At 38.9% G+C, this 122,310-nt stretch overlaps 6 protein-coding genes, 1 long non-coding RNA gene and 1 pseudogene across 11 annotated transcripts; 4 read left to right on the top strand and 4 right to left on the bottom strand.

Moving 5' to 3' along the window:
• Positions 1-26,467: 26,467 nt before the first annotated feature.
• LOC149404474 (uncharacterized) lies at positions 26,468-32,784 on the bottom strand. The gene is made up of 3 exons (XR_016295577.1): positions 32,591-32,784; positions 26,803-26,926; positions 26,468-26,703 (listed from the first exon to the last, which is right to left on the bottom strand). It is a non-coding gene; the product is annotated as an uncharacterized LOC149404474 (long non-coding RNA).
• A 12,828-nt stretch (positions 32,785-45,612) lies between these two features.
• On the top strand, positions 45,613-46,037 carry LOC149404473 (secreted RxLR effector protein 161-like). Its single transcript, XM_089607543.1, has 2 exons — positions 45,613-45,773; positions 45,875-46,037. The coding sequence occupies exons 1-2, from the start codon at positions 45,613-45,615 to the stop codon at positions 46,035-46,037; spliced, it is 324 nt and encodes a 107-aa protein (XP_089463669.1).
• A 2,212-nt stretch (positions 46,038-48,249) lies between these two features.
• Positions 48,250-57,537, top strand: LOC149404472 (electron transporter, putative (Protein of unknown function, DUF547)). Of its 2 annotated transcripts, none has more exons than XM_089607006.1 (11): positions 48,250-49,059; positions 49,446-49,500; positions 49,595-49,672; positions 49,769-49,885; positions 49,990-50,307; positions 50,785-51,104; positions 52,331-52,430; positions 52,500-52,559; positions 53,380-53,466; positions 53,703-53,840; positions 56,924-57,537. In XM_089607006.1, exons 1-11 carry the CDS (start codon positions 48,920-48,922, stop codon positions 57,245-57,247), a joined length of 1,737 nt encoding a protein of 578 aa, XP_089463132.1. In that variant the 5' UTR covers positions 48,250-48,919; the 3' UTR covers positions 57,248-57,537. The 2 variants fall into 2 exon arrangements, with proteins under 2 accessions (XP_089463132.1, XP_089463131.1); XM_089607005.1 differs by having other exon boundaries at positions 50,776-51,104.
• A 9,442-nt stretch (positions 57,538-66,979) lies between these two features.
• On the top strand, positions 66,980-78,621 carry G2484-1 (protein). 4 transcript variants are annotated; one of them, XM_089603374.1, is made up of 16 exons: positions 66,980-67,202; positions 67,365-67,435; positions 68,857-70,829; positions 70,938-71,426; positions 71,611-71,763; positions 72,144-72,478; positions 72,683-73,152; positions 73,476-73,528; positions 73,646-75,525; positions 75,676-75,781; positions 75,991-76,171; positions 76,476-76,543; positions 76,840-76,952; positions 77,027-77,887; positions 78,009-78,105; positions 78,225-78,621. In XM_089603374.1, exons 3-16 carry the CDS (start codon positions 68,867-68,869, stop codon positions 78,239-78,241), a joined length of 6,786 nt encoding a protein of 2,261 aa, XP_089459500.1. In that variant the 5' UTR covers positions 66,980-67,202; positions 67,365-67,435; positions 68,857-68,866; the 3' UTR covers positions 78,242-78,621. The 4 variants fall into 4 exon arrangements, with proteins under 4 accessions (XP_089459500.1, XP_089459508.1, XP_089459515.1 ...); XM_089603382.1 differs by having other exon boundaries at positions 67,365-67,462; positions 70,941-71,426; XM_089603389.1 differs by having other exon boundaries at positions 67,365-67,462; positions 72,144-72,448.
• A 16,696-nt stretch (positions 78,622-95,317) lies between these two features.
• On the bottom strand, positions 95,318-97,132 carry LOC149404470 (uncharacterized). The gene has a single exon (XM_089607541.1). The coding sequence runs from the start codon at positions 96,830-96,832 to the stop codon at positions 95,318-95,320; it is 1,515 nt and encodes a 504-aa protein (XP_089463667.1). The 5' UTR covers positions 96,833-97,132.
• Positions 97,133-97,222: 90 nt separating this feature from the next.
• Positions 97,223-98,419, bottom strand: LOC149404469 (uncharacterized). The gene has a single exon (XM_089607540.1). It carries the CDS (start codon positions 98,417-98,419, stop codon positions 97,223-97,225), a length of 1,197 nt encoding a protein of 398 aa, XP_089463666.1.
• An 11,857-nt stretch (positions 98,420-110,276) lies between these two features.
• Positions 110,277-110,930, top strand: LOC149404468 (secreted RxLR effector protein 161 pseudogene; annotated as a pseudogene).
• A 300-nt stretch (positions 110,931-111,230) lies between these two features.
• LOC149404467 (uncharacterized) lies at positions 111,231-112,348 on the bottom strand. Its single transcript, XM_089607062.1, has one exon. It carries the CDS (start codon positions 112,180-112,182, stop codon positions 111,586-111,588), a length of 597 nt encoding a protein of 198 aa, XP_089463188.1. The 5' UTR covers positions 112,183-112,348; the 3' UTR covers positions 111,231-111,585.
• Between the last annotated feature and the right edge of the window lie 9,962 nt (positions 112,349-122,310).

The raw sequence follows: 122,310 nt of genomic DNA, 5'->3' as shown, positions 1-122,310 counted from the left end.
AGAAGTACTTTAAAAAACTAATAGAAATAAGGTAATTAAAGTGTTATTAAATTTTCGTTAACATTATTTAATGGAATTGCTACTATTAAATCTTACATATTTTATTTTGATAAAAGAATTTAAAGATAATTGTTATAGAAAAATTAAAAAAATAAAAATAAAAATTAAGATTAAGCAAAAAAGATATGAAAATAAAATAGTTCGAAAGCAGTAAATATTTTGTTTTCAACTTTTCAATTTTAAATCAAAAAAGGGTTTAACTCTTATAATAAGATACTTATACCAAACACCAAAAGTTAATCAAAATTATTACAAAAGCTATAAGCACTCTCTTAAATAAACTATTTAAATGATTCTATTTTAAAAAATATATGTGGTGTAGGCCCAGTGCATATAAATGACTCGTGAAGTAGCCAAACGACAAAGTCTTTGTCGTTTATTGTTCGTCGTCGTAAACGCTTAGCGAATCTTTTGGGCCGGGCCCATACTCTATCTTGAACTCGGTCCATTTTTTTTTTCAGAAGTCACCACGAAGTCGAAGTCGGCAGTTTTGACGACTTTTACCGAGCCAATTCAATCACGGAGAGCGACGTGGCATAACGAGAGGCGATGAAAGACGAAGTCGATAACACGTGTCTCTGGAAATAGCTTACGTCGATGCCGTATAAATTCGTTTCTTCGGTTAAGAAATGCACCCTGCTTTTTCCTTATTATCGCAATTATTACTCCCTCCCTCTCTCTCTCTCTCTCTCTCTCTCTCTCTCTCTCTCTCTCTCTCCTCAATTGTATGCTTTGAGCTCGACAATCGTTCTTCAAATTGATTGAGCTCGACTTGTGTGACTCAAGTTGTATTACTAACAAAATTGCCTCTTTTCCCCATTTAATTTCATATATTTATTTTATCTGAGTTTATTATTGTTTTTATACGACAACTTCTTGAGATCTACATCTAAACATAAAACGACACAAAAACGTTTTCATCTTTGTTTTCTCGTGATTGTTGAGGCTTAAAAACGACATCAACAATATTTATACCACCTCCTTTTATTATTTCCAAGAATTTTATGAAAGATTAACGAAAAAAAAAGATAAAGTGACGTGTGCATCATGAAATGGGAAATATTATTATTATTAATTATTAAATAAATAAATTACGCGAGTGCTATCTCTTTATAGATTTATTTATTTCAAAAAGTATAAGTAAGTTTTCAATTAACAAAAAATAAGAAAAAGAACTGTTGTGTATATTTTGGGTATTGATGTGATTTCGACAATCCGCGTAGTTATGTAAAAATAATTGTTTGTTATGTTTTTGAAAATAATATGGCACTTAACACGATTGAGTCAGCTGAATAATTGAATTCAAAAGTTAAACGCATAACACAATTCAAATTGAAACGAATAATTGCCTAAAATATTCAAATAAAAATGTATAATAAAGAATTTTGTAACTGACTAGGACACCTTAAACTCAAAGTTTGGGATTTAACCCACGTTTGGAGAGTTTTAGAAAAATAGCCAATTATATTAGGTGGCACTAGAGGTAATGGGTTAAAATTCCATGTTTGTCCTTAAATAAATATAACGTTTTTTTTGCTATATTCATCACTTTCTCTCTTTTAATTTTAATTCGTCACTTTCTCTCTACTACTTTTTTTTCCAACATTTTTTTTGCATCAAAACTTCAAAAATCCATATCTATCTCATACGAACTCGAAATTGAGTGATTCTAAATCCTACAGATTCGTGGCGCCGAGATCTTAAAAATTAGACCCATCGTGTTTGATGAAAAATCATTTTTAATGCATCATGTTTACATTTCCATTTATTTCTAGATGATTTCAGAAAATTTTCAGTTATTTCCATGTCTAAGGCAGTAACGTTATTTTTCTACATCTATGGCATTAAACATGATTTTTCTTCAAACAAAATGGATCTATTTTTGAAGATCTCGGCGTCACGAATCCGTAGGATTTGGAATCACTCATTTCCGAGTTCATATGAGATAGATATGGTTTTTTGAAGTTTTTATGAAAAACAAAAGTGTATGAAAAAAATAGGAGAGAGGAAGTGACGAATTTGTTGAAAGATACGTGCATATCAGACTTTTTTGGCTTATCGATCCGTTTGGCTATATTTCTAAAGTTTGACAAACATGGGCTAAAACCAAAAAAGAAGTTTGTTTTTTACCATATTTCTAGAACGGCCTATAATAAATGTGTCACTATATGTTAATATGTGTCAATAATTCTAAGTTTTCGTATGTTAGATGTGCTAAAATTTCAAACTCACGACTAATAAAGAAAAAGGTTTAAACTCATATATATATATATATATATATATATATATATATATATATATATATATATATATATATATATATATATATATGTGTGTGTGTGCGTGCGTGCGCGCGCGCGAGACATACCGATTCGTGAAAAATAGATAATTAATACAGACAAGACACGAGTTGGTTAATAAAAATAGAATATTTCATCCACCGTCTTCTTCCTTTTTCTTCTTAGGCGATTCTTGTGAATCTTCATCTGGCGTCGGTGCCTCTTTATTGTTATTAAAAACTCTCTCAAAAGAAAAACCTCGTCGATTGCAAGCACGGCATCCATATCCTTACTTGCATATTGTAATTTTTTAACTTAAAATAACCGTTAATATGTGTCAATAATTGTAAAGTTTAGTAAATATCTGTTAATACATATAAATGTGAATTACGATCGTATGAACACAAAATAAGAAAAGGAACTGTTGCCATATTTTGGGCATTGATATGATTTCAGCAATCCACATAATTATGTGAAAATAACTGCTTGCTGTATTTTTTAAAAATAATATGGTACTCAACACGATTGAGTCAACTGAATATTTGAATTCAAAATTTAAACTCATAACACAATTCAAATTGAAACGAATAACTGCCCAAAATATTCAAATAAAAATGTATAATAAATATGTCGATATTTGATAATATTTTTCACTATATGTTAATATGTGTCAATAATTCTAAATTTTCGTAAATATTTGTTAATATGTATAAATGTTAACTACGATCGTATGAACACAAAACAAGAAAAGTAATTGTTGCGTACATTTTGGACACTAATATGATTTTAGCAATCCATAAAATTATGTAGAAATAATTGATTGCTATACTTTTGGAAATAATATAGCACTTAAATATTGAGTCAACAAAATAATTGATTTCAAAACTTAATGTCTGCGCCGTTTTCTCTCAAGAAAACCTAGGGTTTTCTAAAACATTCCACCGCCCCCTCCTGGGAGACGGACATTGGCGCTTGTCGGCTCCGGCATGGGGAGAGGTTTGAATTACTCCATCATGCTCTCTAAAGGAGCTCTATCTTCTCCTCCTCTCCTCCTTGGGTCTTCATCTCATGTTTTTTACTTTGCCGGATCTCCTTGTACTCACCGGATATTCTGCAGGTCGCCGAGGGTAGATCGATGACTCTCGACGTCATCGATGCTTGTGGGTCTTGTCTCTTGAAGCTCGGATATGAAGATTTTGGATGGTAAATGGCTTTTCATATAGTGTGTTCCTCACCATTTTTTAGTCACAAAATCATAGTTGGAGGTGCCGTCTAGACCACCGCTCTCGCCGTTCCCATGTTTCAGATCTGGTGAGCCAAGGATGACTCTGGTGCAGGTCCTATTGGATGGAGGGATTTCGTAGTTTATGTGTTGATCACAAGAAAGATCTAATTTGTTTATTAATATGTTTTTTTATGTAGTTTTGTTGTTTGATTTTCTTATTTGGCTGTTAGATCGAGTATTTTATTTTTATGTTGTGTTTGTTTTATTTTAGATTGGAGTCGGATTAGCCATCGTCCACCATCCCATTTTGAGCTTTACAATAGATTTTTGTCTATAAATGCCGAAGAGTCATATTTTTCATGGTCACCGGATCACGGTTGTTTGGATTTATCCACCAAACTGTACTTAGTGTTAGATTTATTCGAATTTGGGTTTATGTTGTGTTTAAGATGTTATTCACTTGTATCAATGGCTAATGAGTGCTTTATCCCTATCTTAATGGAAAGCCTCTTGCAATTAAAAAACAAAAGCAAAAAAGTTGAGAGGGCATTGGACATATATACATATTGGAGTAAATTTTATTGACTTGTAATTGGTAATACGAAAAAAAAAACTATAAAAAATGCAAATTTGATTAAAAAAAAATTAATTATAGCTTTGAAATCTTACCAATGCGATTGCTTATCCATCGCCAGCGAAAACAAAGAGAAGACAGAAGAGTAGCGATGAATTCAGCTACGCATGCCTTGACAGACGCAATACTGAAATGAGTCACCAAAATTACCACAATTCAACTTCACCATTTTATCTTTCTTCTTTTCTTGACACTACCCTTGAATTAAGAAAAATTAGAAAGCTCAATTCTCAAAAAGTCATTAAATTTTCCGCATGTTGCAATGTCTCAAGTTTCTTTTATATAGTGCTTTCGTATACAAGTTATTAATTATTCTAATGAACAAATTAATGTCTAGTGCTTAAATTTAGCTAAGAGTAAACCACGCAACCACAAAATAAAAAATAAATAATAATTTGCCAAGTCTCCGGCACCGACTATGGAGCCCACGTGACTGTTTTTGGTGAATATAACTGGATAGCCGAGCATTTTAAATTATTATTTAGGGAAATTGACACAAATAATACCATTGCAATGTCCCTTACCAAATATAGCCCAAAATGAAAAATTTGACAAAAGTAGTACTTATGGTAGGTGAGAGAAATTAATTTTTCCCCAATTACCCTCAACCCTACCATCTCCTCATTTACGTTTTTTTCTTCTGAAAACCAAGTTTGGCCGATTATTTTTTCTTTTCTTCTCCCTCGTTTGGGTCTGAGCTGGAGAAGTTGACGAAGCTTGCTTGAGTTCTTCATCACTTGGGTCGCCGAAATCTTGCTCGTCGACAGTAAGTTTCCTACCCCCAACTCTATTCCCCAACTTCTCACGCTAAAAAAACTAAGACCCATTTTTTTCCTTCTTCTTCCTCACGCCCATTTGAAACCCATTTGAAACTCAACGTTTTTCTTCTTCTTTCTCGCCGGAATCTGCACACGTTGTCGCCATAATCTCTTCTTCTTCCTCTGAAACCCATAGTGGTTGTTCAATATTAAAGATCCAAGCTCATCTTCGTTCAAATCAAAGATCCAAAATTCTTCAAACAAATTTTGGTAAGTTCTTCCTATCTTTAACATACAAGAACATGTTTAATTGTTTTGATTCATGTTGGAATAGGTTCCATTGTGTTTGAGTGTGATTTGTTTGTCAAAATGGTGTTTTTTGTTGAATTCCCGATTTTTCCAGGGTGTCACGAAGTGAATCAGTTCGTGACACTAGTGTCACGAAGTGGATCCAGTTCGTGACACTTCCCGATTTTTCCAGGGTGTCACGAAGTGAATCCAGTTCGTGACACTTCCCAATTTTTCCAGGGTGTCACGAACTGGATTCACTTCGTGACACTAGTGTCACGAACTGGAAATAAAAATTTTACCATGTTGTTGATGTTTTTTATTCTATTCTTTCATAATTAAATAACAGTTGATACAATCACGATGAAGTCTAGTGATTACAGTTCGTCAACACGTCGGAAGCCGCGCGTTTCAGGATATATAGGAGGTGGTACCGAGCGTCAACAACCTCCTCCTTCATGTTCGTGTGGTCTAAATGGAGTTGAACGAACTTCCTGGACTGCTGATAACCCTGGAAGACGATTATATGGATGCCCCGAGTATAAGGTTTGAATATGTTTCTCGTTATCCTAGAAATCGTATAGAAATCTTATAAATAAGGAGAATCGTGTTTGTAAATAAATATTCTTTGGTTTATGGTTGTGACAGATAAAGAAATTCAATGGATGCGGGTTTTTAGAATGGATTGACCCACCTATGTGCCCAAGATCGATTCAAATCATTCCAGGGCTGCTAAGGAAGATAAATTAATTGGAAAACCATATACCATCTTTTGTCGATGAAGACTTTAAACACGAAGAACCAACTGAAGCCAATGAATTTGAACAATTGATTATATCTGAATTATTCAAGATTAAAATGCTTGTTGTTGTTGTTTTATTCATAGGTATTGTGTTATTGTTCAAATGAGTCGAAGATGTATTGAATGGTTTAAAAAATGAAATTACATTTGATTTGGTTTGACTTTTGTTGGACTCGCCTGTGTAATGTGATATTGGAATTGTGATATTTCACCTCATGTGTTACGAAGTGATCTCAGTCCATGATATTGAGTTTATTGTTAAGAATGGTTTATAAAACACAACTGTCACGAAATGAGGTCACTTTGTGACACATAAATTAATTTCGAAACAATACATAAAATTCTAAACTAAGAAATTGACGTCAAGACAATACATAAACTTCTAAACACACATATATACAGTTATAAACACATACGTACAATCATAAACACATAATTTTAAGTAGCTTCAACATTGACATTTCCACGCGTGTGTAGTTTTAGCGCTCTGTGTCGGTATAATTCGGTGGTCATCTTCTGTCGATACATGAGCATGTCATCTGGTTTCAAATCAGACAATGGAAGGTCGTGCGCCAAAAAATCGGCAGTCTTGATCATAAACATGCCACAATAATTTCTGAAGGAACAAAAAACGCATGCTTTAATTAAAATGTGTTATTAAGAATGTAAAATTAAGAATTAAAATATTTACCCATGAGAAAAATAACAAAGTAAGCCGGCTGACGAATGAATACACTCTGTGACAAATGTGTCACGTATTGATTCACTCCGTGACACATCTGTCACGGAGTGAATCACTTCGTGACATATTTGTCACGAAGTGTATTCACTCCGTGACACATCTGTCACAGACAATGGTTGAGTTCGTGACCGATGTGTCACGAACTCGCTCACTCCGTGACAGATGTGTCACGAAGTCACCCACTTCGTGACAGAAGTGTCACGAAATGGGTCAGTCCGTGACGCATATGTCACGAAGTCAGCGAGCTCGTGACACATCGGTCACGAACTCAACCAGTTCGTTACCAATATGTCACGAACCAGGATCCAAATGGGTTTGTAGACTAAGTGACGATAAAACCTACCGAGATTCAATCAAACACACACAAACATGCAACAAACACAAAAACCCTACCGAGATTCAATCAAACACACACAAACATGCAAACAAACACAAAAACCTACCAAAATTCAATCAAACACACACAAACATGCAAGAATAATTCATGCAATAACACACAAATACACACAAAATAATAGAAAATTACTATCGAATTCATCATAAATTATTTCGAGAAAAACACATAACATCGCTGTGATAGACCCGTTTTAAAGATTCCAAACAACATGGCACGCAGATAAATCACATTCTTTAGCAAAATGCACCGAGTCGATATAATATCTGAAAAATTGCAATAAATCGGGTACCTGGAAGTCCAAGCCCACAGACAAGGCGTGGCTTTTCGTCGTTTAGGACATCCTGAGAACATTATTGTCAGTGTTTATCAAACAAAATTAGACACCGAACCTTAAAAGAAATCTTACAGTTACGGCATCGAGAAGAGCATGACGATCCTTCATGCTCTCTCCAAGTCCAAAACCTCCAATCCAATATCCTACAAAAAAGTCATTTAAGTATATAAACGTAATAACAACATACAAGAATCAACATCATTAGAGATTATGAAAGCAACGTATATCACGAAATTATTCAAAAAAAAATCATACCAGAGACACTTCTATGTTTAACCTCGCGAGCACACCTCTCGCGTTCTTCAACATCGGAGCCTCCGACTACGGACCCAAAAACTCCTCCATCTCCCTAAACTTTTCACAAAGATCATTATGTGTCCCATCAAACAATATTAGTGATGAAAAGAAACTGAATTGATTTCTTTCTACCGAGTTTAAATCGATGCATTGATCGAGCCACGTGAGAGTGCGATCAACGGAGGTCTTATTCCTCTTCTCAGAGACCCAGGCGGGGACTTCATCTGCCAAAGAGGCCCATATGTTAGGCCTCATTGAATTAATCATCTCTACATACTCTACAGGATTTACTCAATCAAACAATCACAATCGAATAGATAAAAATAATAAGCTTGATCAGGGATTTACCAAAAGCCGACCGCAGCGAGTTTCGAAAGAAGCTCCGATTTTGTTGTTGGCACCGTGCTCAGGAATGCTGTGCAGAGAGTCTCTCGCCACAGTGGCGAAGCCATACCTAGGCAAACCCACGACCTTGCTAAGCCCTCCGAGGCTCGCCATCTTCTTCGCCGACACGCCCTCGAAGCTGCACCGAGAAACAGAGAAATATTTCTCAGGGGCGTTTCGACAAACAGTTGGTGTGCGGGGATGGGAAAAGGGACTTACAAGTGAACAAGGCTGACTTGGAGGAGATGGGAATCCTTCTCCTTCACCGATTTATTGCGAAAACTTCAAGATTCCAACAAAGAGATCGGCCGAGTTATTTGAACGAGAAAGAAAGAGAACGTGCGAGAGAGAATGGGCGATAGGTGGTCGCGGCTGATTTTTTTGAGTGAGAAACAAAGAGGTGCGAACTAGAAGAGAACGTGCGAGAGAGAGTCTGAGATCGAGTGAGAATAGAGGGATAGGTCGTGCGCGATTTTTTTGAGCGAGAAACAATGGGGGATCGTGAGAGAGAGAGAGGATGAGAGGTTTTTTTTTTTTTTTTGGAAAAAGATGGAGAATAACCAGGAAGATGAGTTTGCATACGTTTAAAAGAATTATGAGGGTATAATAGTCTTTACATAATGGCCTAGGTACTACATGTGTCAATTTTTTGGTTTTGGACTAAATTTGGTAAGTGACATTGAGATAGTATTATTAGTGTCAATTCCCCTATTATTTAGTGTGTTACACAAAATATACATAATAGACATTATGAAGATAAGACAACCCAAATTCAATTAAAAGTAATAAATTAGGCGTAGGCAGACTTGATTAATTGTATGAATACTAAATTCTTAAAAGAGATAAGAATGTTCGCTAATTAAAGTTGTATTTTGGTTTTATATCTCATTTTGGCTTTATTTATTGGAGTAGAGTTATGACTTTTTGTGACCCATTTATTTCATCGTAGCTTGCTGATGATATATACTTTTTGGCTTATTTAAATGCGTCGTGGTATAGTTGCATTCATGAGAGCACAATAATACGGGTAGAGATTTTTGTGTCATGATATGGTTTTAAGTAACCGTGACTTATGTATTTTCTATTAAGAAGCTCGGATAAAATGTTAATATTTTTTTTCCTTGGCAGTGTAGTAAAATAATAATTAGTAAACATTGATTTTATAGACTGGTTAAAATTTCATTAATTTTGCAATTTATTCATTAGTGAAAATAAATAAGTTAATAATGACCATAATACTCTTATCCAATGAAGAAACCAAGAATTCATGCAAAATGTGATCGAAGATAAATAAATTAGATTTAACACTAACTAAGTCACTTCAAACGTGAAAATTTCAATCTAACGAATGTTTAGAAAAAAGTTTTAAAAAAAAGCCAATTAGGTTATGTGACAACACTAATATTTGCGTTTTTGTTTTCATCTATAACCTTTTCTCAATTTATACTCCGTTTAAATAAAATCCACATTTGAAATTCAAATTATTTATTAATAATAATAATTAGTTTATTTATTTCCTTAATGATAGTAGTTAGTTGAAGTTTTTACACGTTCTTTTTTTTTTCTATAAAAAATCTGCTCTCTCTCTCTCTCTCATCTCCATATCCAAAAAAAAAAAAAAAAATTCGTTAGTTTAAAAATAGTTATGGAGCTAAGAAAGCAACCAACAATACATGAGTTAATAATTGGCTTATTATTCTTTCCATATTAATAGCAAACAGTTGATTAATTATTTATATTCTCTCTCACGTTTATTCTCTCGCTCTCTCATCATCTACGTCGATATTTTCATCTCTCTCTTAACCATAATTGCAATCTTAGCCAAGGATGACAATTTTACCCACGTATCCGCAAGACCTTACCTGTTACCGGTCCGTCTCGGCCCGGTAAATCGACGACGGCCACGCTGCCGGCTCTCCAAGGCCGGCGCTGGCCAAGGCCGGCGCTAGCCAAGGCTGGCTCTCCAAGGCCGGCGCTAGCCAAGGCCGGCTCTCCAAGGCCGGCGCTAGCCAAGGCCGGCTCTCCAAGGCCGGCTCTCCAAGGCCGGCGCTAGCCAAGGCCGGCTCTCCAAGGCCGGCGCTAGCCAAGGCCGGCTCTCCAAGGCCGGCGCTAGCCAAGGCCGGCTCTCCAAGGCCGGCGCTAGCCAAGACCGGCTCTCCAAGGCCGGCGCTCCAAGGCCGGTGCTCTCCAAGGCCGGCTCTCCAAGGCCGGTGCTAGCCAAGGCCGGCTCTCCAAGGCCGGCGCTAGCCAAGGCCGGCTCTCCAAGGCCGGCGCTAGCCAAGGCCGGCTCTCCAAGGCCGGCGATAGCCAAGGCCGGCTCTCCAAGGCCGGCACTAGCCAAGGCTGGCTCTCTAAGGCCGGCTCTCCAAGGCCGGCGCTAGCCAAGGCCGGCTCTCCAAGGCCGGTGCTCTCCAAGGCCGGCTCTCCAAGGCCGGCGCTAGCCAAGGCCGGCTCTCCAAGGCCGGCGCTCCAAGGCCGGCTCTCCAAGGCCGGCGCTCGGCCAAAGGGTTCCCCAAACACCCCTTGGCCGCCTATAAATATGAGGGTCTCTCCCTTGACCCAGGTAATCCGAATTTGAGTACTGAAACGCTGTCGAACTCGTACCTCGCTCGTTTCTCTCAAGTCTCGGCCTCTAAACACCCCTAAAACCTCTATACTCTACCTCAATCACACTAATGTTGAGCGTCGGAGAGGTAAACAGGGGCACCCCCCCTGTTTCCCCTTTGTAGTTCACAATCTCTTTCTTGCTTTTCAGGTATCGAGACGAGGTGAGCTTCACCCACAGCTAAGGGACGACTTGGGATACCAAGTCCGACACGCTCGAGCCGGAGTGAGACGACTTGGTCCGGCCTTGGGTCTAACCACTCTGGGCTCCTAAATAGTTGTCCGAAAAACTGCGACAACTTTTTGGCGCTAGAAGGAGGGGACCACCGACCTTGGCACGCTCTCCCTTCCATTCCTCCATCACTACTCCTACGACTCTCGAGAGATGAGTCACCTACCCACTACCTCCGCGGGTACACGAGCGACGAGCTCGAGGTATGGTCTCCGACTCCTCGCACACCGTCTTGAAGGGCAACCTCGCGATAGCGAGAGCCAGCCCCAAGACCCGGTGAACGACCCCGAGGCCGAGCTCCGAGAGGACACGGCCCGGCGGCTCGCGGAGCTCCTTGACCGTCCCGGCGTTGACGGCTCCCTCATCGCCGATCTCCTCGGCTACGACGTCGAGGATCGATCCGCTCAGGACGACTCCGACCCCGAATACGTGGGGGAGTCGAGGACCAACGAGGCCACCCCTAGCCTCGCTCAAGCACGACCCGAGAGGGCCTATGGTGCGTTGGCCGATCCTTTGTACCCGGCGCGACAACATGCACGGTCACAGTCCCGGGGACTCGCCCCCTCGGTTTCAAGGGGTGGCCGGACACGGCCTCTCACCGAGGAGAGATCGACTCTGGTTGATGATGGGGCCGATAGCCGAAGCGCTCGCCGGACGACCCGACCAAGGGCGACCTCGCCTCGCCACGCACCTAGCGCGGACCTTAGAGAACACTTGACGGCGCGGAGGATCTCCGCCAAACGCTCGATTCTCGGCGGGACGCGCTGCCTGCCGCAACTCTCGGCCGACCTCAGGCCAATGTCGTGGACCAAGCGTCCAACGAACGCCAACCGGTGACCCCCGTGGCCCCGACAGTCGGCCCTGCCAACGGGCTTGATATGGTCACAATGATTCAGAGCCTCCAAAACCAAATCATCGAGATGAGGAAATCGGGGAGGCAGAGATCATATGGAGGGATCGAGGAATCATATTCTCCCTTCGCCGCACAAATCCTCGCGCAGCCTTGCGTGGGGAACTTCAAATTGCCGTCCATCCCTCCCTATGATGGACAGACTGACCCAAACTTCCACATCCAACACTACGAGACGTGGATGACAATGCAAGGACAGTCGGATGCGACCCTCTGTCAAGCCTTCAGCCTGACCCTCACAGGGTCGGGCTTTGAGTGGTTCCAAAGTTTGAGGCCTGGAAGCATCCCGTCCTTCCGGGCCTTGCGAGAGGCTTTCCTTGCCCGCTTTGCCACGCTTGTGGCACAAAAGAAGTCGAAGACCCACCTCCTCTCCATTCGACAAGGGAGAGATGAGACATTGAGACAATACCTCGCTCGCTTCACCGAGGAGTCTCACAAAGTCGAGGGCTTCGACGACAAGGACGCCATCACAGCGATCACCGAGGGAGTTCGCACGAGCGACTTCCTCAAGTCCATTGTCGGGCAAGTCCCGCGAGACATGGCGGAGCTGATGACGAGAGCCCGCACACATATGGGAATCGAGGACTATCTCGATGGCCGAGATGGCCGAAAGTCAGGAGGACAAGGTAGTCACCACCGCGACGAACATGACGAAGATCGTCCCGGCCCTCAGAGGAAGAGGAGCAAGGGAGGCCGGGCCCCTAACGGTCGCCCCCTCTCCGGTCCAAGATCGTCGCACGTTGATAGCTTCCGAGCGTTATCAACGTACACCCCTCTGAACACTCCGCAAGAGCGGATCCTAGCTCTGCACCGCGACAAGCTAGGAAGTCCGGCTCCTCTGGCGAAGGATCCCGCGAAGAGGGATCGAAACAAGTTCTGTGAGTACCACCAGGATCACGGGCATCTGACGTCCGAGTGCTATCATCTCAGGCGTCAGATCGAGGCCCTGATTCAAGACGGGAAATTAAAAGAGTATGTCCTGAGAACGGTCGGGACGGCCGCGGTGCACGAAGGCCGTCCACGGCAAGGAAGGAAGGGTCCAGCGACGGTGACTGTCACGGACCGGGCAGCGATTGAAGAACCGGAGAGCTCACAGCTGCATGTCGTGGGCTCGATCATGGGTGGCCCGGAGTTTGGGGACTCGTCCACGCAAAGGAAGAAGTACGTGCGCGAGGTTTCCCGAGGAAAAATTGCGCACTACATCAACCATACGTACGAGGCTCCCCCTCCGGCCCCGTTCGAGTCCATGTTCTTCACCGGCCAAGAGGCGACACGAGTTCTCCACCCGCACAATGACGCAATAGTCGTCTCGGCCCCGGTCGCCAACAATCTCGTCCAAAGAATCCTGATTGATAACGGCAGCTCCGTCGACATAATCTTCAAATCGGCGCTAGACAGGATGAAGCTATCCGGAGTGGGACCGACCCCGGTCTCGACTCCGCTCTTCGGCTTCTCCGGGGAAAGGGTCATGACGGAGGGAACCATCGACCTCCCGGTCACCTTCGGAACACCGGGGGGGCTCGAGGTCACCCGCATCGTGTCTTTCCTAGTTGTGGATCAGCCCTCGGCATACAACATCATCATCGGCCGCCCGACTCTCAACCGGCTGAAGGCCATAACGTCCACCTATCACCTGATGATGAAGTTTCCGACTGAGAAGGGGATTGCCATCATGTTGGGAGACCAGTCAATGGCGAGGATGTGCTACATCCAAGGCGTGGACGGGAAAGGGAAGGAAAAGATGGTGAGCGCCATCCTCTAGCTCGGTCAAGCTGCAGAAGCTGGCACTGCGGTGGAAGCCCGCTCCCTTTTCTCATTATGTCATTTTATTTCCGATTTTAAGACAGTTTCAAATTTCAATAAGGCCAATGGCCTGGGAATGTAATTTTTGACTATTTCTACATGGTAATTAGATTACATTTCACCTCGAAGTCTTTATCTCGTTGCATTATAATTTCTAGTCTCCTCTACGAGTACACGAGAAACTCGGGGGGCTAATGGGAAACAATGCTCAACGAAACTAGAGCTCGCTCGCTCAACAAAAAAAAAAAAACTCAAAAACAAAAACAAAAATATAACAAAGTCTCAAGGGGCCGATGGTTAGGCCAGAGGTCCGAAGAAAAGTCTTATCACATAACTCCTCGTGCAGGCTCTACGTGAGTCCTCGAGTTGAGTCCGAGTCCACGAGTTGACTAATACTCCTCGTGACGACTCTCCACGTAACCCCTCGAGATGAGTCCATTCCTCGAGCCAAGTTCGAATCCACGAGTCGACCGGTACTCCTCGTGCCGATTCCCCCGAGGCCAAAGTCGTGCTAATCGATCACGCCTTCATTGGTGGGTCGAGAAAATAAGACGCGCACAATATAGTCGTGCTAATCGATCACGCCTTCATCGGTAAGTCGAGAAAATAAGACACGCGCAATAAAGTCGTGCTAATCGATCACGCCTTCATTGGCGAGTCGAGAAAATAAGACACGCACAATAAAGTCGTGCTAATCGATCACGCCTTCATTGGCGAGTCGAGAAAATAAGACACGCACAATAAAGTCGTGCTAATCGATCACGCCTTCATTGGTAAGTCGAGAAAATAAGACACGCGCAATAAAGTCGTGCTAATCGATCACGCCTTCATTGGTAAGTCGAGAAAATAAGACACGCACAATAAAGTCGTGCTAATCGATCACGCCTTCATTGGCAAGTCGAGAAAATAAGACACGCACAATAAAGTCGTGCTAATCGATCACGCCTTCATTGGCAAGTCGAGAAAATAAGACACGCACAATAAAGTCGTGCTAATCGATCACGCCTTCATTGGAAAATCGAGAAAATGGCCCCACACCCCGATAGGTGGTCAATGGGGTCCATGGGCGCGAATAACGAGGCAAGCATGATCGACAATATATATATATATATATATATATATATATATATAGTAAAGGACATCGTAGCATACCTCTTGGCGGCAGGCTTCTCCGATGGGCCAACGTTGGACTTTGAGTTTACCACGCGATTTACAATCGATGATCAACTCGCGGGGCTAATGTTACCGGTCCGTCTCGGCCCGGTAGATCGACGACGGCCACGCTGGCGGCCGTCCCAAGGCCGGCTCTCCAAGGCCGGCGCTAGCCAAGGCCGGCTCTCCAAGGTCGGCTCTCCAAGGCCGGCGCTGGCCAAGGCCGGCTCTCCAAGGCCGGCTCTCCAAGGCCGGCGCTAGCCAAGGCCGGCTCTCCAAGGCCGGCGCTAGCCAAGGCCGGCTCTCCAAGGCCGGCGCTAGCCAAGGCCGGCTCTCCAAGGCCGGCGCTAGCCAAGGTCGGCTCTCCAAGGCCGGCTCTCCAAGGCCAGCTCACCAAGGCCGGCTCTCCAAGGCCGGCTCTCCATGGCCGACGCTAGCCAAGGCCGGCTCTCCAAGGCCGGCGCTAGCCAAGGCCGGCTCTCCAAGGCCGGCTCTCCAAGGCCGGCGCTAGCCAAGGCCGGCTCTCCAAGGCCGGCGCTAGCCAAGGCCGGCTCTCCAAGGCCGGCTCTCCAAGGCCGGCGATAGCCAAGGCCGGCTCTCCAAGGCCGGTGCTAGCCAAGGCCGGCTCTCCAAGGCCGGCTCTCCAAGGCCGGCTCTCCAAGGCCGGCGCTAGCCAAGGCCGGCTCTCCAAGGCCGGCGCTAGCCAAGGCCGGCTCTCCAAGGCCGGCGCTAGCCAAGGCCGGCTCTCCAAGGTCGGCTCTCCAAGGCCGGTGCTCTCCAAGGCCGGCTCTCCAAGGCCGGCGCTAGCCAAGGCCGGCTCTCCAAGGCCAGCGCTAGCCAAGGCCGGCTCTCCAAGGCCGGCTCTCCAGGGCCGGCTCTCCAAGGCCGGCTCTCCAGGGCCGGCTCTCCAAGGCCGGCGCTCCAAGGCCGGCTCTCCAAGGCCGGCTCTCCAAGGCCGGCGCTCGGCCAAGGGGTTCCCCAAACACCCCTTGGCCGCCTATAAATATGAGGGTCTCTCACTTGACCCAGGTAATCCGAATTTGAGTACTGAAACGCTGTCGAACTCGTACCTCGCTCGTTTTTCTCAAGTCTCGGCCTCTAAACACCCCTAAAACCTCTATACTCCACCTCAATCACACTAATGCTGAGCGTCGGAGAGGTAAACAGGGGCACCCCCCCTGTTTCCCCTTTGTAGTTCACAATCTCTTTCTTGCTTTTCAGGTATCGAGACGAGGTGAGCTTCACCCACAGCTAAGGGACGACTTGGGATACCAAGTCCGACACGCTCGAGCCGGAGTGAGACCACTTGGTCCGGCCTTGGGTCTAACCACTCTGGGCTCCTAAATAGTTGTCCGAAAAACTGCGACAACATTACCCATCATGGATATGGGCTTACTCGAATAAATGGGTAATGAATAGGGTACGAGTATTATCCATCAAAATTATGTGTATAGGTAAGGTATGGTTTTAGTGTACCTATTTATTAATTTAAGTATTTTTTTAGATTTTTCTATTTTTTATTCATAAACCTATATTAATTGGTTAAAAAAATATATCTGTGGGTTCTCATGTACCCTCTAGAGTCTTACCCAGATCAAAACCCTTAAAAATAAATGGATATGGGTAAAGTATGATTTTAAAAAAAAAACTCATGCGTAGGGTCTGGTTTTGCAGGACCCTACCCAAACTATATTTATTGACGTCTTTGGAAATTTACCGATCGATTCTCAAAAAGGAAGTTCTTGATTTCCAAAAATTTACAAATTTTTTTCAAATAGGAAGTTCTTGATTTAAAAAATTTCTAATAATTTCTGAAGCGATTTGTGAAGTTTTATACCATTACTTTCTTGCACTCAATATACACAATCATAGTCAAAGTTATTGAAGATTTCTGGTTTATATATATATATATATATAAAAGAAAGGCAGAGGAAATATTTTTTTAAATGCGTGATAGGGGGGTTGGTTCTTGAATTTCGGAACCCATTTAACACACGTAATTAAATGCGTTATTACACAAAAAAAAAAAAAAAAAATCAGAGATCCGAAGTGACGTCCGTAGAGAATGCTAAGATTCGCCGAAGTGGCATTTGTATCTCCGAAATTACTCTATATTTGAATAATAAACGATTTTTCAATTTAGATTTCAATGATGGATTTGAGAAATTTAACATGTTGATTTTGTGGATCGATGCTCAACCGTATCTTGGATATATCGCATATTAGTTTGTTTCTAGCATCTTGAATGGTAAGCAAATACCATATTTGCTTAACTTTCCACATAAGCAATTTAAGCTACAATTAATTTAAGCAAATTTGTTCTCTATTGGTAAGTTAAATCACTCTCTTAGCTTAACTTTATCCCACATGTCAATAATTAATATTTTATTATTATTTTCTATTCAATTCCCACTTATTAAATAAATAAAATAAAAAATTGGTCCATTTAATTTGCTAAGCTAGTAGCTTAGTTAAGCTAATAGGTGAAGTGCAAAATAATGGTAAGCAACTAGCTTACAACTTTTGCTAATTGCTAGCAAGTCTCCACAATTGTTAAGCTACAAACCATTAAAGATGCTCTAAGTTTTTGTTGGGTACTGTTAGGAATTCTACATCGAAAGTGAATGAGAACTAACAAGAGCTTATAAAGGTCATGAGTTACTCCTCTCTTTACCAATTGGTTTTGAGATGGAACCCCATGATACTTTCACATGGTATCAGAGCCCATTAAGCCCAAACGGGTATCCGATCCAATCGTTGAGATTCGGCCCAAGATGAGCGAACGCAAAGAGCCGCCATCTTGAGGGGGCGTGTTAGGAATTCTACATCGAAAGTGAATGAGAACTAACAAGAGCTTATAAAGGTCATGAGTTACTCCTCTCATTACCAATTGGTTTTGAGATGGAACCCCATGATACTTTCACAGGTACAATGACGGAGGTGAGCCCAATAATTACTCCTAGATTGAATACTTTATAAATATCGCATCATTAGAAAATGGTTAGATTTAGTGGTCAATATTATGTTGTATCTTAGTGAATATATAATATTACAGTTCGTGAGTGGATAGATATGACAATTTAACTATGTGGCTATTTTTCAAAACGTTTACAAACGTTGCTTACATCAAAATTTTATAATTTGTTTAAGGCTAAAAAAAACTACAATACCCTAAATAAATAGTAGGGTCAAGCGGCTATATAGCCCAGTAGAGTTTAAACTTTTGCAAAATAGCCATAGTTTGCCAACTATAAACAAACTAGCCCAAGTAAGATTAATCTAGGTTGGATTAAATTTAATCCCAACGAACTATAAAGACAGAATGTGAGCTTTATGAAAGTTAGATTAAAATTAATCGAGGCAGGATTAAAAGTCATAGTACTCTCAATTTGCTATTTTGCTATACCTATTGAAACTATGGCTATTTTGCAAAAGTCATAGTTTGAATTGGATACTTCATACCATTTTTCCTATATAGTATAATACATCATATACTATATAAAAATTGAGTTAATAAATATTCAAAAATGTCTCAATATCTATCCTTAAATTTAAATCAAAAGTGAAAACATACTTATTTCATATCAAATAATCAAATCTCTAAATATATATAAAAATAAATCCCTAAATGCTCAATTAATTTGTAAATATTAATTTGGAAACAAATTCTTACACAAAAATCCATGTAATCAGCACATAAAAACAGTTATATAAATATCTCAATTAATATATATTTTAAACTAACTCCTACATATACACATACCCACACACCATATATGACGTATAACCAACGTAAGAAAATGTTGTAAATGACTTAGGAGGAGTCGATAGATAATAGTGTAAAAATTCTAATAAGCACGCCAATGGTGACAATTTTGTTGATGGTTAAAAATTGCTAACACTAAGGATTTAATCGGTAGTATAAATAAATGAACACACAAGTTTATGGTTACATCCTCTTATAGGGCATCCTTATGTATCTCTCATTATGTTCCAAACATATACATATGTTTTGGCATTAAAATTATGGAACTCTCTTTTGTTGTTCAAAGCATCCTTAAGTAGACATGTTGTGACAGTTACATTCGACTGCTTCAAAAAAAGATAACTAAATTACTGCATTTCGAGTGGTGTGCCAATTCTTTGAGCAATTGAATGGGATTACCCATATTTACTACAAAAATAACTGTTTTGCACTACAAAGAAATCTATCACGCAAATGAAATTTCTGTCACGGAAAGTTTTTGCGTGACAAAATAATTTGTCACCATGTTGTCACGCATAATTTGTGGCATGCATAAAACCTTTGCATGATAGAAGTTTACTCATGCAATATTTTTACAAGCGATCTAGGATGGCGGAAAATATAATCTTGAGTGACAAAATTTTTGTCACTGAAGCTTACCCACCACTTTCCAGGATATCTTGCGTGACAGAATCTTCTGTCTCGCAAACTTATTTTTTTCTTCCGAAATTCCTACTATTTCAGTAAAACATATGCAGACAATATATATATATATATATATATATATATATGTTAGACTGAGATCTTGCTTATGTGTATTACATTAGGTTGCTTACGTGTAAGAGTGATGAGTCAGCTACGCTGACTTCAGTCACCTCATAACATTCCATATAAATTCCCTTGTGTACGGATGTTAATCATTAATGAGAATAACAAAATTAAATTCTCTTTCTCTCTAGTCTATCAGTCTTTTCTCTCTGAATATACTCTTATCAATATATATATATATATATATATATATATATATATATATATATATATATATATATATATATATATATATATATGTAATGCAATAATGACTTGTTATGATAAAACAGAGTTTCATATATCTAGAATAGCTATAATTGAAATACAAGTGCATTCAAATACTTTGAAAGTTGTCAACAAAGAAAGAAAAAAATTTACTATTGATCTCCCTATAAGTCTTGAGTTGAATCAGGAACATCTACACTAGTTCTCTCTACATCATTGTGAGACCCGACTTTTGTACACGTCAGCATCTGTAAAAAAATTTCTCTTATCAATAAATAAAGAAAATTTTCTTCTCTCTCCCTGTTGGATGAGTTATAAAATTCACGATCTCTCTCGTTTCAGTTTATTAGAGATGTCCTCTCTATATTTTCTCATTCTACGTTCTAAGTGGAATTTTAGAATTTCGGAAGGAATTCATTATATATTTGGATGAATCAGTAAGGAAATGATGAGTTTCGATAATCCGAATATAAGGAAAAGGATTTTTGAAAGCACTTGAATGTTGGATAAATTTAAGTGCTTGAGAACGAAGGAAATAATATTTAAGGGTGACGAAATTTCGGAATAAGGATATTCGAGTAAACTCAATATTATTTTCCGAATAAAAATTACTCGAAATGTACTCGGAGATTTAAAAATCTCAAGAGTGAAAAATAAATTCCGAAATCCCTTAAATATATTCAAGGTAATGAGAGTTTCCTCGGTTAATTTTTTTCAAGATTATTTTCAATTAATCAAGGACGAGATTGTGAAATTTTATTTTGAAAGGGCTTATGTGCAACAATATGAAGGACGAGATTGAAAGAAAAGAGTAAAGAGGGGTTATTTTAAGAGAGACGTGTCACACCATCTCTTTCTCTCTCTCACCTTCTCCTTCTTTTCCTGCGCGAGCGCCGAGCACCGGGCCGATTGCACGCGCGCCTCCGCCGATCGCGCGACCAGCCGCCGCCGCCATCTCTCTCTCTCTCTTCTCGAGCTTCGCCGGACCTGTGCGCATCTGAGCGAGTCTCGGCGAGCTCCGAGTCATCGCGCGACGCCGGACAGCCAAACCCACCTGTGCACGCTCCGACCGAGAAAAGAAGACGCCGCGGTGAGTCGCCGTGACGCCGGATCGAGAGGAAAGACGTCGGGGAAGTGGGAGAGCTCACCAAGAACGCCTAATTTCACGATTTGAGGTAGAAATTTCCTCTCATTGGATTTGATTTCGTGATTAGGGTTCATGGTTTGGTAGATTTGGGGTTTTGGTTTTCGTGATGGATTTTTGAGAAAATCGATTGGTTTTAAGTGTTCAATGAGCTCAATTGATGGTGTTTATGACTTTAATTGGAGGTTTGAGTTTGAAATCGTTTGGTTTGGTTGATTTTTGACCGTGTGGTTGTTATAGCCGTGAGCTTGGTTTTGGCTGTGTGTTTGTTGTGGCCGTGGGCTTGGGTTTGGCTGTGTGTGTCGGTCTGACTATGTTGTCATGATTTTTGAGCCTCGGATTGGTAATTGTGTGTGAACGTTTTCGTGGGTTAGCGTTTAGTTACTCGGTTTCGGGTCACGTTTACTTGAATTGATTCGGGTTTGAGATGTCGGGTTTTGGACTTTGGTATTGATAAGAATTGGAATTAAGAATGTTGACTCGTTATCGGATTCGATGACTTGATTACAGATTTAGACAGACGAGCGGGAATCGGCAAAGTCAAAGGCAACGAAGCCGGAATTTGAAGTTTCGAGAAAAAGAGTTATCGATATTAAAGCTCGATTAACTCGCGAGTCTTTTAATCGCGTATAGCGTTTAAATACTCTTGGATTTGATTATGTGATGTATTTCCTGTATATAAATAAATAATTTATGATTATTTATTTAACAACATTTAAGAATTTGATTTGATTCGCTTTGGAATTCTCGGTTACTTTTTATTCGGATCAATTTATTTGAGACTCATAAGCATGTTATTGGATTTTATTTTGTATTATTCTCGATACGAAAATACGCGAGTCTTGAATAAGTTTGACTTCCGAAAAACCGGAGAATAATGAATTAAATTCTCGAATTCCGAACCGACTCGAATCTAATCCCGACAACGACCATTATCTTTTCAAGTAGTTCGATAACTAACGAAGTTTCAACTTCGGATTCTAGTTCTCCTGACGCTCCAGGACGTGCTAAAGGTCTCGGGAAGCGTGTAAAGCAAATTGTCCTCTGGAATTCATCGAGTTCTCTGACGAACTATTCCGGGTAAGTGGGATTTAAGTTTGAGGCGCCAAAATGGGAATGGTGCCTAGTAGAGTATTTGTTTATGTTTCTTCGTTTAATCCTAAAACAAAGAGAAACCCTCAGTTAGATAAGATGACCGAATAAGGCTTCGGTCACTAACTAATAAGATAATAAAATGGTAGGATTAAACAATTACCAAGTTAAGAACCTTGAAGCCTTTAAAACTATGTTAAGCTTCTGTTATAGGTTTCACCCCTTCGTCCTGATGAGAGGACAACAGGAGGAGGAAAGACGGTGTCCTTCGGATTCAATCCCGAGAGGAACTGTTCTAGGAGAAGGTCCAGCCTCACAGCTGTCGACAACTCATTCTAAAATACTTAAAGAGCCATACAGTGAAATTAATAATGTTAATGACGGGCTTTATCCCGATAAGATCTCCTCCTGTAATAAGATAGACAGGTAGGCTGTAGACAGCTCCTGTAAAACATAAAGAACTCTTGTCGGCAATGTAGCGAGTGGCATTCCCGAAGGCCCTTTAATGGGAAATCGATGGGTGGCTTCAGGTAAGTCGATGGGTGGCTTACCTGTCCTGAAGGAAATATGAACACTGGATCGATCAGGGATTGGTGAGGGTTTGATTCCCTCTACCAAACGCGCGCTAAGGCCCTCCTACATGTGCTAGTGGATCCCAGACGTTAAAACTTCGGCCTTCTGAGGGCTAGGCTCAAGTTCTCAGAATGGTTTACTCATCTCTCATGAACGGCTGCAGACTGAAGTGTTGATTGGCCAGTCCACTGATGTAAGGCGCCGGTATGAGTGAGATGGATGAGTTTCTAGGAAGACGGTTGTTAGCCGGATTCCTATATGATTATGTGTTTGATTGTTTTAGAACGGGGTTCTAAAACTGAATATGTCTCTGTTGATTGAATGAGATTTTTGTTATCCTGATTGAATAATGGAACTTCTTTATTCTTCTGAATCTATTATCTGCTGTCATCTGCATTTTATCATCTGCAACCATGCATCTCATGCAATGCTAGGTTAGATATCCTGCTTACTGAGTCGGTGTGACTCACCCCTTAAATCCCTCTCCTTGTAGATAAAGGAAAAGCTCAGGCGAAGCAGGAGTGCTAGTCAAGGTAGATCTCATGACGACCTGTGGCATAGGAAATGTCTTTTTGGGAAATGGGTATCAGGTTTTTGAAAACCGAGCTTATATGCTCGTGAAAGTTTTATATAGCTTTTGGAAGAACTTTTATTATATCATAACATTTAGATAATCGGCCCGAACCTCTTTTTACGTTTTGAAACTCGGTTAGCACGATTATGGGCCTGTGCTTATGGATAGCAAGCTAGGGTAGTCCGCATTTTTGTAACCCTTTTAAAAGCGAAAATTTTTACCGGTTTTTAGCGGACTAGCTCTAGAAACCTTTGTTATTCCTTATATGTAAATTAAATTTATTTCCGCTGTTGTTCAATAAACGTTTTGTAAATGACGTTTGAAAATGTTTTATGTTCATTTCGTTTGAAAATATAAATGGTTATGAAAATGTTACGAGAAAGGTCGCGATCCGAGGGCGACGGGTGTCCTGCGGGTCGTGACAATCATCATCATCTAAACTCATACCTTGTGACGCCATATACTTCAACACGAGATCTAATTTTTTTTTCTTCACTTTCTACAACTCCATTGCTTGTGATGTTGATGATGAAGCTAACACAATCTTGTCTTTTTGGCAATAAACCCATCCAAATCCCACATCAAAATGCCTACTTGTAGTACTTACATATCAATAACAAGTTGATCAACCTCTACTTTTTCCTCAACATTGTCACAAGTCCTTCCATATCGTCAATAGATGCTTCACTGCTTCAATGTTGTCGGCATTTCACTACTACAAAAGTGACTTTTAGAAGCGACGTTTGGAATTATAAGTGACAAACCGCTTTTGAGCGACATTTGTCAATTAGAATAAACTATTCCACAGATATACAAACATTTTGCCTTGAAAAAGTCATACTTTTGAGATTAGAAGCGACAAGTCGCTTCTAAATGTTTCCTGCCAATTAGAAGCGACATGTCGCTTCTAATCTCTCAAAATTTTATTTTTTGTTTTCTCCACCAAAATTTTCAGATGTTAACAAAAACGACAACGTTTTGTGGTATGTTAAATTTTGAAGCGATCCCGTCATTTCGCGGAGCCATTTTTGGTGCCAAAATTTTTGTTTTAGAAGCGACTCTAGAAGCGACATGTCGCTTCTAACTTTTAGAAGCGACTGTCATTTAGAAGCGACTTTTTGGCCTCTTGTCGTTTCTAAAGGCCTTTTTGTAGTAATGTCTCCATCAATGCCATCATCGCGTTCATCGTCGTACCCAGATTCAACATCCCATAAACCATGTATTATCAAGCATTTGCCATGGTGGTTCCAAACATTGTATGTCGGTTCAAAACCAAACATTACGAGATTCTATGTACACGTGCTCTGTTAACAGAACACTTGCACGGACAATGAATATCCCTCCTATTGTCAACCACGTCTTTTGTATATTATGAAAATGCTCTAAGTCCAACATGATTGCGAAGATCGAGTTTATTTAGAATCTCAATCCAACTTTTATCAATTGGCCTAAATTTAATTTGGTAAATTAATGTTTTTTTTTTATTATTTTTTGTAATTGCATCAATAAAAAAATTAGGGGCAGATCTACTAGTTTTTTAATATCCCAAAATGAATAGCTATTATTCAGAAGTTTTAGTTTGAAAAAATGGATGTTCAAATCAATGAATCAAATGCCGGCGACTTTCGGCGGCGACGTCGTTTTCAGTCAAAAAACGGCCGGCGAGAGTGTGTATGTCGTTGTTCCTATATTTTTTGTTCGAAAATCGGCGATAGCGACTTGTCGTTTCCAACAAATGCGACCGGCCGTCTCAATCCAGCATTGAAGACAACCAGATTTCGGCGACATTTCGGCGACTTTCAATTGTAATCGGCGACATTCAGACGTTTGCAGGTGAAAGTCCACAATTTTTCGGCGGCGCTTGGCGATTATCGACGAAGGACACCGTTGTTGCCGATGAAAGCTTCAACGTCAAGAGGCTCTATTTTCGATCACTGTGTTTTTTTCCTTTGGTCGGTCACCGTGTTTCAGAGAATAGAGTAGGAAGAAGATGAAGGAAGTGAGAAAGTTGCCCCTATAGCAAAGCCCACACCTAAATACTAGGCTCATCATATAAGTAAACCCATTTTTTATTTCTATTAATTTTGTTAAGATACATTGTAGGCCCAACAGTTTTGTGATTCCAATTTCCAATGGATTCATGATTATCAGAACAAACAATACCTCAATAATAAGTTGGGATAAGTATAATTTTTTTTTTAATGTAAATAATAAGCTGACATGACATGAGATAAAGACTAAAGAGAGGGTTATAAAAATATAATATGTATTATATTTTAATCACTATATGAATAGTTTTAGTTTACAACATATATTACATACATATATTATTATTATTATATCATGTAAACATAATTTATAAATTATTATATTATTTGTAAAATTACACCATATATGACAAAATATTTTTAATATATTACAACATTGTTCTACACATAACAAAATACGCTATATATAAATAAATTAAAGGGCTATTTTGCTAACTAGACAAATCAACCTATTAATATTAAGAGAATAGTCAAAGTTTCAATTAATTAAGAGAATAGTCCAACTAATCTAAACTACCTAAATTACCCTTTCACACAACTCTCTCTCTCTCTCTCTCTCTCTCTCTCTCGCTCTCTCTCTCTTCAGCATATTCTTCTGCGTCGCCGAGGCTCCGCTCGAACATGATCGCCGCTGAGAGCCCGAGGTAGCCGTCGAGCGCCGCGGCGGAGACGAGGTCGCTTGCGCCGCTGGTTTTCACGGTCAGGGTGCTTCGGGATCACCGCCACCGCGTCGCCGTCGCTCAGGCGGCGGAGCGCGCGCACGGAGAGGCCGCGATCGGGGGAGTCGAGGATGGCTATGGCGTCGCTGTACCGTTTCGATGTCCGTACGCTCGTCCTCGCAGGAGATTTCTCCGGCGACGGCCTCGAGTCGTCCGAGCTCTTCCGATCGTTCTCGGAGATGGCGCGGAGGGTTTGGCTCCTCCACTGCCTTGCTTTCACGATCGAACCTGAGGTCTCAGAAGTCGACGACGAAGCAAAGCCCTAAACCTAACCCTAACCTCGGGTTCGCTGGAGGTGGAGAAGAAAAAACAATTTGCGAATCGGTTAATTTAATTAACCTACTGGAGTGAGTTACGTTAATTAATTAACTGATTCGTGAATAAGTTAATTAATTAACCTAACTCACTCCAGTAGGTTAATTAAATTAACCTATTCGCGAATTTACCAAGGGCTTTATGGTCTGAACCGAAAATATGGGTTATTTGCTTAATAAAATGAAACTTGGGCTATTCCCCCAATAAGAATGACAAACTTGGCTAGTTACAACAAATTTCACTAAATTAAATTAAAATTATAAAATATGTATATGTATATTTGTATATACTTTTAATATATTCTACAACATTATTTTCGTTCGGTTTTCCGTCGGCACGTTGGTTTTCCATCGAAAACGACATTTGAAAACGGCATTGCACTTGTCCTATTCCACAATGTTTCTGTTCGGTTTTCCATCGACGCGACGATTTTCCGTAAATCAGGAGGCTCGAAACGACAACGAAAACGACATTTAGAACCTTGGTTCAAATAACTTCTTATTATGGTCTCTAAGTGCATACTACCTTCTGCATGTACCATACAACACAAGTTGGTCCTGAAAATTCAGTTTTATTAGATCAACGAGCTTTTTAATATCACAAAATGAAGCAGTATTAATTATAGGAAGATAACCAGTAATTTCATTCGAACTTACCTTGAGGGGTGTCGAGTTCTTGAGCTTGGGGGGTAATTGAGGAACAGCTAGCGTGAATGCGATACCGAGAATTCTCGATATTGGTGGACAGCGGGAAGACTGTGAACAACACCGAGCAAGATACCTACAACAATGATTACTAATAAAATATTCAAAGCAATCATGTATAATTTAAGGATACATCAACAAGTTTTTTAAACAACAAAAAAAACAGAGATTAAAATCAAAACAAACTTAGAAAGAGAGATTCAACAAGACCCGTAGTTATTCTTGCAAAGCACAAGTTCGAACAAGGGAAAAAAAAAACATAGACCCTCTCATATTCATCACCAAAATCAGTGTGATAAAGAAACAATTGTATAATAAAATACAAAGCGGCTATTACAAGCCTAATTAAATACATATGCCAATCAATTTACAATATTATTTATAACATTAAGAGAAATCAGAAAGAAAGAAAGAAAAATAGAAATACTCCATCAAAAAAAAAAAAAAAAAAAAAAAAAAAAAAAAAAAAAAACTCAGCCTACTCACAGAGATTTGATTTCTTTGCTCTATCTTAGATTAAAAAATAGAGATATTAAAAAAACTGAGTATTAAAAACCTTCTTTGAGGGGTGTCGATTCTGATAATAAATTCTTGAAAAACAGGGGCAGAATTGAATTTGAAACAAATAGGAATCAGAAACAATGCTTACCTTTAATGAGAGTGATGGTTGTTTTGGCTGTTTTCAGCTCTTAATATGGTTACTTGATATATAAGTAATCATATATGAGTTTTTTCTTTTCTCTAGTTTGTTGTCGTTTCTTTATAACGACAGCTTTTTATTGTTTTCTATCATTTATCAAAACAGTGTCGTTTTGATAAATAGCAGTTAGTTTAGTCTGTTATTACTGTCTAGATTAATAAGTGTTGTAATTCCTTTTTGTTTAATCGAAGCATTTTTTCCTTTCGTCTCTTTTCTCTCTCGCTGTTCTTGATTCAAAAAGCTCGAATGCAATATGGTATCAGAGCGATTCCGCGATTAGGGTTTCGTTCGAGTTCATCATCGTCTCCGTTTTTTGCACCTCCTTTCATATCCGATTTTGTGCGTGATAATCTCATTGCTTGATGGCGGATCCAGAATCGATGGAGGAATCAAGATCGACGGCGATCTCTGGAGGAACGAGAAGGAGATCAGAGATCGAAGATCCTATTGGAGCGTACTACATCCATCACTCAGATTCACCGGGAATCATCCTGGTTTCTCAGCTCTTGAATGGGGATAACTACGTCTCTTGGTCGCGATCGATGAAAATAGTGTTGTCGGTCAAGAACAAGCTTGGATTCATAGACGGATCGATCTCTAAACCTGAGGCGTCTGATGTTGTTCTTCTCAATGCCTGGAATCGGAACAATAATATTGTTCTCTCTTGGATCTTGAACTCCGTCTCTAAGGAAATCTCTTCTAGCATCCTGTTTGGCGATTCTGCGTATGAAGTGTGGAAGGATCTTGAAGAACGGTACCAACAATCCAACGCGCCGAGGATCTTTCAACTGAAGAGAGAATTGATGAAGATGATCCAAGATGAGAAGAGCGTCGGCGTATATTTCACAAAACTCAAAGGTGTTTGGGAAGAGTTGTGCAACTTCAGGCCAAACTGCTCGTGTGGACAGTGTACCTGTGGAGGAGTTAAAGATCTGAATTCATTCTTGCAGAATGAGTATGTAATGCAGTTTCTGATGGGACTTAATGAGAGTTTCACTCACACTCATGGTCAAGTTCTGCTCATGGATCCCATACCACCGATTAACAAAGCCTTTGCCATGGTCTCTCAAGAAGAAAAGCAAAGATCGGTCGGGATTGATGTTCTTGGAGGATCAGATCAGACAAACTCCATGATCATGGCTGTGAAAGAGGAGCAGAAACGCCCAGCCAAGAAAGATCGTCCGTTATGCACACACTGCAAGATGTTAGGCCACACTGTGGACAAGTGCTTCAAGCTACATGGATATCCACCTGGTTACAAACCAAAAGTGAAAGGTCAAGCTAACGCATCTGAGGGAGGGAATTATGATCAGACTGGAGGATCTCAGCTTTCATTCTCCTCTACTCTCACTGATCAGCAAATCCACCAGATGATTCAGCACCTATCCAATCAGCTCTCTTCCACCAATACCCATGGGGTCTCAAGTGAAGCAAATGTTGCCTCATTCACTACAGGTCTTTCCAACTCTGTGTTTTATGCTAACAATAATCTATATACTAGATTTTCTTGGATTGCTGATTCAGGAGCATCTAAACATATATGTGCACATGCTGATATGTTTGTGAGACTTAAGCCTTTGGTGAATTCAAGTGTAACCTTGCCTAATCACACTACTATTCCTGTTTATCATTATGGTGATGTTGTTTTGTCTAAAAATATCACTCTAAAGGATGTGCTATTTGTACCTGGATTCAAATTCAATTTTATTTCAGTTAGTGCAATCACAGATGACTCTAGGGTGATATTGGTATTCTCACATAGTGGATTTGATATTCAGGACCACGGGACATTGAAGACGATTGGGAAGGGTAAGCGACGTGGTGATCTTTACATGCTATCAGACTCAGCCATCAATGCTACTGTCAATAAAGTAGATGCTGAGATATGGCATGCTCGATTAGGACATCTCTCATTCAAGAAGCTTGAGACTCTGAAAAACAAATTGGCTTATCATCATTGTTCAGATAAGAAGCCTTGTTTCATTTGTCCCTTAGCTAAACAAAAACGTTTACCTTTTTCCTTCTAAGAATAATATGTCTGAGAATGCCTTTGATTTGTTACACTGTGATATCTGGGGACCATATTCTGTGGCCTCAAGGACAGGTCATAGGTATTTCCTGACTTTGGTTGATGATTGTACCCGTTATTGTTGGACTTTTTTGATGAAACACAAATCTGAAGTTCATAGTCTCATTCCTACCTTTGTTTCTCTTGTTGCTAACCAGTTTGGGACAACCATCAAACAGTTTAGGTCTGACAATGCAAAAGAGCTTGTTTTTGCAGATTTTTTCTCTAAGAAAGGCATCATACATCAGTATTCCTGTGTGGAGACACCGGAACAAAATTCTGTGGTTGAACGTAAACACCAACATTTGTTGAATGTTGCTCGTGCTTTGTTATTTCAATCTCATGTTCCTATTCATTTTTGGTCTGATTGTCTTCTCACAGCAACCTATATCATTAGTAGAACACCAAGCCCTGTTTTGCACAACAAATCCCCTTTTGAAATCCTACATCATAGAGATGTGGATTATGACTTTATTTGTGTTTTTGGCTCCTTAGCCTTTGCTTCTACTCTTCGAGCTCACAGGTCTAAATTTTAGCCACGTGCGAGACAATGTATCTTCATCGGTTACCCCCATGGTGTGAAGGGTTACAAACTATATGACATACGTTCTCATGAGATTTTCATCTCTAGAAATGTTCTTTTTCATGAAAACTATTTTCCTTTTCGTACAATGTCTTCTTCTGAGAGTCCTGCAGATTTTCTTGATGAATTTGTTCTTCCAAGACCTCCTCACTTTATGGAGATTGAGGGTTCAGAACATCTCCAGTCTATGTCCAATCCAGAACATGATCATCATGATGTGCCTCAAGATGATTTCCCTATCCATCCACCTGGAAGTGCAGCAGTCTCTGATCCTAGAGACACCTCATGCACACATCAACCAAGTGTTGATAATGAATCAGTGACAGTCCCTGTTGATCCTACTCTCAAACGTTCAAAAAGATCAACTATTGTTCCTTCTTATCTACAGGATTACCATTGCAACTTGTTGAATTCCAAACCAGGTCACTGTTATTCTTCCAAACACACAATAGATTCTGTGATCTCTTATGACAAACTGTCTGCTTCCTTTAGATCTTTTGTCCTGTCTATTTCAGCTCACTATACGCCTAGCTATTACCACCAAGCTGTCAAGCATGAGGAGTGGAGACAAGCTATGCGTGAGGAACTGGATGCCATGGAAGCAAACAAGACCTGGTCCATCGTACCTCTACCTGAGAATGTGAAGGCCATCGGCTGTCGATGGATATACACCAACAAGCTCAATGCAGATGGGACTCTTGCACGCCACAAGGCACGCCTAGTTACCAAGGGCTACAATCAGAAGAAATACGTTGACTTCATTGATACTTTATCACCAGTAGCCAAATTTGTCACTGTGAAACTACTCCTAGCACTTTGTGCTTCCCAGAAATGGACCATGGCTCAGTTAGACATTCAGAATGCATTTCTGAATGGGGAGTTACTAGAAGAGGTCTTCATGGAGGTTCCATTGGGAGTCAAGATTGAGGGGGTGCAGACTCAGGGAATGACCAAGCTGTCGTGCAAGCTACACAAGTCAATTTATGGCTTGAAGCAAGCTTCTCGGCAATGGAATCTGAAATTCACAGAATCGCTTCTTCAAGAAGGTTTTCAGCAGTCAAAATCTGATTACAGCCTCTTCACTAAAGGCCATGGTTCAGGGTTTGTTGCTCTCCTTCTCTACGTTGATGACATTATTGTTGCTAGTCCCAGTGCAACAATAAAAGATGCTGTCAAACTTTTGTTGAAGTCTAAGTTCAAACTCAGAGACTTAGGTTCACTCCAGTACTTCTTAGGACTTGAAATTGCTCGGTCCAAGAAGGGCATTGCAGTCAGTCAACGACAGTATGCACTTCAGATCCTTGAGGACTCAGGATTTCTAGATTCCAAACCTGTTCATACGCCTATGAAGCCTCGCCAAACATTGACTCTCTTTGATGGGGTAGCTTTGGAGGATGTGACTCACTATCGCAGGTTGATTGGTCGGTTGTTGTATCTTACCATTACACGACCTGACATCACGTTTGCAGTTCATACATTGAGTCAATTTCTTCAACATCCTACTGATGTTCATCTTCAAGCTGTTCATCATTTGCTGCGCTACATCAAAGGTCACCCTGGCTTGGGATTGTTCTACTCCTCCTCAGACAACACTGCCTTGCGTGCTTTTTCAGATGCAGACTAGGCGACTTGTCTTGATACTCGGCGATCCGTTACAGGGTACTGTGTGTTTCTTGGTGACTCCTTAATCGCTTGGCGGTCCAAGAAGCAGTCAACCATATCCAAATCCTCGGCTGAAGCTGAATACAGGGCAATGGCGTCTACAAGTTCCGAGCTTGTTTGGGTCCAACAGTTGCTACGAGACTTTGGTGTTCAAAGTTCAGGGGTGTCTGCTCTTTATTGCGACAATCAAGCTGCGAATCACATTGCGTCGAATCCTACGTTTCATGAGCGCACGAAACACTTGGAGATTGATCTTCATTTCGTCCGAGATCACGTCAGAAGTAGTGCCTTGAAGCTGTTGCCAATTCGCACTCAAGACCAGTTGGCAGACTTGCTGACTAAGCCGTTACCAGCGCTAGTTTTGCGCATCCTCTTGTCCAAGATGAATCTTATTAACATTTATGATCCATCTTGAGGGGGTGTAATGAGAGTGATGGTTGTTTTGGCTGTTTTCAGCTCTTAATATGGTTACTTGATATATAAGTAATCATATATGAGTTTTTTCTTTTCTCTGGTTTGTTGTCGTTTCTTTATAACGACAGCTTTTTATTGTTTTCTGTCATTTATCAAAACAGTGTCGTTTTGATAAATAGCAGTTAGTTTAGTCTGTTATTACTATTTACTATAAATAAGTGTTGTAATTCCTTTTTGTTTAATCGAAGCATTTTTTCCTTTCGTCTCTTTTCTCTCTCGCTGTTCTTGATTCAAAAAGCTCGAATGCAATAACCTTTTCCAGCACCCGGTCGTGGTCGATTCAGGCCGGAGAGGATCGTCGCCGTGGAAGTAGCAGGGGAACGGAGACAAATCACACAAAATCAGCGGCGGAACTGGAAGACCAGAGAGAAAGAGAGTCACCTGAGCAAATACGCGAAAGAGACGAAATTAAGATAGGGGAAAAGAGATCACCTGAGCAAAAACGACATTTCTAACTTTGCATAATATTAAGCAAGTATATTTAATAAAATAAAAACCGTGGCCAAGTAAAAACAAGTACGGATCGTTGACAAATTTTCACACATATTATTGCCGCACAATATTTTTGGCAGCGTGTACAAAGTGTACTATAAATTATACAAAATATAATAGGACATATTTAGTTTTGGACGATATATGTGTTTTTCATGCAAATAGTCACTTGTTGTCAGTCACCATAACGAGACAAGGTTGAGGAAATAGGAGGGGTTCTATTTTTTTTTTCATTTTTTTTTTCGTTTGAAGATGAACAATCAATTGTTATTCTACCTTGAATTTGTTACTTATGTTATTTCCTAATTTCTTTTTATGATGTTTTACATATTAGATGTATATCCTGATATATGATAACATGCATTATGAGAAACACGAATAACCATATCCCTTAAGACTCGTGACAAAAATTTTAGGTAAGGTTTCACATCATTTTGACTTCCTTTTTTTTTTCATTTCAAAGTGTATTTTGTTCAGGGTGTCAATGCCTCATAAATTCATAATGGTAGATGACCTCAGATGGCTATAATTAAATCCTCGTGAAACGTAGGAAACATTTCATTTTAAAATCTGAAGATTATTTGATGTAATTTTAACTTATATGATTATTATAATTTTTTTGAGAAAATAACCGCGTAAATACTTAATATTTTCGGAAACATACACTAAAATACTTATTTTTATTTTTTTCGCGACAAAAATACCTAATATTAAGCTTCAGTTGCACCGTCAAACCAAGTCAATTAAATATGACGAAAATCCATATGGCATCCTCAGATTAAACAAGATTTAACATTTTTCATAAAAATAATTAAAAATAATAATATCGTTTTAATAATAAAAAATTTAACTATAAATGACTTTTATATTATAATTAGGTATTAATAATATTATTAAAATGATTTTGTATGTATTTATTTAAATTAATCAAGCATGAATAATATTCTTTATTATATAAAAATGCTTTATTAATTTTTTTAATATTAGAAACGTTTCCAATGATATCATTGTTGCTTGATTATAGTATTAAAGTTATTTTTAATTAATTGTTTTACGAATGATATAATCAATATTTAATTACTTTTATGAAAAAATACTAAATTGTGTTTAATCTAAGGATGCCACGTGGATTTCAGTCAAATTTAACTGACTTTATTTAATGGTATTTTTGCAGCGAAAAAAAAAGAATATATATTTAAGTATATGTTTTCGAAAATGTAAGATATTTATGCCACCATCTTCTCTATTTTTTTATTTTTTTTTGCTGGAGATTAAACCCCAATCTCTACCTTATGGAGTATTTATATCAGTAGACCAAATTAAGTACACATATGTTTATTCTAATTGATAATGCACTTTAAAATTTTATGATTGATAATTTTAACATAAATAAGAAAAAAATCTCATATGGAAGATATATGTGAATTTTGTAGAGCAAAGATGGATTTAACTTAAACAAGGGTTTGGGTCTTAAAAGGTGATCCAATTTTGTTCGGGGGCTATGATGTACACAAGCTCATCTCATGCACACACGCTTGTCGTCATTTGACTGGATGGGATATTACGTTCTTCATTCGAATATGATTTTAAACGTTATTCAAATATTATAAAATAATCACAAACATTTCTAACTTGTATGGCCAATAATTATGATTTTCGATGTTGGACTTCGTCCTCCATTAATACTTATTTGTTTGGGCCCAAATTATGATTAATATGATCTAGGCCTAGAGAGTTATCTCGAAGCCCGGAGTATCATTCCATGAAAGACGCCGAGATGGACATCGGATCATGACCAGCTCGGTATCTCAAAGTGAAGCACCGTCAAGCTCGCCTTGGCGAAGGTCAGCTCGACTCGTATCTCGCGAGCAAACGTTGGCGAAGGCCAGCTCGCTCAAATAAATCTCTCAACCGTCTCCCCAAAGACATGGACAATGCAGACCAATGACATCACGAACTCCTCAACTATCCCCTTGAGACTGGGTCAAAGGTTATACCTAGCCCTTAATTGAGCAACGAGATCTGATTCTGATGCACGAAGTGACCCTGAAGAACCGGAGCTCGCCCAGCCTCGGATAGAGCTATAAATACAAGACTCATGACCATATTTATGCATGTTACAATCTTCTATCAACCATTAGAATAATTATCCGTTCCCGAGCTCGCCAATATTGCTTTCACTCGTTAATCTCATTGTTCATCATTATTTCAATTCAATAAAAAGGCCCCGAGCCATCTTTCATTCATTTAATTTGTATTATTTCAATTATTGTCTTTCTAATCATGATTTCGGATATCATTTAATATCATTACAGAATTTTGAGGCCCATCTCTAAAAATCCAAATCGATAATTTTCATCGCGAATTGTTGAGACTACTTTGAGGTGATTTTTTATATCAATATTTTGGCGCCGCTTGTGAGAATCCTATCAGATTTTCTCATGCAAAGAAATTAAATCCCTTTCACCCAATCTCCTTAGATCCTTATGGCATCCACACCACCTTAAACCCATATGTCCAACTTAGAGATGATTCCCAAGCTCAAGTCCATGTTGGAATCACTCATCGATAGGGCTGCCCGAAAGAATCAGTCTTACAAAACAATCTTATAAGACCATAATGCATTAGGTCTCAACGATCTCGTCAAAATGCAACACACTTGAATCTCGTTGTGATGCAAGCGGGCCCCCTTCAGCGGGCTCGTATTTGAACGTCGTCGAAACTAGCAGGCCGGGAAGAAATTTCATGCTGGGTGTTCACTTGGATTTCTCGGAGGTCGAAATGACTCATGTCCATCACGAAAATAAAATCCGAACTTATTGTCTTGGAGTTCGATCAGCCTCACCTGGAAACTCACGACCGAGCTATGGGAAAAATAAGTTGGTTTTAGACAGGAACAATTGCTCTGATACCAATTGTACGAAAAATAAGTTGGTATTAGACACACACAATCTCTCTTATACCAATTGTTGGGAAATAAGGTTCGTATCGGACACAACAATCGTTCTACTAGCAGTTGATGGACAAATTACTTCCATAAAACATTAATTACGGTTTGCCTGTATTGAATACGAACCATCGTTTCAATACTTCTTATTGGGTAACCAATCTCTTAACCCTAAAATATGTTTACAAAAGCGGAATAGAAGAATACACGAACAATCCCTAATTTTTAATGTAAACAATAATTACTAGGATACTCAAAATTACTCAACAACAACAGATCTAATATTGGAAAACATAATAAACACAATACCATAAGAGGATTTTGGATTGCATACCTTTCGGCTCAGCTACATAACCTCCGCACTCCTAGCTTTCGGGATCTCCTTGGTCTCGGATTCATCAGCTGATCCTCATTCTCGGATTGTCGATTCCTCAGTTGCTCGGGCTGATCGATACTGTAATCTTTGAAGATGTAATCTCCAAAGGATAGAGACTAAGGTGTGGGTCAACTCTTTACTCACTAATTATTCCAAAAAGATGTGAAAATAATTCTTTCTTTCTTCGGGAAGTGGGTTGAACGAATTATTCAACTCCGAAAAGAGAGAAAAAAACATCCAAGCCAAAGGAGAGAGGAGGCGCGAATTTCAAGAGTGGAAGGGCATTTTTCCTCTTACCCTAAGCCCCTTATTTAAAGATTTCAAGCTTACCTAAATAGAATATGCATTTTCCTGATTTGATTTGATCTTATTCTATTTAATATGAGTATTTATTCTATGAATAGAATAAATCAAATATCTACAAGATACTTTAATAAATAAAATATGCAGATCATATTCTCTACTGCCGGGCCCTTGAGAAGCCTTTTGCCCACTGCTTTGAGCACTAGAGCCCGTGACGCGGCCTTCTTCTTAGCTGGTCGAGTCCATTTCGTAGAACCTTTTTCGGTCTTCGGTGTTACCACCGTGACCTTCTTCGCAACCGGAGTGGCCGGCACAGCCTTTATGGGCACCGAGCCCGGAGCAGTAGCCTCAGTCTCCTCATCTCCGTCCTCTTCATCTCCCTGCTTCCTCTTACCCCTGTCGAGCTCGACCTTTTGGGCTCAATAGGGGTCGAGTGCTTGACGATGTGGATTATCCCCATGTCGGGGTCTGGAACGTTAGAACAGCCAACCTGTCTGGTGAGTGCGAGCTCGGTTCCCTCGCCCTCTTGCTCTTCAGCCACTCTCACGGCAGCCTTCTTCTTCTCTCTCTTCAGCCTCATTTTTGAACCATTCTCTCTGGTTCTTCTCCATCTTGTTCTTCTTCTTCTTCTTCTTCTTCTTCCACCTGGTATGTGGTCTGTTGTTGTGCTTCTTGCTTGGCAACTAAAATAACACTATTTCAACATTTTGTAGACTGAATTTTATTAAGGAAATCGTCATCTCAAGTCTTTGCAAAGCTCTAGGGAGAGGTGGTGCGACCTGTGTTTTACCTCTTGAACTGTTTGTCGATAAATGTGCTAGTAGATTGCACCCCTTACCAAGTTTGGTCTGGCTAGTGACCTCATTTGGAGCACTTGCGAGTGTTCGGATGTACGACGCATGTGAAAATTCTAGGTCAACATCTCAAGAAGCTCGATGACCAAAGTCAAGAAATGTTGTACCTTGGCACGAAGACGGAAGCAAGGTGCACAAAGTCTTTGATCCCCGATGTGGAAAAATTCTTGTGAGCAGAGATGCCATATTTGAAGAGGAGAAAAAGAGGGAATGGTGCATCGATGATGGCGAGCTTCTAAAAAACCATGTGGAGTTTGGAATTTTACTGAAAGACAAAGACATGGCAGAATCGGAAGGCGCAAAAACTCCAACAGTTGTTGTGCCACATGAAGCGGTGACACTAGCGAGCTCACACACGACATTGCCAACGACACCAGAAGCCACAATGATCTCACCTTAATAGCAAGAGAGCTCAGGAGGGTACAAAACCAAAGATTGCCCTAAGAAATTCCGCTCTCTCGCTGACATCTGTGGAGAGACACCAGAAAGAGAGATGGACCTCGATGAACTATTGTTGCTCGCCACCGACGAGCCGGCAAACTACCACGAGGCAACAACCGAGAAGGCATGGCAAGAGGCCATGAAGAGAGAGATTGAGTCCATCGAGAAGAATAAGGTGTGTGGCTCACCGACATGCCACCCAGTCACAAGCTCATCGACTAAAAATGAGTGTTCAAGTTGAAGAAGGACAACAAAAGCAACATCCTCATGCACAAAGCGAGATTGGTGGTGAAAGGGTACGTGCAGAAGCAAGAAGTTTACTTCAAGGAAGCCTTTGCATTGATGGCAAGACTCGACACCGTCAGGTTTATTCTTGCCCTTGCAGCTCATCACGGTTGGGAGATTCACCACTTGGACATCAAATCAGCGTTTCTCAATGGCGATCTCGAAGAAGTCTACGTCGCTCAACCTAAAGGCTTCATCGTCAATACTAAAGAGCATAATGCATACAAGCTGTCTAACGCTCTCTACGGCCTACGCCAAGCACGAAGGACGTAACACATGCCTCAATAAGAGTATGACGAGTCTCGGGTTTGTGAAGTGTTCTCAAGAGCACAAGCTGTGTACACTTGGAGCCATGGAGCAGAAGTACTCATCCTTGGCGTATACGTCAATGATTTGATTGTGATGGGGGATGGAAAATAGATTGGTATCAGACACGAAAAATCGCTCTGATACCAATTGTTGAGAAGTTACAAGTTGGTATCAAACACGAACAATCGCGTTGATACCAATTGATGGGAATTCAGGTGGTATCATACACAAACAATCGCTTTGATACCAATTGTTGGGGAGTATAGGTTGGGAATCGGACACAAACGACCGCTCTGATGCCATTTGATGAGTAAATTACTTTCCTAGGTTTAATTACGATTTCCATGTATTGAACACAAACAACTTAGTTTTTGGATCTCATTGTTTCTTGCGTCAAGCTTCCAGCGATCTTCAGATCTCGGCTACTCTTTGCTCCTTAGATCTTCGGATCTCTAAGCCTTCGGATTCCTCGGCGGCTCCTTGCTTCTTGGATCTTGGGATCTTCACGCTCGGGTTGATCAATATCGTAGTAGTCCAAGTTGTAATCTCCGGAAGGATAAAGACCAAGGTATGGGCCAACTCTTTTCTCACTAATTACTCTAACAAGGTGTCGGAATAATTCTTTATTTCTTTAGGAGGTGGTACGCATGAATTTTTCAGCTCTGGGAGAGAGGAAAAACGTCCACAACAACAGGGGAGGGGCTGCCAAAAATTCCAAGTGAGGAAGAAGGCAGTGAGGCAATTTTTGCCTTGGTCTAAACCCTCTATTAATAGCTTTCTAGCTTACCCCAAATAAAATATGCACTTTCTTGATCTACTTTGATCTAATTATGATTAATATGAGATATTTATTTAATGAATAGAACAAATCAAATATCTTTTAGATACTTTAATAAATATAATATCCAGATCATATCTGATATTTATTTACTTCTAACATTAAAATATATTAATTAGGTAATTGATTAATATAGAATATCTGCATAATATTCTCAATCAATAACATAATTAATACATTATTTATTTCTCACAATAAAATATCATATTCTATAAAAAGAGTAGTAGAGAATATCTTTATAATACTCTCGACAAATAACATAAATAATACATTATTTATTTCTCACAATAAGAGATATTGTTCTATAAATTGAGTAGTAGAGAATATCTCCATGATTCTATCAATAAATAACATAATTAATATATTATTTATTTCTCACAATAAGATATACTATTCCATACAAGGAATAGCAGAGAATATCTCCATAATACTCTCATAAATAATTACTACATTAAATATCAACCAAATCGGATAATATTTAATATATAATGTTTATTTCATATTTGAGAAAAGTCTCAATCCTATTGGGCTTTAATTAAACAAATCCAATGCCCGTGTAGCTCATTGTACATGCCTACCCAAAGGCATAATTGGCCTTGTGGGTTGATTTAAATTTCTCTTTTACAAGCCCATATAAATCTAAATAATATTCCAAAGTTACTTAAACAATTAATAACTTATTCGTAAAATACTTTGTTACGAATGCGAAAGAAATTGTAACCAAGTTGTAGTAGTGAGAGTGTAATTAATTATCTAACTAATACAAGCATCTTTATCCAACTTATTAGAGCCACCTTGGGGACCATGGACCTAGTAACTTAAGCTCCTATGAATTCGAACAAACAAACAAAATCTCTATTTTCTCTTATTCATGCAATTCGTCAATCTCGGTGTTACAACACAAGATGAGCCGAGACTGCACTCTTCTTGTTACCGTAATTATATTTTACTCGATGTTATGAGCGTCCATTGATATAGTCAATTCATGAGCTCAATCCTCCAAGTTCAACTCGTAACGAGAAAAGTCAATTATTACGTTATACCTTTTTTGATACATATGAGCCCTAAGCATCGTTGCTTCCCTATCGAAAGATTCTTTGGTATGTACTTACTACTAAAGTGGGTGCACTCAATCGGCTCTGCAATCAACCCTTAGGTGAGTGAACATTGACCTTTTTTTGGAAAGCTGGATTCTGGATTCGTGAATCACTTTCCGCTTAGATCATATCCCGAATTCCCAAGACATAATATTTAGGTATTTTAAAGTAGCCATCAACAAATGAGTCATAGAATCTAGCAATACAACCTAAAAGTCTGTGACCACTTCGAGATTTAGATCAAGTCCCACTGTGACCATCATAGCGACTGTTGGAATACATCTAGGGTTTAAGAAAAAGTTTAACGCTTCGGGTAAGCGGCGGAATTTAAAAAAAAATCTTTTGACAAGTAAAACGATTTTACTAACCTAGACAAAGAGCAAGTACACGTAAATAAAAACTATTATGAGCATTATAAATTTACTAACCTTTTAGAAGCTTGAACGTTGAAAAGCTTTTGGAAAGTTGCAACGTTCGTCTCCCCTCGCAGCACGTCTCTCTCTTCTTTCATCGGCAACACGAGCAACCACGATAGTTTCTATCACAAGAATCACTCGAGAGAAAACGAATTAGTGAGTGGGCACTTTTAAACACGTCGGCTCGAGAATAAGTCTCAAAGTCGAAGAGCTAAAAACGCTAGGTCAAATAAGTGCCAAAACAAAAACGAAAAGAACTTAGAGAGAGAGAGAGAGGATGGGCGGCCAAGCTAGAGAGACAAGCTCTCAAATCTCTAAAACTTAGAATGAATGAAATGAGAAGAATAAGTCCCCCTATTTATAGGAGAGGCTTTACCTTCAATAAGGTAGTTTCCTCTTCTATAGAATATCACATATTCATGAGCAAAATCGCCTTATTTCCCTTTCTCATTTGGGCGGCCAAGGGGGCTTCTAGAAGGCTTGGATTTCTTTACTCTTTTGCTCCCTTGCCTTGCTTGGCCGATTACCCTCCTTCCTCATAGAGGAAATTTGTTTCCTCTTTTTCTCTTGGCAAGTATCTTCATACATTAATGCACAAAATAAACTCTCTTTCACATTAGGGCTGCACGAAATTTAGTCTCCCATTTCCTTTGGTTGGACGGTCAAAAGGCTTCTAGAAAGCCTTTCTAGATTTTTCTTTACTTGTTCATGACAGCATAAGAAAAACCCATTAAAATGAAATTAATTCACAAGGCCCAATGTACACATCATGGCCGAGTGATTTAAGTCATCATATGACCATGTCAAAAAATTTATTGACATTCATTTCATGCCATGTCCAAAAAGACAAAATTACCCTTTTGACAATTTTCGTAAAACTTGTCTCGTTCTTGTTTTGACTTAGCTACAAGTTCAACTATTCCTACTCGATATGATTTATAGCAGTGACCTCATGGATCAAAATGAACAAAGCTTGAGCTAAATACTTGGACTCAAAAGTTCACAAACCTTTTCCAAGTTTAGCTTAATGTCAACTATCTCTACTAAAGAGTTGACACTGAAAATCTCTCGGTTCAAATTAATTTATTTTATACTCAAGAATTCAACCTAATTGTAATGAGTGGATCCACTGAATTATCAATGTTTACCCTTCATGAATATCATCAGCTAGTCGGGATTTACAAAATTACCGTTTTACCCTTCTAGTTGTTATTTCCTCAACTCCTTTGTCGCTTGTGAATAAGTTAGAAACAATGTATTGACGATGAGCTAACAAGTCACATTGTTTCATCCAAAAATGTCAAGACTCAATTTGGACACTGGCCAGTTCATTTATTCACATTCCAAGGAACAAAGCATGAGGTGATATACATTGCATTTCAGCAATCTTGTACATGAATTCCATATCTATGAGAACTTCACAAAGTTACTCATGACATCTTCACAACTTAGTACTTCACCAATAGTTCATGTTCAGAATCACATAGTGAGTCCTAACTCTGACTTTCTAAAATGAGAATACGTAAGCTGTGAAATGACATGTCTCATTTCAGGATTAAGGTAAGCACGATGCAATTCATACGTAGTGACTTCAAGACATAAGAGGTTAAATGGTTTGCTCTTATTTTGTCTCTAGAAGTGCACTGGTCAATTCAGTACCTTCGGAAGATACCTAGAAGAACTATAGAGTCTCCAACTCTCAATGCCCCATAACCAGACATCATAGATTCTCCTAACAATCGTACTGAGATCAATAGTCCTTTGACCCTTAGATTGCGAATATATCGTTTTAAGCAAACTATGAAGAGTTTGTTCATGCAAATCTATATTTGTCTCTTTGTAAGTTGTTAAGTTTGTTTATGAACTAAAGACTAAGGTTTTATCCTAAAGCTTCAAACTGACAAGGAAGAATGAATGAACGTTTCAACTTTTTATTAATGAATAAGAAATTACAAGCAAGAGTATTCGTGAGACTTTATTACATCAAATGTACAAAATAAAGACTACAACTCTTCCGGTTAGATCATATCCCAAATTCCCAAGACATAGTATTTAGGTATCTTAAAGTAGCCATCAACAAATGAGTCATAGAATCTAGCAATACAACCTAGAAGTCTGTGACCACTTCAGGATTTAGATCAAGTCTCACTGTGACCATCATAGCGACCCCGGTTAGTGTGTCGTAACGGTGCTTAAACGAAACATGAACAATCAAAGTCTGTCTGGGTCGTACACATACAAAATGTGTAGAATGCTCCCCCCAAGAGATCAACCTTTCACTTGTTGGAATCGATCTAGGGTTTTAAGAAAATAATTAACGCTTCGGGAAGCGGCGAAATTTTAAAAATTTTATTTTACAAGTAAAAACGGTTTTTACTAACCTAGACAAGTGCAAGTACATGTAATTAAAAAAAACTAATATGAGCTAAGAAGTTTACTAACCTTTCTTGAAGCTTGATCTTTGAGAAGCTCTTAGAAAGTTGCAACGCTCGTCTCCCCTCGCAGCACGTCTCTCTTCCTTTCCTCGGCACCTCGAGCAACCACAAAAGTTTCTATCACTAAATCACTCGAAATAAAGGAATTAGTGAGTGGGCACTTTTAAACACTACGACTTAAGAACGAGTCTTGAAGTCGCAGAGCTAAACACTAGGTCGAGTGAGGACCTAGGTGCCAAAACAAGAAAAATCGAAAATAAACTAGAAAGAGAGAGAGAGAGAGAGAGAGAGAGAGAGAGAGAGAGAGAGAGAGAGAGAGAGAGAGGAGTTCGGCCAAGTTCTAGAGAGAGAGTATCTCGAATCTCTTAAACTTGGATGAATGAATTGTGAGGAAATGAGGCTCCTATTTATAGGAGAGGTCTCACCTTCAATAAGGTAGTTTCCTCTTCTATAGAATATCACATATTCATGAGCCAATTTCCTCTTTTCCCTCTTGAGACACTCGGCCAAACAAGGGCTTCTAGAAGCCTTGATTTGTTTCCTATTTTGTTCATGGCTTGCCTTTTTCTCAACTTGGCCGATTCCCTTATGCATCCCATATGCAAATTTGTTTCCTCTTTTTCTTTTGGCAAGTATCTTGATACATTTATGCACAAAATAATATCTCCTATTTCTCTATAGGGTAGGCGCCCATATTTTCTAGAAAAGGCTTCTAGAATTTTCTTCACTTGTTCATGACAACATAAGAAAAGGCCCATTTAGAATTTTCAATAAAATTCTTATGAAATGAAATTAATTCACCAGGCCCAATGATCAAGTCATGGCCGAGTGACATTAAGTCATCAAATGAACTTGTCAAAAAATTTATTGACATTCATTTCACCCTTTGTCTCAAAAGACAAAAATACCCTTTTGACTATTTTCGTTCTTGTTTTGACTTAGCTTCCAGTTTAACTATTCCTATCGATGTGATTCGTGACAGTGACCTCATGGACCCAAATGAACAAAGCTTAAGCTAAACACTTGGACTCAAAAGTTCACAAACCTTTTCCAAGTTTAGCTTAATGCCAACTGACTCCACTAAAGAGTTGACACTGAAAATCTCTCGGTTCAAATGAATTTATTTTCTACTCAAGAATTCGACCTAATTATGATGAGCGGATCCACTGAATATTATCTATGTTTACCCTTCATGAATGTCATCAGCTAGTCGGGATTTACTAAATTACCATTTTACCCTTCTAGTTGTTATTTCCTCAACTCCTTTGTCGCTTGTGAATAAGTTAGAAACAATGTATTGACGAGGAGCTAACAAGTCACATTGTTTCATCCAAAAGAGTCAGGACTCAATTTGGACACTGGCCAGTTCATTTATTCACACTCCAAGGAACAAAGCATGAGGTGACATACATTGCATTTCAACAATCTTGTACATGAATTCCATATCTATGAGAACTTCACAAAGTTACTCATGAAATTCTCACAACTTAGTACTTCACCAATAGGCCCTGTTCGGAATCACATAGTGAGTCCGAACTCTGACTTTCTCAAATGAGAATACTAAGCTGTGAAATGACATGTCTCATTTCAGGATTAAGGTAAGCATGATGCAATTCATACGTAGTGACTTCGAGACATAAGAGGTTAAATGGTTTGTTCTTATCTTGTCTCTAGAAGTGCACTGGTCAATTCAGTACCTTCAGAAGATACCTAGAAGAACTATAGAGTCTCCAACTCTCAATGCCTCATAACCAGACATCATAGATTCTTCTAACAATCGTACTGAGGTCAATAGTCCTTTGACCCTAAGATTGCGAATATATCGTTTTAAGCAAACTACGAAGAGTTTGTTCATGCAAATCTACATTTGTCTCTTCGTAAGTTGTTAAGTTTGTTTATGGACTAAAAGACTAAGGTTTTATCATAAAGCTTCAAACAAAGAAAGAATGAATGAACGTTTCAACTTTATTATTAAATGAATAGGCAATTACAAGCAAGAGTCTTCATGAGACTTTATTACATCAAATGTACAAAATAAAGATTACAAATCTTCTTGTGGGCACCATTGACAACATCACTTGTGTTCCACATATGTGATTTTAGATCCAGCTATCCAGGCATGGATCAATCACCGACCATGTTTTATCTCACCGCCCAACTTAGATGCCCATCATGTAATTAAGTGTAATACGGAGGCTATAGATGATAGTTGTTATTGATTCTAACTAGAAAATAACCCACTAATACTAATAAAGTCAACTTTCTATTATATTGAGTAACTATCTTCCGTGGGCAATATTCCTAACAACGAGATCCAGTATTGATGGTGTAGAGGGATTCAAGAAGCAAATGATGAAATAGTTCGAGATGAATGACCTCGGATTTCTCTTGTACTACCTCGGTATCGAGGTGGATCAAAAGAAAAGATGCATCACACTAAAGCAGTCAGCTTATGCAAAAAAAGGTGTTGCAGCAGTTCGCGATGACGGATTGCAACTTGAGCAAGTATCCGATGGAGGCAAAGTTAAAGCTCGAAAATGATGCAGAAGGAATCTTGGTGAATCCCACTGAGTATAGGCGTGTCATAGGGTGTCTCAGATACTTGACCCGCACCCGACCTAATATTTCACATGTAGGTAGCAGGTGAGTCGCTACATGGAGAAGCCTACTGCTCTACACCAATAGGCAGTGAAGCACATTCGTCGCTACGTGAAGGGAACGCCCATCTATGGGATTTAGTACAGAAGAGGACGAGGAGCTGAAGAACTTATCGATTTCACTGATAGTGATTTAGCCGGTGATATCGATGACAAGAAGAGCATCAGAGGGATGGCGTTTTATCTCAACGGGAATATGATCACTTGGCAATCCCAGAAGCAGCGTCCTGTGGTCTTATCTTCCTGTTAGGCCGAGTACATGGCAGCAACAGCGGTGTCGTGCCAAGCATTGTGGCTGAGAACTCCGTTGAGCGAGGTTATCGAAAACGAGTTGAAGCCGATAACTCTCTACGTCAACAACAAGTCTACAACTGCACTGATGAAGAATCCAGTTTCACAGACGCAACAAGCACATCAACACTCGCTTCCATTTCATCCGCGAATGCGTAGAAAAACAAAAGATCGTCGTAGAGTTGGTAAGCACCAGCGAGCAACGTGTGGATACTCTCACCAAGGCCCTAGCAATGGTTAAGTTTGCAGAGATGCGGGAGTTTCTCGGAATGAAGAACCTTGAACAAATCAAGCTTACGGGGGAGATTGCGAGTCAATAAGCGTGACTTGTTCAAACCAATCTTTTAGCGTCATGTTTGGTGTTGTGGGGTTGTGGCTGTGACTGAAACAAATTAGCTATTATAAATAATACGTGTTAGTAAGCTGATTTAGTCTTTGTGGGATGTGCTGATCGTGGAACATTTCTAGGAGAAGATGTGTTAGTGCTTAGTTTTTTATTCCTATATATAACACTTATTTTGTACGTTTTTAATTACCTCCAACATTGTATTTCTGCATTTCGATAATATAAAACCTCATAAAACCATCCCACCTTGGTTACCCTTGTTTCTTATTTTTTTTCCCCTTTCTTTGTGTGCATAGAAGCTGCTCGCTCTATTTCCCCAGTAAAAATTCAGACCGGTAACCAACATGGGTCCTGGTGTGATGGAGAAAAAAAAAGAGAGAGAATGAGACTTACACAGTGGTGGTGTGAGAGAGCTTGAGGCATGGCGGTAGAGCTTCTCGCGGTGTCTCCGAAGCTAGATAGATAGAGAGAGAGAGAGAGAGAGAGAGAGAGATATATATATATATATATATATATATATATATATATATATATAAACAAATACGTGGAGGAGGCCGTAGCCGGAGCTCAGGTCGGAGTTTGATTTTATTTGAAAAATGCCCAAATGAACTGAAGAAAAAGAAGAAGAATTTAAATTGACATAAATTTTAGAAGCGACATGTTGCTTCTAAAAGTTAGGTCAAATTAAAAAGGGGGAAAAACACACTGCTTAAATTTTTAGCAGCGACATGTCGCTTCTGAAAGTGCAAAAAAAATTTAGATGTCGCTTCTAAATTCTAAAAAATTAATTTTAAATGATCGCATTTATAATATTTCGGTTACGTCTTTGGAAGTGATATGTTAAGTCAATTTTTTCTTTTAATTAGAAGTGACATGTCACTTTAAAAAGTTGTTCACTTCTAAAAGTCATATTCGTAGTAGTGTTATACGATTTTTAAGCTATAAATAGCTTTCAAACCCGCGGCTAAGAGACACGCCAAAACAACACTGTTATTTTTCTATATGTACATTTTTTAACACACAAATCATATACACTTTTTTGGAGCTTATTTAAAGATTCTTTTTTGGTTGTTTGTGCATAATCATCCAAAACCGAAACGATAGAGTGTTCGAAGATCAAAGATGAAGCACATTACAAGAGGTTGGTAACATTTTGCTATTTTTTATTATTATGCATTGTTTAGGTTTTATCAAAACAATTATGAAATGCTAAATCTTTTAAACTCCGCCTTAATGAGTAATGTACAGAAGTTCTAAACCCTAAAATCATTTCTCACCATAACATGGAAGAGTGCAATGAATTAGGATATGTTGTAAAGGGCATCATCATATTCGGATAAGGAGGTAAATGTTATAATTTGACACAAGAAAATAAATCAATTTTAAAATATTCGTTGTTCAAAATATTATACCTGCGTTCTGAATTTATGAATTTATTATATAGTTGAAGCCTAGAGGACTCGAGTGATAATGTTTTATTGTAAAAAAAATGGATAAAACAAAATCCCGAAAGCAAATGAGAGAGAGAGAGAGAGAGAGATGGATGAGTGAATTGTTGGTGTGAATGCAATTTTCTTCTAATTAAGGAGGCTTTATATAGGAAAAGATTCACATGTTAGATACTATTTCGCGTTTCAATCCACCGAAATAAATAGTGTGCAAGCATAGTAGTGAGGCATAGTATCTACCAAAGTAAAATGGATCTCACAAAGTACTTTTTGGCACAAACTTTTCAACCGACAAGTAAAAATGGCGTTTTCTAAAAATAATTTAAAAAAACAAAAAAACTGTAGGGCAAACAAAAAACAGAAAAACACTCTCCAATGTTATACTTGTGAGCGTAGTCACTACAATACCCATGCAAACTCATTGGCACCCACAAGCTTGTCCCACTTACACTACATGTTCTAAGTTCTAACACGAGAGAGAGAGAGAGAGAGAGAGAGAGAGAGAGTCTCCTCCAATAAATCACAGCATTAAAGTCCTTACCAACCCAAAGTCATCACATTGAATTCTTCAGTCAGCTTGCCAGTATATCAGAAGAGCCTATCGTAGCTACACCACCTTTTTTTCTTCTTACTTTTTCAAATCACCCTGGTCGTAATTAAGCCATTTGGAAATTATTAACCCGCTTTCAGGAAGAAAGAAGAAGAAAACTACAGTTCAAAACTTGAATTTTTTTAGAACCCAGACAGACTCAAGACTTTTCCCATTTGAGGAAATCTCTCTTCTCTTTCTTTTGGTTCTTTGTCACCCATTGTTTTTCTCTCAGGCCATTTGATGTTTGTCTGGCTCCACAGTGCTATTACGCATTTGGACTTTTGTGTGAACTTTCCCTTGAGCCAGTGGTGTGTGTTCGTACCTAGAGGAAATAATTGAGAGTTTTTTCGTTTATTATTATTATAATTGGTCATGGGGCTTTTGGGAAACTGTAAAGAAAGCTGAGTTCGAAGAGTGAGAGGGAGAGAGTTAGAGAGAGAGAGAGAGAGAGAGAGATGACAATGCGTGGGTTAAGTGTAGGAGTTATTAGGGAAGAGGAAGAAGATGATGAGATAGCAAATGGGAAGAGAGGGAGTGAGAAAGGAGGTTCTTGGGCTGGCTTGCTTGTTCATCCCCAACACAGACGCACTAAGAGGTGTGTTGAGCATTTATTATTATTATTAATATTATATCCTTGTTTTTGTTTGTGTGATCAATGTGGTACTTGAATAAAGAAAAATGGGTGTCTTGTGTAGCCACTGGAAATACATTGTTTGAAGGATTTCTCTTTTTCGTAAGGAAAATAAAGACATGAAGTGCTGTTTGATCCGTCATAGTTTGTAGATATATTAGTTTTGCTGATCTTTTATTTCTTTATTTTATTTTTGGCATTGTCTTCATCCTCAATTTGGACTATAAAGTTATACTATTTTCTGCTCTTCTTAAGCTTAAAAAAGTTTATTCTGCCATTATAATATTTTTCCTATTTTTGGCAAAACACATTAACAAGTTCCATGACTCTTTGTTCTTTCTTCTTTGCAGTGCCTCTGATAGGAACTCGAATGGATTCCGAGGGAAGGACCAGAACGGCACAGATGTCAGACTTAAATCCTTTAATTAAATACTGACAAAAAAATGAGAGGAATATGAAGGTGATTAATATGGTTTATCTTGGATGAAAAATTGTACAGGGTTCTCTGCAACAAAGTGGCTCTGCTCATGTCAACAAGGCTATGCCATCCAAACACCGCGCCTCTCTCGAGAAAGATGTAAGAGTTCTCTCATCAGCTCCGCTTGAATCGCGACAAAGCGAAACTATTTGCACGCTGTAAGTAATTAGCTGACTATTAATTTGTATATTTCAGATTGAGCAGTTGCAGAGCCGGCTGAAGCAAGAGAGGTCGATGAGGCTGGTCCTCGAGAGAGCCATGGGCCGAGCTTCGAGTACTCTGTCCCCTGGGCACAGGCATTTCGCTGCTCAGGTACACCGAAACCTCTCTTGCCACTTCAAAAAAAGAAAAAAGAAAAAAAGAAAAAGAAAAAGAAAAAGTGAACCTATATGGTTTGTGTTCTGAACTTGACATAGACAAAGGAGCTGATGGCTGAAATAGAGTCGTTGGAGGAAGAGGTGTCGAACCGCGAGCAGCACGTGCTGGCGATGTACAGGAACATATTCGAGCAGTGTGTCACCCGACCGTCGTCCGAGCAGAGCTCGATGATGGCTTCTCCGGCGCACCCAAAGCAGGACACGAGGAAACATCCGAGTGTCATCTCGAGCGCTTTCTGTTCCTCCAAGAACTTCCCTAATTTCCGCTCTCCCTTGCAAGCTCTAGTCGACTCGGGGAAAAGATCTAGAGACGACCACCCCGATTCTGCAAAGAATGTCCGTTCCGCCCCCACCAAGGTACCACATGCATTGCATTGATCTTTTTTTTTTTTTATTCATCAAGCCTTTTGTATTTATTGCTTGGCTACTAATTAAGGATGAATTTAAGAAGCTTGTACTTCTATAGACTAATTTTTTATAGGGCCCATTAGGTAAATAGTCACATTTATAATTTGACATTACTAAATAGGTAACGTTTCGTAAATCTTAAGTAAATAGCCATACCCATTTATGAAATCACGTCATATTTATGGTTATTTATCTAAGATTTACGAAACGTTGGCTATATAGCAATTCCAACGTTTTAGTTGGCTATTTACCTAATTTTTTGTTTTTTTTATATTTCTAGCTCAAAATTATATGGCTTTTTCAAATTTGCCCCTCCGCCACTGTATATCAGCCGGTTCATTTCCCGAATATCAAACCAACATTATTTAGCAAGATTTTCAGAAAAACATGACTTAGAATCTTGTTTTGTGTTTGGAGAATGGAAAGGTTGAAGCAATGGAAAAGGCGTCGATGCTGAGAACGCTGAGAGAGCATCTCCACCAGTGTCCGAGCAAGGTGTCGGAGGAGATGGTGAGGTGCATGGCAGTGGTCTACTGTTGGCTTCGCAGCAGCAGCACCACGAGGGCGGCATGCGCAGAGAGCAAACACCGCTCGCCTTTCCTGTCGAGGTCGTGCACGAACATAGTGCAGCCCCGCCGCAGCATTGGAGACGAGGATCACCATGCCAAATCCATGGTCGAGATCTCCTGGATTTCCACAGACAAGACCCACTTCTCCCACGCTTCTTACGCTATCACCAACTACAGGTTCGGTTTTTTTTTTTTTTTTTTTTTTGTGGTGGGACTAAATTTTTTAGGCTTTCAGGGCAAGTAGTCAACCAACTATAACAAATGAATATCATGGTGTTCTAGACTCTTGAGAGTTTATAGCACTTTGGTCATACTAAAAATAGAAAAACTGGGAAATCAAAATTGAAAAAAAAAAAAAAAAAAAAAAAATTTGATGTCTTGAATTTCATAGAGTTTTATACAATTTCTTTTTATGACAATGACCAAAACTCTACAAAAATAAAGTTTGAGGACTACTTTGCTCATAAAATAGTTCGATTGTCACTTGCTGTAGTTCACGGAATATCTGCACTAAAAAGCTAAAATTAAAAGAATAATTGTCTACTTGCCCCCTGACTAAAAGTTCTTATGGCACTTTGCCCCTTGAGTTTTTATACCTTCTGTTAATTATTTCAACTAAATTTGACCATAATAATATAGTTGGCAAATTAGCTAAAATATTTCTATTGATGAAAAATTGAACGTTTCAACTTTCAGTTAAAAATACGGGACAAAGTGATACAGCCACCAATCATTCACTGGACAGCCAGAAATTTTATATAAATCCAAACCAAAGCTTGAATTTGAAATTCCTATCAAATGTTGTGATTCTTGTCCTAGTCATTCCAGCCAGATTCTGTAATGGTTTGGAAATTTACCTCATTGTAACCATTAGCGGTAACGGCCGTTAACTATTGATAAGCTCACTTAACCATTTCAAAATCATACACAATCTAAAGCATTCTTAGCATGGAACTTATGTCTTTGCCATCAGAAAATTTGGCTCAAGCCTAATAAAAAGAGCTACTCCCATGAATATAAATAAATAAATAAATAAAGCTCTCTCTCGTATCATACACCATCTAAAGTAGTTTCTCGTTGTTTGGAACTCGAATTTTACTATGGAAAGTGAAAATTTGAAAGAAAGATAAAATTTGTGAAAGGAAATAAAAAAAATCACTATTATGTTAGGAACTCGAGAAGAAAATGAGAGAAAAGAAGAAAGTGAGTGAGAAGGTATATTTGGGTGAACTTTCATTCTACACTTAGTTATACATTGTCCTTCAATTTTTCTCACATATTTTTAATCTTCCTCAATCCAAAGGGCACAAGATATATTAATTTGAGGTCATTTTTCTTTATAACTTTGACCACCTGGCTTTGATTTGAGTAACATTTATTTTGTTTTGCTTTGAGCATTGCAGAGTTCTAGTGGAACAGCTTGAGAAAGTGAGTGTGAGCCATATGTCGATCGATGCCCAGACTGCGTTTTGGATCAATGTGTACAATGCTCTCATTATGCATGTGAGTCTTACATTTTGTTGCATTGCTGAATTATATATATTTACGTTTTTCTTTTATATAAAAACGCAGGCCTACTTAGCATATGGCATTCCCAACAGCTCTTTGAGGAGGCTAGCCTTGTTTCAGAAGGTACTTCCTTCAAAGAAAACTTTTCTTGTATTTCATTTTTTATTTTTTTGGCACAAATAATCTTTTTTTGTGATATTAACACTTTGGTGCCTTACCCTTTTTTTAGAGCATTTTGGTCCTTAAACTATTCATAATATAGCCTTCTAATCCTTTTTTAAAGGAATATTTTTTTAGATTCAACACCAAAGAAGGTCACTTTCAGCCACAACTTCCGAAATATTTATTTAGTGATGACTTGTTTGTTGTGGCTAAACTTTTTTCCATGGAAGAAAACGTTGTACCTAAAAAGTATGCATCACTAGTCACGCCAACATTGTTATCCCAAAAATAATGCAATAAAAGTGGTCACACTAAATTTGTATATCATTTACTTATGCTGTATTGACTTGTTTGTAAGAGAACATAATAAATACAAAAAATTAGAAAAATAGTCAATTTAAACGTTTGATATTGCTAAATAGCTAAGATTTTGTAAATATTAGGTAAATAGCCATAAATGATGACGTGACTTAATATGGCAGTGACTATTTACTTAATATTTATGTTTGTAAATATATAAAATTGGTTATTTACCTAATATTTACCAAACTTTAGCTATATAGCAATTCTCAACGTTTAAGTTGGCTATTTTGCTAAATTACCTTAATAAATATATAACTCATACAAGAATTTGACTTCCATGTAACTTAGAATGCATTTAGAATTTCATTCTTTGTTCACAAAAAAAAAAGTTAAAAAGAAATAAAAATGAGATGGAGAAATTAGTAATTTGGTTTTTTTTTTCCTTGGAGAATGTAATTTGGTTATTGGTGTAGTGCAGGCTGCTTATAACATCGGCGGTCGAATCATCAGCGCAAACGCCATCGAACATTCCATTTTTTGCTTTCGAACCCCTCGAGTCGGATGGGTATACTAGTTAATTTTTCGTTGATTAAATTATAGGCTATAGTTTTTTCCCCCCATGATCAAAATATAGTTTACAATAATATTACTTGCAATTGTTTACAATATAGTTAATAAGTGATGTTAATTTCTGCAAATCAAACATGTTCAAGTTTTTTTCTCTTTTGTTCAAGGCAAGTCATTATAAAGCATAACGTTACATCAATCTCAATTAACTTTTTTTGTTAATATAATTTACAGTGGCTTGAGACAATCCTTTTAGCTACGTTGAGAAAAAAATCCGGGGAAGATAAACGGTTGAGTTCGAAATTGGGTCTTCCAAATTCTCAACCAATTGTTTGCTTTGCCCTTTGCACTGGAGCCTTTTCCGATCCCGTGGTACGTTTTATATATTGCTTCTTTCTTTCAATGGGTTATTATATGAGATTATTCTAGAAATATGATTATGGAAAGTTATTATCATTATCCATTAATAAGCATTGATTTCACTTTTAATAGCGAAATGAGAAATAATCCCTTTTAATAGGCAAAACCTTTCATTTAATAATATTTTTGAAATAATCCCTTATTATTCCACTTTAGAGAAAAATGAACTTACTAAAAATTGTTTAGTTTCGTGGTACCTAGGATAGCCTAGTGGTAATTCCACACCACTTCCTGTGTGGAGGTCGTGGGTTCAATCCCCACTGCAGTAAAAGCTGCCTTCAAAAAAATAAAAAAAAAATTGTTTAGTTTCCTTTGCTTTGCTTGCCATAGGATCAATCTATCTATCATACTATAAAAATAATCCATATCTCTCTATTTATTTTTTCCCCTTTAAAACCAATTTGAGTTTGTGGTACTTAGCATAATATAGTGGATAATTCAACACTACTACCTTCAAAGTGGTGGTTGTGAGTTCAATCTCACTGACAACAAAGTTATCCTTCAGAGGGAAAAAAAAATTGAGTCTATCTAACTCTTCAACTATAGAGTATTAATTTTTATTAAACAAAAATACATTATATTCCAATATCTTTTATCAGAATTATTTTTCCAATACTATAAACAACTCAAACCATGATTTAATAAATTTGTTTTTCATCTTTCAAGACTTCGTTACTTTTGAACAAATTTTTTCAAGACTTTTCTTACTTTTGAACAAATTATTTAACTGGTTATTATTATTATTATGTTTAAATGATCTGTATTTATTTTTTCACGAATATATTTGATGAGCGTCCGAAAACTAGTAATGTACATAAACTTAGGAGGGCTTAGCTGCTTTAAATATTTCTCTGATTTTCTCCCTAAATAGTATCTCTCTGTTTATGTATTTTAATATCCTATCTGATTACGTGCGTTTGTCTCAAGAATATCTTACCTCAGCTTCTTTATCTGAACTGATAGAGTATCATTAATTTGTTTATGTAAAAGCCATTATTCTAAATGGACATTAAAAAAATGAAAATTCCTTGAAGATAAAACAAAACAAAAAATAATTTTTTATGTAGCTTTATCAGAAATGATGTACCGCTCTAGCCTTTTAAGAATAAAGTTCATTTAAAATAAAAGCACTGTTATGAAAACCAAAAAAATTATTAAAAGCAAAAACTCCTTAAACACCGGTAAATCAAGACATGAAATTTAGAGAGAAAGAGATAGAGAGATGTAGAGAGTGAATTGTGAAATCGGGGATGAATTTTAGTTCATCCATGTTCATCTATTTATAGTCAAATTTCGACACTAAAGTCAAATTAAATATATTGGTCCAACAATAATAGAGAGGAAAAAAGAACATTGAGCAGATACAAATGAGCATAACACGATTTTCATAACACTCCTCCTTGGAGTGCTCATTATGATATTTGTGTGTTCATGTTGTCTCGTTAAAAATCTTACTAGGTATTTTCCATACTTGACGAGGTATTTTCCACCGAAAGTATCTAGTAAGTACTTGGATACTAAGTGCATCTCTACACCCACCCGCCACGGCATGTAGTTATGTCCCGTGATATTTAATGGGCTGAATTCAAGCTTCACAAAATTTGCCATGATGATAACTATTATGTAAAAATTTCTTAGATTATTGATTAAGGACATACAAGTCTACAAAGATTGTAAGGAATACAAAGTAATACATGAGTCCAAACATTATTATAACAAAGTAAAATTCATCTGGTGAAACTTCTTCGGTAAAAACATAAACATTAAGCATAATAATAAGTATGTCAATAAAGACTAGTATTAAACGAGACATGAGTGTGAACTGAAAAATAATGAGAGTAGAAAAATATTTGAGGTAGAAGAAAATTTGGGATTTTTTGTATGGCAAAAATGAGTTGAATAGATATGTATTTATATGGTAAAATATAGCTGTTTTATGGTCGTTATATATATTATCGTTGAGTAATTTTTTTCATTTTGTGGTGAAATTAATCATATAAAGTATAATAATGTGTAATAAATAAGATGCACATGTACGAATATTAAAAGGACATGGTTAATCAAAATAAAATATTAATAAATCAGTTAAAATAAATTTGCAATTAATAACATTTTTCTATAAGGTGACATAGTCTACTGTGTATAGAAAGTTGACATTAATAAAAAAAAAAGATTATATGTAGTTCACATCACTTTACTATAAGGTGGTAGAGCCTTCATGTATTTAGTATTATGATGTTATACACTAATGAAATTAGAATATTGTAAATCACATCATATTATTATAAGGTGGCAGAGTCTCCTATGTATAGTAATTTGCTGTTATACAATAACAAATAATGGTTGTAAAAGTTTTAGTATTTAGAGTATCATACCTTCGAGTTTATCTTACGGATGAGAGTTTTCGTATTGATAACTTGTTATGAAAATCAAATGAATAACTAAAAGCAAGAGCCCTTTAAACACTAATAAATCATAAGGGAAATTTAGAGAGGAAGAGAAGACAATGTAGAGAGTGAATTGTAAAATCGGGGATGAATTTTAGTTCATCCATGCTCATCTATTTATAGTAAAATTTGGACACTAAAGTCAAATTAAATTTATTGGCCAACAATAATAGAGAGGGAAAAATAATAATGAGCTAATACAAATGAGCATACCATAATTTTCATAACAAGCACAGTATATTATATATATATATATATATATATATATATATATATATAATGTTTTGTAATCTATAAAATCAACCAAAGGGCTAATTTCAACTTGTTAGCAATTTCAATTAACCCTCAACTACACAAAAACAAAGAAAACTCACCTTAGATTCATGTATTTTCAGTTAAAATCACTTTAGATCATGAGATCATCTTAGATTTATGTATCAATTAAAGCTAACCTGGATTAATGTATCAATTATTGTCTATAAAGAATAGCTTATTTCAGCTTTCACATAATACTAATTAATTAAAACAACTTTTTTTCATTTTTTTTCTTTGATACGAGATCATGAGTTTGCATTGTGAATGTTGCAGTTGAGAGTATACACGGCCTCGAACGTGAAAGAAGAGCTAGAAGAGGCGAAAAGAGAGTTTCTTCAGTCGAACGTGGTGGTGAAGAAGACAAGGAAAGTGTTCCTTCCGAAGATGTTGGAACGGTTCACGAGGGAGGCGTGTTACGGCTCTGATGACCTCCTCAAATGGCTCACGCAAAACGTTGACAACAAACTTCGAGATTCTGTCCAAAAGTGCCTCGACTCTAACAAGTCCGGTAAGAAGATCATCGAGTGGCTGCCTTACAGCTCAAGGTTCCGCTATGTCTTCTCCAAAGGCCTCGCCCAGAAGCCTTGGTGGTTGTGAGAGCCTTTCATTGTTGGGATATGTCATTTTGGAAATAGTGTTACTATATCCAATTAGAATGCATAGGACATTGTAGTGTATACTTACTATTGTAATTAACTCCTACTTTGTTTTTACCAATTAATTGAGTAACTAAGTCACCAAAATTTGAAGATTTACTAAATAGTCAACTTTCTGTAAATTCTAAATAAGTAGTCATTATGGTGATATTGCATTGTTTGGAGGTTCAAAAAAAGAAACATGGATGATAATAAACTAGTTGTTGGTATGTGAATTGTGATTTCCGAACCACATAAAGGCGACGAAACCAATAAAAATGACCAAGAGTTGTCGCAAAATCCAATGGAACCGCAACTACCCAAAAAATGGAGTACAAATCTCTATGATTTTTTTATTTATTTTTTTTATAACCGAAACAAAAAGATGATATTTTTTATTTAAAATAATAATTGCTTTATTAAAAAAAATGCCAATCAAAATGTGACATGGCATCTAATATGACTATTTTTCATGCCACTTACGCAAAAAATAACGTTTTAAACACGTATATGTGTATGTAATATAATGTTCAAAAAATTTGATTCCGCCTTAAATGAGTGACGTCTCTACCTTTGGTCCAAAGACATACTAAAACGTCTCTCTTTAAACTTTTATTCTCTCTAAAGTTAGGGTTTCAAAATCCCTACCTTTTTCTTCAGTGCGTCGCCCCCTTCCTCTAGAGACGTTCCGGGGGCTTTAGCATTTCTCGACGACATCGGAGAATGGGGGCTGGCACTACACTTCTTTGTCAGTGGTTGATAGAGTCTGACCGGAGTGACCACGTCGAGACGTTCTGGGAGGATGCTGATAAGGAGTTTTCGTCCGTAGAAGTTTGTTTCTCGATTGTTTGTTTATTTCTTTTTGTTGCAATGTGATGTTAATATTTAAGTCTAGCGATGATATTAATTCCACCTTTAGGGTGGTTTCTTTTAGTACCAAAAAATGAGATAGTCATCTTCTAGGTTTGGTGTTTCTTAAAAAATGATGTCCCTCTGTTTAAAAAAAAAGCTTTATGGAGGGAATAATTTCTTTTAAGTCTCGTGCCAAGATTGGAGTTCCTTGAGGTTACGAGGGTAGCGTATAAATCAAGATTACGCCTCTTATTCGCACTCTCTCTTGCTCAATTCAAGATTCGTAGAAAATATATGTTGAAGGTGTTGGGAATTAAACATCTTTATAACCATGCGGAAAATAAATAACTACGCTAATGGGCTACTTATTCATAATACGATTATACAAACAAGATCTAGATTTACATATTTGAATTGAATAAACTAGAGAGCGATTCGACCAACCGATTAAAAGACGAGTTTTCAGATTACTTACATGTTTGACAATCTGCTACTGACTCCTTCAATCGAGTTCTTCAAGATCCCGTTCTGAGCTCCAATAACTCGATATTCAAGCTCTAAATCTCCGGAAACGACGACAGGACTCTCGTCATTTTGGATCTCTACGAAGATACCGTAATCTTCCGAAAAGTAACCTCCGGATGGAATAAGAAGAAAGTGTGGGCTCACTCGTTATTTCACTACGACTTGATTTAGAGATTCAGTTCGTATCGCGTTTATGGGATTGGAATCACGTAACTCCGATGGAGAGGGAGAGGAAAAGAATTCGGCCATACTGATGTTGTGATGGGCAAATTTTTCAGTTTGCTTGTGTGTCTATTGCGTTCTCCTTGATCCTTATTTATAGTGGTAGAATGGAGATATTTTAGGAAGTCATTAGGTTTCCTTATTCTCCTATATTCTTTCATATTTTGTAGTTAATCATGAACCATTGGATCTTGACTACAAATCCTATTTTTTCTCTCATTCATCAAATCAGAATCTAGGATATTATATTTTCTTATTATTCTCCTATATAAGTAATCTAGATATTTGAGAATAATGAGGACAATATCTTATTTCCTTATTTAATGTAGAGAATATCTCTATCATTATTATTCTCCTAGATATTATGAATATATTCATGAGACAGAATAAATGACAATGTCTTATTTCCTTATTCAATTGAGAGAAAATATCTCAACCATCATTATTCTCTCTCTTATTCATTTAGTTACTTGATTTCTTTTCCATAAATCTAGCAACTAATTAAAGATAGAATGTTGGGTATTTAAAACCCTAATGTAGGCGGCCACATGTTGGTATCGGGCCTAGGAATTTCGAATTTCACAGTGTGCACAAGGCCCAACTTAAAATTCAATTAATTATTGACTTAATCCAATAATAAATAATTAATTTCACAATAAATAGTTTAATTCAGCAAATAGACTAATTTCTGAATGAATGCTGCTAGTACCTTTTACAGATGTGAGATTGTAATAATAATAAGTATTTATTATTACTAGAGAGTTCTTGTCCATCTTTATCAGAGTCGAATCGTGGACTATGGACTTAGTAAAAGAAGCTCCTACAAATCCGATTAAATAGATGAAACAGTCCTTTCTCTAATTAATCGATTCGTCAATCTTGGGGATACTCCATAAAATAATCCAAGACTGCACTCTTCTTATTACTAGAATTCTAAGAGTCCACTGATATAGTCTATACATGATCCCAATCCTCCAGACTCAACTCGTATCGAGAAATGTCAATTATTATGTTATACTCTTCTTGATACATATGAGCCCTAAGCATCATTGCTTCCACTGCGAAAGATTCTTTCGTATGTACTTACTACGTACGTGTGCATAATCAATCGAATCTGGAATCAACCCTTAGGTGAGTGAACATTGACCTTTTTTCAGGAAGGTTGGATTTAGTATATGTGAATCACTTTCCGCTCAGATTATATAATGAATTCCCAAAACATAAGTATTTTGGCATGATAATAATCATTGACGAATGAGTCAAAGAACCCAGTAATATAACCTAGAAGTCTGTGATCACTTCTTGATTTAGATTAAGTCTCACTGTGATCATCATAGCCAACCTAGTTAGTGTATCGTAACAGTACTTAAACGACACATCAATAACCAAAGTCTGTCTAGGCCGTACACTTATCAAAAGTGTAGAATGCTCCCACCAAGTTATCAACCTTCACTTGTGTTCCACATATATGATTTCAGATACAGCTATCCAGACATGTATCAATCATCGACCATGTTTTAGCTCACCGCCCGAACTTAGATGCCCCGAATGCAATTCAGTTTAATACGGAGACTATGGATGATAATTGTTATTGATTCTCTTTAGAAAACAACCCACTAATCATAACTGCTAATGAAGTAAACTTCTTATCAAATTCAGTAATCATTCATGGTTATTTTATTATCTTCAGTGGGTAATATTCATAACAAAAGGAGCTTAAGGGAGTTCTTGGCAGGATTAGCATTTCTCGGCAAAATAGACCCTTGTCTTCCTTTGTTTGCTTTGTCAGTTTTCTATTTCTTGTTTTCAATTCAAGACATTTATTGTTTGAATGAGGTACAGGCTTTGTCCGACAACTTTGTATGGCCGAAGCCAATTCTGATTGTTATTGAGATGTTTCTTTTTAAAAAAACTTATTCGAATCGAGAAAAAATAACTAAAAGAGTAAAATAATAATTTAAATTGTTATAGGGTAAAAATTCGGCCCTCAAAAAATGATCAAACGCGATGGATCCGATGAATAGAATTATCCAAGACCATCGTAAAACCGGTCTACGACCAGATTCAGGTGGGACCCCGAAGAGGTCCCGTCGGGAAGAGGCGAAACCCAACCTCATCAGGCAGGTCTCGCGAGCCACAGATGAGACCTAGCCCCAATGGCATGTCCCGCGAGCTACGAGCGAGACCCAGCCTTCGGAGGCAGGTCTCGCAGACCTCGTCGATGCCAACTGAAGAGCAAGCCTCGCAGATCACAGGGCCTAAGCCCCGTGGCCTAAGGCCTTGTCGACCAATGGCGAGGCCTACTTCTAGCAGGGGTCACCAATCAAGCAGGTCTCTCCGCCTAATGGTGAGATCCGCCCTCACACGGGCGACGCTTCCTGAGATCTTGCCCACCTATGGCGAGACCGAGAGATCTTCACGCGAAACCTCTCAAGCAGGTCTTGTCCAGGGTCCTCAAATTGTGTCAGTCACGATCATGAGTCCTTATGCCTATAAATATGGACCCGCTCTCTTCATTTTGTAAGTCATTCCTTAGCTGAGAACACCTATACTTACTCTCTCTAAAACTCCATACGCTCCTGAAATAACGATGACGTTTTCTCTTTAACGTTTGACATTACACCAGTACTAATGTTAAGCGTCGGATGGCACAAAGAAGGGAAACATTCCGCGCCCATCTAGCTCACGTTTATTGCCTTCTCAGACCTTGAGCTGAAACATCTCTTGCCTATTTAAGGCCTGTGATCTTAGGTGTTTGACGACACCAGTCTACGCGCACTCTCAGGGTCCGATCCTGGGTTGAACCACAAACAGCTCATTAGTATTAGCCCGAAACAGAGTGTTAACATATATTGCAAAAAAAAAAGGCTATGCAAACCTTGATATAGACGTACACGTAATGATATATATACACAAATGTATATGAATCGAGACATTATTCTGACAGTGTTTAATGGAATCGTCTAATATCGTAAATAAAAGGTTGGAATTTCAAAGAGGTAATTTTAGCATGGGAATTCAAGTTCGTTAGCTTTGTTGATATGATACATTTAGTCTCTAAGCTAGGGTGAAAATGATCGAATAAAAAACAACAAAAGTGGTTAAAAAGTTTGGGGCATAGAACACATATTTAACCCTATTTAGAACTAGTTAGTCAACGTAGAATGAGTACATGAGAATTCAAGCGCATATGTGATGCAAATAATATCACGATATTTTTAAGGGATCTCTAGATATATAGCCATATCAAAACTCAAGTTTTTCCATATAGCCAATGTTTAGTAAATTTTAAGTAAATAGCCACGAGATTCTATTAACAACGTTAAAAAGATAATAATAATTGTAAATATTCGTTAATAATTACAAATAACTATGAGATTCCAAGAGCATAAATAGAATGCTAAAAACATCTAAACAATGTCTAATCACCATAATAGCTACTTAGCAAATTTTGCAAATTTTGATGGCTTAGTTACTTAATTAATTGATTTTTTAAATACTTGTTGGATATTTATAATCTAAATTAGGATCAAATCGGATATGAATATTGACACATGTGGAATAAAGAAATTAAAATTTATTTTAGAGGAATAAAATGAGAGGATATTCAAGTTCATTTCGTCGCATTATTTTTTTGTTGTTGTAAATTTGAGCCTTTTGGTTATATCATTTTAGGTAATTTTGGGCATAAAATGCAAATTTGACCTAGTTAGAACTTAGAACTAGTGAGTCCACATAGAAAAAGTACATGAAAATTCAAACGCATATGTGATGCAAATAATTGCTGCGATACTTTGTATGCAAATGAACGTAGTCGCTAAAGTAGTAAATCTTAAGTATGAGTCAATCCCACAAGGACAAAGATTAACCGAGAATTTCCAAGTTAGCAACAAATTGAACTCCAAATTAATCTAACGAATGTAATAGATTACAATGAACTAGAAAATTAAACTAAAACACAAAATGCGAGGATGAACGGATCTGAGAAACATAAGGGCGCGTTAGCTTCACTTTCTTCTCCAATGGTCAAGATTCCTATGATTAAACTCAAATTTTCAATTCTATTTTCCTAATCATGTTTAGGTATTCGTATCGCTAAATGAAATCCATAATGATGAATTTTGTGATTTTGCGGGAGGCTTAGCTTTCACCCACTTTGTGACATTATCGATGGTGATGACGACAAACGTGCATCTTGAATTTTCCATTGGGAGTGGCACAATGAGGTTGATTGCCCATTGGAAAAGGGTCTCTTGACCAAGATGTAAGGGAGGATGATACGCAAGCGTTTTTTTTACACTCATGAGAACCTTTCGCATCTCTTGCACTCTTGGACAAATTTACAGGCGTTGTATCGCATGTTGGACACAAAATATTTATTGACACCTCAAGTTTTACTAGATGATGAATCATCCTTGTATCTTGATGAGACATTTATTGATCATAGAATCGTATCGTCAAGTAGTTGCAAACTTCAATAAGAGTCTAATTTGAATTTGTTGAAATTGAACCTCAACTTCCCGTTTGTGAGATCCAATTTATGTAAATAATAAATATAAAGTATGAATTTGCACAAAATGTAAGATTGAAAATGGTAAAAGTTTATTGAGCTCAAATTAAAGAGATCTGGACTGAGAAAATAAGCTGGAAAGGTAAGTTGGGGAGGTAGAATGATTCCATATTCCATTTTCTATCATTACATTAAGATATTTCTAATATTATTAAAATTAATAGGCCTGGATCTCGTGATCAACGCCTTCCTCGTCACATATGGTTTACTATGTAACATTTCAGTAGATGTTGTCCATTGCACGTGATATATGTTCAAATTGCTTCTCGTATCTACCTCTCTTTATTTCAAACAAGTCATATTTAATATATTTTTTTAAGGGATAAAGTCATGTCATTAACAACATTGTAGTAGTGGTTGATGTGTCCATTTTGCAGAGATTATTCTCTCTTATCACATATCAGGTCGATAATCGAGCAATTATCTTTGCCTTTGCCTTGTAACTTCGGAGTGAGGCAAACAATAAATGGTTCGATCTATCTCTCTTCCCTTACATCAATGTTGCTACCAACCTTGACATTAGTGGTGGCGACACTCTTGTGCTTGAGCATATGGTGTTTGCGCTGAAGAGCTCGAACACGGAGATGGCGAATCTTTGTTGCCTAGAGATAGCTCGCTTCGTAGGCAATAGTGGACACAACCCCATTGGATGAGTTGGCGTCAGTGGTGATGATGGAACCGGCACCTATGGTAGAGGATTGGAATCAAGATTGATGGTGGGCACGACACTTATGACAAAAATCTATGTCGGGATGTTATGGAGCTTATAGCCTGATGACCACTGAGATTAAATATCAGGGTTTTTCTAGAGCTTGACTCTGGGTGATGCCTTCGAGTTTGACATCGTCCATGTTAGTACCACATGCAAATGATTGAATCCCATAAGATTTTTCGACAAAGACTTTGCATTATCCTAATGCTTTAACGGTAGAGTTCAATTCCATCAAAGTAAAATGTTTTTTATGTACCCAATTGAAGCTTGAATTATCATCTCCATCATAACTAGATATGTCATCCTCATCTATGATATTTATTGAACCACTATGCAAATAGAGCTAAAAGAACAATGGTATAAAGTTCATTTTAAACGCAAAAATATACCATTATTAACAACAATCACAATTAATAAAAAAAAACATTAACAATTATGTTGCTGAAAATTCTTAAAGTAGTTATCATTGAGCATACTTAAAGACAATATTATCTTGCTAAAAGATGCTGGAAGCATAAAGATACGATAACTAGGTTCCCTATCTCCTTTTTTCGCCAAATTATCATTTTCAATAATGAAATTCAGTGTCACGTTTCCAAAAATAAAAATAAAATGAAGAGCTTGAATATAATTTCACTTATCATAAGTGGATAGGGACTAATTGCTCTTTTTTTATATATTTTTTTTTTCATTTATTATGTTTGTAAGGTGTAATTTCATAAGAGAAAATATCAATTGTATCCCCAAGATTTTAGTCAAATGCTGCATCTATATCCTGAGTTTTCATGACAATCATCCCCTTAGTTTCTTGTTTATTATTAAATTATCAATAAGTTTTACAAATCACTAATAAAGTATATCTTTTATTATAAATTTTTACTTATGAAATTACCAGAAGGACATAATGCAAATGACATAATGTAAATAACTAAAATTGGTTTTCATGACAACCCTCCCATCATTTGTTGATTTTTACCTGTGAAATTACCAAAAGAACATAAATTATGGGTTTAGTTGTTCCTCCTAATTTAGAGTTAATGTCATTTTTTTTAAACTGAAAGTGAATGTTGTTGAAGTTAATTTGTGTAGAGCGTTTTGAAAGATTTCCGTAAATCTCATTGATTATTTCACGGATAAGCATATTAAGCGATTAACTGAAGGGTCCATTAGATATATAGTCATATTTACAATTTCACATTTCTATAGAGCCAACGTTTCGTAAATCTTATATAAATGGCCACATCCATGTATTTACACGCGTAAATTGACTGAAATACACTATTAAAACTCCCGCTAAAAAATTCCCCAATTGAATTAAATAAATTTTAATCTGAGTATTAATTAGTAATTGTGATAAAGATGGAAACAAAATCCACCATACACGTTATCAGTAGATTTTTTTTTGTGTGCGCATAATTTAAGGAATCAATTGAATATTAAGTTATTATGTTTATTTTAGAGTCATTTTCTTTTTCATATAATTATTTAAAACGATTTTATAACATTCTGAGACAATTTAACGTTTAATATTAACTACTATCTATAGTTATTAATTTTTATTATTGCATATTAACGACTATTTACAATTATTAACTTGTATTTTACAAACATTTTTGCAGCTAATATTTGAATCTGTTGACTATTTACAACCTAACAAACATTGACATAAACACACACAAATATACAAAATCGATATCTAAATCAAATATCGTCAATTCAATTTCGAAAACTAGCAAAACCTAGAAAATGGAAGAACAAAAATTTATCGTACCTCATCCATCTCATCGGATCCTGCAGTCCTCACCCTCCACATCGGCCTTGTCGGATCCCGCAATCCTCCACCTCATCCCTTCGCCTCGGCCTCGTCGGATCCCGCATGCCTTGCCTGAGTCATATACCGGGAAGTCCGCAACCGGCCTCGTCGGATTTCGCAGTCCTCGTCCTCCGCCTCAGCTACAATCATACTGAAACAAGAAAATCTATTCGTGATAATGGAAAAATCAAGAAATAATAGAACAAAGGCAAAACGAAGAAGAAAGAAGAACAAGAACACACCCGATTCCATAACAGAAAATCCAACCACTGTGAACTTGCAGCAACAAAATGTTAGAGCTATACTAAAAGACATTGAAATCCAACAATGGCGCTTAAAAAAAAACCAATGTACCTCAACAACACGCTTGAAATTTGAATATGGATGACCGATACAAATAGGAACGCGTAATATGGATACATAATAATATCCCACGTAATCCCCAAATTTGTTGCAAAATAGTAGGGATTTATTTGAAAAATTAATAATCAAATATCTTGTTTAAAATTTAAAACTAGGCGAATAAAAAAATTCAAATTTTAAATAAAATTCCGAATTTAAAACGAGGGGCCAATCAGATAAAATACCCTGATAAGGCTACGTTAACTTTATGATCATTTACGAAACGTTGGCTATATAGCAATCTCAAACGTTTTAATTGGCTAGTTACCTAATTTTTGTAATATGAAACTAAAATTTATGTCCTTTTCGTAATTTCATAGGTAAAAGTCAACTAAAATTTTAAGTAAAAGATAAATTTTAGTGATTTGTAAAAATAAGGGGTTAACTTAATAACAAACAAAAAATTAATAGATAATTGTGAGAGAGTTAAAAAATACAGGTATAAATGTAGTATTTGTCTAAAACCCAGTAGATAGGGTACAAAGTATAAACACAGTGGTTTCTCATTTCAGAAAGAATATTTATTTTGTAAAGGTGTAATTTCGATAAGGTGAGATATTGAAAAACACACAATAGTACAGGCTCAAATTGCAAAATCAGATCCCCCTCTTCCCATCACTCTCTCTTTTTAAAAAATGGAAAAACCCCAAAAAACCGAAAAAGCCCACTGAGAAGTTTTCTCGCACACCAACACACTCGCTCTCTCTCTCTCTCTCTCTCTCTCTATCTCTCTCCGTCGTCGTACTCTTTCTCTGTTCACTTCACCCGTCGATTTTGCCGGAACCCTAATTCGATCTGAGAAAAAAACTCGTAAAATTTCGGTAAGTGAAAACCCTAATTTGTCACTCCCTCTCTCTCTCTCTCTCGTCTTATTTTCATTTCCCGTTTTCAATTCAGAATAGGAAAACTAGACTTCCTCTGGAAGAAAGAAACGATACAGAAATTAACTGAGTAAGGGTGTTTTTTTTGTCTGGCGAATCCAGTTCGATGAGTGTTCGATTGCGGAGAAGTTGAGAGACCAAACGGCTTGGATTTTGTCACCGGATGGAGGGAGGTAGCGTTTCTAGACTAACTTCTTCTGGTAACTGTTCATTTCCTCTTCCGCTCAAAATTTAGGTTTTTTTTGTTTTTGTATTTTTTTGTTTTCTGAGTAATTTTGGACATTGTTTTTTTTGGTTTAGTTTGACTGGTGAGTTTATGTTTCGTTAAGCTAGCGTTTGTGCGTTATAGTCTGTTTGCACAGGGTAGTGATTTTAAAGGCATTATTTTCTTAGGTTTTTATGTTACTATTAAGGACATTTAGCGAGTGTAGAAACTTTGTGAAGATTTATCATGAAAACTTTGAAAGTTCCTTTCTTTTTTGTTTGTTCATGTTTCTTCTACGAGGATTCTGCTCCATGTCAAGAGCATGAGTTTTTCAATGGCTCTGTTGGGATTAAATGTTAAATTTACCATTTTTTGGTTTTTTTGTTTTATGTAAGAGCGGTTTGATACAGTATCTGTGTATGTTTGACTTCGTTGATTTATGTAGTTAGAAAACTTAGAATGCCTGTACAAACAATACAGTACTATTAGTCTGAAGTATTTATGGGGAAAAAAAATGAAATCCTTCATTTTTCATCTGGTTTGTTGATGTTCTTTAATTACATAAAAGGTTTATTCCGACCCTTTTTTTAATTTTTTTTTCTGTCTTTTTAAGAGAAACTAATTTTTATTTAAAAGGAAAATAATATTTCTTTTTCATCAAGGCAAGTCAATATTGAAACTTGCTCAGCTCAATCGGTGTTAAGAAATTGAAGTTTTAGACTTTTGTTTACTAGGACGTCCCTATGGCTTTTCTGTCGGATAGTATTTGATAAAAACATATAGCCTTCCACCAACTCAGATGCACACACTAAGCTGCTAAACAATTCTCCTTAACGGGATGTGGGCTGTATTATATAAATCCCATTAGTAAGAAATTTGCAATTTAACATGCCGAATGAAAATCAAGAAGTTGTTTAATAGCCGAAGTATCAAGTGGATAACGTTTTTTTTTCCAAGGTTAAGCAGTAGATGAATTGTACTTTTATAATTATCTTGTCTTTTTTTTTCTTCGTATGATTAAGTTCTCTGAATGTGTACCCGTTTTTTTTTCTAGTCTCTTTTCAGAAAACTAGAGAGCATTACATACATGTTTTAGAATTTGCGGGTGAATTCTAGTATTAGAGAAGTTAATTGGTTTGTGCTTTGCATATCTAGTTAGTGTGACCAATGTTTGGGCTTTAATATCTTGTTGGATACTACAAGTAAAAATGTAATATAAGCAGTTTGTTTTATGAAAATAATTGGAAATATATACACGTTTAACACCCTTGATTGTTATTTGGATTTGCACCGATTTGTCTTATGACTCTGTATTTGAGTCAAATTTTTTGAAATATTGGTTTATGTTATGACTGCATTGGAATCTATCTGACGAGTTATTTTCTCTAGGAACACACCCATGGATTATGATGACAATGATCTTAACAGCCAAAATTTTCATCTAGCTGGAGAAGGTAGTGCAAAATTTCCTCCTGGTTTGCAGCCATATGCTCTTCCCAAGTTTGATTTTGATGACAGCCTGCAAAGCCATTTGAGGTTTGATAGCTTGGTTGAAACTGAGGTATTTCTTGGCATTGAAAGTAATCAAGATAATAATTGGATTGAGGATTTTTCTCGTGGAAGTAGTGGGATAGAGTTCAATCCAAGTGCAGCAGAACCTTGCTCTATCTCTAGGCGTAACAATGTCTGGTCAGAGGCCACTTCTTCTGAATCTGTTGAAATGCTGTTAAAATCTGTTGGGCAGGAAGAAGTTATTGGTGTACCGCCTATAATTGAGGAGTCTGATGCTTGTGATGAGCTGGGTTGTGTGACAAAGAAAATGGATCATAGTTTGGAGCATGATGAGAACATTCTTCCTGGGACAGAGGATGTTAAAGTTTTAGAGAATACTATACCATCAGAAGTGGAGGTTGTTAAAACTTCAGAGAATACTATACCATCAGATGAGGATGTTAAAGTTTTAGAGAATACTATACCATCAGATGAGGAGGTTGTTAAAATTTCAGAGAATACTATAACATCAGATGAGGATGTCAAAGTTATGGAGAACACTCTACCATCAAGTGAAGATGTTTTAACTGCAGAGAATACTCTACCATCAAATGAGGATGCTATAACTGTAGAGAATACTCTACCACCAAATGAGGATGTCTTAACTTCAGAGACTGCTCTAACAGCACATGAGAATGTTAAAATCTTAGAGAATGCCGTACCTTCTGGTGAGATTGCTGGAAACTCTCCAGATAAGGGCGATGTTGTTGAGGGCCAATCCTGCATTAAGGATACCTCACAAACTCAGGGAGTTGAAGTTTTTGTTGGTGGCAATTCAAATCTCTTTGACCAAAGTGCTGATGGTGAAAAGAGTGCCTTGCATTTGAATGAGGAAGTTTTTTCCAATATTGGATGCGGTGATGTAACCGAAAGGGATATCGATGATTTTCCTGAGAAACATGTGGATGTGCAAAGTAAAGGAGAACCAATTACTTCTGGTTTGTCAAGTGGCATTTTAGTGGTGCCTACCCCGGATGTTGTCACAGCAGTTAATGAGGTTGTTAATATGGATATTCAACATCAGACAAGTGCTATTTTTAGTGAGAAATCAGATGATCATGTTTTAAGAAAGGAGGATGGTATGGATGATCAAAATGTGGATGGGAATGTAGTGGTTACCACCTGTGTAGATGAGAAGCTTGTCCATTCAGCTTCTGAGGAAGAAACTGTTTCAAAGGTTGGTTTGGAGGTGAGCACATGTATTGTTGAGGAACCTTGCAGTGGGTCATTGAAAGGTCAATCTGATTTCTGTACAGTTGGTGATGAGTCTCTTGGGACTCTGACTATCAAAGACGGTAAATGCGAAGATGTGCTGATGTGTGAAGGCATTCCTCATGATGATGACCAGTTAAAGGCTGACAAGTCTGGTGCGCTAATATGTGATGCTCAGTTTGAAAGAAGTCAAATTCATACCACTCTGGAACCAAGCGTAGATTATTCAGAGAGCAGTAGCAAGATTGATGTTTTGGCTAGTGGACCTCAGTTAGATGGTAAAGGCTATATGCAAAGTCCTGATGTAGTTGTATCTTCCACAGAGAAGTCAAACGCTGAGATCCATGTTTTAGTCACCGATCTAGCTAAACCCACATTGACTCCAGAGAAAGTCAGAGCCGGTGCAGATGCAGATGCAGATGCTGCAGAACACGTCTCTATCAGCGGAAAACAGAATGCAACGATGCTGAATGCTTGCAGTAATATGGATATTGATTCTTCAGTTCAGGAAGCGGAATCCTCACTTGGTCAAGATGAGTCTCGTAAAGAGTTAGACACTCCAACATTGCAACATGTTACTGTCGTTGATAGTGAATCTGGTACGTATTCACGCATTGATCTAGTCTACTTGTTAGGATTTTTGTTTTTTAAACATGTCCTAATTTCCATTTTTCCTTTTTAACTTTAACTTCCGTTGTATATTTCAGCAGCTGTAGTTACAAGTTCTGATTTGGTTTCACAAGCAGCGAGTGATGTTGTTCCAGTGACCTCTGAAGATGGAATAACAATTGAAGTTGAACAGCAGAGCAGTCAAATACCACTTCCTATTGTGGGGTCAAACGAATTGGAAGAAAAAGATGAAACTTTCTGTAAAACTGTTACAGAGCCGGCTCTATCATCGGATGCTGTATCTTCCAAAGTAGAAGCTGAGCCGAGTTCTGTTTCTGAAGCAGAGAAAAGCATTTCTTGTGATACTGATAGACCTTCCTCGAGCAAAGTTGCTGACCTGTCATTGCCACCTACAAATAACGATGGAATTGAAACTCTAACAAATGCTTCTGCCTCAACCATTGTTGAAGTCAGTATGGAGTGCACAGCACAGGTGGCAGAAGGAGATGCTGCCAAAGCTATGGTTTTAAGTGACACAATAGCCGTTGCTGGCAATTTTGTTCCAAAGGACACTGGGATTGATTCAGGTGCATATTATCTAGAAACAATATGGGATGTGACTATTTGCAATGTGTGGATCACCTACACAATTATATACTTGATTGAAGTAGTTAAATAGTTATACTTATAATTCTATCTGAGTGATTCATATTACACTGGTTACTGTATGCACTATGAGGTTTAATGACATACTAAATTACTCTGACGCAGAACAATATATGGATAAAGAAACGATTATCTTACGCAGTGAGCCACCACTACCATCGGTGCAACCACGTAATGAAGACAAGATTCTCTTACCGACGAGTGTGTCACCGCTACCATTGGTGCAACCACCTGGTCGTTGTCTCCAAGTTCAAGAAGGTAATGAAGCTAATCTTGTCATAAAAGACAAAATACTGGATAATTGATACCAACTCTCTTTAGGTTTTTTTCCATTATTCAATAAAAACTGGTTCCTTTTTCCGTTTTTTATTTTATTTTTAAATTTTAAATGTCTCAATATTCTTTTTTTGTTCCTTTCTCTTACTGTCTTAAATGTCTTAATTTTAAATGACTTGTTATCTGCATAATTTTGCACAGTCTTTTGTATAATTAACTGCCAACTGTTTTCTATTCACAGTTTTTATTTTAAAAAGAAACCTACTATGCAATATATATAAAAAAATGGCCAGAGCCGTAATACATTTGCTTTTTACATCACCATGTTCTCTATATACCTAATACTGAATTTATTTCACCAGATACTGGAGGCAGTTCTGCTGATCAAAGAACACAAGTTCTTGTTTCCTCCGAGCTTTCTCAGATTGTTTTGCTAAATAATGGAGCCAGTTCTCTTGTGCAAAACTTACCTATTCCTGGTTCCCCTATGCTTTCCCAGAGTGTTGAAAAATCAGAAAAGCAGGATGCCTCAGCTTCTAAGGTCATTGGAGACAAAGTGAAACATAAAGCATCCAATTCCCGAGCTCCAAAAGCAACGGCTCCCTCGAAGGAAGAGAAAACTGGCAGTTCCCTTAAGTTGTCCAAGGGAGCTGCTAGGAGGAACTTGGTACCTTTACCCACCGACTTGTCACCGAGAGTACTAATCACACTTCTTGTTTCTTTTACTTGAAGCAGATTGCTAAATCATATTTCTTCTCCAGTTATCTTGTTACGAATAACCCTCTTTTATGCTTTTGCCTTGCTTTTATTTCACTTTATGTTCCTTTCCTTGACTTTGCTTTCCATGGAAGTTGTGGAGAGCTGTATATGATAGGGTCTTACAATAAATTATTTTTTAAAGATTGCAGAGCTATCCCCGTCAAGTTCTCTGCCAGATCAACTGGAGTTGAAGATTGCTCAAGAAATCCCTCAGGCAAATACTCAAGTATCTGAGGTAGATACTTCACGTGGCGGCCGTAAAAGTACCTCTGACCGCAAGCCTAGGCGATCGTCTGTAAGGGCAACAGGAAAAGAGAGTGCGAAGAAAGGAAGTCAACCAAAAGAAACTACTCCCGTGGGACAGCCTGAAAAATTAAACAATGTGTCCCTTAGTCCTCCTGCGATGTTCCATGTTATGCAGTCAAATGAGATGCAGCCTTATGGCCATATTGATGCCAATAATAGCAAACCATACTTTGTTCTCGCCACTTCGACCTCCAGTCTTCCAGATTTGAATAGTTCCACTTCTCCTTCAGCTGTTTTCCAGCAGCCTTTTACAGACTTCCAACAAGTGCAGTTACGTGCTCAGATTTTTGTTTACGGAGCATTGATGTAAGTCCTTTTCTTTTGGGAGCTAGTAAATGTCATGTAATTATTTAGACATCACAAAGTTTATGTATCAATATATCTAGTAAGAAGGATATGGGACCCTTTACAAAAAATCAACCGAGTGAAAACAAAAGTGCCCTGATGAAATTACTTGCTAGTCAAAGAATTATTAACTTTTTTTTTTTTTTTTTTAAATATTTTTCTAAATAAAAGATCGGCAAGTGTTGCTACCTTTGCGCCAGAAAGGGGAAAAGTTCGAGTCCTTTTATTTTTATTTTTTATTTTATCTTCAATGTTGTATTGTAAAAACTTTACTTTTTCTGCAGTCAAGGGTCAGCACCTGAAGAAGCATATATGCTGTCAGCGTTTGGTGGGCTTGGTTAGTCTTTTTCACCGTCAACAGAAGACTAGTATTTTCATTTGTCATGCTGAATTTTATTCCAATACATGGTAAAAAAAATTTTGTTTTTCTTTTTTTTTTCAAATTTGTGACTAGATGGTGGGAAGAACTTGTGGTATAATGCCTGGCAAGCAAGTATCGAGAGGCTACATAGTAACAAGTCTACTCCTATAAATCCAGAAACTCCCAAAAATTCACGCCTTAGTACTTCTGTTTCTAGACCTGTGGACCAAGTAAGCAAACAAAGTGCTACTCAAAACAAAGGGGCTCCTACACCTGTCGGTCGATCAACCACCAAGAGTTCTCAAAGTGTTGTTAGCCCCATGATTCCTCTTTCATCCCCCCTTTGGAATATGCCTACTCCAATGGCTGATTCAATGCAATCTGGTCTCCTTCCCAGAGGTTCTGTTATGGACTACCAGCAGGCACTTTCTCATCTTCATCCATTACAAACGCCACCCTCTAGGAGTTTTGCTGGAAATAACACTTCATGGATGTCTCAGCCCTCTTATCGTGGTCCCTGGCAACCCTCTGGACTAGAGGCCAGCCATTTCTCAGCATTTCCTTCCACAGAAACTGTTCAACCGACTCCTGTCAAGGAATCATCCGTCTCCCAGTCCTCTGTGAAACACGTACCGTCTGGTCCTACGGTCCAAACTGGTGCCCCCACCAGTGTTTTCACTGCAGCATCTCCTGAACCCAAGACTAGGAAAAGGAAAAAGAATTCAGCTCCGGAGGAAACCACCCAAACTGTATTGCAATCTCAACCTCAATTTCAACCAGTTGTAGTACCCATTGTTTCAAGTAACCTACCGACATCCGCCATCAAAACCCCCAAAACCCCTACTCCGTTAGTGGCTCAAGCCACCTCGGAGAAACCGGTTTTGCCTTTTCCTCCACCGTCTTTGCTTGATCCTCTCAGGAAACCGGAGTGTGATGTCACGCAGAGGGCTATTCTATCAGAGAATTCTCTTGGTAATATTAAGGAGGCCAGCAAACATGCAGAAGATGCGACCGCTCTTGCTTCCGCAGCTGTTGGGCATAGCCAAGAAGTATGGAGCCAGTTGGAGAAGCAGAAGAAATTGGGCCTCGTATCAGATCATGAAGCTAAATTAGCCTGTGCTGCAGTGGCAGTGGCAGCCGCGGCTGCTGTTGCAAGGGCGGCTTCCGCGGCTGCAAATGTCGCATCCAATGCGGCCCTGCAAGCGAAACTGATGGCCGAGGAAGTATTTGGTTCGAATAGTGCAGGAAATTCAGATGACGCCGCGAGAATATTGAGCTCTGAGATTGGCAGTGTATCGGAAAAGGCTACCCATGCATCTGTATTGAGGGGAGACGATATAGGAAGCAACTCCAGTTCAATACTTACTGCTGCTAGAGAGGCTGCTAGAAGAAAGGTTGAAGCTGCTTCAGCTGCTTCGATGCGGGCTGAAAACATGGACGCCATTGTAAAGGCTGCTGAGCTGGCTGCAGAAGCCGTATCGCAAGCTGGGAAGATCGTTGCCATGGGGGATCCTTTTCCATTGAGTGAGCTAATTGAAGCTGGTCCAGAGGGCTACTGGAGAACACCCGAGTTGGTTGCAAAATCAACTGAAATGAGCAGAGAGCTTTTTAAAGCAGGAGGCGGTGGAGAAGGGGCAAATACTTCTACTAAGCATCTAAAGGGTGGAAGATCAGGTAAGAACGGAGCTCAGATGACCGTTATCAAGCAGTCATCTATTCCTAGGGATGTGACCACATCGTCGGAAAGTGAGCCTGTAAGACGAGTCGATGACATCTCTGGTTCTGTTCCTGTCTCAGCGAAGGAAACAAGAGGACAAAAAGGTCCCAAAGTCTCAGACTTGACCAAAAACATTGTTATTGTACTTGAATCTGAGCCTTTGTCAAAATCGTCTTCGTTTAATGTTGATAATGAAGTTGAAAAGGCAGTCCAAGCCCCCCAAGGAAGCAGCATCAAGGAAGGCTCCAAAGTTGAGGTATATGACCTGAGTGTGACTTTTCTAACAATTTGTACTTGTTCTAGTCGGGTTTCATTTGCCTTATTGGATACTGCTGTCAGTTCATGCTCCCTGAAAAGAATGTATTTATATTTTTGTGCACTTGATAACTTTGGATATTGAACTCAGGTTTTTAAAGATGACGACGGATTTAAAGCAGCATGGTATACAGCTGTTGTACTAAGTTTGAATGAGGGAAAAGCTTGTGTCTCTTACACAGAGATTGAACAGGAAGGTGAACCAGTAGTTAATATCTTTTTACAGGCAGTGTGCTTGTGCCACTTTTTTACTTTGTTTTTTACTGAAGTGAAACAGCCCAGTAGTTTCATTATGGAAGCCAGCTTATGCCTGCATCAATTTATAAAACCTCGTTTCTAGTAAATAATATAACTGAATGCCAGTCAGGGTATGGTTTTTTTGTTTAACTGCCTTTTCTCTCTCTAGGTTCCACACAGCTGGAAGAGTGGGTTGCGCTGGCTGGTGAGGGAGATAACTCTCCCAGGATCCGAATTGCACGCCCTGTGACTGCGTTGCAGTATGAAGGCACAAGAAAAAGGCGTAGAGCTGCTATTGGGGATTATAATTGGACTGTTGGAGATAGAGTTGATGCTTGGATGACAAATAGGTAGGCAAGGATTTTGCCTTATTCTTTGTGCGATGCTATTAATGTTTGTCAATTTTTTTTCTGAAGCTTTCATGTGTTTGACCCTTCTCCAAAAAGAAGAACAAAAAAGAGAAACAAAAACAGTATGACAGTTATTTCAGTGCATATATAATGACCCTAGCCTCAGGGATTGCATAATTTTCTTGGGGTTGTATATGCATTAACATACAATAGCGTTACCTATTCATCAGTGATGTTCTTCTCCAAAGGGATGCCTTAAAATTGACAGGACTGTTATTTGTTTGATTTGACTTGTCTGCCACAGCTGGTGGGAAGGAGTTGTCACCGAGAAGAATAAAAGAGATGAAACATCCGTGACTGTTCATTTTCCTGGTATGTTTTTTATGTCTCACTTCTCTCTTTTTTCGCTAGTCCCCTTTTTTCCTAGTGAAACATTTTTTTTGGCGCTTCACTCCAATGAGCCTCCTGTAATGTTTGTAGCTCAACTTTTCACAGTTTCTGTTTATGCACTTAGTTAGGGATTCGGCAACGGGTGTTATGCAAATGGGTTATCTTTAGGGCTCTTCTATTCCCATTTTCCCATTTTACTGCTTCCTATTTATTTACATGTAGTATAATTCTCTTATAATCATTAAAAGCTACTTTGTTTCCTAAAAAAATAATTGCAGCTCAAAACGAAACATCAACAGTCAAGGCGTGGAACCTTCGGCCTTCTCTCAATTGGAAGGATGGAGAATGGGTTGAGTGGTCGAATCTGCAACATGATTTCTCTCTACAAGAGGTACATGTAGATCTGTTTTCCATTGAAATTGATTGTCTGAGATTTGCATTTAACTTTTAAAGTCATTTGTTTAGGGTGACATTCCGTTAGAGAAACGGCCGAAATTAGGTGGTAGCCCAGCTGTGGAGCCAAAAGGAAAACATAAGATATCAAGCACAAGTGATGCCGTGAATTCAGCGAAGCCCGAAGAGTCTAGATTACTGGAGTTGTCTGGAATAGAGAAAACATTTAATGTTGGCAAGGGTACAAACAGAGAGAACAAGCCTGAGTCAACTAGAATGGCTCGAACAGGTCTGCAGAAGGAAGGATCCAGAGTAGTTTTTGGTATTCCTAAGCCCGGAAAGAAGAGAAAGTTTATGGAAGTTAGCAAGCATTATGTAGCAGATAAGAGTAACAAGAACGATGAGCCCAGTGATTCGATAAAACATTTGAAGTACTCTGTTCCTCAAGGGACCCGCGCGTCGAGAAACGATTCCAAGGAAAAACGGGTGGCTGAATCTAAACTCAAAGGTTTTAAGCCCGTGAAACAGCAAACTGCTTTTGGTAGAACCATCCCTCAGAAGAATTTTTCATCGAATTCAGTTTCATCTTCTGCTGATAGCGCCGCCGATGCAGCAAAGGCCAAGGATTATTCTGGTCACAACATGTCATTGAGAAAACAGAACACAGAAGAAGCTGGGTCTTTATCCAACTCCGAGGGAGCTTCAGATGGCCAATTCGTATTTTCTGCGGTTGCTTCATCGGACGCTCGTCCATCCAGAAAAATCACGCCAAGTGCGAAACTCGACCGAGCAAATAAAGGGAAACTCGCACCCGCTGCTAGAAAATTGGGTAAAATTGAAGAGGACAAAACTAAGCAGGACAAGACTGTCACATCAACTTCTGAAGGTGTTGAGCCCCGGAGATCCAACCGCAGAATTCAGCCGACGTCTAGAGTAAGTCTTGTGTATTTTTTATGCTTTATGTATTTGTACCCTTTCGACAATGTTGTTAAATCACTGCTGTTTGGTGTTCTGAGCCTGACTCTTTTGTTTTTTGTTTTTCCGGTGGTAACAGCTATTAGAAGGCTTACAAAGTTCTTTGATCATACCAAAGTTTCCTTCATTTTCACATGACAAGGGTCAGAGAACTCAAAGCAAACATACTTCAAGAGGTTAGAATTTTTTATTTTATTTTTTATACTCGTTGGAGTAACTAGTAATTTGATTTAAATTCTGACCGCTTCTGGTTCTTGTGTGCGTATTTATGCCTTGACCTCGTTAATTGTGCCAGGTAACAATCATGGCTGACTAGCCTCTTTTGCAGCGATGACGGGTTGGTTTCGGAGTGGTGTTCCGATAATTGATGATCAAAGAATTTAGCGTAGTATTTATGTGTATATTTTTATAGTTGGGGGATAAGACTAGGAAAAAAGGATTTCAAACGAATCCCTGGTTCTAGTTGCTTAAATAACAATATTAGCGGGTTAGATGTTCATAACCATTTAGTTCCTAAATTTATGACACTTTCCTTCCGGTAGGTTGTATATGGAAATCCCTCCTGTAGTTGGCTTGAGATTTCAGAGGTGGTTTTCAGATTCATCACATTTCACTCTTGCTGCTTAAATCCTCGCTGAGAATTCTTCTCTTTTGTTAACTTTTTTTTTTTGGGCCATGTTTGAAACTCGAAACCGTTTTCGTGTTAGCCGTTTGATTGTTTTCTTGAATTATATATGAAGAAAAAAACGAAAGAAAGAATGTGAAAGAGAACTTAGGAAGTGATGTCACGATAGTTGTTCCCTCGTGGCTAAATTGTGCGTAACATATGTAACATAGCCAACCACATATTCGAGGAGCTATCAAAGATTGGTGGTATATTTTTTTGGGTAAATCAAACTGTGTGCCCAAGTCTTTTTGACTTATATATATATATATATATATATATATATATATATATATATATATATATATATATATATATATTATTTGTTGAAGTTAGAGGTCAACAAACCTAACCTTCATTCGGAGCTCAAACTTGTAAATCAAGTGGGATAATGTTGTTCCACATTACAAGAGAGTCGAAAGATATAGCCTTCCTAGCAAGACAACGAGCCAACAGATTACAGGTTTTAGGTATCAACAAAATATCACAAAAATAAAACCTCTCCATGAGGATTAGGATATCCGAGACAAAAAGGCCTACGTCGGTAGAAGGCGCTTTCTTCGTCTTCACGAGCTTGACTTAGTACTTCGCATTCCGATTGTAGAAAACCTTTGTAAATCCACCTTTAAGAGAGACTTTCAAGCCCCGCACGATCACCATAGCTTCCGCCAACAAGGGAGAAAATAACCGGGAAAGAGTGACCATACCCATAGAGTTACGAAAAATACCTCCAAGCTCGATTCTCGCTCGCCCTTTGTTCACACTAATACACCTCGCATGCGAGGGGGAGGCGGCCGAGAGATCCTCAACGTGCCACAAGTTCTTTGGAAGTCGTTGAGGAGAGCCACCGGCCCGTTGATGAGATCCGCCGGGTCTCCCAGCGGGTTGCCATGAACCATATTGTTGCAGCGATTCCACACTCCGCATGACCACCACAAAGAGCTCGAAATCTTGTGATGAGAAAATTAATTTTATATAAATAAAGAGGTCAAGAGTCTCCTCGGTAAAGTTTTCTTTCACAACTTCTCACCACCCTAGAGCTTTCCAAACCTTCAATCTCCCAACATTTCCAAATTGCATGAAATGTGGACTCTTTGCCAAGAGGACACCAAGAGAAAAAGGGTCAATGGCCATGCCTCGACGAGCAAGGTTCCCCGAGGTAGGAATCCAATTCCGGGCCACCATCCAAAGAAGTCCCCGGATTTTGGGTGAGATTCCCAACCTCCAATAACTTCCCCATCATTTCTCCGCGAGCCGAGGGGTAGAGGTTTCGGCCACCGGGAAGGAGTCGCTCTCAACTCGATATCCACTCTGGACCGAGCATTCTTCGTCTTTACTATAATACCAAGTGAGTGAATCAAGGGTGGTCGCATGCGTTTCGAAAATTTGCAAGACCCCCATAACGTCCTAAAAAAGAAGGCGATGAAGAATAGGCACATTCCATTATCCATTGGCCTTTTTATGTATCGAGACCTTCATTCCATCGGGAATGTGGGACCCATCACTAACACAAAACCCTTTATCTCTAGGAATCGACCTATCTTTTTCCCTCCACCATGGAACCTGATCCCACTTTCTAACGAGAGCCTTTCAAAATCACATCACGACCCAAAACTCGACCGCTCCAAAGGCTAGAGACATTTGTTGGAATAGATCTAGGGTTTAAGAAAAGATTATCGCTTCTAGCAAGCGGCAGAATATAAATTTTTTTTAAAAAACTCGTAAAACGTTTTTACAACCTAAACAAAACACATGAACATATAATTTAAAATTTTAAAACTACATTTAGTTTTTACTTGGTACCAACTTTGAATGGAGCTTGAACGTTGAGAAGCCTTAGGAAGGTTGAAACACTCGTCTCCCCACGCAGCTCGCCTCTCGCACTAGTCTTCTTGAACCTGTGAGCAACCATAGAAGTTTCTACCACTAGAGTCTTTGAGTGTGGTTAGGATTTAGTGTGTGATCACTTTTAAACACTATGACTCAATATCAAGTCTTTGAGCCAAAGAGCTAAAACAAAACGCTAGGTCTAATGAGGACCTAGGGGCCAAAACAAAAAGGACAAGAAGAGGTAGAGAGAGAGAGAGGGTGGGCGGCTACCTTAGAGAGAGAAGCTTTCAATCTCTAAAATTGTATTGTGAATTGTGAATGAGGTGAGAGTATTTATAGGAGGAGGATTACCTTCAAAAGGTAGTTTCATCTTTTCTATTGAATATCACACATTCTTGAGCAAATCCTTGGTTTCCTCTTTTCCCTTTGCACGTCCAAAAATGAATATATTTTCTACTAGAAAATTCTACTTAATTGTGATTAGTGGATCCATTGAATATTATCTATGTTTACCCTTCATGAATATCATCAACTAGACGGGATTTACAAAATTACCATTTTACCCTTTTAGTTGTTATTTCCTCAACTCCTTTGTCGCTTGTGAATAAGTTAGAAAAAATGTATTGACGGGAGCTAACAAGTTACACTGATTCATCCAAAAGAGTCACGACTCAATTTGGACACTGGTCAGTTCATTTGTTCACATTCCAAGGAACAAAGCATGATGTGATATACATTGCATTTCAGCAATCTTGTACATGAATTCCATATCTATGAGATCTTCACAAAGTTAATCATGATATCTTCATATCTTAGTACCTCACCAATAGGTCTAGTCTATATCACATAGTGAATCTAGAACTCTGACTTTCTCAAATGAGAATACGTAAGGTATGAAATGACATGTCTCATTTCAGGATTGAGGTAAGCATGATGTAATTCATACATAGTGACTTCGAGACATAAGAGGTTAAATGGTTTGTTCTTATTCTGTCTCTAGAAGTGCACTGGTCAATTCAGCACCTTCAGAAGATATCTAGGAAGAACTATAGAGTCTCCAACTCTCAATGTCCCATAACCAGACATCATAGATTCTTCTAACAATCATACTGAGATCAATAGCCCTTTGATCCTTAGATTGTGAATATACTGTTTTAAGCAAACCATGAAGAGTTTGTTCATGCAAATCTATATTTGAATCTTCATTTGTTGTTAGGTTTGTTTAAGGACTAAAGACTATAGTTTATCATAAAGCTTCAAACAGACAAAGAAGAATGAATGAATGTTTCGACTTTTATTAATTATTTAGCAGTAAAAAGCAAGAGTCTTCATGAGACTTTATTACATCAAATGTACACAAGTAAAGACTAGTACTCTTCTTGTAGGCACCATTGACAACAAACTCCCACTTGACTTAAAGATGATGTGAGTGGTCCTTCATGCCTAATCCCTCCTGATGCTGGTCGAATACCTTGTTGGGTATGGCCTTGGTGAATGGATCTGCCAGGTTGTCTGCCGTTGAGATATTCTTCACCACCACGTCTCCGCGCTGCACGATCTCTCGAATCAAATGGTACTTTCTCTCAATATGCTTAGAGCGCTTATGGCTTCGAGGTTCCTTTGAGTTAGCGAGAGCCCCACTATTATCACAATAAAGGGTCATGGGCACGTCGACATTTGGAACAACTTCCAAATACTTAAGGAATTTTCTAAGCCATATAGCCTTTTTGGATGCTTCAAAAGCAACCACATATTCTGCTTCCATTGTGGAGTCAGCAATGCAAGATTGCTTGATACTCATCCAAACAACAGATCCACCATTTAGGATGAACACAGGTCCTGAAGTGGATTTCCTGGAATCCCTATCCGCCTTAAAATTGGAGTCGGTATATCCCATCATAGTCAGGTCAGTACCTGAATATGTAAGCATCAAGTTCCTAGTTCTCCGAAGATACTTAAGAACATGCTTAAGAGCAATCCAGTGCTCGGGTCCAGGGTTGGATTGAAAATGGCTAACTACGCCAACTGCAAAGCTGGTATCTGGTCTAGTACAAAGCATTGCATACATGAGACTCCCCACGGCTGAGGCGTAAGGAATTTTTCTCATGTTCTCAATCTCTTTTGCAGTCTTGGGAGACTGGTCCTTAGAGAGTGAGATTCCATGCCTAAAAGGTGTTTGGCCCTTCTTGGAATCTTGCATCGAGAAGCGATCCATCACCTTATCAATATAAGATGCTTGAGAGAGCGACAAAGTCCGGTTCTTCTGATCTCGAAAGATTTGGATCCCCAGAATGTACGCGGCTTCTCCAAGATCCTTCATATCGAATTGCTTTGCTAGCCAGATCTTAACCTCAGATAATTTACCCACATCATTGCGTATGAGTAAAATATCATCGACATATAATACCAGAAACACAAGTTTGCCTTTGTCTATTAACTTGTAAACACATGGCTCATCTATTGACTGCTCAAAGCCGAAGCTCTTTACAGTCTCATCGAAGCTAATATTCCATGACCTAGATGCTTGATTTAATCCATAAATGGACTTAAGCAACTCACAAACCTCGGTCTCTTGACCTTCTTCCATGAAACCGTCTGGTTGAGCCATATAAATGCCCTCGTCAAGATTGCCATTCAGAAAGGCAGTCTTAACATCCATTTGCCAGATCTCATAGTCGAGAGCTGCAACTATGGATAGAAGAATGCGGATGGATTTAAGCATCGCAACTGGCGAGAAGGTATCCTCGTAGTCAATACCTTGCTTTTGGGTATAACCCTTAACCACTAGTCGTGCTTTGAACGTCTCGACGTTCCCATCCGGACCCCTTTTCTTCTTGTATATCCACTTACACCCTACGAGTTTAATCCCTTCGGGAAGGTCTACAAGTTTCCAGACTTTGTTGACATACATCGAGTGCATTTCAACTTTCATGGCGTTAAGCCAAAGGTTTGATTCAGAATCAGCCATTGCATGGCTGTAGGAAACAGGGGCATCCATGTCAGAGACAGCTACGAAAGTATCCCCGTAAGACATGTACCTGTCAGGTTTTTGAGAAACCCTCCCACTACGCCGAAGTATACTTGACGAGATTCTGATGAGTTTGGTTGTGTTTCAGTTGGGGTAAGAACAGTTCTTACAGATGAGGTACAAGCTTCATCACCTAACTTTTCTTCAAGCACAATTTTGCTTCTAGGCTTTACATCTTTCATAAAGTTCTCCTCAAGGAAACGAGCGTTCGTGCTAATGAAAGTCTTGTCGTCCTTGGGACTATAGAATGTGAAACCTTTGGTTCCCTTCGGATATCCAACAAACAGACATAATTCTGACCTACTACCCAACTTGCTAGTCTTTTGCCATAGCACATGTGTAGGGCAACCCCAAATTCGGATGTGGCCTAGATTTACTTTTTGGCTAGTCCATCGTTCATAAGGAGTACCAGGAACCATTTTAGACGGAACTTCGTTCAGAATGTAAGCTTCTGTTTCGAGGGCATATCCCCAAAAGGAAAGAGGGAGTGATGAGTAACTCATCATTGATCTAACAATCTCCATTAGAGTTCGGTTCCTTCTCTCTGACACTCCGTTTTGTTGAGGTATCCAGGTGCTATAAGCTGAGAAACGATACATTCTTCTTTAAGAAAGTCATCAAACTCTCCAGACATATACTCACCACCTCGATCAGATCGAAGGGTTTTGAACTGTTTGCCAGTTTGCTTTTCCACTAAAGACCGGAAGACCTTAAATACGTCAAAGGTCTCGGATTTGTGTTTAAGAAAATAGACAAAACCGTATCTTGAGTAATCATCGGTGAAGGTAATGAAGTATTTGTATCCTCCCTGTGCCTGTGTACTGAGCGGACCACATACATCAGAATGTACGAGATCTAGCAACTCAGTGGCTCTTCGATCCTTAGCAGAGAAAGGTCGCTTAGTCATTTTTCCTTCTATACAAGATTCACAAGTAGGTAATGAACCTATTGCAGAGGATTGGAGTGGACCGTCCCTCACAAGTCTCTTAATCACATCTAGACTAATATGACCAAGTCTTAAGTGCCAGAGATATGTTGATTTTATTAGATCGGAGGAATTAAAAAGTTTGATGATCTTTGGCTCCCTAACTAGATCATTATCTATTTCAGTGTCTAAAAGTGAAGGTTGCGTAGGATAAATGTAAAAAAGAGCATTCTTCATACATGCAGCAGTGACGAAAGAATTATTGGAAAGAGAAATTCGAATTCCATTCTTAATAAACTTTAAACAATAATCTTGCTCATAAAGACGAGCAACAGATATCAAGTTCTTTATGAAGGAAGGAACAAAATATTCTTTATTCAAGTTTAGAGTTCGATCTTCAAAAGATAGCTTCACTGATCCCATGGCCTTTGCTGACACTGAGCTCCCATCACCTTCCTCTAAGCTTTTGGTTTTCTTGAAACCAGTCAAGGAACAACAAATATGGTTAGTAGCAGCGGAGTCAAGAATCCACGTTGATACATTATCAGCTACTAAGCATGCTTCGGTAATGAGTACATTACTATTTTTCTTTGCTTTGAGGTAGGCTGTACAGTTCTTCTTCTTGGCCTTGTGAGGTATTTTCTTAGATCCAGAGGTGGAGACTTTGTGCTCAGTAGCATGTGCCTCTCTTTGATTCCTCTTTTTCTTAGTGAGACCTTTAGCAGTGTGAACCTCATTCATTAGCTCGGTAACAGTGTACTCTAGCTTATTCATGGAGTCGTTCAGCTTGAAGGTGTCAAAAAATTCGGGGAGAGTTTCCAAGATCATATCTATTTTAGTCTCCCCATCAATCTCAGATCTTAGGATTTCCATCTCATTCAGGTAACTAATGATCAGCATCATATGGTCCCTGACAAGAGTCCCAGCCTTCATGCAACAGTTCATATACTGTCTGACTTCTTGTTGTATGGCCTGACGCCCTTGCCCTCTAAACACCTCATGGAGATTGTAGAGCATGTCAGCGGCCGTCTCTATGTCACGATGTTGCTGTTGCGGCACATTGTTCATCGATGCCAAGATATAGCACCTCGTAATCTCATCGGAGCGGAGCCAGGCCGCCAAGGCATCTTTGTCCTCTTGAGTCGAATCATTATTCGTCTGAGGAGGACACGAGGTGGTGAGTACCCATTTGTGCTTGTTAACGGTAAGGACGATGTCGAAGTTACATTTTCAATCTACGTAGTTCTTGCCTTCGAGTTTATTTGAGGAAATGATGGTCGAGAGATGTCTGAGAGACATTTTGTTGAAGTTAAGTTGAAACAAGTTTATGATTAGTCTTTTGGTTTAGGATTTAAGTTTGTTTAAATTTTTAGGTTGAACCAGACAGGAAAAATCCAAAGGTGTTATGAACGAAATGACACTCTACTCCTTCGAGGGAAGGCCGCAAAGAGTATCCTTTCGTAAGTAAATGACTCATCATTAATGCATAACCAAGATGTCAACAAATCGAGCTTGACTAGCCACCTTGTAAAAAAGTTTGATCACTCACATCCTTTCGCAGGGCCTCGAGGGGAGGATTACTAGGGATTGAGTCTAAGTGTGTAACCAACCACTTAGTCTAAGAGATCGACTTTGAAAAAACAATCCACCGATGGAAGGCCTTGTCTCATTGTCTCACTCTCAGACATAGCTCTTCGAGCAATGATCAGAGCAAAGCGCCGTTGAGTACTCTCATTTAAGAGAGGGCCACGAGGGTGACTCTTAGTCTGGTGACAATTGCATTTTTCATTAGTGTTGGGGATCATGGGTTGCAAACAACAAGGATAACCCTCCCACTTAGTTTTTAGAGTTGACACATCGTCTCTTATAAGTTCGGAAACACATTTCTTAGTTATAGAGCGATAGAGTGGAATTCTAGAAATTGAACCTTAGATCGTCATGTGTCTAGGAAGAGCAGTGTTAGTGCATAAAGGCACAAGGTACATACTCGGACATTTTCCTATATTTTCTACTCGGGAAAGTGTATGAGGGAAGTGTGAACTTCTAACTCATTCGAACACTTGAAGTTTGAGATTACACATCTTCTTGCAGTTTTTCGACTAGTATACGAGGAGACTTCCCACTTAAATTTTCAAGAGCAAATAGATTTTGAACACAAGTGATATAGATATAGTTTTAAAAACATTTTGAAAACTTATTTGATTTGGATGACAAAATATTTTCAACTTTGAAAGTGAAAACGGTTTTTCAAAATTCAAATTAGTTTTTATAAAACTCAATTTCAATTAAATATTCAAAAATAAAAACTTTTAAATCTTACACATTATGTTTATAACATTTAGAAAAAACTTTTTGCTCAAGGAAATTCTTCCATTTGAGTTCTAGAACCCTTGGAATGGGATTCGGGATTCGGAATTCAAAAATTAAATTTTCAAGAAATCCTGGAAACCCGGGTAGCAAACACCTCGGAGTAAAAATACCGTTAACGGCGACTTTGATGTCCAACTGAGCTAACTCTAATTGTTTTCGAAAGTAGACTCACAGACCTTTAATTTGGTTCAAGAACCATTCAAATCCAAGTTCCGAGCAGAAAGATACATCCCTTTTACAGTAGGTATTTTTTAATTTTTTGGAAATATGGATAGAAATTTGGTCGGAACTTAACTGCAAAAGATTTAAGTGTAACAGAACGTTTTATTGTGTTGTTAAGTCTTTTGGATGTGTATTATTAACATGGTAATAGTATAACACAAGAGGTAATAACAACGAAGATAAAACAAGCGGGTAAATAAGCAAAGCAAGTAAGACAATATTACTTGCCACAAAATTATCCGAAATTTCTCAAACTTATCGAACCGTGATTTTGATTATGAAAAAACTAAAAACTTTTAGAACTGATTCTAATGTGTTTCAATATCATCCCAAGGGTGTAGAAAATCAATATGCTTTTTAATTTAAAGACACGAGCAATACATTAAAAAAAATCTAAAATAACAATTCTAGCAAAAGCATTACTCGAGTAAAATTATGAAAACGATTTTCAGACTCATATTTCAAATTATATGCACATGCTTAAACTTTGACCATAGCTCTGATACCATTTTTTTGAATAGATCTAGGGTTTAAGAAAAGATTATCGCTTCTAGCAAGCGGTTGAATATAAAAATTCTTTAAAAACTCGTAAAACGTTTTTACAACCTAGACAAAGCACATGAACATAAAATTTAAAATTTTAAGACTAGATTTAGTTTTTACTCGGTACCAACCTTGATTGGATCTTGAACGTTGAGAAACCTTAGGAAGGTAGAAACGCTCGTCTCCCCACGCAGCTCGCCTCTCGCACTAGTCTTGTTGAACCTTGTTGCGAAATTCTCGCACACGCAAGTGCACGTAATCGCTCAAGTAGTAAAGTTCGTAAGTACGAGTCGATCGCACGAGGACTAGGCTAAATTAAAGATTCAAATTTCACTAGCACGAAGAGAACTTAGGAAACTGTAGTTGAATAGAACACTAAATTTATAAACGAATCAATAAATAAATAAACAGAAAGCAATGGGTTGTATGAATAGCGAGAAGTAAAGACTACGGTTTCACGAGTTCATTCTACGGTTTGGATTCATGGACGTTACGCACTATCATTATCATTCACACTTTGCTAATCACGCTAACATTGATCGTGTCACTAAACCTCTCTCAAGCATCTAGCAACCTAAGCCTATGCTCACGTTTTATCTTTCGATCTCAACTAATAAAAACAAGGCAAGCAATGAATACCGAAGCGTACCATGATTCTATAACAACCTATCTATATCTAGCATAGGGATGTATTATAGTAATTCAAATCAAGACAAAATCAACCTAATCTCTTTCAAGCATAAAACTGAAATACGAATCATGCACAAGGTAGCTACTCTTATACAAGCATTAAATTCGGACTTGAATTAAACAAAGCGGCAAGAACGATAACAATTCTACACTATCATAATATGGAATCCATAACCGTTTCACAATCTCGCTACGCCATAGCCCTTAGGTGGTTTAGTTCATGATGATGAGAGGAAGAAAGATGGAAGAAGAAGATGAATAATTCAAAAACAAATAAACCAATGACATGATTTTCATTAATAAAAACTGGAGTTCAAGAGATTAAAGGAAGGGAATTGGAACTGTGAAAATAATGATGAACGAAATCGATGAAGACGGCGCTTTAATCTCTGTCTCTCCAAAAAGCTCTCTGTAGCTAAAAACAACCTAAGCAAAATAAAAACTAAACAAAAAATGTCTTTCTAGGTTACAAAAGTAGGATTTATAAGTTTCTAGCCTATTTTCGGAGTTATCTGGGCCACTTAATGAGATCCAATGGCCCAGATTTAATCAAAAACGCGTAATCAGTTTTCCAAATCGCACCCATCGCGCCGCCATGGTCAAGTGTCGCGGTCTGTCGCGGCGCTCGCAGTATTCATCGCGCCGCGCTCCTGAACAGGAATGACCGCCATCTATTACGGGTTTTTCTGGCGCCGCGCTGGTATCACAGGCGCCGCTCTGATTATTGCCGCGCCGCGATTGGTCAATGTCCAGCGTTGACTTTCTTCATAAACCTCAATTTTGCTCCGTTTCGACTCCCGACTGCTCCGAAAATGACTTCTTAAGCTTCTCTGCTCTTTTGTACCTGTAAATCATCAAAAACATACTAGAAACTATCAAAGACACTTGAGAACTCGCTCGTTTTAAGCCGAGTGATAGGAGTTTTACGCGTGATTAACGCACCTATCAAATCCCCCCAAACTTAAACCGTAACTTGTCCTCAAGTGACAAAAAGAAACAAGACACAACCTACTCCTAGGTGACACTTTATGCTTACAAACTTCGACTACTAATGCTTGCCTCAATTTCAAGTCTCTCGATTAACAATGACACGGAAACCAACGATTTCAAACTTCAAGCTAACTACCAAATGCGACAGACCTCATACAAGTGAATGTTACCCTAAACCGTTTCAATGTTTCCCCATCTCAATAGCATTCGGACAATCAGGTTTCGCAGCCCTCGCAACCACCATCACAAGAACACAAAAATCGAACAATGAATAAGAGTTTATTTCGATTCGACACATCCATATGCCCCCTCATCTCCCTCGATCTCCACTAATGTGCGCATATCCTCTCTAGCTCGTCAATTAGGTCTTAAACGGCTTGTAATGTTCAGGCTTGGGTCAAAGGTATGGAATGAACTTTTGAATGGCTTAAACACTAACCTTAGCGACTCAAATTCTCACCAAAATTCATAACCCTCAAACAAAGCTCACTCACTCACATTTTACTCTCTCACATTTTACTCTTCCCTTGTTTTTCCCCCCCAAACTTTAATCACGCTCACACAAGTCTCTATCTTAACTCACAGAACACCATGCCAACTCAAAATTAACCTGAACACATGCAATTTTTTTTTTTTTTTTTGCTTTTTTTTTGTTTATTTATTTATTTATTTATTTTTCGATATTAATCACCTGGCATGGTGTCTCTGGATCTAATGAACATGTAGAGACTAGTCAACGAACGTGTCACACAATCGTAGAAGATTTCACTCATTTTGACACTCAAGAGTCGCTAACGTTAGTGAGGTTCTTTGTGGGATTTCGCAATTGTTGGCTCGGCTTTTTCTGACTAAGTATCGAGAAGGGTATGACGTTCGGCTTTTTGTGAATGGGTTCTAATTGATAAATATTTCCGAGTTGTCTTTTTGGCTCGACAGGTTATACCTAATGCCTATATCATTCTTACTAGATCAATGCGCACTCAATTTCGCTTCAACTAGGGATCAGAGAAGGTTCTAACGTGTTCGGTGTTCTCGTTTCAAATAATTGGTCGGGCTACTCATCTAGATTCCCTAAGCTTCGAGACATACATCATTCGGGTCTAACACAGCAACACAACTCAACAAAGTTCTTTCACACCAGGTAGCTCATGCGTTAAATTCCACAGTAAAAAACTTAAGACTTTCTAGATCATCGGCAAGCCAAACATTAAAATTCACCTAAGATTTACCTAAACGCACAAACTGAACTCTACCTAATATACAAAAATTTCCCCCCGCAAATCATTAAGAATTATGTACTCCCCCCCCCAAACTCAGAACTTACATTGCCCACAATGTAATCGAGAAAAGAAAAACAGGAAAAGGGACTTACCTTTGCGGGGGTTGGGGACCGCCCCTAATCGTCTCTGTCTCGCCGAGATGGCTCGGCATGGAATGGGTCGTTGAAGCCCGGAGGTGGTGTTTGGCTATAGCGATATCTCGGTGGCGTTTGGGAATATGACGGCTGGCCCGGCTGATATGGCGGAGTGTGATAATAGGACGGCGGAGGTTGGTGATAGTGAGGTGGAGGCTGATGGTAGTGCTGTGGTGGCGGCTGATATTGTGGTGGTGGATATTGCACGGGTGGCGCGTGATATGGATCGTGGTGATAGGGCGGTGGGAACGGGGCCGTGAGCTCCGTTGGGTAGGTGGGGTAGAGAGGCATGTCCGGCTGAGATGGGGGGTCTTGACGTGCGGTCCATGTATCGTAAACGGACCGATGGAATTCGACTTCAACATTGTGTCGGTGCCCATAAGCCTCTTGAAACGCCATGATTGATGCTTGGCCTCGACCGAGCTCATTGATGTTGTGTCAAACTTCGGCTTGAAATGCGTCGTATGCCCCGTGTTGTGAGCGCATCTCTGTTCTAAATGCCTCGCCTGCCACCCGCTCAGCTTGCAATTCGCCACGGAGGGATTGAAATTCGCCGGTCATCAGATTTACCAACTCGTCGTAGTTGGCTTGGCTTTGTGGCACATAATCGTCGTCCTCCTCGTCTTCTTCTTCCGCCTCGGGCTCGTCTGGCTCTTCCTCCGCAGTCTCCGCTTGTCGAATGTTGATGAAGCCCCGCCCGTTCGGTTCGGGGTCGCCTCCCTTCCAGTTCGGGAATTTCAAGAACTTTGCCGGATCTATTGGCCCTGTCAATGCAATCAACTGCTCATTTGCTAGAAATTTGGCGCCGGCTGATTCGCACATTGCGGTGATCAGACTCCCATGACCGAGCGACCCGGTCTTGCCACGATTTGCCGTCCGAATGATGTGATCATGAAGAATCCGCCCAAGATTGACGCCTCGACCCATTGCAATGCAATATAGGAGGGCGAGTCTCTCAAATGTGATGTGGTGCTCGTTGAGTGCTCGGTAGAATCGAGGCGTTGATCCAATATATCCATGCTTTGGCGAAGCGATTCACTTTCTTGATCGAGAGATGCTTCGGAGACTCTCGATGCGTATATCGGCTCGGTTTGGAATCGTAGACTTCACCGGGCTTGCAAAGTGTGGACAACATCTCCGGGAGTGGAGGGTTCAACACCATCGGTGTGTATGAGTCGGCATGTGGAGGGGTAATCCCGAGGAAAGCGTTGATGGCGCTCGTGGATATGTTGACAATTACCCCTCGGACCCGCACTTCACCAAGATCCGGATCCGTGACGGCTAAGTTGGCGTAGAATTCTCGGACTAACCGAGGCGCGATCGGTGCGTCAATGGTTGCCAATTTTCCCCATTTGAGAGCGTCAAGTTGAGCTTTTGCGTTCCCACATATTGCTCGATCATCGGATGGTAAGAATTTGCGCTCGTGAATCAGGTTGAACGATTGGAACTCGTCCTACTTCTTCTCCGCACCTTCGACGAGCGTGATTGGTCGACCTCCCGTTGCTTGGCTCGAGGTTCCCGCCGTTGTCTTGCGCTTCTTAGTCGATGTGTCTGCCGTCGATCGCCGGTCTCGTCCCATTCTATACACTCACAAGATAGTATTAGATACAAGAGACACACGTCGGGTTTAACCCCGTCGTGATAACGTTCATGATGACCAAAACCGAAACTATCTATATCAACAAATCACCAAACGAAGACAAACGGCACGTGAATTCTACTCAAGAACCTAGACAAATTCGTGCAAAGATAACTCTCAACTCTCTCTCGGGATTTTCATCAAATACGTGGTGAGCAAAAATATTATCAAAGGAATCCTACTCAAAACACGTTTCTTTAAACCCCCAAACTATGAACAATCAACCTACATTCAATTGAAATCACTCAAGCACAACCAAAGTAAGCAAATTACATCGAAATTCGAAATCCAAATTCTTACCTTGTGACTTTCGGATTTTAGCAAGAACACCACATAAACACCCAAGAATGGAGAAAAGAGAGTGAATAAAGTCGCTAATCACACAAGTAGGAATGAATTTCGTGTTGAAATCTAGTGAAAACGAGGTTGAGGAGTGAAATTTGGAGAAAAAATGGGGTTAGGGTTCGTGCTCAAGGTGAGAGAGAGTGAGAGAGTTTGAAAAAAAAATTGAAATTCTCGAATTTGTCATTTAAAACCGCCCAGATTTTTAAAAATCTCAAATCATCGCGGCGCGCAGAATTTTATCGCGCCGCGATGACATTATGTCGCGCCGCCACAGTGAACGCTTAGTAGCGCCATCTGTTTCTGGTTTTTATCGCGGCGCCATGATTTCCATAGCGCCGCGATGATGGCGCTTTTTATTTTTTTATTTTTTTTATTTTAACCAGAAGAAAGAAAGAAAAGCGAAAATAAATAAAATAAAAAATAAAACTGAAAAGAATAAATGCGATGAAAGAAAACGTGGGTTGCCTCCCACGGAGCGCTTTAGTTAACGTCAATAGCTTGACGGGGTACCGTGTTTTATTCGGTGCTGTTCAGGTACGCCACGACTTTCTCGTTTTCAAATATGCCACCATAGTACGGCTTCACTCGTTGTCCGTTCACCATGAATTTCCCGCCGTTGGTGCCTTCAAGCTCGAACATTCCTGATGAGAATGCTTGTGTGACTGTGAATGGCCCGGACCACCTTGATTTGAGCTTTCCGGGAAAGAATCTCAACCGGGAGTTGTAAAGAAGGACTAGTTGTCCCGGGTTGATCTCTTTCGGTACGATGTGCTTGTCATGCCATGCTTTCGTCTTTTCCTTGTAGATTCTCGCGTTCTCGAATGCATCTAAGCGGAACTCGTCGAGTTCGTTGAGTTGGAGGAGTCTCTGTTTCCCGGCTGCCTTATGGTCGAAGTTGAGGAGTTTCATCGCCCATAACGCTCTGTGCTCAAGTTCTACTGGGAGGTGGCACGCCTTGCCATAGACGAGCTTGTATGGCGACATTCCCAACGGGGTTTTGAAAGCTGTCCGGTATGCCCAAAGTGCGTCGTCGAGTTTGTGCGCCCAGTCCTTCAATGAGCTTCCCACCGTCTTCTCCAAAATTTTCTTTATCTCTCGGTTGGAGACTTCAGCTTGGCCGTTGGACTGCGGGTGGTAGGCCAGAGCTTTCCGGTGGTTAACATTGTACTTCGCGAGGAGCGCAGAGAATTGGCGGTTGCAGAAGTGAGAGCCTCCGTCGCTCATGATTGCGCGTGGTGTGCCGTGCCGTGTGAATATATTGTGCTTAAGGAAGTTTATCACTACCTTTCCGTCGTTTGTTGGAGACGCCTTTGCCTCGACCCACTTTGTCACATAGTCGACCGCGAGGAGGATATATTTATGTCCGTATGAGGATGGGAATGGTCCCATGAAGTCGATTCCCCACACATCGAACGACTCTATTTCCAGAATATTCTTCAACGGCATCTCGTTCCTGTTGGAGATATTTCCTGTTCTTTGGCATCGATCACATGTCTCCACGAAACACCGGCAGTCTCTGAAAAGGGTTGGCCAGAAGAAGCCACTCTGAAGCACCTTTGCTGCCGTGCGGTTATGCCCGAAATGCCCTCCGCACTCTAAAGAATGGCAGTGTCTGAGAATAGAAGGAATCTCATCATCGGGGACGCACCTTCGGATTATTGAGTCAGCGCATTGTCGATAGAGAATCGGCTCTTCCCAATAGTATCGGCGCGCGTCGGAGAGAAATCTTTTCTTTTGGTGGTGATTATAGTCTGGTGGCATCGCGTTGCTCACCAAGAAGTTGATGATGTCGGCATACCACGGCGTTGCGCTTGCTTCAACCGCCATTACTTTCTCGTCCCGAAAATTGTCGTCTATGGGCGTGGTTCGATCGGGTACGTGCGTGAAGTCTTCAAGACGCGAGAGATGGTCGGCGACGTTGTTCTCTGTTCCCTTTTTGTCTTTTATCTCCACATCGAACTCTTGAAGAAGGAGAATCCACCGAATGAGCCTTGGCTTTGCGTCTTTCTTCTCCATTAAGTACCGGATTGCCGCGTGGTCAGTGTAGACGATGATCTTATTGCCGATGACATATGGACGGAATTTATCAAAGGCAAAGACCATGGCGAGGAGCTCTTTTTCTGTGGTCGTGTAGTTGACTTGAGCCCCGTTGAGGGTTCGACTGGCATAATATATCGTATGGAACACCTTTCCTCGTCGTTGCCCAAGGACTGCTCCAACGGCGAAGTCGCTGGCATCGGTCATGATCTCAAATGGTTCACTCCACTCTGGTGCGACTATTACCGGGGCCGTGCTCAACTTCTCCTTGAGTGTGTTAAACGCCTCCATGCACTCGTTGGTGAAGATGAATTTTGCGTCTTTCTCGAGGAGGCCACAGAGAGGCTTTGTGATCTTCGAGAAGTCTTTAATGAATCTCCGATAAAATCCCGCATGCCCCAGAAAGCTTCGCACGCCTTTGACTGAGATGGGTGGGGGTAACTTCTCAATTGTCGCAATCTTCGCTCGATCCACTTCCAGCCCTTGTGATGATACGCGGTGGCCAAGAACGATCCCCTCCTTCACCATACTTCTCCCAATTGAGGACGAGATTTGTCTCCACGCATCGATCTAAAACCCTGGACAAGTTCTCGAGACACACATCGTAAGTAGAACCAAAGACAGAGAAGTCGTCCATAAATACCTCAATCGTGCGCTCGATCATGTCCGAGAAAATGGCCATCATGCATCTCTAAAATGTCGCCGGTGCATTACACAAGCCGAAGGGCATTCGCCGAAAAGAGAAAGTGCCATACGGACATGTGAATGTCGTCTTCTCGTGGTCCTCGGGCGCTATCGCGATCTGGTTGTATCCGGAGTAGCCATCAAGGAAGCAGTAATACTCGTGGCCGGCGAGCCGATCAAGCATTTGATCGATGAAGGGGAGAGGGAAGTGATCTTTCCGGGTGGCGGCATTGAGCTTCCGGTAATCCATGCAAATTCTGAAACCGGTGACGGTTCTCGTTGGGATGAGCTCGTTGTTGTTGTTCTGTATCACTGTCATTCCACCTTTCTTCGGGACACATTGGACCGGGCTGACCCAAGAATTGTCAGAGATGGGGTATATCACTCCAGCGTCAAGCCACTTCAGAATTTCTTTGCGCACCACTTCTTTCATTGCCGAATTGAGCATTCGTTGATGCTCTACGGAGGGCCGGACATTGTCTTCCATGAGGATGCGATGCATGCAATAGGATGGACTTATTCCTTTGATGTCGGAAAGAGTCCATCCGATTGCATGTATATGGGCCCGCAACACTCGCAACAATTTGTCCTCTTGCTCGGCGTTGAGGTGATCGGAGATGATGACAGGTAGCGTTTTCTTCTCTCCGAGAAACACGTAGCGAAGGTGGCTAGGCAGCTCCTTTAGCTCGAGCTCCGGGGGTTCCTCTATGGATGGCTTGACTGGTTTTGAGCTTGCCCCCAATTCCTCGAAATATCTCCTCTTGTTGGCTTCGAACCCGTCCATGTACATTGCGTACTCTATGGCTGCACATGTAACAATATCATCAGCAAATTCACTTGAGTTCAGAATGCATACCTCAAGGGGTTCGTCAGGGCGGCATGAATGATCGTTAGTGATCGCATCGCAGACGTCTACTCGGAAAATGTCATCGCTCGCTCTTGGGTACTTCATGGTGTCGAAAACGTTGAAGACTACTTCTTCGTCTTGCACTCGTAGCTTGAGCTCTCCCTTCTGAACATCAATCAATGCACCTCCTGTGGCTAAGAATGGTCTTCCCAGGATGATGGGAATGTTCCTGTCTTCCTCCATGTCGAGTACCACAAAATCCGCGGGGAAGATGAACTTGTCCACCTTGACGAGAACATCTTCGATTATCCCTCGGGGCTGCTTGATGGACCTGTCCGCCATTTGAAGCGTGACCCGTGTAGGCTGTACCTCGCCAATGCCAAGTTTTTGGAATATGGAGAACGGCATGAGGTTGATGCTGGCTCCCAGGTCGCATAGGGCTTTCTCGAAGTATAGATCTCCAATGGCACATGGCACCGTGAAACTCCCCGGATCTTTCAGCTTCGGAGGGAGCTTTCTCTGGATAATTGCACTACACTCTTCAGAAAGAGTGATGGTGCTACAATCGTCAATCCTACGCCTTTTGGAAAGGATGTCCTTCAAGAACTTTGCATAGCTAGGCATTTGCTCGATAGCATCGGCAAATGGGATATTGATTCGGAGTTGCTTGAGCATCTCTAAGAATTTCCCAAATTGCTTGTCGAGCTTTGCATTCTTGAGTCGCTGAGGAAATGGCACTGGAATGGGTGCGGGTGGTGGTGGTGGTGGTGCAATCTTTGGTGATGGAGTTGTTGATGATGCTACTTCACCTTCGGCTTTAGCTTTCCCTTTGTTGGTGTTGTCGACCACCAACCCGTTGCGAAGTGTGATCGCATTACACTGGTCCTTAGGATTGACATTGGTGTTGCTCGGAAGGGTGCCTTGCGGTCGCACGTTGAGAGCTTGTGCTATCTACCCCATTTGCGTCTCAAGATTTCGGATCTGCGCCGATTGATTCTGGATCTGCGTTTGAGACGCGGCGATGAATGATGTGAGCAACTCTTCCAGCTTATCTTTAGGGGCTGGCTAATTTTGTTGATGGCGCGGTTGGAACTCTTGTTGGTGATGCCCTTGATGCTGATTCTGGAATGCAGGAGGAGGTCGGTTCTGAAGGAAACCTTGTTGCTGTTGGGGCGGTGCTCTCCATCCTTGGTTGTGATGATTGTTCCGGGCTCCATTGTTGTAGTTGTTGGCATTCTGAAATGGGGGCCGGTTGTTGTAATTTCCCACGTAATTGGCGTTCTCTGGTTGAACATCGTTTGCATGAGGGCAATCGTCTGTGTAGTGCGGCCCGGTACACCAAAAACACGGCCCCGGTGTCGTTTGTGCGACGTTGGCAGTAGCTCTCATCTCTTGAAACTGCTTCTTCAGATCCGCCATTTGAGTCAGCACTTCTCTTAATACTCCTGCTTCGCTGTCAGTCGTAGCCGCTTGTGCTGTCGCGGGGCCAGCTTTCATGAGTCTCCTCTCCACTGGGCATTGCTCATTAGAACGTGCTAGTTCTTCAAGAAGGGCGTGGAACTCTGATGGAGTCTTAGTTAGCACCGTGCCTCCGGCGGCGGTGTTAACCAATGTTTTTGTCGATGTGAGGAGTCCGTAGTAGAATGTCTGAAGCTGGACCGGTAAAGTGATCCCATGGTGGGGACACTTCCTCAACATCACTTTGAATCTCGCCCAGGCTTCGGGAAGCGATTCTCCATCCCATTGCCCGAAACTGTGGATCTCGTTTCTCAGGCGAGCGGTCTTCTCAAAGGGGAAGAACTTCGCTAGGAAGGTGTTGCACAGATCTTCCCATGTGTTGATGGAATCAGCGGGCAGGGAATTCAGCCATGCTTTTGCTCGGTCGCGAAGCGAAAATGGGAACAGACGAAGACGGATAGCGTCGGCAGCAACGTTATGGATCTGGAATGTGCTACACAGTTCGTTGAAGTTCGCGATGTGTTCATTCGGGTCTTCGCTTGGGGCTCCCGAGAACTGATTCTGTTGAATCATATTAATCGTTCCCGTCTTGATCTCGAAACCCCGGTTCCCATCAATGGCTGGATTGACTATGGCTGAGCGATACCCATGAGTGGTGGGTAGAACGTAGTCAAGGAGCGGTTTCTCTTCTTCAGCCTTGATCAATTCTTCGATGTATTGCTTCTTCTCTTTTCTGTTTTGCTTGCACGTTTTCTCTATCTCAAGATCGATTGGAAGAAGACTGGATTCACCGTCTTTTCGCATGTACCTTCACAAGTAAACACGAAAATAGATGAGAAACAAAATTAAAATAAAGTTCTAATTGAAACTAGTGAATCGAATCTCAATTGAAAACTTAGTCCCCGGCAACGGCGCCAAAAACTTGTTGCGAAATTCTCGCACACGCAAGTGCACGTAATCGCTCAAGTAGTAAAGTTCGTAAGTACGAGTCGATCCCACGAGGACTAGGCTAAATTAAAGATTCAAATTTCACTAGCACGAAGAGAACTTAGGAAACTGTAGTTGAATAGAACACTAAATTTATAAACGAATCAATAAATAAATAAACAGAAAGCAATGGGTTGTATGAATAGCGAGAAGTAAAGACTATGGTTTCACGAGTTCATTCTACGGTTTGGATTCATGGACGTTACGCACTATCATTATCATTCACACTTTGCTAATCACGCTAACATTGATCGTGTCACTAAACCTCTCTCAAGCATCTAGCAACCTAAGCCTATGCTCACGTTTTATCTTTCGATCTCAACTAATAAAAACAAGGCAAGCAATGAATACCGAAGCGTACCACGATTCTATAACAACCTATCTATATCTAGCATAGGGATGTATTATAGTAATTCAAATCAAGACAAAATCAACCTAATCTCTTTCAAGCACAAAACTGAAATACGAATCATGCACAAGGTAGCTACTCTTATACAAGCATTAAATTCGGACTTGAATTAAACAAAGCGGCAAGAACGATAACAATTCTACACTATCATAATATGGAATCCATAACCGTTTCACAATCTCGCTACGCCATAGCCCTTAGGTGGTTTAGTTCATGATGATGAGAGGAAGAAAGATGGAAGAAGAAGATGAATAATTCAAAAACAAATAAACCAATGACATGATTTTCATTAATAAAAACTGGAGTTCAAGAGATTAAAGGAAGGGAATTGGAACTGTGAAAATAATGATGAACGAAATCGATGAAGACGGCGCTTTAATCTATGTCTCTCCAAAAAGCTCTCTGTAGCTAAAAACAACCTAAGCAAAATAAAAACTAAACAAAAGATGTCTTTCTAGGTTACAAAAGAAGGATTTATAAGTTTCTAGCCTATTTTCGGAGTTATCTGGGCCACTTAATGAGATCCAATGGCCCAGATTTAATAAAAAACGCGTAATCAGTTTTCCAAATCGCACCCATCGCGCCGTCATGGTCAAGTGTCGCGGTCTGTCGCGGCGCTCGCAGTATTCGTCGCGCCGCGCTCCTGAACAGGAATGACCGCCATCTGTTACGGGTTTTTCTGGCGCCGCGCTGGTATCACATGGCGCCGCTCTGATTATTGCCGCGCCGCGATTGGTCAATGTCCAGCGTTGACTTTCTTCATAAACCTCAATTTTGCTCCGTTTCGACTCCCGACTGCTCCGAAAATGACTTCTTAAGCTTCTCTGCTCTTTTGTACCTGTAAATCATCAAAAACATACTAGAAACTATCAAAGACACTTGAGAACTCGCTCGTTTTAAGCCGAGTGATAGGAGTTTTACGCGTGATTAACGCACCTATCAAACCTGTGAGCAACCATGAAAGTTTTTACCACTAGAGTCTTTGAGTGTGGTTAGGATTTAGTCTGTGGGCACTTTTAAACTCTATGACTCAAGAAAAAGTCTTTGAGCCAAAGAGCTAAAACAAAACGCTAGGTCTAATGAGGACCTAGGTGCCAAAACAAAAAAGACAAGAAGAGGTAGAGAGAGAGAGGGTGGGCGACCAACTTAGAGAGAGAAGCTCTCAATCTCAAAAATTGTGTTGTGAATTGTGAATGAGGTGGGAGTATTTATAGGAGGAGGATCACCTTCAAAAGGTAGTTTCCTCTTTTTTTATTGAATATCACATATTCATGAGCAAATCCTTGGTTTCCTGTTTTCCCTTTGCACATCCAACACATGCCCTCATTGCCTCATGGATTTGTTTCCTCATTTGCTTGGTCTCTCTCTTGCCGCCCATGTACTTGCTTATAGAAGCAAATTTGTTTCCTCTTTTTCTTTTGGCAAGTATCTTCATACATTAATGCACAAAATAATCTCTCATCTCTCTCTTGTTTGGACGGTTTCTATGGATTCTAGAACATGCTTCTAGATTTTTCTTTATTTGTTCATGACAACATAAGAAAAACCCATTAAGAATTTTCACATAAAATTCCATGAAATGAAATTAAATCCTCAAGGCCCAATTCACTTAACTTGGCCGTGTGATCTAATTCATTGTCATCATATGACAATGTAAAAAAAACGTATTTATTGACATTCATACCATCCCATGTCCAAAAGGATAAAATTACCCTTTGGACAGTTTTCGTAAAACTTGTCTAGTTCAACATTTGAACTTGTTTTGACTTAGCTTTCATGTTTAACTAATCTTACTCTATAGACTTGTGGTAGTGACCTCATAGATCCAAATGAAAAAAGCTTGAGCTATACTCGGACTCAAAAGTTCACAAACCTTTTCCAAGTTCTAGCTTAATGTCAACTGACTCCACTAAAGACATGACACTGAAATCTCTCGGTTCAAATGAATATATTTTCTACTTAATTGTGATGAGTGGATCCATTGAATATTATCTATGTTTACCCTTCATGAATATCATCAACTAGATGAGATTTACAAAATTACCATTTTACCATTCTAGTAGTTATTTCTTCAACTCCTTTGTCGCTTGTGAATAAGTTAGAAACAATGTATTGACGAGGAGCTAACAAGTCACATTGATTCATCCAAAAGAGTCACGACTCAATTTGGATACTGGCCAGTTCATTTATTCACATTCCAAGGAACAAAGCATGAGGTGATATACATTGCATTTCAGCAATCTTGTACATGAATTTCATATCTATGAGATCTTCACAAAATTACTCATGACATCTTCATATCTTAGTACCTCACCAATAGATCTTGTCTATATCACATAGTGAATCTAAAACTCTGAATTTCTCAAATGAGAATACGTAAACTATGAAATGACATGTCTCATTTGAGGATTGAGGTAAGTATGATGCAATTCATACATAGTGACTTCGAGACATAAGTGGTTAAATGATTTGTTCTTATTCTGTCTCTAGAAGTGCACTGGTCAATTCAGTACCTTCAGAAGATACCTAGGAAGAACTATATGGTCTCCAACTCCCAATTTCCCAAAACTAGACATCATAGATTCTTCTAACAATCGTAGTGAGATCAATAGCCCTTTGATATTTAGATTGTGAATATACTGTTTTAAGAAAACCATGAAGAGTTTGTTCATGCAAATCTATATTTGACTCTTCATTTGTTGTTAGGTTTGTTTAAGGACTACAGACTATAGTTTATCATAAAGCTTCAAACAGACAAAGAAGAATGAATGAATGTTTCAACTTTTATTAATTATTTAGCAGTTAAAAGCAAGATTCTTCGTGAGACTTTATTACATCAAATGTACATAATTAAAGACTACTACTCTTCTTGTAGGCACCATTGACCGTTAGGGTTTCGTTAAATCTCGACAAATTTCAAAAATCCGAGCCCCCTTCGGCCTTCCAAACACAAAGTTTCTCCCATTTACCTCAATGGGTTTTCCTTTTCTTGTTGGAGCTTCCCACCAAAAATTTGTCGCAAGTCGGTGAAGATCCGCAATAAGGCCTTTCCGGAGCTTGAAGCAGCACATTACATAACTCTGAATAGCTTAGACCGTGGCTTTTAAAATGACCTATTTTCCCGCGAAAAGAAAGAATCTTTCAACTTCTAATATTCGTTCAAACTCTATCGCAAATATATTGGAAAACCTCATTCTTATGGTGTCCCACGGCCATCGGAAGCCCAAGGTATCGGTCATGCCCCTCGGTATAGCGAACCCCAAGAAATTGAGCAAACTCCACCCCTTGCTCTCTTCCCGAACTATCATCTGGAAAAAAAGGTGTGAGACTAGGAACTCAGGGTTTCCAAAGCCAAGACCGCAAATCAACTCAAGGCTTTCCGCCCTCCGAAAGATAGCCGAGAGACCCTCCGCTATGAGAGCTAATTAAATATTCAATTATAATAAACGATCTTGATTTGCGAATTGAATACTAAATAGTAAGGAACAATAAACCAAGTAATTAAATAGTAGAGAAGAGATTCCTCGAGAACTTTCGAGTTGGGCATCTGCTGCTGGTCAGATTCCATGCTCAAGATTTCAAGATCAAATCCTGAGTTCTGATTCTCGATCTTTAATCTTTGATCTCTGGTTTTGATTCTGCTAGTTTTCTGAATCTGGATCTCCTTCTTGTTTCTGAAACTTTTGAGAACGTCGATAATACGTTTCGTCGTTTATATCTTCAAGGATGGCATTGTAATCTTCCAAGTTGTAATCTCCGAAAGAATAAGAATGAAGTGTGGGCATAATCGTGATCGCTCTACGATCTTCGAATAAGGGTTTCGGATTGTGTTTGTATTTTTGGGATTTGGAATCATGACGTTCCAGAGGGAGAAGGAGAGGGAGAAAATTTGATACCGACAAAGATGAGTTTTTCTATTAGTTGGAGTTGGTTTTGGTTATCCCCCTTATTCCTATTAATAGTGGTGGAAAGTATCTTTGGGAAAAATAAAATATCCCATAGAAAAATATCTTTATTTATATTCCTTTTATTTAGTTAAATATGATCCATTGGATCTTTAACTATGAGTCCGACTTTCTCTCTCAACCATAAAAAAAATATCTTTGATTTGGTGGTTCCTTATCTTACTCCACAGATTAAGGAGACCGCCATGATTCATGGTTAGATAATATATCAACCATAATACTCTCTCATCCTTATCCACATATCTTATCTTGGAATACAGCTAATTACTAGATTTTCTCCACAAATCTAGAAACCAATTAAATAGAAAATATCAGGGAATGAATCTTTAAGGTAGTCCCCCAACGTACAGTATTTTACAATATCCAAAAGGCCAAACTTAAAATTCAATTTAATTATTAGTTACTTGATTAAAAATAGTTAATTAATTCCACTATAAATACTTAGCTCTATAAAAATAATTTTCCGAATAAATGATGCTAGACAATTTACAGATGTGAGATTGTAAACAATAAATCTTATTATTACTAAAGAGTTCAAATTAATTATAGCTGACTTGGGGACTATGGAACTAGTAACGAAAGCTCACAAAAAATCCAAATAAATAGGCGAAAATACCCTTTCTCTTATTTAAACGATTAGTCAATCTCAGCGTCACTCCACATCATGAGCTAAGACTGCATTCTTCTTATTCCTAGAATTATGTTCTACTCATCATAGGAGTATCCATTGATATAGTCGGTTCATGAGCTTAACCCTCTAGGTTCAACTCGTATCGAGAAAGATTAGTTGTTCCGTTATTATCATTTTTTGATACATATGAGCCCTAAGTATCGTTGCTTCCCCAACGAAAGATTCTTCCCTACATAGTTACTTTGTAGGTGCACAAAATCGATCAGTTGTGGAATCAACTCTTAGGTGAGTGAACATTGACCTTCTTTCAGGAAGGCTGGATTATGTATCTGTGAATCACTTTTCGCTCAGATTATATCCCGAGCTCCAAAGACATAAATATTTGGGCGTCTATGTAGCTAGTAACAAATGAGTCAAATAAACCCAGTAATACAACCCAAAAGTCCGTGATTAGTTCAGGATTTAGATAAAGTCTCACTATGACAGTCATAGCGACCATGATTAGTGTGACGTAACAGTTGCCTAAACAAAATATCAACAACCAAAGTTTGTGCATGCCGTACACAGACCAATTATGTAGAATGCTTCCCCAAAGTGTTCAATCTTTACATATGTTCCACAAATGTGATGTTTGATCCAACTATCCAAGCATGGATCAATCAATGATAAAGTTTTTGCTCACCGCCCGAACTTAGATGCCCAACATGTAACTCAATTTAATAAATATGCTAAGGATTTGATGAACATTGATAAGTCTATACTAGAAATAAAGCTTTCGATTCACATAAATAAAAATATCATAACTTATTTTTATTGATAATTTCAGTGTCTCAAAGATTACAAATAAATCTTCTCGTGGGCAATAACCTCTAACACTCCAAACAGAAGAGGAAGATGAAAAGGGAAATGGGATCCCGTTGTCGAAGACCCCTCCTTGGTGTAATAAGGCCGGTCAAGGCTCCGTTGGGGTGATAGAGAACCTTACGGATCGCATACATCTCATGATAAAAGAAATCCACCTCTTCGCATACCAAGCCGGAGCATCATCGACTCTAAGTAGCCCTACACTACTCGATTATAGGCTTTTGATATGTCGAGTATAATAGCCATTATCAAATCTACCCTGCTTCATAGAGTGCGCTCCCTCGAACCCAATAATCACATTATCAAAAATTGGTCTCCCTCCTACAAAGGTGCTTTGGTTTTCTGAGACCGAAGTATCCATTTTCTTCCATAGATGAGGGGTGATGTAGTTAGAGATCACCATGTAGACAACGGTGAACAAGCTAATCTGACATAAATCGTTAACCTTATGTATCAATGTGATAGTGATATCGTTAGGGTCCCCAACCTCCCCGTTATCATTGAGGATTTTAAGACACTCTTTCGTGACCCCATCTCCAATAATGTGCAAATACTTTTGGAAGAAAAGTCACGGAAGTCCGTATTTCCAAGTAGCTTTAAGGGCTCCAATATCGAAGACCATCGACCGAACCGCATCCTCGGTGAAATTTTCCAACAACTCTTCAGTCACCTCCCTCAAAACCGAAGGACTCAAGCATCTCGTCACCAAAAGAATATCCTTCAGGGAAGGGTGAGAAAAAGATAAGATATCGGTAAAGTATTCAGAAATCGTACCTTCAATACATAGTGAGTCATCGGTCGACACATCATTCACGTACGGAGCCATGCCACTCTACTTCATTGCTGCCAATATTTGTTTTCTTTCTCAAGAAGAACGTTGACCTTGCCTTCTCCACGACGGGTCTCCTGCGAGTCGAGAATCGAAGACGAGGAGTTAAGAGAAGCTGAGCCTGCTTGTGTCTTTTGATGCTCTTCTTCATGGCATGTAATTTTTTTTCCTCCAAAGAGAAAGGGGCAGGTAGAAACTATTCACCACAGTAAAGTAGGCCGGCCCCCTACTCTTAGCGACAATATGTTCACAGTCTTGGTCTTCTTACCATGCTTCTTCAAAGTGGAACCTCCTAGCTCCTCGATTCCTTCTAGAGAGACCCGGTATCTCCTCATCGGGAACCAAAAGGAGGGGGCGATGGTCCGAGGACCAAAGGTCAAGGTGTAGGACCATGGCCCTCGAAAAAAGTCTCCGACCACTCCTTATTTGCAACACACCGGTTTAAGCCGTTCTAACATGACCTTAACCTCTACTTCCCTTCTCCAAGTGAAAGGGTCTCCCAACTACCCAATATTTTAAGGCCATAATCATCAAGTGCTTGTCAAAACGCACCATAAAACCCGATTCTTTAGGCCTCCCTCCAAGCGTCTCATAGTTATAGGCAATTTGTTGTAATCTCCTCCGCAAAGCCACGGGCAAGAGATACGCCATGGACTCTACGGAGGAGTTCCCACGTAAAACGACATTGAGAAGCATTGGGGTCTTATGAAGTTCCTCATAAATCTCCATGTATGCCCATTAATTAGTTCCCAAACATCTCACCTCTATATGAAATCCTCGTCTTTGTTTCAATATATCGCTAAACCACTACTCATACCCATCCGGTCTACCGAAAAGAAACAACCATACTCAATGCAAAACACAATCTCTCCGTACGAGGCTTCAAGATTTTTATTTCCGAAAGAAAGAGACAATTCGGATTATATACCTTGATGTGGTCCCGGTGGGTATTCACCGTCCAAGGGTTGCCAATCCCTTGGACATTTTAAACATTATTTATTTTTTGGTGGTATATTTCTCTGTTGATGTGTATCCCTATTCATTTTTTTTCCAAACTATTCAAAAAATTAATGCATACACTAACTAGACCTACGGAAACTACCCTTACCCTTTTGGATTCCAAATGAGCTAAAAAGTCCGATAACAAAAATAGTAATCTAGAAACCAGACATATAAATTCAAAATTCTTAAAACAATCTCTATTTAACAACTCTATGGTTGGAGCTTTATCTAGATGCCTTTCAACACCACTCTCTCCGCATAACTTTCTTGTATCTTCTTACAATCTACATAGGCATCTCCACTAGCTTTAAAAATAATTCATTCACGTGTCTAATTTAAAGGACAAACTCTTGTTTTGTTTCTTCTCTTTGACACACCATTCTATAGTGGAGTGTCAGGTGAAGTTGGCTGAGAAGTATACCATATCCTGTAAGAAAGTTATCGAACTCTCCAGATACATATTCGTCAGCACAATCAGATCACAGTGTTTCGATTTTTTTTATAGTTTTTTTTTTCAATATAGCCATATAAACATTAAATACGTTAAAAGGTTTCAGATATGTGGCATAATGGATAGACAAAACCACATTGAGAGTAATCATCGCTGAAGGTTGAGAAATATTCGTATCCTCCTCTTGAATTAATTATAAGGGGGCCACTTACATCAGTATGTACGATATCCAAAACTTTATTGGCTCTACGTCCCTTTTCTTCTTCAGCAAAAGGCCTCTTGATCATTTTGCCTTCGATACTGGATTCACATGTGGCTAGAGTAGTCCCTAGAATTAAAATTTGAAGATGACCAACTCGTGTTAACTTCTTAATCATATCGAGAGTAATATAACTAAAGAATAGATGTCATAGGTAGGTTGATTTGTTTGAGTTACTTAGATCGTATCTTAACATGTTAGAATTCCCTTATGAATCTTAATTGACTTTGGTGTCTAGCAATAGAGATACCCATTTAGTTCCAAGTAATATAAATCATCATTCATACAAGCATCTTTCATAAGATAGTTGAAAAGCATAAATACAAAATATTTACAAGTAACTTCAATTAATTGATAATCATGCTAAACTAAGTGAGTTACATATACTAAGTTTCTATCAAACAAAGACAAGGAACATATGGCATATGACATATGCGTATAGGAATTGATTAAAAGGTAAATGTTTTACAACTTACTTTTGCACAAGGCTGCTCTAAGAGTTTGTACTAAAGGTTGTACTTGTGTCTTGGTAGTCAGTTAAGCCTTCCTATCATCTTCTATACGTGGCAAGCATCCGTGGCAAGCGGAAGATCAGTGAACTGGTAACGTCTTCAGCAGCAGACCATAGGATCATTAGCGAGGATTACTTTGCTGGCAAGTGACATGAGGCATGTCTATAAACTGGGGATGCTAAGGCTTTTCAGAAGGACTAGTAACATTTGTACTCATTTACAATTGGGAAACATTTAGAGGTTGAGAGAGAAAGAGAGTTGGTAAAAGACTCAAGATCGAGCAAATGGTTTTTGAGAGATTTGTATAGGGGTGAGAACTGAGAGTCTTCTTCATTGATAGTTTATTGACTTTGATTGCTGGATTAGGTAATTCTATACCAAACCAGGGTAAAAGAACGTGTCTCTTTTCTTGCAAAAACTCATGTTACAAAGCTAGATTGCGTAGATAGGTGGCGTTGGAAGTTATCGTTGTTCATCCCATAATTCAAAACTAAAGAAGGATTTACATAAAAGTTGGTATCAGAGCCTCGCGCTTTGTCTGTGAGTCTAAGAATGGGAGTAACAAGGTTGAGGTTGAGCATTTTGACGGAGAAGGCAACTTCTCGCTGTGGCTGCAAGGATGAGAGCGGTTCTTGTTAAGATGAAAGTGGCGAAAGCACACGGAGGAGAGAAGGAACTACCAGTGATGTTGAGTGCTCCTGAGAAATTGGATATCCTCGAGATCGCGTACATCACTATCATTCTTTTTCTTCTGATAATGGTTACCTAGTGATGTCTAAGGGAAATAGATATGATATTGAAGGTGCTAGGAGGAATGGCTTGTATTTTCGTATTGGTCAAACCATTACATGTATTACTGATACAATATAAAGAACTGACATGGCTAATACCTGACACTTGAGGCTTGGTAATGTTAGTGAAAAGAGAATGAGTCAATTTGCCAAACAAGGTTTGATTGGTATGGCTCACTTAGGCAAGCTTGAATCCCGTGAGACTTGTGTCCTTGGAAAATCTGCTAGACAAAGCTTTCCATGGTGTACATAGAATAAAAGCTATCTTGGACTATGTGCATTCTGACCTATGGGGTCCTACTCGAGTAACATCTCATGGTGGCAATCGATATTACATGTCCATCATAGATGATTATTCTCACAGGGCTTGGTTTTATTTGATCAAACACAAAAGTGAGGCTTTTGAAACCTTCAAGAATTTAAAAGCAATGGTTGAAACTCAGTCTGGTCTGAAAACAAAGAAGCTGAGAACTAACAATGGCCTTGAGTATTGTGTTGAGAGTTTCAACGAGCTATGTAAACTAGATGGTATACAATGCCATCACACTATTGTTCATACACCTCAGCAAAATGGCATTACTCAGAAGTTCAATCGAATTGTGATGGAATACGTGAGGTGTATGCTCTTACACGCCAAATTCCCTAACTCTTTCTGGGGGGAAGCTATACATACAGCTTGCTATCTCATAAATCGTTGCCAATCTACTGCCATCAATCTAAAAACTATCATGCAAATTTGATCAAATCACGTTACTGACTACACTAAGCTAAGAGTTTTTGGATGTACTGCATATGCTCGCATTAAACACGGAAAACTTGATCCTCGAGCCTTGAAATGTATTTTTCATAGGCTATCCGTATGGTGTTAAAGGTTATAAGTTGCGCTGTCTTGAACTTGGACACAAGAGATGCTTAATCAGCAGAGATGTCAAGTTTAATGAACAAAACTTTTAGGCAAGAGCTCAACTTGAAGATGATCTATCACCATTGGAAGATCAAGAACTAGATGTAGCTCATGTGGAGGTGGAGCTTCAACCATAAATTGTGCAGACTTATCCTCATGTCATTGAAGGAAATGAAGAACACATTGAGGATTAAGAAGCTACACAAGACCCTGAACAGACTAGCCACCCTACGGCTCAAGATGAAGATGTTGATCCTGATGTCAAGGATTACAACTTCACCAGAGACAAAGAGAGAAGGGTATTAAGGCCTAAAAAAATGTTTTGGCTATGATCTGACAACATATGCTTTTATGGCTGGCTCAAAAACTTTGCAAGGAGAGCCAAAAACCTACAAGCAAGCCTGCAAGCGCACGCATCTCATACAATGGAGAGAGACCATGTTGGAGGAGTTGTAGTTACTCAAAGACAACAAGACCTAGTCTATTGTGGACAGACCTCCAAATAAGAAGATAGTAGGATCAAGATGGATCTTCAAGCTCAAGGAAGGAATTGAGGGTGCCTAGGTTCAAAGCAAGAATTGTGGCAAAGAGTTTTTCACAACAAGAGGGAATAGATTACAATGAGATCTATTCACCAGTTGTGAAACACAGGTCCATAAGTACCATACTTGCTTTCTTTGCTAAGTTCAATTGGGAGCTTGAGCAAATGGACGTCAAGACTGCTTTTTTCTATGGAGATCGAGACGAGACTATCTACATGGAACAACCTGAGGGATTTGTGGTAGATGAGAGTCATGCCAAGATTTTGTTTGCTGCATAAGTCTCTATATGGCCTAAAGCAATCACCAAGACAATGGTATTCCAGGTTTGACTCTTTTATGATTAAGCATGGTTTTCAAGGAGCAGTTATGTTTGTTGTGTATATTTAGATGTCTTAAAGAAACACAAATGATATATTTATTACTTTATGTCGATGATATGCTAATTGTGTGCCAAGAAAAGTCTGAGATATACTAGTTATAGTCATGGCTAAGGAGTGAGTTTCAGATGAAAGATCATGATCCAGCTAAGAATTAAGATTCTTAGCATGGAGATAGTGAGATTCATAAAAGGAAAGCACTACATGGTCAAAGTGCTTGACAGGTTTGACATGGCTAATGCCAAACCAGTTTATATTCCTATCCCTCAACACTATAAGCTTTCTATGTCTCAGTGTCCTAGTAGTGATGAAGATATTGCTAATATGTCAAAGATACCATATGCTAGTGTGGTAGGTAGTTTGATGTATGCTATGATATGCTCTAGGCATGATCTTGCTTATGCCATTAATCTAGTTAGTTGTTTTATGTCTAATTCTGTAAGAGACCATTGGAATGCTGTGAAATGGATCTTAAGGTACATAAAAGTATCCTTAGATGTTGGTATTGTCTATGTCCTGTGTGATACTAAAAATGTGCATGTTAAGGGTTTTGTGAATTCTGAATATGCGATGAGCATATACACAAGGAGAACTCTAACTCGTTACATCTTCATTGTGTGTGGTGGAGTCGTGAGTTGGAAGTCAACTCTACAATTAGTGGTGACCTTGTCAACCACTGAAGCAGAATATATGGTCATCACTGAAGCAATTAGGGAGGCTATCTGGATGAAGGGTCTTGTTTCAGAGCTAGGATTCATACAAGAGGAAGTTCAGATCATGAGTGATATATAGCCAAAGTGCTATGCACCTTGCAAAGCATCAAGTGTTTCACGAACGCTCGAAGGACATAGATGCGAAGCTACAATTCGTTCGAGTGGTCAATGAAGGAGTGGTGAAGCTACATTTACGACAATTTTGGCTCAATAAACTGACAGTGGTTAATACGGATGTTGACTTTTCTCTTCCTCGTAACTTTGACGAATCCAGATACTACGATATATCTAATCTAATAAAAAGCAATATTCTCATCAATCTATATAATTCCACAACTAAAACTATATTTATATTTTTACGTATTTAAAAAGATAGAAATTACGAAATTATTTATTGCTCAAATTATTATTACACGCGTAATACAGTACCAAAGAACAAAGAAGACCTTTAACTCCGTGTATAACTATTATGAATACATATCATACTGCACAATGAAAGAAATGAAATTTATTTCAAGGCAGAACATAACTATATATCCGCAAAAATATACTTTGCTTCTCAAACCTCAAATAGAATTAAAAATACCGCATAACCTAGCCCCAAGAAGGCTCATTATTCATAATAGATAGATACCATGGACGATCAAAGTACAAAATAAATAAATATATAGAGATAGATAGATCGATTGATAAAGCTTCGAAATAATTATGAGAGGTCAAGCGGAATGAAGATCTCAGTCGGAGCTCTCCGACGAAGACGAAGATGACTTTGACGTCCCGTCGGTCTTTGAACCCTCCTTGCCGTTCTTCTTCTTATTCTTATTTTTGTGGTCGCCCCTCTTCCAAGAAACCTTGCCCTTGTGGTGGTGGTCAGTTAGGTCGGAAATGTCGAGGTGGACGCCGGGGTCGTTGGCGCTGTAGCTCCCGCCCATCATGATCGAGTTGTTCACCGCTTGGAAGTTGCTGTTGACGTACGTCTTCATGGTGTCGTCCACGTCATCAGTTTCCTCAATTGACCGCGGGCCCGCTTGCTTCCCCGCCTTGCTGGCAGCATCGCCGTGGTGGTCGTGGTCGAGATCGCCTCTCATGGTTGCCCCGGCGTTTGTTCCCGCGAGGGTGACGATCCTGATGCCGCCGCCATTGTCGCTGTCGCTGTCATCGTGGTGGTGGTGGTGGTGATCGCTGACGTCATGTCCGGGCCCCACCTTCTGGTGGATGTTGCTGAGGCGTCCTGTTATGGCTGACACCATGTCTCGGACCTCGCGGTGGATGTGGCCGTGCTGGTTCTTCTGCTTCTCCGTCGCCTCTGAGGTTGAGCCTCCTAGCGCCATTGTTCTTCTAGAGAGAGAGAGAGAGAGAGAGAGAGAGAGAGAGAGAGGTGGTTTATTTGTGTGTGATATTTCTGTGTGAGGTGGGATAGTGCAGTTAATTAGGGTTTGAAAGGGCTATATAGAGATGGGTTGAAGGGTGAAAATTAAAAGAAAATAATGAAATGTTTTGTTTGGGGGAATAAAGGGTTGCCTTATAGAGCAGTTTAAGGATATATATATATATATATATATATATATATGTATATATATATATATATATATATGTGATATTATAGAAGTTAGTGTGTTTGTCGTTAATTTCAAGTGTTTGAATAGAAAATAAGAGAGATTGAGATGAGATGGAGATTCTGAGTGAAATAGACAAAAAGAGGAAAAAGTAAAGGGATTGCTTTGCTTGAGGCATTAATTTTGTGTTCTTTGCTGTCCATTATTAGTTATGCTTTTTGTAAAGTGTAAGTTCTTGATCTCTGTTGTCATGTATTGTGGTGCTTGTTGTGGGCGACAGGAAATAGTCGCAGTCACTCTTTAACGTGAGGTATAAATTAATTAACAATGTATCACACTGATACCCTTACTGTTACTAAAATAAATCTAATCGATGTTTGCATAACTTACGTCAAAGAAACTGTCAATTTGATACAGTTGTTTTAGACTCACTATTTGCTAAAATAGTATCTATTGGACTTACAAAGGTAAGTTATATATACATTTTCCATGCTTTTTCATAAGAGAATAGTTGTGGCTTGAGATAATATATGCAACTGAGGAAGAATAAAAGGATGCTTGTGATGTACGTTAATAAAACCATAGTTCGATCATTTTTCTTCTTCTTTCGTCTTCTTCTTTTGAGATGAGGAGACATATATTCTACTCCTTCTCTTTGTTAAAGAAGTTGGCATGTAAAGCGAACTCATTATACTCTTGTCATTTTCTTTTTTCATTGGCTAGAGGGTCGGTCCGTTTAAAAAGAAAATGGATAATGGCCTAATCTGTTACCCTATAATTTTAGAAGAAAAGGTTATTAACAGTTTTTGAACTAAAATTGCATATATAAATCGTTTTAATTTAATTTAATTTAATTTCAAGAATAGTAATGTTATATTATTCGCTTACTCTTTTACCATTTTTAGTGGAGTGGACGAGTACCAATGAGCTTAATTTTGTCGGAGAACGTGGCGCTTGGGGACCAAGTTTCATCGTTATCTTCCAAACTTGAGTATCTCAAATTTTCTCAAATGAGGTCGTTTCGTGAGGTGAGAGTAGTTGCTCTTCTATAGGTGATTTAGGTCGTACACCCGTATTCAGACACGGAGACACCAATTGGTACTTTGAAGCTTCTCATGTTACAGATCACTATCTACCGGTGTCCTCATATGTCTCACCAATCGAATTCAATGCGGAAGACTAGTTCTTTTTGCTTTTTTTTTTTTTTTTTTCCCGTAATTATTGTAATTCCCTTGGTTTGGCTTTAAGTATGTGGGTAGTTATTTTAAAGTTGTAATTCCTTTGGTTTTTTTTAGGGCACTTGAGTAATCATAAACTAAATTTTAGCAAATGAGCCAACGTTTAGTTTATTTCGAATTAAATAAAAGAATCAATTTAAAATCAACTAGATTTCACGTGAAAAGTGAAAATTATACCAACATATACACAAGTCCATTCAATATGAAATCAAAAGAAACAAAAGGAAAATAAAACGACCTTTGAAATCTTCAAATCCCTTGTTTAAAAAAAAAAAACTGTCTTTAAAAATGCCCTAAAATATATGTATATTTATGTTAATGTATATATATATATATATATATATATATATATATATGTGTGTGTGTGTGTAAACTTGTTCGATAATACACATAAAAAGTTCATATATATTGATAAACATAAATAAACAGAGATATTTAAATATACAATTGATCTAAAAAAGTTCTAAAAAAATAACATGAATAAACATAAATATACACGCATTAACACTAAGAAAATTAGTATAAAATTCTACAAAATTAACACGAATTAATATTGTAAAATTAGTATAATATCCGACCACGAATTTATTCGTTACTGTCACTCCCTCATACCTAGCCTGAACGAATTTCTTCTATTCTTCGCCAATATATCGACAAAGTCCAGTCCCTCCGCCTTGCGGCTCTTGGCTTTGCCGCCCGCTCGAGTGTTCCTCCGATTGATGTCATGTTTTCATTCGTGGTCTCCAAAGCATTTTCAAAATTCGCTAGAGATTTTGCAGCCGAGAGGGGACCATCGCATGGGCTTCTCCCAGACACGCCTCACCAATCTCCGTCAATCTCTGTCTCTTCCGGCAGCGAATTGCGCTTCCGAAACCGAGTCCAACTCTAGACGAGACTTTTCTTCCCCGTTCGGCGTCAAATTTGTGGCTGAGAAATCTGCGTTTGATGCTGCGGCGACGCAGATCGTGGATTGATTTGGAAAAATTAAGAACTCTCTCTCTCTTTCTCTCACTCTCTATTTGAAATACATTACTGTGTGGTTTGACGAACGATGTTGTATTATAATTGTGGAAATAAATTATATTAGTTTAATTTAATGCATATCAATTAATATATATTTTTAAAAAGCTAAATACAAAAGGTTATTAAGGTTAAAATGGGGATAAAAAAATTTGATATGCCACATCATCAATAATGGCCATTTTGCTAAAACATTTAAAAACGTTGATTATTTTACAATTCCAACGTTTCACATGGCTTAGTTGAAGCTTTTTTTTTGTTCTTTTTTTCTTGCTAATATGTATTTTATTATGAACTCGGTTTGGTTTCTCATATACATGTTAGTAACCCCGGGATAGCCTGGTGGTTTCATATCGATGGAATTCGCCAGTCCTGAGTGGCGGAGGTGGAATTTGTAGCCAAGGGGCAAATTTGATTGAAAAAAATTGTTCTAAATTCTTTAAAGGACGTGTAAGAAAATAAATATTCAGGAGGGATAAATATAAAAAATTATATAATTTTAGGCTAAAAATGTAAAATTTTGATGTAAAAGTTGTAAACTATAAGGGGCGTGTAAGAAAAAAATATTCAAGGGGGAAAAATATGAAAAAAAATTATACAATTTTGGGTTAAAAATATAAATATTATCGTAATTTTTATGTTTTTTTTTATTTTTTTTTTAAATAAAATTTAGGTGTGAAAATTTAAATTTTAAAAGTTCAGTGGGCATTGAACCCACCTTGGGCATAAGCTGCGTCCGCCCTTGTCTTTCCTAGTTACTATGACACCAAATCCGTTCTTAGGCATCTTTCGTATATTCCCGATTAGAAGACTTGCCTTTTTGTGTTCCCCTTAAAATGGTGCTTAAGTTGATTTGCTCTTTTATATTGTAAATGAAGAATTGGGTGGCTTCATTTCGAATTACTTTTCTTAATTCCTTCTCTCCTCTTGATTATATACACCTTCTTATACTCTCTTCTCACCCGGACCTTCTCATCTCCTAAAATATTTGTTTGTCACTTTGCATACACCGTTTTACTATAATGGACCAAAGGCAATATCAAGCCTACCTTGCTTTTTTTTTTTTTTGCAAAGCATGCCTGCCATCTCCTCACGACATTTGTGAAAGATTCTAGGTTTTCAACACTGTGACGTTAAGAATATTTCCATATTAATTATGATATCAATGGAAATAATCTCTCTATTAAGCTGGTCCATTAAGAAAACGACTTTAGGGTCACAAACAATTACCTACAATAGTGAGATTGTGATATTGCCCATTGATGGTCATACACACGTTTTTGGGGTCACTAAGCTCACGCACACATTAAAAAAATCAACACAATCTCGGGGTGAGAGCGAGAGCTTAGAAGAACCTCGAAACAACTCGCCGGAGTTGGAGTCCGAAACTCGCCGAAAAACACAACAATGACCGGAGGTAACTTGATCCTTTTCACTTCCGCTTTTACGTGTTCGTATGGTTTAGAACACCTTTAGTATGTTCTATATTTTGTATCAGAGCTTCACATAATCTCTGCCTTGTTCAAAAAACTCGATGTTTTTGGGTGTTTATTATATTTTAGTTTTTGACATTAAAACATGAAAATAATTATGGGAATCTCTTGAAAAATTGTTCTCTGATTCTCTTGGATTTTGAAACGCTCGATTTGGTGCCATATCGAGGGAGAACGAGCCGGATCAAGAAATGGGTTTCAACCGCGTCGTGTTGACCCATCTTGAGGTTGAAGACGATACAAAACGACATGTCGTTTGGTATTTGACGTTAGTTGCATCGTTTCAGGAATATTGCTGTTTTGCTTCAATTTTGTCGTTTTTGGTGTATGCTGTTTCAACATGTTTTTGGGCCTTTTCTTGATGGGCCTGCTCTTATTTGTTTTGGCTAAATAATATAAAACTTCATTAGTAAATGGTTTTAAATATGAATTCAACTCTGGACTTGCTATATATTTCTTAATACTGCTTATTAACTTGTGATGTCATATATGGCGTTTGTATATCATTTTAATCATTGTGGACGATTGATTCACATCCATGCGTATTTATTATTTATTTATTTAGTATATGTTTTTAATCATATAAAAAAAAGTTATGCCGTTCCTTTTATTTGCATTATTAAGGATTATATGGAAATGTTTAGTCTTAATTATTATTGTGTTGCTATGCTAGAAGTTGTATGTTTAATGATTATGTTTTATTATCAATGATTTACGTATAACATTTAGTAAAATAGTAATTAGCTAATATAATTTTACTTATTATATAGTGATTGATATGATCTTAATTAATAAGAGATTAGCCACAACATCTTTAATTAATTTAGATTATATATTTAAAATTGAGATCACATAAAACAATAGTTGTGATTAATCATATCATATATCACGAAATCTACCTACAAGAATTTTGTAATATTTGTATGATTAATTCAGATAAATATCAAATTATATTTCCTAACTAACTCACATGTATTAGAAAATGAAACATAGTTTGATAGTTTTATTATGATAGTGTGAATCTAATGGAATTAGAACTTTAACCCACATGCAAGTTTTATGTCTCTAGATTCATTAAGTAAAACATGTTTTTACATTGGTGAAATATGATACATCTATTTTCTTCAAAACAAATTTTTATAATCATGTTTAATTTATGTAATTAAGTTGCAGGTAGTCTACTTGTTAGTTACTTTGATGTTAAATGCGATATTCCCGAACTCAAATGGGACAACTCTAAGATCTGGGATGAGAGAGTTCACCTTCAACTGGGGTGGATGGGTATTGACTATGCCATCTGGGATGAGAGAGTTCACCTTCAACTGGGGTGGATGGGTATTGACTATGCCATCAGGAAGCTTGAACCACCTGCAATCACTGAGGTGAGTACCCCAAATCAGGTTGATCTTTATGAAAAGTGGAAGAGATCTAATCGTCTATGCGTTATGATCATATAGACTAAAGTATCTGCTGGGAGTAGGGGTTCTATTGAGCAATATGACAGTGTTCGTCTCTTAATGAAAGAAATAGAAGAACAATTTGTCACTTCAGATAAGGCTTTTGCAAGTACTCTTTTCATGTAATTTTCATCCATGAAACTTAGTGGAATAGGAGGTCCACATGATCATATAATGCGCATGAGGGATATTGCGGCTTAATTAAAGACTTTGGAAGTTGATATGTCAGAAACCTTTTTGGTTCACTTCATTTTGTGCACTCTACCCTAGCAATATGGTCTTTTTCAAGATATCATATAACACATAAAGATAAATTGTCAATTAATGAACTTATGACCATGTGTGTTCAAGAAGAGGGGAGGTTGGTTATGGAAGATGGTGAGAAAGTGATGACCTTCTCCGAAAGGAAGAATAAGATCGTGCCAAAGACAAAGGCAAGATACCTGTCATACCAGACATTAAGAAAGATTCAAAGTGTTTCTTTTGCAAGAAGAAATGACATATGAAGAAAGAATGCTCTAAATAGGCTTGACAAGAAAGGTATACAACTTTCGTTTGTATGTTATGAATCAAATCTAATAATTGTTGGTCATAATACTTGGTGGATTGACTCTGGTTCTAGAATCTATCTCTCAAATAACATGCAGGATATGCAAAACCTACGGAAGCCAGTGGAAAGTGAGCAATACATCTATTCAGAAGGCATGATGAGCTCAAATGTGGAGGCTATCGATTCTTGCAATTTGGTGCTTAGTAGTGGGTGTATTTTGCACTTGGAAAAGACCTTTTATATTCCTAGTTTTTCCAATAATTTAATTTTAGTTCCAAGACTTGTGCGCTTTGGTTTTGACTTTAACTTTTCGGATAATGGTTTTACATTATTGAATAAATCCGAAATTGTTGGTTATGGTACATTGTCTAATGGTCTTTATTCAATTAGTGAACGTTCGGGTTCACGGAGTGAGTGAACTCTCATGGACGAGCGACATAGACGCTTAATCTCGAGGTAGGTTATTATAACCCTTCTCTCCTGATTTTATGGTTTGGCATAATTTCTATCATTTACATTTCTGCAATTTACTTTTCTGCAAGTTATAGTTGTACATGTATGTTGATTTACACGTGAAAAAAAATATTATTATTATAAAGTTAAGTATTATTTTCGAAAATCTTTTTCTCAAACCATTATTATAGAACCTACTGGGCCTCTGGCTCACCCCTATTATCCTCAATATTTTCTTATAATCAAGAAACCAGAAGAAGGGTTAGGACGACCTCGGAGTTTAGCGTCGTCAAGTTTTTGAAGTTTCGGTTTTTGGTTGTCTAGCAGGTCAGTGTATAAGCTTTTGCTTATAAAAGTTTGTTTATATTTTCGCATTCTGTATTGTTTATCTTTGGATCTGTAAAGTAAAAAACTGAGTATGCAATATGGGATGTTTAATTACTCGTTTAGTGTTTAATAAAGTCTGCTCAATTGCGCTTATCTTCGTTTAGTTCACTTCTCGTTTTCGAGGTGTGACATCGTGCGAAGAGAATCTTTCTTTGATACATGAGAAAAGGTCTCTGTGTAATCAATCCATTCTCTTGGAGTTTACCCTTAGGCTACAAGTCTTGCCTTATGTCTCTTGGTGTTGTCGTCTTGTAAGTCTTTCTTTGGTTTAAAGACTCATTTGCATCCAATGGCTTTTACACTATCAGGCTGTTGGAAATTTAACATCCTTATAACCGTGCGGAAAATAAATAACTATGCTAAAAGGCTAATTATTTATATGATTATAAAAACAAGATCTAGATTTTCATATTTAAATAGAATAAACTAGAGAGCGATTCAAGTAATCGATTAAAAGATGAGTTTTCAGATTACTTACATGTTGGCAATCTGCTACCGACTCCTTCAATCGAGTTCTTCAAGATCCCATTATGAGCTCCGATAACTCGATCTTCAAGCTTTTAATCTTCGGGAACGAAGGCATGACTTTGGTTGTTTGGACTCACTCGTTATCTCACAACGACTCTGATTTGGAGATTCAAATTGTGTCGTGTTTATGGGAATTGAATCACGAATTCCAAGGGAGAGGGAAAGCAAAAGGATTTCGGCCACACTGATGGTGAATGGTGTTGGGCGAGTTTTTAGCTTCTATTCTTATGTTTTTTGTGTTCTCTTCGACCCCTATTTATAGTGGTAGAATTGAGATATTCTAGGAAGCCATTAGGATTTCTTTAATCTAGATTATTCTTTCCTATTTTGTAGTTAAGCATGAACCATTAGATCTTGACTACAAATCCTATTTTTTTCTCTCATCTATTAGATCAGAATCTAGGATATTATATTTCTTTATTTTTCTCTTAAATTTAAGGAATCTAGATATTTGAGAATAATGATGACAATATCTTATTTCCTTCTTCAATGGAAAGAATATCTCTACCATTATTATTCTCCTAGATATTAAGAATATATTCATGAGAGAGAATAAATGGCAATATCTTATTTCCTTATTTAATAGAGAGAAAATATCTCAACCATTATTATTATGTCTCTTATTTATTCAGTTACCTAATTTCTTTTCCATAAATCTAGCAACTAATTAAAGAGAGAATATTGGGTTTTAAACCCTAAAGTAGGCGTCCACATGTTGGTACTCATCGTAAGAGTGTCCACTGATATAGGTAGTACATGATCTCAATCCTCTAGGTTCAACTCGTATCGAGAAAGGTCAATTATTATGTTATTCCCTTCTTGATTCATATGAGCCGTAAACACCATTGCTTCCCCATCAAAAGATTCTTTCGTACATACTTACTGCGAAAGTGTGCACAATCAATTGCTTCTGGAATCTACCCTTAGGTAAGTGAACATTGACCTTCTTTCAAGAAGGCTGGCATATCCTGAATTCCTAAGAAATAAGTATTATGGCATGATAGTAGCCATTAACGAATGAGTCAAAGAACAGAATAATATAACATAGAAGTCCCTACTTCAGGATTTAGATTAAGTCTCACAATGACCATCATAACGACCCTGGTTAGTGTACCGTAACGGTACTTAAACGATACAACAACAACCAAAGTTTGTCCAGGCCGTACACTTACCAAAAGTGTAGAATGCTCCCACCAAGTGATCACCCAAATTTAGATGCCCAGCATGTAATTAAGTTTAATACGGAGGCTTTGGATGATATTTGTTATTTATTCTATTTAGAAAACAACCCACTAATCATAAATGCCAAAAAGTAAAGTTCTTATTGAATTCAGTAATCATTCATATTTATTTTATTATCTTCAGTGGGCAATATTCCTAACTTAGGCAACTTGACGAGATCACAGACTTGATTAGTTTCCATAGAGTTCATCTCCTCAAACATGGCCTAGTGCCATAAGTTAGATTCTTCAGAACTTACAACTTGTGAAAACGTTTCAGGATTATTCTCAGCTCCAATATTGCAATTCATTTCTTGTAGATACACTTCATAATCACTAGGGATTGCTGATATTCTACCTGTAGTAGATATTCTTAATGTTGATTCATCATTCTCTTAATGATCTTGTTGTTCAATTGGTAGTTCAACATGATCTTGATCATCAATATTGGCTTGTGGAATTTCAACAGCTGGTTGTCTTACACACGATTGAACTTTATGAGTGTGTATGATAATTAGTCTATCACTTGAACTAGAAGGTTGAGTTTCATTGTGTTCTAATGTAGAGACTGAGTCATAAAGTGGTCACTCCGACTAATCACGTCATCCTTAAAATATTTTGCATTTCTTGATTCCACAATCCTAGTACTGTGAGAAGGACAATAGAATATTCTAGAGGAAATTTGTTTCCTCTTTTTCTTTTGACAAGTATCTTCATACATCAAGGAAGACTGTATGGAGAGTCTTCTCAGGTGGACCCAGTGATACCAGGGAGAGTCTTCTCTATTGTGGACGTTGGACTTCTAGAAGGTGCTTCTACGACCTCGGCCTCAGCTCGGCCTCGGCCTGGCGAGCTCGACCTCGGCCTCAGCGCGACCTCGGCCTGGCGAGCTCGACCGCGGCCTCAGCTCGACCTCGGCCTGGCGAGCTCGGCCTCGGCCTCAGCTCGACCTCGGCCTGGCGAGCTCGACCTCGGCCTCAGCTCGACCTCGGCCTGGCGAGCTCGGCCTCGGCCTCAGCTCGACCTCCGCCTGGCGAGCTCGACCTCGGCCTCACAGGCCTGTCCTCGGCCCTATGCCATCCTCGGCCGAGCTTATGTTATCCTCGGCCAAGGGGCCCACCAATGACGCTAGCCCATGTTGTCCTCAGCCCAGGGACACGCCAGTGACGCCAGCCTATGTTATCTTCGGCCAGGGGGCACATCAATAGCGTCAGTCTATATTATCCCCTGCCGAGCCCATACTGACGGGCCCACCAGTGACGCCACCCTATGTTATCCTCGGCTAGGGGCTATCCTCGGCCATGGGCCATCCTCGGCCAATGGCTATCCTCGGCCAAATGCTATCCTGGGCCATGGGCTATCTTCGGCCAATGGCTATCCTCGGCCAATGGCTATCCTCGGCCATGGGCTATCCTCGACCATTTACCTCACTCGGCCAAAGGGCCCACCAATGACCCCTTTGGTCGCCTATAAATACAAGATGCCCTTCCTCTTCCAAAGGTAATCCAAATTTGAGAAAGAAAAACGCTGCCGAACTCACCTTTCGCTCGTTCCGAA

This window comes from Urtica dioica, chromosome 2 (genome assembly GCF_054948205.1).
Source record: "Urtica dioica subsp. dioica isolate 48M chromosome 2, U.dioica_male_clone48M_v1_H2, whole genome shotgun sequence".
Taxonomy (NCBI): domain Eukaryota; kingdom Viridiplantae; phylum Streptophyta; class Magnoliopsida; order Rosales; family Urticaceae; genus Urtica; species Urtica dioica.
The sequence above is the reverse complement of the archived record's forward strand: the minus strand, read 5'-3'. Positions and strand labels throughout refer to the sequence as shown.

Bases quoted from the DNA above. Each gene is read 5' to 3' on its own strand.
- LOC149404473 (XM_089607543.1), top strand. From the start codon at position 45,613: ATGACGGATTGCAACTTGAGCAAGTATCCGATGGAGGCAAAGTTAAAG. The intron at 45,774-45,874 runs GTGAGTCGCTAC...GATTTAGTACAG, and splicing joins ATTTCACATGTAGGTAGCAG to AAGAGGACGAGGAGCTGAAG.
- LOC149404472 (XM_089607005.1), top strand. From the start codon at position 48,920: ATGACAATGCGTGGGTTAAGTGTAGGAGTTATTAGGGAAGAGGAAGAA. The intron at 51,105-52,330 runs GTTCGGTTTTTT...TGAGCATTGCAG, and splicing joins TACGCTATCACCAACTACAG to AGTTCTAGTGGAACAGCTTG. The intron at 52,560-53,379 runs GTACTTCCTTCA...GGTGTAGTGCAG, and splicing joins GGCTAGCCTTGTTTCAGAAG to GCTGCTTATAACATCGGCGG.
- G2484-1 (XM_089603374.1), top strand. From the start codon at position 68,867: ATGGATTATGATGACAATGATCTTAACAGCCAAAATTTTCATCTAGCT. The intron at 71,427-71,610 runs GTGCATATTATC...ACTCTGACGCAG, and splicing joins GGACACTGGGATTGATTCAG to AACAATATATGGATAAAGAA. The intron at 75,526-75,675 runs GTATATGACCTG...TATTGAACTCAG, and splicing joins AGGAAGGCTCCAAAGTTGAG to GTTTTTAAAGATGACGACGG.
- LOC149404470 (XM_089607541.1), bottom strand. From the start codon at position 96,832: ATGCTCAAGCAACTCCGAATCAATATCCCATTTGCCGATGCTATCGAG.
- LOC149404469 (XM_089607540.1), bottom strand. From the start codon at position 98,419: ATGCGAAAAGACGGTGAATCCAGTCTTCTTCCAATCGATCTTGAGATA.
- LOC149404467 (XM_089607062.1), bottom strand. From the start codon at position 112,182: ATGGCGCTAGGAGGCTCAACCTCAGAGGCGACGGAGAAGCAGAAGAAC.